Below are 118,064 nucleotides of genomic sequence, written 5' to 3'. Positions count from 1 at the left end.
TTTTGTATTTTGGGGGCAATTTTTGCCATTTTTGGTCAAAACGTGTATTTCCAAAACTACTCATCCGATAGCTTTGAAATTTGGTATACAGGTTTCTACAGATGAACTAAATGACATTTATTAAAAAATAATGATGAAATCTGCAATTTTGATTTTTTGGGGCAATTTTTCCCATTTTTGGTCAAAACATGTGTAAACATGAAATCTGCAATTTCATTTTTTGGGGCAATTGTTGCCATTTTTGGTCAGAAAATTTTATTCTCAAAAAACTACTCATCAGATAGCTTTGGTTGACATGTTCTTAGGTATGATCCGATGTGATATATTCAAAGTATGATGAAATCTTCAATTGTGTATTTTGCAGCTTATTTTAGCCACTTTTTTCTGGCCTCTGCATTGAGCTTTCAAAGATATCCACCTTCCTCATCAACATGTGTAAAAAATAGTTATTCTCTACATAAACACAGCGGAGCTATATCGGCCGCTAGGTCGCTTTTTAAAACAAACCGGCCATGTTAGACAGTTTCAGTGAACCAACAGTTTCATTATAAAAGGCTTCTGTAACAGCAGACTAGGATTTCTCCTTCTTTCCTTGTCAGATCATATTATATGATATTTTGGGGACATTTTGCCTTAAAGATTGTATGCGCCTCAAAAGTGAAAGATTAAACTTTTGCTCAAACTTTCCTCAAGGAATCTTTCAACCATTCTCTTTCAAAATCCAGAATGAAAATGGTGGGTCATCGTGCAAAGCTTGATACTGGAGAAACAAACTACCTGACATTTGCCGATATTTGAAATTCAAAATGGCCGCCATCCCTGTGTCAACTCTATGGAGAAAAACGAAATTTTCAATTTTTGAAAACCTAAGATAGAGAAAATTTTTCTTACGCCAAGAGCTTTAAAATGAACCCCCACAAGAGGTAGATCAGAAGAGAATTGTAGAATTTTGAGTCTGAATATCTGTCCCTGAGGCACATTCTATCTTAAAGATAACAATTTTATAATTCCACCTAGAGAAAGAAAAATAATTCCACAAGTCCATGACTGAAAACCATTTTTCAACATCAAATTTTGCCAGGCATTGGGATGTAATGATACCTCATTTACAGCCAAATCTTGTTACAGTCTAAACGTTACATTAAAATGGTTCAATCCACTTTTTTAGCTACTATAGACTATAGTCTATAGAAGCTATTGGGATGGGTATCCGTCCGGCGTCCGTCGTCAGTCTGTATGTATGTATGTATGTATGTATGTATGTATGTATGTATGTCCGTTTGTGAGGCGTCCGTCCACTCAAATATCTTGAGAACCGCAGTACTTACTGATTTGATATTTGTTGTGTAGATGAAAAATATGATTTTGAGAAACTATTTTTTTTAATTTTTTGATATTGTTGAAAATAGGCAAATTAATGCCAAAAAAGGTGTTTTTGGTAAAAAATCTTCTTCATAACCGCTGGTCAGACAGCTTTGTTATTTGGTATACAGGTCCCTAGGGGTAACCCAACTTAGACTTGTTCAAATTGTGATGAAATATGCAAATCTGTATTTTAAGGAATTTTTTTGTCATTTTTGGTCAAAATTTGACTTACATTGTATGTAATTCTTGTACTGTATAAACCCTATCAATTCACCCAGAAAAAAATAATTAATATGATTTTAAATAATTGAATTAATTAGGAAATCATCAAAGCCAAAATAATTTTAGTGTAGAATTATCAGAAAGTTCAACTTTTTTTGACAATTCATAGTGAAATGCTTACCATCTTGGAGGATTAAAACATGTAAAGGCAACTTTCCTGAATCCCAACTTTGACATATTCTGAACCGTCATTTATTGTGCCCTGTATGTTATCTAAAAGAAATTGCTCAAAATAGTCAATAGAGATAGAGATAGAGATAGAGAAAGTTCTAATTTCCATTTATGGTTGACTTGGTAAGGATAAAATAAAATTACTTTTTGAGGAAAAAAATAGAGTGGTCAATTAAAAGAGTGGTCAAAGTGATAGGGTTTTTATGGTAAAGCTGGGCTGTATAAAGATTCCTCATGTGCTATTTATAGCAATTATGCAATCTGTGTAAACAGTGCAATGAAAGAGTAACATGATTCCTATAATGCTTTTGATGACCTTGAACTTCTTAAGGTAGCTATATACCTTTTAGACACTTACAGATTTTTATTTTTTTCTCAATTGAACACGTCCAAAACCCCAATAAAGTATACATTTTCTGAAAGCCCTGATATAGAGCTATCCGACTAAGCACAGTACACGGTCATTATCTGCATAAGAGTCACGTGACAAGCGTTTTGCTGAACCTTCCAAAAACCGGTTTTTCCCACCTTATGCAAACACGCTGCAAGATTTCCGGTTGGAATTTCTTCATTGACAAGCCTTGACAATATCCTTCAAAACCGTGTCTGCGATTTTTTCCCGGAGGCTCCATTCAAATTATATGGCCCGATAATTAAAATTCCTTGAAAAGCACCTTCATCTAACACCTTTAAGAGCGCATTAAAAAAAAACAAAGGCATATAAAGAAAATCCCAGACACGGTTTTGAAGGATTTTGTCAAGGCTTGTTAATGAAGAAATTCCAACCGGAAATCTTGCAGCGTGTTCGCATAAGGCGGGAAAAACCGGTTTTTGGAAGATTCAGCAAAACGCTTGTCACGTGACTCCTATGCAAATTACGACCTTGTACTGTGCTTGGTCGGATAGCTCTATATCAGGGCTTTCAGAAAATGTATACTTTATTGGGGTTTGGGACTTGTTCAATTGAGAAAAAAATAAAAATCTGAAAGTGTCTAAAAGGTATGTAGCTACCTTAAGTTTCAAACCTTTGTCTCTTCAGTGTGCTTTCTCTGAGTATGTACAGTCTCACTTATTAAACAGAACTTACAATGTTAATCAAAGATATCCACCTTCTTCATCAATACATGTGTCACAAAAGGTTATTCTCTACATAACTCAACAGAGCTCTGTCAACTGTTGAGTTGCTTGTTCTTTCAAAACCGCTGGTCAGACAGCTTTAATATTTAGTTTACTTGTCCGTAGGATGACCTTAGTGAGATAATTTCATACAGTAAGGAAATACTTAATTTTGTATCCATGTCTATAGTAGCTTCAGGGACTTTGGCCCTATGTTTTAGTAACAGGGTGAAAGAATAGAAAAATTTCATGACAGAAAACTCTATGCTGCATTGTACGTCTTTCAAGAGACTTAATAGGTGGTGTGTTCCTAAAAAATTAATGACCTTGACTTTTCATTCTGATTTTGTTTGATGTACCAAAGGTTGAAATTACTTTTGGAAAAATTTACATGAATGTTCCTTATTCAGATTAGACTACTGAATTGCTGAATACTAACATCTGTGGCTTGCATTGAAAAATGCTGAAAAGCCATTGTGTCACTTCATGAGTTCAAAATGACATAGTCAAGTTCATGAAAATAATACGGTTAAAACAAAACATTCAGTCTTGTCTGAACTTCAAAATGGGCTCATTTTTCACAATCTGTCCCCAGTGTGTATTCATGAACATACACAGTATGAGGCAAGAGGAACTATTTTAACATGACAAGGCGGCTTGGCGTAAGGTTTTGTGTGATTATGCCTAGTGATGCAATCATTACGGTACTACTTTTATGATAATACTCTGGGTTCTTTTTTCTGAAACCTGTGCTGATTGTGCAGCTTCTTTTCTGTATACAAGACAGAATAAGCCAATCACAGAATTTCTTAATGACTACTAAAGAAAGGTGTTTTTACATGTCTGCCCCAAACAGTGGGACACATTTAAGCATTAACTCAAGTCCATTCAACTCTTTGTAGACTTTGTCATCGAAATTATATATTGAATAATTCTTTCCCCTCAATGCTGTAATAATTTTTGCATACTTCGTAAGTTCAAAATTTGTTTGTCAACAGTGGTGACTTGTTAAAATTTGTTTTGTGACATATGTTTATAGAAAACATGCAAAGCGTTGTATTTAACTTTTTTGTAACTTAAGATAAGCATTCGGCAAAACTTTTTAGTAGAACCATTTTCATTGTTTTGTCTCTGTTAACTGTTTCCATTACGAAAGGGCGATGAAAATTCTCAGTGGTATCGGTGGAACAGTTGACGAGATAGCAGATTCAATTTACTACACGTTTGGTTGATGTGCATTCTAGCTTTACAACATTACTGAACTCTCTCATACTAGTATCACATACAAATATCCGGAATTTGCATCAGCTAATACCAGTAAGCTTTTAAGCTGTTCACCCCCAATTCCCTGTAAACAGGTCCACAATCACCATTGATAACAATGGGTTTGGGCCAAACCATGGTGGTGAAAGGGTTAAGCCTAATGGTACAATGTAAAATGTTCGATGGTGAGAAAGAACTTTGTATCAGCAGTGCATCAATTTGACTTTGAGGGCACACAGCTTTAGATGGAGTGCCCTCATGGCAGGCAATGTTGCAAATTGCAACCTTTTGTTTTTATTTTCCTATAGTTGAAAGTAAGCAGGACAAAAAACGTGTGTGCTCACTTTTATTGTAAAAGTAATCTTGTAAAAAGAAAAAAATATGTTTGTACATATTCGCTTCTGAACCAGACCGAGTCTGGTGCAGATTTTGTAATCGTTTTAATGTCTATGTGCAATAGCACCAAAAATGTCTTCATCGCTGCTGCCTCTGTAGTGATTTTTTTCATCTCTACGTTTTACAAATTCTTGATTCGTAGTTTCATACACCAAGTATATTTACAATTGTATTTAAACAGGAATAAAATGTAAGCACAAAAATATTACAGGAAAAAGACAGCAACAAATTGTGACACAAGACAATAGACATTTACTATTTTGGGCTTTCAAATTTAGGTAACATTTAAAAATATTTTTAATTTAACTGTGATTTTGCAGTAAGTGTATCCACTTCAAGCACATTGTAAAGTCAAACATTATGTACAATTAAATTTACCAAATTAGTTGTCCATTGCTAGCACTGAAAACATTGCCATAGGGAGAGGCCCATGTACATGCGGTAACAATGTAGGTGGTCAAGTGATAAAATGGGTGGTCTGTCCTAGGTTTATACCACAGGGGCTCGTGAATGGCCGATTAAAAGATGATATAGAATTATGCTATTAAACCAAGTTTCGTGTACAAGCTTTTTTTTTCTTTGTTCTCTTCTCCCGCTGTTTCCGTATATGTAGTATGCAGTGCGCCCTCCCTTGGTGAACTTTGGTATTCTGCCTTATAAGGCATGCTAAAAGTTCACCATAGGAGGGCACACTGCATACTGCATATATAATAACACTTCCGAACCATCATGACTCAAAGAGGGAGGAAACATAGGGAAAGAGAACAGGACAAGGAAAATAAGGCTCATACACAACACTAGGTCAAATAACATTAACCTATTTTCTTTTAATTGGCCATTCACGAGACCCTGTGTTTATACTGTCAGAGTAGCTATTTTTAGTCCAATGGATGGACTGCATGCCTCGCATGCAATACCATATTAAGTATGCTCAAATGCACTGTGATTGGTGTTTCCTGTCAGATATTTGAGTGACTGACAGATTATTGCATTCACTGTTTTGGAATGGCTCAAGGTGACTCATTTGTGACGTAAGCCAATTTATTATTTTAGGCTGGCAAAACATTCACTTGTGTGAAGTTTATTTTTTCTGTATATGTTTCTGTCTACATTTGTTTAGCATTGACGTAATGTAGAAAAGGCCAAAACAAACACAACACTTCAACCTAAGAATTGACTTCTGTTTTCAAAGATCATTTTGCCCTATTTTCTTATCCCTTTCATTGAGCAAATGAAGGGAAAGATGTCATGCTGGTGTTCAAAAAGGTGGCATTATCATTTTCATCATGCCCTTACCCTCGAACAACTCTTTGTTTTTGACATGGTTCCTCCACTTTGGAGGGACAGTTGTTAAGACACACTCCTTGGCACACAAAGTCAGCACAAATGTAAATTTACTATCCATCCAACAATGACAATACTGGTGAAAAGAATAGAGAAAGAGAGAGACACTGTATTGTTTTATTGTATGTAACAGTTTGCCAATGAGCATTCTTGTTTTGATTTCTGTGTCATGGATAGCTATACTGTCAACTTGCAACTTTGGCATTTAGCCACAAACCCTTTACATGTTGGTGGTGTGCACAGATTGAGCCCAATCACAGCACCAACAATCAAAATTGTGTAATGATTAGAAGCAGAACACTTTCTTTGCTGAGTCATGTTTGCTTCAAGATGATTCATCATGTGTGAAAATGTCATTTCATTGGCTGTCAATGTATATGAAAGTTGTCTTTAGACAAAAATGGCTATTTGCAGAAAGCCCCCAAGATAGGAGATAAAAAACAAATCATTATAAAAAGTGTCTTTTTGGGAAGCATCCTTTTTTGGCGAATAGGTCAATTCGCTAATTTAAGATGCCAGTAATTTAATTTTTTTTACCATATGTACTATGGTTAGGATGTTGTTTTAGCTAAATTAAAAACTCGCTGATTGCAGTTTGCATGCAGCTGATCAAAAGTGTTTTACAGTGAATTAATTTGAAAAAAGCAAGTGGATGCAAATACTTATTTGTATAAAGCCCCTTAGATATGAGATAAAAAGTATTACATTTGAATAAAATGCAAATGCTCATTCACATAAGGCCCCCTAGACATGAGATAAAAAAATCAATTTGAATAAAGCAAATGGTACAAATGCTTATTTGCATAAAGCCCCCTAGATATGAGATAAAAAACAAGATATTTTGAATAAATCAAGTGGATCACTAGGATGTACATCAAATCTGATCATCACATTGAAATGTCATATTCCATACTCTAAAACTCTGATTAACAGTAAATCTTTATAAAATGTAAATCTTTACGAAGAGTCTGTTTTTAGAACTAGGAAACTATTCATACTTGGAAGAAATTTTTTCTCAAAATAATTCTGTTCTTACATATCAGATAATTATATACAGACATGTCTGCTTTTAATCAGTCCACTTTTCTAAGATTTTTTGTCAGAAAACAGTTTTGATTTTTTTTGCTTCCCTATCCCTCCCTTCACGTCCAAGTGGAATCTCCTCAGGTCATATCAATGGCTGATCATTCCAATGAACAAGAAAAAGGGGTGCCACTATGTAAGCTGATTATTTTGTATGATTTGCAAATCAGATTTGAATTATTTGAAAGAAAAATATGTAGTTATTTATCCTTTGTTGTGCTGTGTAAAGTTTTATGTTATATGTAACTATTTAAGTCTTGTAAAAGGGGACACATTCTTTAGTTTACAAAACTGAGGAGATACCTTAGGGGGCATTTGTTTGTCTCTGATTTGCTACATCATGTAGAAGTTAGCATACTGGATTTTAGATTGACTGTATGTAGTGAGACAGTTTTAACCAGATACTAAAGAATATAGAAGTCAAAACTGAAATTCAAGCGTGTCTTGCCTTTGTTTCTTAATTCCCGATATTGCCTGTCTTCCTGTAATGGAACAAGTGACTTGAGAATCCGTTCTTCCTTCTTCAAGCTTCAGATCCAGGTATTTCTTGCTCACCAAGAATACATTCATCCATTAAGTAAAGACTACCGCCGTTGAAACGATGAATCACTTGGGCAAAAGAAAATTGTTTCTGGTCACCACACGCATCATTTCAGAACCTGCGTGTCATGTCTTTTTGGATGTTACATACTCATCAATATAGCTATCCTTGATATCCCTGTTTGCATGTCCAAAACGCGAAAAAGAAAACAAAGTATTGTTCAGCCAGTGATAAAAGACAGTAGCTGTTGCATCAATGGTGCCACACCAGCATTGTTAGGAAAAAAAAGAAAGAAAACTGCGTCACTGCATCACTTGTGCTGAATGTCAAGGACCAGAAACTTTTTTTTTTGCCTTAGTGAGCTGTCAGCAAGACAAAAATTCAAGCGAATTTGCTTTGTGTACAGTTTTATTTTTCTGTAGAAAACGGATCTTCAATATTTCACTGTGATCTTATTTTCACTTCATCTAGTCTGACCACATGCAAAGTATAGAAAATTAAAATTTTCACTTGGATTTTATTTTAGCAGAAAAAAGGTCCAGCGAAAATAGCGAAAGTAAATTCCAAGTGAAAATAAAGTATTCCACAGTGCCATAAAAGACCTGAGCATGCCTGTTGCTGGGCGTATGAACCGTCACCTGAGAGCTTGTGTAAATCTGAGTATTTCACATTTGAAATATAAATGGATCATTCAGTGTTTTTGCTTAGATTTGGGAAGATCAGTAAACGGTATACGAACACCTGTACCATTTCTGTTGTCCCCGTACAGGATTGCATTGATGTAACAGAAAGAGCCCCAGTAACTTGACTGGGGAACCCTGAAACATTTGATGGGTACCCTGACTTAATAAAACACTGTCATTATGTAAAAATTGGATGAAGAGAGCTAATCCTGACTTGAATTACATATAATTGAAAAGAAAAAGAACAGAATGTACACATTTGTGGGAAAAACACTAATTTTTAAATATTCAAAAAGCCTAAATTATGTTGGGTAACAGGACAGTTGTCATTACAAAATAAACAGATATTTTTCTGCAAAAACAAAACGGGGCACTAAATTTGCTAATTGCTTCAAAAATACTGAAGAGAGTAATGTAAATTTGGCATTACACCACAAATAGTTTACATGTTGGTGGTGAGCACAGATTAAGCCCTCCACCTCCAGGTATCCTGTGTTTTGTTCGTATTAACGTACAGGAAGACAATATTTTCGTTACTGCGAACAGCATCTGTAGTTTAAGGACCCCCCAAAAAATGTATGCGTTTACAAATGTCATTATTTGCTGGCCATAATGGAAAGAATATCGAATGTTAAAAAATACTTTGAAAATGAAATGTCGGTGACATCTAAAATGCGATTCTAAAATCAAAATCCAATTCATGGATGAAATTGTCTACAGAGAAGCGGACAGTGAACAATTATCACCCGTAATTTACTTCTACCCATTTTAATTCTTTAATAGATCAGAAAGACTTCCAAGTGTGCAATTTTGGCAGCCATTTTGGTCATGGTTATGACTGCAGAGAAATGCGCGAGGCATGCTTGACTTTGAATGGAAACTATGTCGCTAGAGGGCGCTCCTTCCCCATGTGATCATGTGACCCCCTAGGAGCACAGGAAATGTTTACTAGTGATGGATGGATCATCTAGTCTACCATTCACTTAAATTGCCTTAAACTATAGCAGATTTTTTGTCCTATAGTGCTTGATATACAAAAGTCTCTTGTGCTGCAGAAAATGAATAAAGTCAGAAAACAGGAACTGTTTCCTTCAGAGAACTGCAAACAGATTAGAAACATTTGCTCCTAGGGAAATTTAATTTAATAAATAGAAGGAAGGTTTATATTTTAGTGCTAATATGCTTATAAAAATGGTCGTTTTAATCTTTTACACACAGTATGCTATACAAAACTTAACCATCTCAACTGCTTTCATTGCTGGAAATATTCGGTAGCATAATGAATTACATGTAATACATACCCTGAGAGCCAGACTGGATAATTCCAGTGAGATCCTATGAGTGTTCACAGTATTTTCGGTACGTATTATTACATTGACAATGGCAGCAATGGGTATTCAGATCAGTGAACTAAATTAACTCGACTCTTCTCTTGACTCTACTGATTTCAAAGTGGCCACCATTCTCTCATAAAACTCGATGGTACAAAATTAAATTTCCAGCTGTCACGAAAACAAGACACGGAAAAGTTAATTTTCTCTGTAAGTTTCAAAACAAGCTGTGGGACCACGAAAGAACTGTAAGTTTTGTCATAAAAAAACAGATTGTCCCTTTGTGTTCTTCCCTAAAAATGTCATTACAGATGTACATGTATCATATCATAAAATTGGACTTTGCATATTGGTAAAACTGAATGACGGCTTGTTCCTGTTCGGGGACTTCGATGGCGCCGGGTCGCAATTCTCGTATAAGGTCAATGGCCTCTTGGCCAGATATCTTTCTAGTTTTGATTAAGTAGCACGCCAGCATGGTGCCTGTCCTCCCATTGCCATGGGCACAGTGAACTGCTACAGCCTGAAAAGAAAAATTAGATCACTATTGTTTGATGTGGGTCAGGCAATTTTACTGCCGCATCTTTTCAGATAAAATCATAAAACAAACTTTGCACCCAGCTGTTAAGAAATCCCATCTGACACAACCCTCTGCACGGATCTGGAAATACACACAATTAAGAAATCGAAGATGATCCCATCATTAAAATCTACGACAGCTGTAAATTTGATGAGTTCACACAATGTGTCCTTTGGTTTAAAACTTCAAAATCCAAAGATGGAAGTTTTCCATTCAATATAAAAATGACACAATAATGCAAATTTTACGTAACATTCTTCAATCACTGGCAGGGATGACATGCACTGAGCTTTAAAGGAACAGAATGTCAACTAAAAGGCCTGGAAAACCTCGACTTTCTTGTCAGGATGAAAAATATTTCTGAACTCAAGGTATACACAATATAATTCTTCTTCAGTTCAAGTAACATACATGTCTCCATCCTTTTTTAACAAAGTTAGCCAAGTCTAGCCATTCACTTATTTAAGATGGTGCTAATTTACATTTTTTCCCATATTTACCATCGTCAGGATGTTTTTTAGCTAAATTAAAAACATGCCGATTGCAATGAAAATCTGTATACGTTAAAAATGCATGCAGCTTATTCAAAGCGTTACACAGTAGTTTACGGATCAGTTGACCTTGTCAACACCATGCCTAGGGAATAATATATAGTGTTATGTTGTAGACAATGAATTAGTCTGAACTAAAATTCACTTATCAACGATGACATTAGACATAATTCAGACATGTACGGTTGCTGTGTGGCAGGTTGAGCTCTAGGCATTTCAATAACACTTTGGGAGTTGAGAAAGAAACTAAAATTTACAGACAGAAGAAAATTAATAGAAAAGGTAGCTTAAAAAGAGACTCCTAACCTCGCCTTTTGCATTGGACTCTTCAACAATCTTCAAAAACTCATTTATTTGGTCTGGAGAGGGCGCTGTGAAATCAGGCATTTTGATTGGATGCCACTGGATCTCTGGGCAGGTGTCCAACTTGGGGCTTCTCTGCGTCAGCGTCACCAGGTGTTTGATTCCTTGCTCCTTGAGGTACTGGAGATGTCTGGGCTGATTGGGAAAGGCTAGACCAGCCACCTTCTTCTCCTCAACCCAGGAGAAGTTCCATGGTTTCTGTGCGTTGGCCATGCCAGGCCTCTAAAATACACTTTACACACAAAAAAATGAAAGTTGTCGAAGAGGTTAATCTCAATATTCCTACACTTATATTCCGTGATCAGACTGGCATCAGATTTGGGGAAATACCAAATGTTTTCCTTGTCGCTTTTGACAAGCGACAAAGCAAATTGATCTGGTCCGAATTGGCCTTCAAGGTCAAAGGGACACTGATACTAGTGATTCAATGGAATGTTCTCCAGTCCCATTCTTGGGACAATATACAAATCTACCAAAAGAATTATCAATCAATCAATCAATCTTTATTATACTCAACTCACACTAGCAGACAGTGTGGTATGGTACATTCCAAAATTGGACAGAGTACAAAACTGAGCACTTTCAAGAGGACAACAAAGTATCCAAGTTGTACAATAAGCAAACTGTTTAACAGTGGGAAGGCTACTGGAGGGTCAGCACAAATCAGTGTTCTTCAAGAATATAGCAAGATCTATAAAATTAATACTCCATAATCCTTTTAAGGGCCGTTTCTTTTTGTGTGACACTGGAAAAGTGGAGTAATAATCTATTCCACTTTCCTGTAACAATAAAACTCGTTCAGTGATAAACTTTTCACATTTGTATCACACGGAATAGTAACTGTTGATAACATTGTGACATAATTCCAATTTAACAACATATGTCAAATCCTATTACATGTGTATGAACATGGAGCTAAAAACTAAATGAATGATCAGCTGTGTGTGACTGCATGGAGACAGCAGTGTGACCTTCATGCATCTTGGTGGGTGGAAAGCATACGGGGGCTACCGTCTAACTTTGCTCTGAATCGTTGTCATGTGAAATTCTTTGCCTGTCAAGTCAGCCGCGAGCTGCGAACAGCGAGGAATCTGTTCAACGTTGCCAAACCTGTACAACTACCAGTTGTCACCGGCATTTTCACGAATGCAGTCTCGACATCATGACATGACCTTAAAAGGTCTATGATTGGAAAGCGCAGTCTGAAAGGAGGTACCTCATTTGCATGCATAATTAGGGATTTAGTTCAAATTCGAACAGCGCCCTCTAGCCAGTGAGTGACGGTTATGGCATTTTTCGCCAGAATTTTATCCGCAGATATCTCAGCCTTCGTTTAGCATCCGTCCTGTTTCCAGTTAGCGGCTGAATTGTACTCTTAGTTAGTGTTCGCCGATGATTTTTTATGGGGTTTTATCGATTCGTTTTTGCGTTAGCCTTATTTTCATGGTTTTCGAGCGACCGAAAATGCCGTTCACTAAACACTGCCGCAAAAGCATATCCAAAGTCAAATTTCCATGAGAAGTAGGGAGGGGACGTATCTTGAGTAGGTCCATACGATCTGAAAAAATCTCAGTGGCTTAAGCCTCCGTTTTTGAAATAAGTCTCGTTGAAGTTGACTATGCAGCGACGTTCATGTGTTAAATCTAACATGGCGACCAGCGTACAGTGTACACGTAGACTCTTTCAGCTCTTTCTCGGTCCTCACCGGCTAACTTGGCAGATTTTTACGGTTCTGTTTATGTTTTCAATGATTGTGACGAGGAAGCAAGACTGCAAGCTTGTGTTACCTCACTGGCCAACACAATCTGCCTGGCTGGCTTCTCGGTAAAGTCGTGGACAGTGCAAATGGGAAAAAAACACTACGGTGACAGAAGGGCTACGTTTATCACTGTCTGCAGCCGTACACGTAGTATAGCTAAAAGCTGTATTAACCGCCATCTTGAAAATCGCAAAGGATTATGGGGCGACCACAGTGCTATAAACGAATCACGAATCCCGAGCGCGCTGTGTATTATGGGATTGGGGCAAAGGTCAAGTGGGCATCAACCGACTCAGGCTTACGTAACTACGGTAAACAATACACAGACCGGCAACAATAATACGGAAGTTATCGTGCGAAACAGGTGCGTATCGATTATTTCTTCAGATTTACTCTCTATATTTTACTCACAACGACATTTACTTGTATCGCTGTCAGCTATTTAGCAGAATTATTCTTTCAAACCGAAAAAAAATTACTATTTTACACGGTTCCTAAGTCCAATGCGTCGCCGGGGCCCGGACGCCGGGTAGGCGTACGTTATCGTAGATTACGTTCGATGGTATTCGCACGTTGATTTGTACAAATGGAACCGAATCACAAAATAAATTTCTTTTTGATGTTTGTCGTTTCATAAATTGAGAAAACAAGTAAGATTTTGGCGATATTCTCCCCAAATATTTCCTTGAACGATCAACGTATTCGTAATGGATTTCCCGCCGTAACAAGTTACGGGTATCGACAGCTCGTTTTGGCGGTAAAACAAACACATAACTACCGAAGATCGAAATTTGGGTCTCGATCTTTGGCATATCCTCCATAACCTCATAAAAGTCACTTAATTCCAAAGTGCTCCTTCGAGTTGTATATTGTATGACCTGGTCATATTTTTGGCCATAAATAATGTTTAAACAGACGAACGGAAAATTGTGTATTTTCAATCTATTGCTTTGTGACTAAACTTTTAAAATGCTTTCCTTTCAGAATGCCAGGACATCGTAATTGTTGTGTAGTCGGCTGTGGAAACAGTGGCGTCAGGTTAGAAAAATGGATGGCAAAGGTTTGCTCGAGTCACAACTGCTTATTTGGACAGGGGCGGTGCAATTGTCGTCCACCATTCACCCTTTTCCCGTTTCCAACGGGTCTCAAAGATGAATCGGGTAGACTCAGATGGCAACGATTGATCAATCGAAAAGATGGTAACGGTAAAAACTGGAAACCAAACAGGTACTCTAGAGTTTGTTCTCGCCATTTCATCGACGGCACACCAACGAAAGAACACCCAGACCCTACCCTATACCTCGGCTATACTTATACTAGACGACAAATCATCAATTCCAGACGGAAGCCAGTGAACAGGATTGTTGTCGTCAAGTCTGATGACAGTGATGGAAATAGCGAATGCGCATCTTTGCCAACATCCAGTGATGCTCCACTACACTCTGCAAAAATTTCATCAATTACATCGTCATCGCCAATAACAACTCACAATAACGATCATGATTATTGTTCTTCGCCTTGTGAACCCAGCACATGTATAAACGAAAGATGCACCGAGAAACTGAAAGCTAAAGACAGGGAGATAGACTTGCTGAGACAATATACAGGTATATTAAAACGAGAAGTTCAAAACTTGAAAACAAAACTCAACGACAAAATCAAACAGCCCTTCAGTCATTTAAACCTTTCTGATGATAGAAAAACAAAACTTTTTACAGGATTGCCAAACAGAAAAACTTTCGACAGCCTGTTTGATAAAGTCCTTCAAAGTAAGGCTTCGAAACTTAAATACTGGAGGGGTCCAAGTAAACTGTCAACCAAGGTGCATAGGTTTACACGGACACAAAAAAAATCTGGACCAAGTCGCCGACTCAGACAAAAGGATGAATTCCTTCTAACACTGATGAAATTGCGTCTTGGCAGTACTAATTCAGATCTTGCTGATCGTTTCGGTATAAGTTTAAGTACTGTTAGTAATATCATCAACACGTGGTTGCGATTTTTAGCCCGTGAACTAAAATGCCTTATTTACAACCCTCCGAGAGAAGTGGCAAGTCAACACTGTCCCATGAAATTTAGAAAATCAAAGTATAAGAATGTTAGATACATAATAGACTGCACGGAAGTTTTCATTGAAGCACCAAAGGACCCAGTTGTGCGTGCAGCCACATTTTCTGATTACAAACATCACGAGACAATTAAATTTTTAGTTTCTATTATGCCATGTGGGATGTTCAATTTTGTATCTGAGACATGGGGTGGGAGAACGTCTGACGTGTACTTGACTAGACAGAGCGGGTTCTACGACATACTACAATACAATGACGAAATAATGGCAGACAGAAGGTTTCACTATTGCTGATGACCTATTACTGAGACACTGTCATCTTCACATACCCCCTGGCAAACGAGGTGACGAACAAATGTCCAGGCGTGACGTTCTACGAACAAAAGAAATTGCGAATTTGAGGATTTTTGTTGAAAAAGCCATAAGAAGGTTGAAAACATTCAAAATTTTGAAAAATGAATTTCCAATCACACTTTTGGATAAAGCTGATGACATCGTTGTGATATGTTCAGCAATCTGCAACACTTATCCAAAACTGTGTATGTAAGCTTAGTTCTGCTGTATGGACCATGTAAATAGAAAAAGTTATTCTTATCTTGTATATTGTAAGTAACGAAATAAACACTGTATTAATTTCAAATTCAAAAACACTTGTCGCATTTTATTTATTTTCTGGTACGAACGTAAACTTAATAACTCCTGTGAAAGTTTAAATACACTGTCTCTCCCATATTACTCTTCAATTACAAACACAAGAGGATAATAATTCATTAGCTACATATGTATTAAAAAAATAGTCGAGGTTGGTCACAAGGTCTGACCAATATTTCTCATCGAAGTTAACTCGAAGTGTAAGATTCCCGGCGAAAGTAAATATGAATAGATCACACCATTGTGTGCCGGTAATGGCCATCTGACCCTGAATTTGTGCGAAATATAGGTGATTTCTTTTTAATTTAATACTTCCACTATCGTCTAATTGTATGTAATCTAAATTATACACGGATGGAACTGAATGGCGAATTCGGAAGGGGCATTTACATTCCATTAATCCTACTTCACAACATTTACAGCTCACAACAAGATCCGGTGAAGCACCAAGATAAGGCTTATGTTTATCGACAAACAGACCACACTCCCTATGACCGAATCCTTCGTGTTTACTTTTCATCAGCTCGATGTACGCTTTCTTTGCCTCGGGTTCAAGTGTTCGACCATGCTTCACAGATTCAACAGTGTCAATGGAAACATCATGTCCTAATATTGTTTTTAAGAGAAAGTCAATGTTATGTAAATTATTTGGATGATTTTTGATTGTGTTCACCTTTGTATAGATCGAATAAAACTTAGACGCAGTTAGTCTTCCAATACGTTGATTACGCCATAAACTATTACAATGCTGACCCACAGTTTTGCTTTCCAACATATGAATATCATAATCACTATAATTTACATTCTTAAGTTTGGAAAGAAATTCATCTGTAGTATCGGATAACTTTGCAAGCTTTAAAATTTCATTTTCCTCGATAGCTTTTGGATCATCTAACAAAATCGATTTTGTTTCTTCAGAGATCGCATCAATCACAACAGAGTCCGACAGTTCTGCTCCACCTCCTACTTGGAATTTATTTTCCCTCATGGCTCTATAACATCCGTTGGGGACTGATGTCTGCAAGATATCAAGCAGGTTGGAACGTCTGACATCTTCATTTTCTTCCGGTATATATCCGTCAGGCCGAAACTGTTTTCGACTCCTGTCAACAAGGGGTCTTGAAGCAACTGTAAACAAAACACTTTAATGATTAATATCTTCGAGAAAGTTTTATTCTCTTATGGAGGAGATCCATAAACAGACTTCTTGCGTTGTTCCGTTAACTTTTTGTACGTGAGATTTGTTATATCGTAAAATTTGAGAGTAATATGTACAATCGTATAACAATATCGTCACTATCCCCACTTGGTGTTGATGACATCTTTAATACTCCGAATGACTGGAATATGTTTGAAAAATAACGACATAATTTTCAGAAACATGCATCATTAGTGCCGGGAGGAATATGGTCGACACATATTTGGCTGAAAGTACTGAATCCATAGACTGCAAATCCCAGTCGTGTGCGGGAGGTCCCCCCAAAAACAGGGTCCTGGGGACTTGGCACGGAGCGCCAGAACACAACTGGGCCTTACAGTCTACTGAATACATAGATACAAAATAACAATAGAATGTTAGTGAAAATACCTTTGCTGAATTTAGAGACTTTGAAGTCCATGTCTTTCACACGCAATGGTTCAATATGCGTTTTCTTGGCTGGGATATTCCATTGGCACAGTTTAGACGTACATGCTACATTTGTCTGGCCTGTTCTGACTGCCGCTTCAACACGAAAAAACATCGCTGTTATGTGAATGCATGAACATCCTAGTCTGCGAAATGTAACAAGAAAAAAAAAGGGATTGTTGGTAAATTACTAGAATAATAGCAAAATTGTAGTTTAGTATATTACTAAATAGTCTTAGATAGGATGGAAGGTATGAACCAGAACGAAACATTTCAAGACATGTCAGAGACGATATTTAAGTATTTTGCTTAGAGACAATTTTATAATTGTTTGAGGTGGATGACACTAATACAATGAATGCGTGTATAAGGGAATGTGAGTGAGTGAGTGAACGAGTGGATGAATATTTACCCGGCAGTACAAGAGCAATAGGCACTTTTTATATCACCAGTTTTCTTTACTACACATATCCAAACTGTGTGAGGAACATCACCAATCTTCATGGTGTGGCAGCAGTTTGCTTTCAAAAAGCAATATTCTGAATGCTGGGATACTGCGTGATAAAATATTTCTTTCAACCAGCCACCAGTATACAGCCTGTATGCTTTCCCTTCCTTGTACTCATTCAAGAGACGTTGCTGTAGAGGTACGTCGTTGCCAGGGTGGTTCGCCATAATGTACATGGTAATATCGCTTAGGAAGATGGAAGGCCACATTTCCATTCCACGGTCTTCTCACCAACCCAACCATCTCCAAGTGACATAGGGTCTGGTAAAATGTTCCCTTCTGGGGTCGTCAAAAGAGACACCAGAAACAGATGCCTCTCAGCCGACATTTCCGAAGCCGTCGGTGACTCTGGTATGTTTTGTTCCATGGCGGCAAAAACTCGGGCCACTAACTCATCCTTCCTGCCTGACGTTTTCATATTTCGTTTGCGGAGGTAGTCTTTCAGTGCCGGTACTCTCCACATACTGATGGTCCGATAACTAATTATCTCTGCCATGTTTGTAATCTACAACAAATTTGAAAGGGAGTGGATTAAAAACCTAAATATGATTATTCTTAATGTTGAGCTCGCCAACCTAGTCCTGAATATTTCCAATCAATCAACTAAGACTTACCCAAAAATTCACTATAAGATTTGAAAAAATACGGTGCGTAGGCCTATTTTTGGCTAGCTCATAAGCTTATTATTTTTGAAACGAAATAAGTTGATGACAGCACATTGCATTACGAATTTGTGTAGTTTTTAATTTTATAAACCGACAAATCATACGATAAATTATATTCCAATAAACAAATAACTAACGGTACATGTTTATATTAACGAATTTATGCCAAAGATCGAGACCCAAATTTCGATCTTCGGTAGTTATGTGTTTGTTTTACCGCCAAAACGAGCTGTCGATACCCGTAACTTGTTACGGCGGGAAATCCATTACGAATACGTTGATCGTTCAAGGAAATATTTGGGGAGAATATCGCCAAAATCTTACTTGTTTTCTCAATTTATGAAACGACAAACATCAAAAAGAAATTTATTTTGTGATTCGGTTCCATTTGTACAAATCAACGTGCGAATACCATCGAACGTAATCTACGATAACGTACGCCTACCCGGCGTCCGGGCCCCGGCGACGCATCGGACTTAGGAACCGTGTAAAATAGTAATTTTTTTTCGGTTTGAAAGAATAATTCTGCTAAATAGCTGACAGCGATACAAGTAAATGTCGTTGTGAGTAAAATATAGAGAGTAAATCTGAAGAAATAATCGATACGCACCTGTTTCGCACGATAACTTCCGTATTATTGTTGCCGGTCTGTGTATTGTTTACCGTAGTTACGTAAGCCTGAGTCGGTTGATGCCCACTTGACCTTTGCCCCAATCCCATAATACACAGCGCGCTCGGGATTCGTGATTCGTTTATTGGAGGGCAAACCCAAAAATATGTCACTCAAGCCGTAGAGTTCTAGCATACACATCGTACCAGATACTCCGCTATTTCCGATCATTTCTTCTACAGAACTACTAAAACAGCTCTAAATTCCACTAGAAAAAATATTTTCGATTTGAAATCGTTTAATTAATCGGAAATTAACACCGCTGAAACAATTCAATCGTCAAATTAATAAAAAGGACCATAATCATGAAATTTACGCGAAACATGGTTTTTTTATGTGATGACAGATTTATTGCATGAACGGTAACATTTTTGAGATCGACAAATTTGTCATTCAAACTACGAGTAAGTGGAAATATATAATTGTATATAATGATTGACAAGCAGGTAAGAATCCAAAGGCGTTCGGTGCATTAGTCTGTACTTACGAAAATAATAAAATCTGACATCACCGATCATAAGAAACGTGGTGTTGAAGAACATATTTTTTTAACAGTAGACTACGGCGACCATTTTCGGTAGTATAATTCTAACTTTAGCAAACTTCTGAAACAAACGGTAACTTCAACAGTCTTGGATTTGTTCTACTCTCGTTATCACATTAATCAAATATCGGGAAAGCATGTACATTTTCGATATCTGTTTAGCGACTGTGTAACCCCCTCTCTCTCGTGACAAGTCTAGCTATTTTATGTTTTATTTTGCCGACATTTATTTAATGGTTCACGGTTAACGCTCGATAATGATGTCGATTTCAGGTCGATGCCATCACTCTGTTTTAATTACTCCAGTCGTGTTAAATATCTATCCTTTAAACGCGAATGCTGGTAACATCGCATCTTTTAGCGGGAAAACGCCAACTGGAGACATTTCACAGCCTGGAGCAAGTCATCACTATCAAAAGTCTGTAAAATTTTAAGGTTTTTGCTTCCGAATGGACGTATTTAAATGCACATGCAACTTCGTGCGTAAAATATTGAATGGCAATATAAATTTTATCGTTTAGAAAATATCTGACTGTCAAACTAGTCGTACAACCAACAGTAAACATGACGGAGCAATGATACCGACTTCAGAGAGTTGACACTGTGTAATTTTTTTCATCGCGACCGCTGATGAGAGCAAACTCGTAAAATATACAACCTGGCCAAGTATTTGGCTTTGAATTTTCAATTGCCCCGTGTTGAGAGATGTAGGCCTAATCAAGAAGGCTTTTCGAACACAAAAAAGAGAAAGAATAAGTCAGTAAATATCGAATGATAGACGGAAGAATCGAGACTGTCTATGATTTACTCAATTGGAAACGTGATATTTCGATTAATTGACTAACACAAACAAAACGAACATTTTATTCAACTAAAAAAAATAAGTCGGCGCCTTTCCTTGGCATCCCTGGCAATGGAGCAACACACGATGTCGTTTGGGTCTTCAAAAATCTTCTAAAACGGCTGGACGGTAATAATAATACTTTTCACGACAGAAAACAAGTAAAAGAACTTAAATCTGAACTTTAATTAATAGTTCTGCAGACGATATGATCGTAAATAGAGTAGTATCTGATACGATGTGTATGCTAGAACTCTATGGCTTGAGTGACATGTTTCCGGGTTTGCCCCTCCAACAGGACTGCGGTCGCCCCATAATCCTTTGCGATTTCCAAGATGGCCGTTAATACAGCTTTGAGCTATAGTGGTAGACACCCGTCGTACTGACTAGCAGTGCTTTTTCGTTTATGAGTGATTTTTCCGTTTTCGCATTCTAGTAGCTAGCAAGCATACAAAAACTGTAGGAAATAACATCGACTGCAAAAAATCTCCGTGGATAAATACGGCTACTCTGTATCCCGCACATGAGTACGTGAATATAGATGCGGCTAGAATGATAGCCGGTAAACAGCTGCGCGTTGCGGCCATCCCTGCTAGCATTACCGTGCGTGCTCGAACTACACTGGCACATTTTATAACTCATGTAACTAGCAAAAAATTTTTTTAAGTATTGATGGTCATAATGTGACATTAATTAAATACTTTATTTATATATAACATCAGTGACCCGAGATTATAGGAGTAAACTTTGAAAAAAATGAAAGATTAATCGTGTAACACCCGCGCCGTGTGAACTACAAGTGGTTTGGTCGCGGTAAACAGCGTGGAGTGTACGTAGCGTAACGGGTGTTCGTATACTCATAGACCCTCGAGATCTACGTATACAGCGATATGGTAACTGCATGCCAACATTCAACACTGCCGCAAATACATGTCCATGGTCGCACGGTCATGAAAATTTCACCAAATGTTGATAATAGTTAAATGAATATTTTCTGAAATTTTCGGCTTGGCTTAAGACCTCTAAGGTCATTATCGAGCTGTTTTACGAAAAAGGTGAAGTTTACTTCCGCATTTGGCGGGTCGACCTCGCCACCCACTTTGTAGCGATTTAAATAAAATCTTCTCAACTTTTGTGAGTTTACCCAACGAAAACAGATCACTAGTATGTATGCTACAACTGAAAGCAAAAATTATAGTTCTAGCTATTGTACGTTTTGCTGCACGTCGATATTTAAAGACTACCCTTTCGCCGTATTTTATCCCTCACTGCAGTGGCGGTCAGCGTAACGAAAACGAGGCTCTCTAACACGAACTTTTATGCAAATTTCATAGGCTCCTTTCAGACTGGAAAGCGAACGAAGTCGTCGCGACACAGTCACACCGAGCAACCTCGATCATCAACACGTGAAACGAGTGTCTGCGCAACAAACGGCTGAATCTCACCTTACCTGTGTCTATGTTCACAGTGGTTTCGACAAGTGCTGATGATAGAATGCAGTTTTGTTGGGAATATCGCCGTTTCACCGTACGGGATCTCAGTTGACCGAACGCATGGATGTGGAATCAAAATTGACCTTCTGCGAACTGTAACCTGTGACCCAGATGATTATGTACACGGATAACGCATGCGTAGCAACTACACTCTGTGACTCTTTGATGCTACAATGCGCATGTGACAGAATGGATAGTGACTTATGTGTTTCGGGCATTCCGTCGGTACAGAGCATAGACTGAAAAAACTTCCGATTTTTAGCAATTGTAAAGATAGGTGGTCTTTAAAAGTAAATATACTCACGTTTACTGAACAAAATTAAAATTCGGTGTCAAATAAAAAAGAGGGGCAACCATAATAAAGCTGTTAGTGAAAAGGGTCTTCGCAAGCGGTTCCGTTGAGGGAGGGCAGACATTTTTTTCTATCAGTGTGTGGGGAAGAGGGCATCTGTTTTATGTCAGTGGGCAGGGAAAAACTTTGTTTTAATTTCAAAGAGGGCGACTGTAACCAGTCAAAGTTTAATATGGGAAAGTTTTGGGTCAAGAAGTCTCTACGAGGTTGAAAAAGCAAACTTTAGTAGGGCAGTTGAGAACAGACTTCACTTTCTCTGCCAACATCTCGGTTTTTTGCCCAATTTTCAAATACTTTATTTACACTTAAAACACTAAAACACCTTTTGTTGAAATTTCTTGAAACGGTTTGGTTCACTGCCCCCTGACTTTGTAACTGACCTCGATTCACCTGCGATTTGAACTGAAAAAAAATGTCCCGTTCTCCGTTCATAAGTTTACAATCGCCCCATTTCCCGGCAGGAAATCTGCCATTTTCCAACTTGAGAAGTTCTTCCAACTGGCATCCCTTAGTGGCATCCTTTATCGGATTCCCGTCTATCAGTTGAGTATTAAAAGTCCCGAAAGAAACTGAATCATACTCACCGTCCGTCCTTACCCTGGCAACTGCCCACTGTTAGACTTTACATTTAACTTATTTTTTGTCAAATTTCACTCTGAGCAGTAGAAATAAATGCCTCGTCCGCTTATGAGGAAAGACTGCCCCATCCCTCACCCCGCCCATAAGTTCCCGCCCCGCTGGTATGGAAATACATCTAATTTGTCCGCCAAGAAAAGTTTTCTAATCGAGGCAGCTGTTCCGAAAACAGCAGTGGCTATCACTGGTCAAATCAAAGTGTGGGCGATCGATGAACTGTGGCAAAATATTGTCCTTGCAAGCTGCATATCAAAACAGGCAAGTTTTACTAATAACAATAGCTATGATAGTCAGGTGGCTTAGCAACAAAAAACAGCAAGATTGTTACACGGATGACAAAAGTGCCAAATTTGCTACAGAGGTTTACATATGTGTGTAGATCAAAATTAGCTATTGCTCCAAAAATTTGGGCCACCGGAAAGGCTCGATGACGTCATAAATTTAAAATGGCCGCCATTATAACGCTTAAAAATGGTAAAATACAGTTTATTCAGCCAGTTTTCACTATTCTTGTAAATAAATTGACTCAAACATTCTCAAACATAAATAAAACATTGAATTAATGCAAATTAATTCTTATGATGACGTCATCAAGCCAAAATGGCCGACCAAATTCAAAATGTCCGCCATAACATTGTCTAAAAATGTTAAAACACTGTTAATGAAGCCTGTTTTCAGCATTTTATCACCTGAACTGAAATGAACACCCCGAATTACAGACAAAACAGATAATTGATGCAAATTAATTATTAAGATGACGTCATAAAACCAAAATGGCAACCGAAAGTTACAAAATGGACGATTATGAAGTTTACTATGCTTGGTACAATAGCCCATTTACGGGACAAAATGATAGTATAAAAGTAATGTACAATTTGTATTAATATTCCATAAACTTAAAATAAAAGATAAATGTATCAAAACTTAGCTAATAAGTTCAACACATGTAAAAAACTCTTATGAGATTATTGATTACTAAAATGGTTTGTGTTTGAAAAATCGAATCGATATAAAGGAAATGAAGGCAACTTCACACACTGTTCTACCTTTGCTTGTGAAACGGTATAGTGAGTAGATCAATGTGGTTTGGTGATAAGGGAAAATGGTGAGAAACCAGTGAATCGATAGTGCTTTGACCCTCGTAATGTGACCTTGGTCCCGGAAATAAGATTTTATGTTGGTTATTCCTCCTAGCAGCGTTTCGGGCCAAAGTGGGTCCCTTCTTCAGTCACTTGAATGGTTTTGTTTTCCCACATGCTCATTTTAATGGTAGCCATTGTTCATCAAAGAGAGATGCTAAAATCATTATGTTTTGGTCAGAATTTTGCGTGAATTGTTGCTCAGACCGTTCATTTGTACTCTCCTTGTGTTTGAATTTTGCTTGAAGGAGGATATATTGTATCTTTTTCTTCCTTTTATACGTGATTATAGGTTTTCTGGAAAACCATGGCCAACGTTTAATCGCCCTTCATAATTTTCCAGATTCTTATCACATTGTTTGATTAGGCTGGTTTTGATGAGGTTGTGCTGACTAGTATTTTGTTACATCATTACTCTTACTTTTGTTGATGAAGGATGGCCGACGTTTTGTTACATTCTTTTTTATACAAGCTATGTCTTTCTTTTTGTAATCTCTTTGTTGAAGATTTTGCGTTGAGAAATTGACCTTTTTATGAAGTCCATATTGTTGTTGCATGTACATATCTGAGTGATTCACCTTCAATTAAGCATTTGAAAGTCGGTGGCAGATAAATATCGTCCGATGGTTTTTTGTGGGTTTTAAAATCGAGCCATCTCTCTCAATTGCGTCAAGGTATGAGATTTTGTCGATAGAATGTTCAATTATGAATTCCCAAGTTGAACGTAGAGTACAGGGTGTTGCACTCCTCGACAAATGTTCTGAATGTTAAAAATTGATTTTCAATTCCTGTGTAAACCATGAAAATGTCACCTTTTAAATTTCCATACGAATATTTGACCGGATTTGGGATTTAATATAACTTTTTCCGTTTAATGGTATATGATATCAGCTATTTCTGGTGAGCCCATACTGCATCCATAGATTCGTTCGTATTTTTCTAAGTTGAATCAAAATATGTTGCGTTTCAGAATAATCGACAGTTAAGGCTTTCATGTACATTGATGGTTGTGTTTTTGTATCATACTAGTTGGCAGTACTGTTTCAGAGTCCAACGCTACGATCGCTGCATTTATGGCTTCATTTTTGGAATGTTTCATACTAGTTGGCAGTACTGTTTCAGAGTCCAACCCTACGATCGCTGCATTTATGGCTTCATTTTTGGAATGTTTTTCTACATTGATACCACGTCTTATGTTACCAGAATAGAGTTTGCTTGTTTTTTTAATTGGTTCTAACTAGAGAATAAAGTTTTTTGTGTCCCTGGCATATATAAGTCGTTTTGGACGATTGGTTTTATGACAAGGTCTAGAAATTCCGACATTTGTTTTATTGGGCTTGAGCAGCCATTTCTATTGAGACGTTGGGTGATGATTGTTTCTACTGCTTTGGTTTTGTGTATTTTTGGCAGCAGATACCATCGTGGTGTACAAATTATTCTACTTATGGAAATGGGGAAACTGTAAATCACCTCGTCAATGATCTTCTTGTCGCAGATAAATGATTTCGTATACAATATCCACTGTATAGTCAATGTCGCCAAGTGTATTAGTGAACATTTTTCAATTCGCAGCTGTCTATAACTTTTTTTAATGTCATTTGTCGTATTCACAATTGCTATGCCTCATCCTTTATTGATGGGTTTCATTAAGATTTGTTTGTATTTAGACAGATTGTTCAGGGCAGTCTTTTCTGCCAGAGTCACATTCTTTCTGAAGTGGGTTGCGAATGGAATTTCCTCTATCGATCTAAGTTGCTTCGAGACAATTTTACAATTTTTGGGTTTTCCACGGTTACTAGTGTTGAACATGTACTTATCTTAGAACAGATGTCTGATTGATTGATTGATTGTTTCTCATGATATCGCATAATCTTATGATGTGAATAAATTTGTTGATAGCTCATACGACAATTTTTCTAGACACTCCGGAGTGGGAATAAATTTCAAGCCTTTTACTTAATGCTTTGATTAAGGTTTGATTTGCAAGATTGTTGATGAATCTGAGAATCTTTCTGAGTTCTTATCCTTGTTTAACCGTCCATTTCTGCTTATGTTCTTCCCGGTGTTTTTTTTTATGTTTTTATGTTTTGGGTTTCCAAACAGCAAAATTCGTCTGGTCACGTTTTTTGCAGTTTCCTTCATCTTTGAATTCCTAACCAGTCTGGTAAGTGAACAACGAAAGGCAAAGACGCTTTTCATAAAATTCACGAAAGCTGCAAAAAAGTAAGCTAAGCTAGATGCAAAAAGCAAAAAATAGTCTTCTTTTTGTTCATAAAACCCTGACCGAACGATCTTTTTCAGGCCGGCACATCCTCCAAAAAGAGAACTACAGTAACTGTAGCACAAAACTATGTCACCACACATCGAGACATAAAAATCCAAGAAAATTCAAACGAAAAAGGCTTCTGAAATAAAGGAAGCAAAAGTTTAGGCCAAAATCACAAACATAAAACCTTTTATCAGGGACCAAGGTCACATGACCAGGGTCAAGGCATGATTTATTTACCGGTTTCTCGCCATGTTTTTCGTTATCATGAAATCACATCACTATTGATCTACTCACTATAACGTAACACTTTCAAAGGTAGAACCTATGGGTAAAGATAACTTTATTTCCTTTGTATTGGTTCAGTTTTTCAGACAGGTCATTGTTAAAAATAAATAATTTTATAATAGTTTGTAATTTGTGTTGGGCTTATTGGCTAAGTTTTAGTACATTTATCATTTATTTTGAGATTATGGATTATGAAGACAAATTGTAGATTTCCTTTAAAGTATTATTTTGTCACGTAAATTGGCTATTTTACTAAGCACAGTGAACTTCATGATAGGTCATTTTGTAATTTTCGGTGTCCATTTTGCTTTTATGACGTCATCACAATAATGAATTTGTATCAATTATATGTTTTGTCTATAATTTTGGGTGTTAATTTCAGTACAGGGGATAAAATGCTGGAAACAGGCTTAATTAACAGTATTTGAACATTATCAGACGATAATATGAGGGATATTTTGAATTTGGTCAGTCATTTTGGCTTTATGACGTCATCACAATGATTGATTTGCATCAATTTTATGTTGTATTTGTAATTTGGGATGTTTGTGTTGGTTTATTCAAAAAAAATAGAAAACTGCCTGAATTAGACATATTTTACCATTTTAAGCCTTATAATGGCGGCCATTTTGAATTTATGACGTCATCGAGCCTTTCCGGTGGCCAAAATTTTTGGAGCAATAGCTAATATTGATCTACACATATATGCGAACACCTATAGCAAATTTGGCACTTTTGTCATCCGTGTAACGATATTTTTGTTAAGCCACCTGACTATGATCAGTGGTTCTCAGACAGGAAAATCAAGATTCGATACAGTGTTGTCCTGATACTAACATCATACTGTCTCCAAATTTTACCGAAACTCAATGAACTAGCTCTTCATGTAGAAGCAGTAGATGAAATCAACACATTGTGGTGGTAGGAACACGTCTAATATGAGTAGAAATCACTTGTCATCTACAAGATGATATGAGCTCAACTGTGATTGAACTTGATCAACTGTTATTGAACTTGACTGATGAAAATGAAAATTCTAAATTCAGATTGAATTTTTGGGTAAAGTCCTCAGTCAAAAACGACTCGAGCGTGGCAAAGGTGTCGCTTACAATGTTCTCCCTCTCCTTCAGCATGCGGGCGGCATTAAAAGATGTAAAAAGCCAGGCAGGAGCCAGGGAAAATTTAAAAACAATTTAAAGTGCCTCTGAAAAACGTTACTTGATCGTGTGTTTTTTATACAGTTTTAATCAACTTCAAACCATCTTCACTCAGCTCGGATAGGTTGTTTGTTCAAGAGTCATCAGTTACGAGTAGCTTGTATTTTTTAAATGTTATTTTTACATAGGCCTACATATAAATTCGCTACCTGTAAAGTTTTAGAGAACGCGAAAAAAAATAACAAGTCAAGTGAGCTGGATCCAAACCCCCCCCCCCCCTAAAAGCAAACAAAACAAAAAACGAAAACATATCTTTAGCTGTATCGCAGAAAAGTCAAGTTCAATGATTTCTGTTCTCATTTTCTCTTCCTATTTGTTGAACACAGTCGATAAAAATATATTCAGCTTATAGAAAACCCAATTGTTTGGCAACCTATTTTAATGGCTGGTGCAAACATGGACCGCATGAGGGCGCTCAATATGCAGGGGGACTGGCCAATTGATATACTGGAGCAGTCAGCATTTACAATCTTGTAATGACGCTTGATTTATGAGGGTTTGATGATATGGAACAGTTGGTCTCGTCGGTAAATCATTTTTATCACTTTTTTTCTTTTTCTTTTTTTCTTTCTTTTTAGAAAATTGCCACAGTTATGTGGACCAGTTACATAAAAAGTAGATGGCAAGAGTTGTTGGTTCAATAGAAATAGGGCCGACGGACAGCAGAAAATAATTCAACAAAATTGGATGAGGTTACATGTATCAACTTTACTAGTGTAAAAGCTCACTGCGTAACTCACATATAGTCACGAGAGAAGATAACGCTACATTCACGAACACCTCCGGAGGGGCGGACATAGTAGGGGACACTTGTAAAATTGAGGAGGGTTTGTTGGAGGATATCGAATTTCATAATAATGTGGAACTGAATTGTTGTGACACTGCATATGCCGATGATTGGACCAATGTTGAACAAAAAAGGCACACAAAAATAGCAGCTGTATGTTGTGCACATACATTATTAAGAAACGGATACCTTCTCTAACCCACATAGGTTAGCTCATTGTACATGAAACTGCTCCAGCCATTTGTGTGTGTGTCTAGAGAAACTTTGCAGTGACAAATATAGTGATTTAGATTAAAGTAACTCACCTCTTCAAGAGGAGAGCATGTGAGGAAATATTCTTACAGCCTACACACAATAATTTGCGTTTTTCTCCATCAGAGACATGGAACCAAGGCATGTGTTAAGTTGCCAGGCCGATAAGGCACTTGGTTCTGACTGACCGTATAGGAGCCCCTTTCTATTTATCAACACTGGAGGGCAGAGTAACTTCAAGTGGAAGAGAGTGCTCATTTTGGTTTGCTATGAGGAATATTACAGGACAGCATTTAAATACCACGCTAGAGATAGCTTGTGCATATACACATCTTGTAGTTTGTTCTGCAAGTGAGGGGTAAGTCCCCCAATATCCAATTTTTGTTTCTAGTCATCACTGTTTTGCTCTTTAGATCTGAAAAGGTGACACCTATATTGCATCTTGGAAAAAAATAAACATGCAATTCCCCTACCGCCTCCGTGGACTTCAGATATATTGTCCATGAGTGTGGACCTTCAAAATCATTGGGTGTACTTGAAATGTTGGGGTTATTAGGGTGAGAAAACTTGCTAGATTCTTCTAGTCCATCCTGAAGTGTTTGTGAACGCAGCCTAAGTGCAGACAAACTATAAAGTTCTGGGATGAACTGAAATCGCTCTAGAGTTTCTAGGAGAGGGGCTCTAAGATCTGTGCTGTCACCGAACAACTCCGTAGATTCCCAGTGATTAATGTGCAAAGCTGTCCACACTGAATATCCCATCTTGCACAAGAATGATCTAACGATTAGCCTCAGGAACAGATATTTGGACTCTAAAGTTTGTATTGTCTTTTTTTCTGATATACCACTTGTGGGGGTCCTGTCTAAAGCTCTTGGAGTGAGACAAGATTTCTCTGTCCTAGTTTTTCGAAAACCAAAAATTTGTCTTCCTTCACGGTGATGGCGGCCAGTTTGAATTTCCAATATAGGTACATGTAAGGTAATTTGTTGAAACTCTACACAGTGACCTCTGGTTTTCATTCTTGATTTGGTGAGAATTATATAGTTAAAAGTTTCATTAAGGAAAATTTGATTAAAATTTTATAATGTCTGTCACTTCCGTGATCGCTTGTGCGTTCCAAACCTGTTCATGCAATTCCACCGCGTGAAAACCACACATCATCAGGTCACTGACTGTGTAAGCGAAAAGATAGACGGTGATGTGCGGTGTTAGCGTACACGCGTACGCGTAGACTTTGAGCCCCCAAGTGGCTGCGATGCGACGATAATTGAGACTACGTAATTTTCAAAACAAAAATATATTTATTACTTTCACATCCTCAGATTTTATAAACATGACTGAAACATTTTTAAAACATCAAGTCTGCATCCAGAATGTAAATAAAAGCATCGATGCAGTGCGTAAATGGACGGCAAACTCCATTGTATTCTAATTAGGGCAGTGTAAAGCCTTTATCAATCCAGTTACTGAAGCTTGGAATAGCGAGTACTCTTTGTTCATTTAGTAATTTTAGGCAGCGAAAAACTCATCTCAACGCAGTCGAACACAGCTGTAGTGGCAGGTGTTCTACGACGAAACGCTCGAACATCATACGATTACATTTAAGAACGAGATCAGACTTACATTCTCAGTCACACTTTACCAGTGTCTATGCCATTCCGATGGTCGGAAGGTTCTTCCAGCAAGTATATAATCTAGATTTTCCTGTGGGCATCATACGATACTTGAAAGATTCGCTGGTTCTAGCATCAAAGTTACAGAATCTAAATGTTTCTTGATGATGTGAAATTCTGGAACACATTTCTGATTGTCAAATCGTCAAGCATTAATCTCGTATGCCCAGATGAAAAGAACTCAGCAATATTAATGGTCGGTCTTAAAAATTTTAAATATTTCTTCATACTATATAATATATATATATATATATATATATATATATATATATATATATATATATATATATATATATATATATATATATATATATATATATATATATTATCGCTTTTATTTTATGGTGCACCATTGATGACCTCATGAGCAAAATAAAATTTTCCAATTTTGGCATCACAGTTTTCTAGGTCAGGGAAACTAAATTTAACATAACAGGAGGAACAATGCATCAATTTGATGAATCGTTGTATTCAAAATATGATTCCTGATTGGCCCTTTACAACGAAGTAGCCTTAAAAGCTTGCAAATGAAAGTACATTCGCCGCATAAAAATAAAGCAAAACTTTTAAACACACCATATCATCGTGCGCGACTGTACCGATTATTTTGTTATGGCGTTCTTTCCAGCCCAGATATCCGTGAACCTTTACTCTGTGTTGCGTACCCGTCTGTACACGTCTGTCCCTGTCGCCACACTCTTTCGACCTCTATCGCGATCGGCATCTGTCGTTCTCAAAGTTTGTTTTTGAATACACATCTTCTGACGTAACGCCATGCGTTTACCCCCCTCTCTCTCTCTCTCTCTCTCTCTCTCTCTCTCTCTCTCTCTCTCTCTCTCTCTCTCTCTCTCTCTCTCTCTCTCTCTCTCTCTCTCTCTCTCTCTCGTTTGTTTTCTTTCTGCTTCCAGCCTCCTCAGCTGTCGTCGGATGTTCGTTCTCCCCAGAACAAAACATCTTTCTGTAAATCTATCTCCTAAGACGTCTCACATATTTAACATTGAGAACGCTAAAGCTGCTTCCTGCATGTGATCTTAACATTCCAAGTTTCCTATATTAAAAATTTAGCACGTTTGCGGTTGTTATAGCTTTCATGTCCTGTAGAAAGAAACTGCCTTCCTGGTCGATTTTCGTGTCAGGGTCACGAAAGATTGCTCATCTACCGTTTTGCTTGATAGTAAACTCCGATGTTTAATTCGGAATGATACGGTACTTTCTTGAGTTCTAACTGGTATGATATTTGTTTTCCCAGGATGCATTTATGAATTGGTAAAAAGTCTCCACGCAGCCTTCTTGCTGGTTTGTCTGTACGCTACCCGGTAGTATTTGCCTGGCCAGGCGAACTGCCTCCGCCGCCGACACCTTTCTGGCCTTCACCATGTAGCAAGCCGCCATAGTTCCCGTCGTACCGTGTCCTGTGTCGCCGTGCATAGCGACAGCCTAGAGAAACGAAAGGTGGAAAGTAAATCTGTTATTGCTTTCAGTGAATATTTTGGTTTTTTCTTGCAACATTTAAGGAAAGAAAAACGATTCGGAAAGTCGTATAAATGAGCAAGACAGTTGCCGATTGACTGCGCATCCGCCGGCGTTATTTAGTCATTCGAACACAGTCACTATTGTGTTGTTTTCCTTGTTTCATAATTGTAGAAAGAGCTTATAATATGAAATGATTATTTTTCATTATTCTTTTTTTATTCTACCCAAGCTTTGAACAATGATTTGCAAGTTACTTTTGACAGTTGTATTAGTTGAGTGTTTCGAACAAAGTTGTTTGGTTTGGTTTTGGTGTGGGTTGTTGTTATTTTTTGTGGGGGGGAGTTTTGGTTTTTTGGTTTGGTTTGGTTTGGTGTCTGCTATGTAACCTCACTTTGCGGTAGGGATGTAACATTCATCATACAATGAAAACGACGAAAATTCTTTTCGAAAGTGATAATATTGGTGAGTGGATGTAGAACTTAAGGCGTGATGTACATGAGAGAGAGAGAGAGAGAGAGAGAGAGAGAGAGAGAGAGAGAGAGAGAGAGAGAGAGAGAGAGAGAGAGAGTTTTCAGGTATATGACATGTCATAACAATGTGAGCTTTCTACAAGAAACAAAATATTCAACTTGCACACCTCGCCCTTTGAATTAGCGTCGTCAACCATCCTCATACACGTCAACACCTGATCCAGAGTGGGTGCCTCTCCGATAGGTATCCGATGGCACTGCAGATCGTTGCAGGCTTCGCTGACAGGGCTGCTGGCTGCCGTCAGGGTTATCAAATGTTTAATTCCAGCACTCAACAAACATTGGCGTTGATGTACTGTCTCTGGCACCCCGCAGACAGCGAGATTCTGAACGTCTATCCATGTGAACTCAGGCGGCGCTTCGCACGTGAACGGGGTGAAGATTCCTTCTCTGTTCGGTAAACAACTCCAACCAGTTTCTTCAGCAGCTGGAATCTGCGGTTTCGACAAAAGAAAATAGTAAGAATCACAAATCAAGTGTCAGATAATAAAAGATTTACGCCAACGCACCTAAGGTCAGACGTTTAAATACAACCCCTGGTTTGTCGCCGCGATTCATTCAATGGTCGCATGTATAGGGTCATAGCTTGTGAAAGGTATTGAAGCGGTAGCGTGCCTGCAAAGGGCAGGGCTTTGCCAGTCGGGTCACGCTTATGCGTTGTCCTCCCTTTTCAACTTTTCGACGAGAAAAACCACAAACAAACACGAATCAGTCTGCGGGCACGGCGTCAAGCACAGTCCATAGTCATGAAACGTGTTTCACAGCCTAAATATAATTCTGCAACACTGAGTCCTTATTCGCAGGTCGGAGATTTTACCTTCGCCAAGTTGGCTGATGGACGAACTCAGTGATTCAAAATTTTTACCAAAAACAAACGATAGCTCTATTTCTTTAATCGATGACTTGAATCCAGTTGGAAATATATCAAACACCGAAATCATGAACACAAAAATGCCGAAAGGGACTCAATAATTCCGAGAAGTGTTACTGTGGTAACAGTCCTGCTGGAAACACATCTAACATTGAACATTTTCTTTTAACAGACCTCGATTTGCTAAATTAGTCAGCTAATTCCGATTGGAGTTTACAAATATACTTTTTACTTCACCAGATCAGGGAAGCTTAAAACTTGTACTCAGAAGCGTCTCGGAGGGTAATGTACGGGTCAAGCACGGCAAAGCAATCTACAGAAAAACTGGTTCGACCGTCTCATCAGCTATCTTTTTTATAACTTCAACTTCATTGTCATAACACTTGTCACGCCTCTAGGAGGGTGGGCAATGGCTGTTACATACAAAAAGTGATTAAAATGAGACAGAATAGATAACAAAACACAGGCAGAACCATAATATATTACTGTGTCTATATAGCAAAAAGAACAAAACAAACTTGCGGATACAGAGAGCTCTCGAGTAGGAAAAAAAATTGTAAACCCTGGAGAACTCATATTATGAGTGGATAAAGCGAGTGCGGAAAAATCCCGGGGAATCAGTACGAGGAGGTACGCAGGGATTCAACAATATAGAGATCCACAAGAAGCTAGACTGACACGTGGAGAGGTTTACTGGCTTGGTATCAAGTCCGATTACGCGCCCAGCAGTATCGTTCTGTCCATTCTCACAAAATTCTCCCTTTCAAAGGCAAATAACAATCTAATAGTACTGATTTACTAAGATGGTCGTTCATTGGGCATAGATTGAAATATATTTGCATACAATGCTAAAGTCTCAAAATTACATCGAACGATTTGTCCTTATATTATTGAAGCTGATTTTGTAATAGTTCTTCATAAGTTCAATCGTTCCTCAAGACTATACTTTCTATTTAAAGGGAAGACATCTCTCGTAAGATCAAAGTTTGTTAAATCACATGGTTGCAGAGCGCGACCAGTAGCTGCTATGCTATCCCAGACAATCATTACATGAAGAACGGCCCTTGACCTCTGCTGATACTGGAGTCTGTTTTAATAAGTTCAAGGTGGTTAACTTATGAGTATAACTAATAAGAGTCCATGAATATCAATAAAAGTGTCCGTAAATATCAATACAAAAGTACATAATTCTTGCCTTGTAACAAAACACCACTTGAGTGAAAACAGAGTAAGATCAATGGGCTCTTTAAGGACTCACAGAAATGTTCACAAAGGTTTTTTAGTACTGCCGACTACCCGAAAATTCAATTCTCACTCTGGGGAGCTTTGTCGTTTCACTATATGAAAAATATTCATTCCTTTGGTATGGTACAATTTGTATGACTGCATCGATGTAACACGGGCAGCGAAGTGGTAGCTTTTAACTTTTGCTCGTATGTCGTACTTCTGTTCCGGGTACCATCTATGTATTCTCTTTCACGATCATACAAGATAGGGTTTACCATAGACACTATGGGTTTACGAAACAACTGCTTGGGTAGGAGAAACAAACCACTGACATTTTCATGTTAACTCACCGTGCTGACTCTATTTCGTGAATGTTCGGTGACACGACACAGAAAACGTAATTTCATGCACTGCTTTTCGGTCGACACAAATTATGTACCAACAAAAACTATGTACCACCAAAAACGTGCAGGATTTCGAGAACCTGAAAAATGAGTCCCTGGGGAATTACAGAATTGAACTTGAGGTCCTATCTCTCTACGTCTTTAAGCATTTATAAACTTTCAAGTTATCGTCCAATTTTACTCCTATAGGTTCTAAATTACGACAAGTTAGCAACACAAACTGTATTGCCATGTCCACCCAACGCTGACCCAGAGTTACGTGAAAACATGGACAAATTCAAATTCAAATTGTCATTTTGATCGTGCCCTCATTAAAACTCAGGTGCTTTATGACATGAGGGCTGCCTAAACTAAATTGCTTGCAGTGTTGGCCCCAAGTAATACAGAAGGGTCGTTTTGTCACATGGCTTTCACGGAGTACGCATGTATGTATCCAGATTCTATATGAAGCAGCTGTATACTAGCATTAGCAGCAGTATTCTGGAATACATCAGAATTATTATTTATATATTTAGATTTATCCGTACATTTTTACAAGAGTAATACCAAGTGCAAAAAAACGGAATTAGTTTGGAAATGGAATCATCAAATTTGTTTTAATTATAAAGCCGTATGAACCGTACACCTCGGAAACTTTCTCGGTTAACGATGACAAATTGGTCAAAAATATCTTACCGTTCAAACTGAGTCAGTCATCTCTCTTGCACACACTAAATCAAATCAAATAAGCTTTTTATGTGCTGTTTTATTCGCATTCCGATTTGACCTGTTAAAATCGCATTTTGGTACTTTGGCTTTTGATAAACAGGTCGTCACTAGTGTCGGTTGGTTGGAAACGTACTTTCAAACCGCATACGGACAGTGACGCCGATGTGGATTCACATTCACAGAAAGGGCTCGGGGAATCTCTGGTACCTAGCAGACGTTAAAGCCGCCAAGCCAAGGTGGTACTCACGTCACAGGTTGTATCCACAGTCCCTCCATGGTGGATAGAGGGACTGTGTTGTATCCAACACTCGGACAATGCATGAGCAGTGTTAATTCAGCTCATGGTTGCTTTTGAGAACGGTCAGTCTGAGAAACAGCGAATCCGCAGTTTTCAATTTGGTGAGATTTATATCATGCAATAATCAGCATTATTTGAGATTATGGCGGATATTGAGAATGCGTTTCGTGACCTAGAAAAGGCTCACTAAAATAGAGATACGACTTTGTCCCGTTAAACGAAAGAGAATTTTGAACAGCTTCGATGAATGCGACAGTAAACAACTCCAAAATGCGAACCAAAACTAGCAAAATGGTCGGAAATGAAGTCTGGTGATACTAAACTGAGAGTTGTCATTATTGAAAGTATGTTTAAAGAGAATTTGTCTATCGCCATTTTGTGCACTGAGAAGCTTTTCTCTGTACTGTAGGCCTTTCGTGTAAATTGTATACCATTAATTATTTCTTATGACCTGGTTATTTATAGAAAGATAAGCATCACTAGACGTTTTGTATTCGAAACTTTAAAGGGCAAATTTTTCATTTACATCTTGTTAAGACAATTAACACGATTGGAACTAATTTGGGATAATTGGATATCATGTTAATGTTTGTTTAATCAGCAAATGTAAGCTCATTTACTTTTCCTCTTTGCAATTCACTTGTTTTTATGAGTAATTTGTAATATCTCAACTTTCAGCTAAATGACACCTATCACATTTTGATAAATTTGAATAATTAAAAGACCCAATTATCCCAAATTACTTCCAATCGTGTTACATATGAAAATATTCCTGTACACAATGCAATTTCTAAAACCAGAAATGGGGTTCTCCATTAAGCCTAAAGGTGGTGGTGGTACTCTTCTTTTAAAATTCCACTTGCAGTAATTTTAGACTTATTCCAGTATTTTTAAATCTGTCTGCAAAATTCAGTGGCTTTTTCTACTCCAAAAATCATGATGGCCACCATTTAAAAAAAAACTAACACTATGGAAGCTTTCTGTGCGCTAACAGCTTTTAAAGTGGGCCCGCCCAAGGGGTAGACCAAAACAATATTGTAACACTTTGAGAGTCCGCATATCTGTCCCCATGACCTTGTCAAATCACAGTAACACGATTGGAACTAATTGTGGGAGAAGAGGATATTGTAGTAATGTCGGTTTAATCAGCAAATTTAAGCTCATCTACTTTTCTTGCAACTCACTTGTTTATATGGGTAATTTGTAATATTGTAACTTTCAGCTATAGGGCACCTAACGCTTTTGATGAGCATAAATTTATGTACAGGAGCGCGCACGAGATAATTAAGTTAAGCGATTCGAAGGCGAGAAAGCTGGCCTTTAAAATCAAATTTAGATTCGGCTTCTTCGCAAAAGGTTCCATTAAGTATTTTAGCTTACATCTACTATATGTAATGAAAGGAGGTATACCACTTTGAAAAAAAAGGATATTAAAAACTGCTATCAAAATGTCCACAAACTTGCTTAGTCGGATTTTTTCCATGGTTGTTTTACCGAATTCGACGGAATTACATTTAAGATCCAAACGTGGTAACCCGAGTGAAACCTGATGGGTTCTGTACAAGGCTGGCAGCGCTTTCGGAATAGGTGTTTTGGACCATAAAAATCTAACGATTCGTTTCTGATCTTAAGTTGTCGAGTAGATCCTTTGAGACCTTCATACAGACCGCATTCTTGTTTGTTTTAGCATCGAAAAAATAGAATTTTCTTCTCACGTAGCGACGCATGCAGGCAAGAGTAGACAATTTGAATTATTGCACAAAGTACAGCTGCGCCTATTTGTCTCGCTAGCATACTGTCAATTAGAATATCGGCGCGGTCATCTTTTAGTTGATTGTATAAGATAAAATCTTCAAGGTTTTGTTCGAAAAAAAATCATGAGTAAAAATTATAAAACTTTCATTAATGTGGTATTATTTTCTGAGAAAGTTGAACTGACAGTATGGCATGAATTGGCTACACAGGTGTACGCAGACGAGCTGACGCATTATATGACCCTGAGGACACGGACCAAATTTCGAACAGATCGCATTAAAATATCAATACTGCTAAAGAAAAACTTGAGAGGGACATTGAAAGAGAGTTGCGTCTTCGATTTCCACCAAAAGCAGCTGTCCGAATCCGCTGAACCAGCAGACGGGTCTTAAAAATGATTCTTAAAACTTCATCCAATAGAAACCCTGGACCCTTATGTACCTCGCAGTGACAGCGTAATTGGCAGCTCCGAGGGGCTACGCTGCGCAAATCCCCCGAGTGCGCAATTGATAGATGGTGTTGTTTTGCAAGAATGTGTGCGCGAAGTGACAGTCTTCACATGCATAAACAAAATCTGCGCATGTTTCGACAAGTTCAGAGCGCAACAAAGGGAGAAAATCTACCAAAGCAAATGCGTTTATAGTGACTTTTGCAAAGCTGTAAACAGAGACGCGCCGATTGCAAGAACGTAGAATGGCCAGATAATGCGGTTAAAGTTGATAACTTAAAGTATCTTTGACGTGCAGCCATCCTCGGGTCTATTCAGATCCTAACACGATTAGAACTAATTTGGGATAATTGCATTTTCATATTTTTCAAATTTCTCAAAAGTGTTAGGTGTTCTATAGCTGAATGTTGCAATATTACAAATTACTCATAAAAACAAGTGTGTAGCTTAAAAAGAAAAGCAGATGAGCTTACATTTGTAGATTAAATTGACATTACTTTACCATTCAATTATCCCAAATTAGTTCCAATGGTGTTTCCTAATAAGATAGTTCGCTCCCCGACAGTGAAAGATTTAAACTTTCGCTCAAACTTCTCTCATGCAAATTTTCAACTATTCTCTTTCAAAACCAAGAGTTAAACTCGGGGGTCACATCGCAAATTTTGGTACGAGAGAATACCTAATATTTACAGATATTTGAAATTTAAAATGGTCGCAATCCCTGTGTTATCTCCATGGGAAAGATAAAATTCCCGATTTTCTCAAATGCAAGCCGATAACTACCATATTTACTCCATAAGTTTCAAAACGAGCCCCATAGGCTAAAATAATATTGTAAAAGTTTGAGAGTCCGAATATCTGTCCCCGAGCCGCATTCTACCTTATTTGTTCAACACCTAAACTCTCACATCCAGTGAAATTATACCATGGTCATGCAATGCCCTTGTCGTTTGAATATCATTATGTTGCATTTGTCACACGGCAAAATATTTCAGGGAACTCTTCCCTTTTGGGAAATGCAGTACACTCTCCGACATTGAATGCACAACGTGTGCATTGGTGAACACATTTCAAAGGCAAGCGATGTGTCTGTTTCAGTTCCTACACTAGCCAGATACACACTGAAATCAAGCGAATACTTGGATCACGCTGTTCCGTTCACCACAGGTACATTCGGTTTGGTCGAATACAAACAACTGTTCGGTTCCAATATCATAATGCATCTATGCGGTTGTTTCAAACTACGTTAGGTGTCCTCCGTTTGTAGACGATTAATGTTGTCAATGCGAGGGCGTGTTTTAACTTAATTCACCTGACCAACAATTGCCGTCGACAGCGTCCATACTTCTTTAAACAACGGACTGGAAATCAAAAGGTGGGCGACTTGACGGTGGCCTCAGATTTTTCGAGCATTATTAGAAACAAAAACACTCACACTGTTATACAATTAAAGCTACTGTCTCTTGAACCTTGCAGCCTTCAAGTTGCCCAGACTTTCTTGGGCAACTTCTCCAGTCTGAGCATATCCCTGTCACAGCACTTAAAGTATATTCAGAATCTTGCATCTCTTTGTCAACGTATCGTTCAGGTCGAGCAACTGCCTCTGAACTGATTCAGGGGATGATTGAGTCGATAATTGTTCGATAATTACGCCCTTTCAATCTTGGAATGATAATGGCTAAAAGCCTAGCGCAGTTAGAATGCGCGTCAGAATCCTCCAAGCGATCGAACGATGGAGGAAAACACAGAGAGCGATTGGCCCGCGAAAACAACTTGCCGACGAATGAGAAAGGGCGTTACACTACGCTGAAATCGGACGACTTTCTGGACGCCGTGGGATACATATAATCAACGCTGAAACAAACAATAGCATCTTACACACTGGAAAGCCATACTAATAATATCATTGCCTTGGAGTGACCGCGCTACCACGCGCCAAGATGGACACCTCGGTGGATAAGAGTCAAGAAACAACGCCGACGCAGGTAAAACTATTTTCTTCCAACAAAATACTTTCTAACGCAATACAAACAGCCCCTAAAATTACAAGTTTGTATTCCTCTGTTCAAAAAAAGATCATCAAAATTTTAAATTACTAATAATTTAGTGAATGTAGTTCGAAAAGCCTCTAGAATTTGTACGCGAAGGCAGGGGAACCGAAGATGTTACAGAGTGGCAGTAAATACTTTGGGGGTCTGTACATCCATTGATCTGTTGACGATAAACAGGTTTTCGAGCGCCTGAATATTCCACTAAACGAAATGCAAAAACACTCTGTGTGCACACATTGGGTTCACAATGAAGCTATGTCGTAACTGGAAACCTTTTTATAGTAGCTTTCAGAATAAACGAGCGAACACGGCGCGACCTACTTTAAAAACAAACAGCACATCGCAGTTGGGAACTTCCTAACCTTCGCGCATCCCTTGCAATAAAATATCATAGATTTGACTGACTTTGAATATAAACTTGCAGGTTTAAATGAGGTCAGAACTACCGGGGCTTTTTTATGTTGTCAAAAAGTCGCTTGCGGTTCTGCTCAGACAGTCCTGAAGTATTTGCTTTCAGCATACTGTTGACTTACGATTCAAAAACACTGGATATTTACTGCTAAATTTCCTTTTTTCCTCTCCGCGGTCATTGGTTGAAATTTCAAAGCAATAAATACCCAATGTGCGTTCAGTCGTACAATTTCGGCCACTCTTGAAGAAATCGAAAATGTCGTCTCGCCACAGGTACGCGCATACGCGCATACACACGTACGTATTACAACCGTCTGCGCACCGAGTATCGCTCACAAATGGTCAGAACATATACACACGCATTTGTTAATAAGATACATAGATACGTAGATAAACATGAGCACATAATTATCAGTATAGGCGAGAGGAAATATCATCGAATTTGTAATTCTTTATACCACCCACTTTCACAATGATGACGGAAAAGTGTCCTGACAATCAAACACGTTCCTCTCTACCAAATACGAAACACATCAAGTTTTTCTGCAGCTGTTCAAATTAATTTACAAAAGCCATTCGATCTCAAAGGAATTATGGCAGAGCTGGCATTAGTCCCTGGCCTAAATACCTGACCATTCACCTGAGTAACTCAAAAAAAAATCGCAGCCGATTTGCTTGTACTTGTTGAGTGTACGCAGAGTCTCACACAAAAGAAGTGTGTTTTTTACGAGGTCCCCACAGGATACCTTTTATCTGAAGTCTTTCAAACGGATGAAGTAAATTTGATGGGCATAAAGCGTTGTCGAACCGTGCTGCGTGCGTTGGGATAGAACATGCTGACCACTCCAGCAGGTCAAATGCTCTATAGCTCGGATATAAGTGGAAAACATACTTATTCTCTTCAGACAGGACATGTTGCCGAAATTTGATAGCCAGGAAGCACATTGGCACGGCTACCGGGTAAAGTCGTGATTTGGGCACCCGTCGTAATATATGAATTGAGAAAAAGTTCAAATCTTGGTTTGGGTCATTTAAATGTTCAAAAAAGTAGTACGCACGGAGAATATACATATTTTTCCAGGTGCGTGATATTAACAACAGTACGGTGAACTGGTCAAAGCTTGCACGTGTAAATTGTTGAAGGATACAGCGGACGTCGCGTGTCTTGGTTCTAGCTTGGCATTAATTTCTCATTAAAAGTCACTTTTAAAGCGCCAAGTCGCTGTCTGATGTTTATCAATGTTGTATGATATGAAAGCGTGTTTAAATTGTTTCGGAAACTCGAAACATGCTACAAGAGCGGTCCGACGAAATTACCCACCCTGTTTTCAAGAACAAACGATTGCAAAATTTATGATGTGCTCAGAACCAACGGAAGCTTTACCCTTCCATCCCCTCTGCCCTTTGTAGAGGTCCAACTTTGCCTTGAGAAACAATGTGATCGGGCCAAACCATGGCGGTGAAAGGGTTAAAAACCTAAATATTACATGGAATACGGCTGTAAATTGCTGCAAACCATATCATATATATGGACATATCATAACTTCACAGCTGATTGTAAACGTTTCACTCTTTTCTGAAAATCATTCCACAAAAATAACCCTGCTCGCTAGGTTTACAGTACATAAGATATGGATAGGCTGGACACATATTGCCAAGGTGAGTCTGGGTAGTTCGTTCCACGATGTAAATGCGCCCCTCGTTACTATAAGACTGATGCTTTCGCTCAAACTTTGAAACAAAAAAACATATCTTCCCAAGCGTGATGAGAAATAAAAATCGAGAGTCAATGTAAAAAAATTGTAATGGAGAAACAAATTACAGAAAATCGTACCGATAATCTAAATTCAAAATGACCGCTATCCCTGTGATAACTCTGTGGAGACAAAATTAAATTTCTACAAGATGCGACATGAAAATTTTTACTTTTTCTACAAGTTTCAAAACAGTCCGCTCAGGTACCATGCTGGCAAAAGTATTGCACAAAATTCAGTATCTCAATAGCTGTCCCCAAGGCACGTTCTATATCAAATGACAAAATGAATGAGGTTTTGAAAAAAAATCTGTGTCAAAAGAAAATGAAACATTGATATTCTTAAAATTGATCATAAGCTCCTGTTATAGCTGTCTCCGTGTGATGTAATGGCGGCTAGGGAGAGCATTGGTGTGAAATGTACGACGCGTTGGTGTCTGTCGTCTGCTCCAATAACTATTGGCTCGCTAACATGGCGCCTCAGTTTTCGAAAGATGCCGGAAGTTACGTCATCGTTTTATTTTTTTAACGTTTTATCCGAGTCTGTACAAGGAGAGCGAAAAACACTTTTTAGTATTTCACACCACTCTTTCGGCGTGTTTCGAGATCGGAATATATCGCAGTCACAATTTCAAGAGGACGTGAGGGTTTTTTGTAGATGGATGAAAATATGTCATCCGTCTTTTTCCGTTCTCTGTTCGGCCTTTACGCATATGTATCGACCACACTTTCAGCACGTCTGAAGATCCCAAACACATACACAAGACTTCTCAAACATGGTTATTAATTATATTACTGCTAGCTTTGTCAATACCAGTGAATTTTGTCACGTCATACCCCCTGATTATTAGCCTACTGATAATGAATCCGAAGGAAATAGATCGAAATATGGACTCTGAATAAAAAATAAAATAAAATTTCAAAGTCATATCTTGTAGCTTGTTAGAACGAACGAAGACGAGTGCACGGCTATTATCAATGTCTTCACGTCAATCACTGATGATATATTCGTAGATGTGAAATATGAAAGCTACTCGTAGAGCCCAGAACGAGGCTGTGTTGTTCGGGTTAAAGGTTCAGACTTATATCGATTGATAATTAAGAATGTTTGCATCTGAGAAACGGGGACGACCGTTAAAAAGCTCACGGAAGTTTTCGAATTCAAGGTTGTTTCTTTGTGTAAAGATAGTGCTAACCGTTTACAAAGAATTCCAGTAAGCTTATTGTAAGGATGCATAACAAGGACTAGAAGCAGCGATGTTTAGTGAAAGTGATCTCGCCCGTTGACTTCAATAATAAATTAGGGTCGGATCGCATCGAATCGCAGATAATTTTTGGTACGTTTTCTGCGGACCTGCTTCGAACGATTTGAATATCACTGTTAGTGTATCGCGCTTACGAGGTTTATTTTTTGTCGGAAACCAACACTTAAAAATCATTAAACTCTACTCAAAACGCTCTACGCGTCACCTACAGACAACACGTTCCCGAGAGATATCGCCTATTAACGAACGTCTACCGAGCATCAGTCGAAGAATTCCGCAGCTTACCGTCTGGATGCAGCGCCGCTTAACTTGGCTGTACATTTCTTGGCTGTCATTAGGTCGCTTGAAGCCACGGGAGTCGAGGCACATATCCATTGTAGTAATATTCAGCGAGTATAAACGCCACCACATTCACTTGTCTATTTTTAAACGGCCTCGAGTTCTTTCATGACTGTACTGACCTGGAACCGACGACCCGTAGTTTACCCACAATGCACCTATACCTGCCCGTGTTTCTATTGTTGAAAACAAAAACACAAAAGCTCCCCACATCAGCTAAACATTTATGCAGGCGTGGGTTTACATTAACACTGACTTGTCAGCGAGGGAACGGCTCGCCACTAACCACATCTGTTCTCTTTTTCGCCCTATATCTTCCAACAGACGCCGAAAGGATCCCGACAGCTCAAAATGGTGAGTACACATTGCCGCGTCAGTGAGCTACCGATTCGAAAGTGTTTAACGCGCGACGTGCGCGACCCAGAAGGGGAACGCGTACCCATATAGGTCGCATTTAATTCCGAACTAAATCGGACTACGCCATTCAATCGTCATACGGGAAACTTCTACTATCATGTGAGCGCATTGTATACTCTCTACGGCAGAAAATTACACTGGTAAGGTTGCCAACGAGCTGAATAAGGTACATCGCAAATTTCGCAAATTCATCGATTTAAGCGCGTCGTTTTATACAGATGATGATAATTTTGTCGCCAGCCGAATTAGCATACTACAGTATGCCCCCATTTTGATGGTGAAAGATACAGCAGTGGACCCGACACGACTTTCTGCGGGGTTGGTGAAAGGGAGGGTTAAGTTTTGCAAAAAAGATCATCATAGAGTATGAGAATAACACATTATTTTGCATTTACAGGCGGACGTTGACGATATAAAAATGGAAGAAAAAGGGAACCACGAACCGACAACAACGGTGAGATCGGTGAGTAGATTTGAAATGTTCAAATATGTGCCACACCTATATTGTGAAATGCTGCGGTTTAAATATATATTCTCGTATGGGATGAACGGGTTCAACTAAGGTTCGTCGATGTGAACAACAAGCGTTGAATTCACATGCTTGCCCTGACAGTTAACTGCGCTGTGCAAACGAAGATCTTAATTCTTCGACCGTTTATGCAGTTAAATTCAGTGGCATGAATATTGAGACGCACTTTGGTTACGTAAGAATATCTGAAATTAAGAATCGTTTTGGGTCAGCCGTACAATCGATATCGATCGCAGTTTGGTCTGATAAGTTGATGCATTTGGTATGAGTAGCATACCTTCATATAGAAAAATCCGCATTCGGATTGCAAAGACGCAAGAAGACATGATAAAAACGAAGTGTCCCAAATTGGAGTGACCCCTTAATCTGCGCCTATTTGATACAGTCGGCCGTTGAGTTTGTGCACGCGTAACAGTTCAACTGTCTCCACGTCATTTGCATATGAGAGGACGAGTTCCAGGCCGAGATTCATGAGAGGGGGGAAAGTGCAAGTGGTAGAGGAGCCAGCGTAGAGTTGAATGAAGTATCAACGGAACTTTAAAAAGATTTGATTTCACCTTTTTGCGATATCCATTCACTACCACCATTCCATATTGTAAACGATTGTGACAACATTAAACAGTGACGGCCATTATTGAAAATACTTGCATCAGTAAAGCCAGATGCGGATTCATAACCACCTGTTTGATTTAAGTCGGAATGTTCCTCAACAACCGAACCAAAAACATGAGCATGTTCTGCCATCAGAGGCAGAGAAAATGCCGTCCAATCAAACAAGCTGGAAATTTGCGCACGCGATAGTTTGTGGCCCCGCATACGGATGGCGTCTGTGTTTTTAGACTCCCTCTTATCCAACTCATTGGAGGTAGAGGCGAGAGAGTCACTTCTACTGCCTATGCCCAAACTCATTTCTCGAGCAATTTACCAGGTTCAGAACAGCATAACTGTCAGCTCACAGTCGTCAAGCTGCTACTCTAGTCGTTTTTTGAGCGATGCAACACGTTCACCTTGCAGAGAATAACAACAATTCAATTCGCAAAGTAGGTATAGTTTACACAAATACAACGGATGGGTTGAGACAAAGGGGTGCTTACGACGAACTGCGCCATTGTAAACAACATGCAAATTGATTTGTTTGCCCATTCTTTCATCGCTCCAACTGCAAATTATCTTCGGCAATGATGGCATTGCGCAATCGATTTAAAAAATCAAGTAGACTGCAACTTTAATAATAAATGACATTAAACAAGAAGGCAGTTTTCTTGTTTAAGGGCGGTATACCAGTCGATTTAACCCGAGTTCCAGGTCATTTAACGTCTGATCCATTTTTAATAGTCAACACAGCAATAAGATTATTATAAACAATAGCACGTGTTCATGGTAAGCAAATGAAGGGGTTCTGCAAGACATTTACGTTTCCTTCTAATCATAACACGAAGCTGCACAGGGGACTCGTGCTTGTTGTTTATTTGTGTCTGTTTGTTGGTGTGTATGTGTTTGTGTTTGTTTATTTGTTATTTTTAATAAAATAACAGCGAAAAGCTGTTTTGTTAATATTTGTCAATAAAGAGCAGTTTGTTTGTTTATATATTTGTTTGTTTGTTGATACGTATTTCCGATGGTTAGGGTTAGGGTTAGGCTTGGGTTAGGGTTAGGGTTAGGGTTAGGCTTAAGTTAGGGTTAGGGTTAGGCTTAAGTTACGGTTAGGGATAGGGTTAGACTTATTCACTCCTTCTATATATGTCTAATATATAGAGGGAGTGAATAAGTCTAACCCTTACCCTAACCCTAACTTAAGCCTAACCCTAACCCTAACCCTAACTTAAGCCTAACCCTAACCCTAACCCTAACCCTAACCCAAGCCTAACCCTAACCCTAACCATCGGAAATACGTATCAACAAACAAACAAAAAAAAAAAAACAAACAAACAAACAAACAAATACATAAACAAACAAACTGCTCTTTATTGACAAATATTAACAAAACAGCTTTTCGCTGTTATTTTATTAAAAATAACAAATAAACAAACACAAACACATACACACAAACAAACAGACACAAATAAACAACAAGCACGAGTCCCCTGTGGAAGCTGCAGGTGAAAAACTCATATTAGTCATTCGAGCTTCGTGGGGGATGATCAACCCTCCCCGCCACCGGGGGGACGCATTGTTTTCACATTCCCGTTATATGTTAGATGGTGGTTTGCAGTGTGTACACAAACACTGATTTTTCTGACTTATTGAAGGAAAAATATCTGGCGTATGTTTATAAGGATGAATCACTGCACCGTTTTATGGTCGACCATATTGTCTCCATTCCTTTTTTCTGGCCAACAAGTGGTATGCGTCCACAATGTGCAGTCACTTGATAAATACATGAGGAAAGGCAAATGATTAGTACACTTTGAAAAGTTTGACATGTCAACCAAACTTGAAAATAATTTAGGGTGTTCAATTATTTGACACGAATATATGTTAATGAGATGTAAGATCGCATGATAATTTAGTACAGTTGTAATATAACATCATACATCCTACTTAAAACGAAGAAAAAAATTACTCCAAGCTGTCTACACTTTAGTCAAATGTACCGCGACGGCAAAGTATATCCAATTACCGAAATAGTGAGCATGGCTGCCAGTTTCATAAGGTCTTCATTTTGAAATTTAATCATATGTCCCTTTGTTATCTAGTAGAGTTTTGCAACTGTCTTCCGGGCAAGTATACGTTCAAATTCTCAACGAGTTGCCATTGTATCAGTCACTGACGACCGTTAACCTCGCTCCAGGCTAATCTTTGTAAAAGCGAAAACATGATAGCAATCTCACTGAGCAAGGGCTTGCTGGTTTTATCAGTAGGATGACGGTTTAACTATTTCCCGCCAAAATAGCAGCAGACGACAAACCCCACTCGTCGATGTTTAATTAAATGGATAGGATAGTCCATTTCTCCACGCAGCTGACAATGGTGGCCATGCCAACTGCATTAGCAAGTCAGAAGGACGACGCCATATTGTTGTTTGTCGCTTATAGATAATTTGGACATTGATATTATTATTATACTCTAGAACATTAACATGTCAAATATGTGTGACGTTAAACAGGCCAACATGTACTACATAGTGTAAATGTTGAATATGTGACCTTCGTGTTGAATTAGGCCACAGCTTAGTCATTTAATTTCAAAGGAAATTACATGCAGGGGAGAATTTAGTCGAATTCTGCGCAATAGCGTGGCGAGGGGCTTTTTGCGCCTGGGCAAAAGAGTGGTATTGTTTTTAATGAGTAATGCACAGGGTGCTAATTGAGAGCCCTGTGATGTTAGAGTACATTAACATTGAAGTCTTGTAGATAAGTAACACTCGATATATTTTAAGGGTTGGATCAGCAATTTTTCGAGTTTCATCATAACTTTGTGACAGAGCTTTCATCCCATTAAGGGAACAATTTACTCGATATACCTCCCGTTCAATTAAATCACGCAATGGGCTTAAGGGCAGAGCATCCTGGGTATGTTTTTCTCTATATGTTTTTATGATTTATCGAACAATCCGCTGAAAAAAAATATTGAATGGCCACATCAAATGGAAAATATGAGTCAAATCAAAAGGGGAAAAGTACAGGGTATTGCAAACAATATTCGATTAGCAGTTATGATCAATAAATGTCATGTATTAGTACTGAACATTTTTATTACAGGCCTTACCGATGTCGTGCGTGACTATTACTTTCCCCTCGCTATCTCTGTATAGTATTTCAAAAAACCCAGTCCATATCGGGGGGGGGGGGGGTTATCGTCCTTACCAAATAACTCGTAGTCCGTCTTTTACCTCATGAGCTGCTAACGAATTATTTGGTCAGGGCGATTAGCCCCGCGTAGATCATCTGTAGAGATGGGGATTAGGGAGGGTAATTAACAAATACGGACAGGTATAGATATGAAGTGTTTTCTTTGAAAAACTATACAGAGATAGCGAGGTATAATAGGCACACACAACATAGGTAAGGCTTGTATAATGAAAAACAAGTTGATGACATTTTGTCGATTATAACATATAGGCGACAATTGCTTGCAATGTCCTGTAAGGAAACAGAGCGACATACACCCTGAGAAACACGGAGCCTCGGAGGGGAGAAGCGCCTACGATTGAGGTGTTGTCGCTGATACCACCGTAGGCATCGTTCAGTTTCATTAGCCGTGTCGTCGTATTTTTCAACTCCTGTCACAATTTCACATTTTTTAAAGTTGTTTGTTTACTGATGCATGTCTTTCTACATTGATTTCTACTTAGTCGGACGAGGGCGGCACTTTCTACCAACGGCACAAGACAGTGATTTGGGTAAGTCAAGTTTATTATGTTGTATTGCGATTGTGACGCCCCACCTCGTGGCGAGCCAACGGTCAAATTTAGGATTCACCTCATGTCTGTTGGTGCCCTACTCGACCGAAAGGTGTGCAACTTCCCTCCCTCCTTACAGACCTTTATTCCAAGTCATTTGATACGTTCTACTACAAACGGCTTGATAATTTGACCCCTGTTAGGAAAGGGTGGCTGTTTTTCAAATGGACCGCACTGCGTAAAATCACTGGCGCGTTGAACAACATCTCACACGCTTGGGGTGACGCGTTGTTTGTTGGCAATTTTCGACGTGCAAACTTATTTTGAACAGGTTGGGCAGTTGCTTTTTTGGAAGCTTAAAAGAAAATAACAACATTTCATGATGAAGTATCACGGCAGACGTTTCACAGTTGGAAACAACGCAGATCGAATATTTAAAATATGAAAACTTTCATTTGCCTGCATGGGTTTGGACAAATATTCTCCCCTATCCAATCGCAATGGTTGTCGCTTACAAGCTTTATATCTCTGCTCCGAACGCACTTATCCCGTACAAATGTAATTTTGGTATTTTTCGAATAAACTTTAAACATAAAACCAAACAAAATTCTAGTGTTTATGCCCTATTTTACCAAACAAAAAACATGGAGCCGTCACGCTGCTATGTTTCTTCATAGACAGTCTCGCTTCTGATGTCTAGTTTCTTAAATCATTTTCGCCGCGACTTTTACTAAGTTTCGTACCACAAAGGTGCTTAACCGACGAAAGTGTTGTCAAAGTTTGCTGAAGACTTTTCCCGCCAAATGTATTTTGCGCGGGTTCAACCTGAAAATCGCTGAACAGCTTTTAGGCTGACATGTATACGTGTATCAGGTATCCGAATTTGATACACCATTCCCTTTCCCTTCCTCCTCCATGTACAAATCTTAGTATGAATGTCAAATTTGGCTTTGCACAAAATGGCTGCATGAATCATAATGAATCACTCTCGAAGCGCCAGCTTGCTTTAAATTTTTAGCTATTCCTCAGAACATCGTTTTTTAGCTCCATGCTCGGAAGTGTGCGATGAAAGACAGACAAAATTTATTTACACATTGTCCCGGACCATTGTTGGAACCGCCACGGTCCCTTAGACAAAGAGAAGCGCGGGATGGAATATTTTTCGCCCAGGACTGATTCACCTGCAGGCGATGTTGTGGCGATACTCCCAGTTACCAAACCGAAGAACCTGTTGACAAAATCAGATGCAATAATTCGGGTGACGATACAAAGGTCCGGACAATTAACATTCTAAAATTTGCATATTAGGGTCACGGTTGGGCTAATTAATCACTCCATTGAGAACGCCATGATTTGTCACGCTTACAAATACTTTAATTACGAATCGGATTCCGCTCTCAAATACAAATGTTTGAAACGCTAAAGCTGTCCCGGAATGAAATGTGTATGCTATATCACTGCTGCCTTTGCCAAAATTTGTGTCACTTGGCATCGACGGCGAATGATTGAGTTTTTAATGTCCCGTAAGATGTTTTTTCCCAAGGTTACAGTACCAAAATGTTCAGAAATGCGCGATTATGTAAGCAGGAAGGAGCGGAATAATAGACGGTGACAGCATGACAAATATATGCGGTGGTGGAGACTCACTTGTTGTGCAAATGAATGTTAATTTTGCTAATTCATTCGCGAGACAAAGTAAATACTTTCCCCTTATTTGTATGTAAATGTAACGAAATCACGCGATATCTCGAGGCCGTGTTTATGAAATTTGCGTACAATAGCCCCCACTGCTCCACCAAGGACAAGCCCCGCGGCGCTTTCTCTTGTTTCAGGGGCCCCAAAAAGATGATAAACCGCTCCCAACTCCACGAAAAAAATGCAAATTGTCGGCGAGCGGATCATTGTGAGGTACTGCAAGCACGTCAAAATAGTGTCAGTAGTTTTAAGCTGCGTACCACAAACTTGAAGAATGCATAAAAGTCACAATTCCTCTCAGCTGTGAACTGTAGATGTATCGCAATCATGACGGGTTGATAACGCGGCGTATGGGAATCTGCAATTATTCCATCTTTTGAGACTTTTCTGACTATTTTATAAGCTCCGTGTAACTCCTCATGTGTGAGACTGGTCCTGCAGAGTATGTCGACGTCGGAACGTTCCGTCATTGAATCGAGATAAAATTTGTTCCGTCGCCTGGGAGGAGAAGGGAGGAATTGTGAGAGACAGAGATAAGGCGACAGACAGGGAGAATCCATCCACCAATTAAATTAATTACAAATAATTTGGTACAAATTTAGCGAATTTTATGCGTTTAGCTTGCCCGTTGCTTTTATATATGGACGTTCAATTTGTGAATAGAGACGTGCCTATAGCTTAAAACTGTAACTATCGATGTATTTTCCAGTATTTTCGGGTTTTTTTGTAAAATATGGTTTTTTGTTTTACTTCCCTAAATCACACCGAATTACCTGGTGATAAACTTGACGACGCAGTCTGTATGTGTACGATGTAACTAATGAACGTTGCCATTTGGGAAAAACCTGACTTCCAATCCGGACCAGGATTCATATATCAACTAGCAAGGCTAATACTTTACATTTCCACATACTTTGGGGAAAGGAATACGAGTTTTCACGGGTTATACAGAATAGAAAATGAAGATAATATTATCGAAAGTCATGTTGTACTGTACTTTCCCGGGAGCGCCTCGGTTGCCTGGCTGCGCCTGGTACAGAGATGGCGTCAGCCTCATAAAAGGTCTTGCGCATTACTTCCCGTAGAGACAGATCGAAACTGTATTTAACATTGAAATTCTGACCTAATTAGGGGCGAGGGGGGATGTCATGAGTATACAAGTTACCCTGCTGATTAGGCTCAATGTGTGGCTTAGAATGCAAATCCAGATGAAAGGCACCCACCGCATGCACTGCGCGGAAATAACTGAGCAAGTTGGCCCGCGTTCGATCTTATCGTCTGCTCATTTTAGAGAACTGAACGCGCTTTGTATGAACGGCAAACTTCGTTTAATTTCCATTTTCCGTGAATTGTTGGACCATTTTATTTTCAAATTTTATGTCGTAATTGCAATAACAATGAATAGATATAAAACAAAGGAAAACACATCAGACATCAAAATTCGAACCCTGAAACATTTGAGCGGGAGAGACACCTGTTGATCCCCAGAATTCTACCCACGCAACTCCGGAGCTATTCCCTGTTTGAAATTCCACGTTACTAAATTCTTTGGATGTCACCCCGTACATGTACATACCATTCTGCAATTTCGGCGTGAAGTTTGAACTTTTGGCGACCCCAAAATTTCCGCGTTTGGCAGCGGTATGGTTCGAGGTCTTCCTTTGTTCAAAATTTCAGGCAAGTAAACACGTAAACATGGGTATCGATCATCTGCGGTTCAAAGAATTTTGACAGCTATGAAATGATGTCGTTCCGGGTGACCTTAACCCAGATATCAATTTTCGTCCGTTTTTACTAATTAAGCCGATAGTGCACAAGAATAAATAGATTTATCCTTGAACGAAAACGCTGTGAATTTTCACTGGAGTGTTAGTACATTTTAGGAAAAAGCGCGAGATGAAAATTATATCAATCCAATTGGCACGTTGAATTTTGTAACTGATTTGCATAAATACTCTTTTTCCATATAAAGATGACCGTAATTAGTTTCGTTTCATGTTTTTATATACAACTTCTGTCAGGATATCAAATTTATATATCAAAAACCCTTCCAGAAGCCATATCTTGCTAAGGCAATCGACATTTCACTCTTATTTACTACAAATGTCGGTATTTTTATGGAGTACAAGCTGTGTGTTGCTGATTGCATGCAACACCGGAAAACAATAAGTGTAGCAAACTGTAGTTCAAACTCAAATTTAAACTGTTATTCACATACAGCTGTTCTTGCGTAACAGTTTCTCAGAACGAGAGCTACCTCAAAATTTGTTCTGGATATACAATGAGACGACTGAGTAAAGCATGCTGCTTATGAATTGTTTTCTAATCAGGATTGTATGTACCTCATTAGGCCTATAGATGTTTCCGCTGACCCGACCTACCCTCTTTAAACCCCCCCTCTTTTTCTTGCACAAACAAACAAACAAATAACGTATGATTTGGCATTTTTTCCTGTGTTTTATGGGCCGGCCCGAGTTGAAAAAATATAATACCCTACCTCCTAACGAAAAACACATAAATTTTGGAGGGGTGGAGTTCTGAGCAGAATTTAAAAAAACCAACCAACTTACGTATTATGATGATTTCTCCTATCATAATATTTTTATTGCAATCACTTTAGCCCTCAGACGCCTGAAATGTCCGTTGCTGTACTCTATAATTATAAACACACCGTTTTTGTGAAGTAACACTTTATTTGTACAATATTACACGACAGCGCGAGGCTGACAAATATCAACCGCCGTCTTTATGAACGTTCCTAACAATCAAATTCTGTTTGAAAATTTATACATTTTACGACTTTTTCCCCTCGCTTTTAGCGAAGGTGGAGCCATAAGTATTTGAATTCCGTGCATCATGGTCGATTGGTTCTTAACGTACCGTGGTTTTGTTCGGAGATCATAAACCGTAGGCCTTGACCTGACTCGTTCGTGCCAGGGCCACCATGATGTAGTTTGTTTAGGTCGCCATCTTCTCATTTCCCGCTAACTATAGGTTAGCATGTGATGGCATCGACAAAACAAACAACATGGCGCTTACTGCATATTGTCCTACAAACATATGGACAATTTATTGATCCTCTATTTTTAGTAAACATCAAACTGCAAAGAAAACTTGCATTACATATCTAGACATATATGCTTATATATTATGGTAGTATATCTAATAGCCATAAAATATTTTTTAAAAATTATGTGCATACCATTAAACAAATAGACAGATAAAGTCGTATTGTCATCCATTGTAGACTGTGATCAATTTATTGATTGACCCTATAGAATCTGGGGGCGATATGGCTTATATCACCCTATCAACAAATGAAGAGATGCACTGGGATAGTTATCAATTGTAGACCGCAGTCAGTGTATGGATTGACCCCAGAATCTTGGGTCTATATAGTTTATGCTATCCTATCAGCAAATGAAGAGATACACTCGGATAGTCATCAATTGTAGACTGCGACCAGTTTATGGATTGACCCTAAATGGGGTCAATGTGCTTACATGTATGTTACCCTATCAACAAATGAAGAGATACATTCGGATAGTCATCCATTGTAGACTGCGGTCAGTTTACGGATTGGCCCTAGAATCTGGGGTCAATATGGTTTCTGTTACCCTATCAGTGCTAGGGATCCATGGTAGAGAGTCAGTTTTCCCCCTTATTTCGCTTTTTTGTAAAGGTAGATCTATTCGCATTTGAAAGCACAAGTCCAGCTATTTTTAAAGTCTGATCTACCAATTCATAAGCCAATCAACCTAAAGCGCAGAGAAAATTGAAGTACTTTCCCTGCAATGTTAAATATACCAAAGTGTCATGCAACACGGCAGCAAACAGCTGAATTTGACATGGTATCTTTGAGATGTTTTATGCACTAAGGAACAATCAACTCGGTTTTTGGATAGCTACATGTGCATAAGATCAATTCTCAGAGCTAACTGCGAAACAAAGTTCATGGTAAAACATTGCTACAAGATGTCTTTGGACAATCGTGTTTAGCGTTATTCATGAGGTTTTCATAATTGTAGTCTGAAAATATCGCTTGCTTTATCAGACGATACCTAATTCATGGCGAATAATAAAAACATATTTTGAACAGGATACTGCAGGTTCATTACAACAGTGATTAAAGTGTAAACCGTCTCTATACTAGGACGGGATTCAACAAGCCATTTTTTGCGATGTGCACGACTCTAGTTCTATCCCTCATACAATTTTCGGAAAAATGATGTATTTCCAAGCAGTATACGTCTGTCCTGCATGAAGCTTGGTTTAGGATGATGTATGTACATCATGGTATCGTAATGATGTCAGATCTGACGCAAGAAAGTTCTGATTCTTCGACTTTGACCTTACGCGTTCACAGAGAAAAAGTGCAACACAGACTACTCTTTCTAGGGTCTATGATTTCAATAAGCGTCTTAGCTACTTCTTTCTGCACCAATGAAAATGCTGTACACGATTCTCCCATTACCAAAATCTACGTCCGTCATCGTGCGCGGTTTGTGTGTCAACAAAACTTCAGAGAGCAAAGATGGTTAGTCGGTCGACCGCTTCTAAAACCGCGTTGGTCACTCCGTCAGCACCAGAAATGCCAGTTAGCTCAGACTCTGTACAGAAACCTACGGACCATTACGGTTAAAAGTTCTCGAGAGTGTTTCGAAATCTTTTCAGCCACAGTGGCTGACCCCAACGGCATTTTGCACCATCCTCCTCGCTCCGAGCAATCCGTTTGTCGGCAACAGCTTTAGATGCAGGTTATTCCGCTCGAACTAAAAGGTGAACTTTTTTTCATCGCCACTCTTGCGAAGAGCGTTACAACGCATTGTCGTGGTCCGCGTGCTTATGATTGGTGCTGTCAGATTTAAAAGCTGCGTCTGAACTTTGTGTCCCTACATTGTCATATTTTCTAAAACAGGGCCACTTCTGGAATTCACTACGATACACTTTCTTTGAAGAGACCCATGGCTGACCCAAATGCAGTCTTCGTGCCCAAAGTTTCATCATCGTCCGCAACTCGGCCAGTGCTAGAAATTAAAATGTCTTGGACGCTTGGCGACTCTATCAGGCTTTAGAAGGGGCTGTGGATCATGCAGATGGAGAGGTAGAATAATGTTCTTTCTGGGATTACAGTTGGGTTTTAATGTCAGCTTGAGTCCCGAAAAGAAAAATAACCCAGTGAAGTGGCCGTCCAGCGTTCATCGGACACGCACCATTGATCGCTTTATGCAGCGTTTGGCACGTATGAAACGCGTACACAAAGCCCTCAAAAACACTCAAAGTTAGAATAGAATTACGCTTGTTGATTTACATAGCCCTCTCTGTCAGCCTAGGCACGTCCTTTTTATACATCTATATTACCAGCTGCTCATCGAGATACTACACGTCCGTAGCTGTTAGTGGTACAGACGTCACGTTGCTATTACAGTGTGTTGCAGGATGGTTGCAGTGACTCTGATAGAGGCTATATGGATGTCCTTTTAGTTTTAGCGATCTTTGCAATACACAAATCTTGGATGAAGGCAAGGAGTCACGTGACCTTAGATCAATATTGTTTTTATACTTCAGGATAGAATTCAAAAGAAGAAAATGCATACTGATGAGATTTGTACGACTCATTGTTTCTTTTTGAATTAAAAATAAGAATTCAACAACAACGTCAACGGCTACAGCGCCCGTTTTTTGGAAGGTGAAAATGCATTGACCTAAAGGCGGCCAACACGCTCTTTTGCACGTGATCTATAGAGATACGGACGATTTAGGCTATAGGCCACGTGTATGTCCGCCTGGTCAAACACGATTGAAACTAAATTGGGAAAATTGGATGAGAGTAATTATAACGAAATTTGAATGAAATCGAAATATTTACAGCGTAAATTATGCAAAGTGATAGAATACTGTAAAAAATTAAAATAGGTTTTCATCGAACAAAACAACAAAAATATATAGATTATTGTTTATCCCTTAAATCGTATTCACTTCTACAGGAATGATTTATTTTAGTGTAAATGCCATAGAGAAACGAGACAAAATGCATAAAATATATCTAATTTATGACTTTTGAGTCAGGGCACTTTTGAAATGTCCCTTACTTTTTCATCAATAGGGCTTATTAAACACTAAATGTAGTCAGGCCACTTTTGAAGTGACCCTGACTGACTTAACTGTAAATCGATCGAAAAACTTCATTTTGGTTAGGGCAAAGTGACAAATCGAGATTAGAACTAGTATTTCAGTAACAAAAAAGTAAAGACAAGTTCACACATTTTTATTCAAATATAAATATTGTTCATATGTATTGAACAATATTGCATTAGATACAGTCGTGCAATGATTTTTAAGCACAACATTTGCAAATGTCGCAAATTTCAGATACAATTTTTGAGATGGTTACCAAATACGATGTAATATTTAACAAATTTCTCGAATTCTTGAGAAATAGTGCCAATCCAATTATCCCAATTTAGTTCCAATCGTGTTGTCATTAAACAACAGTAAAAACTACTAATGGAGACAACGTTTTTATCTGTGCCACTGTCTCGTGAAACCATTTCTATACAATCCTAAATATTTTTAATCAATTCTCTAAATTGAAGTTTAAAATCTTTCGAGAAAGGGGTGGGGGACCGGGGGGCAGTTAGCATCATTGATAGCACAAGCTGATTCACATAACTTTGTTGTATGAATCAGTTCACATATATAGCTACGCATAGTAATCAGAAATTATTTCACCTAGACGACGGCTCGTATGCCAGTCTGTATAGCTGTGTGCGGTTCGGTTTTCATCGTTGCTTAAGTCTTGCGTTTGGACGGCGATTACAAATCCCTGCACGAGCTCTGATAACTTACGAGGGAGATACTTTTCCAATGGTTACGCGAACAGCCTAGTCACGGTTATGCAAATGAAAGTGCTGCATAACAATAGGTTGAATTTTATCGGCTGATTCTGTCGGCTGTAAAAATTGACGACGCCTCAGAATTAGACCGCAGGATATGCTGAGCGACAGAAAATTATCGTTCCGGTCGGTTCGAGATAGCTCTACAGAAACACAAAATATTTTAAGACATTGTTTTTAAGTCGTAAACTTTCAACGAATGGTCGCTATGTCGTCTGCACGAATACCAAAAAGTTCAACTTGCCCGGATCGGTGTCAAAGGTGAAATTGACGACCAGTTTGAAGGTGAAAGTTTGGGAAACAGTGAGAGACTTCATTCCGCAATTGTAAAAATTAATTGTTTGTCCAATTTTTTTTGTACATCATTACTTCTTTACTACAATATGCATAGGACAGCCTCCGGTAACACGTTCCTTTATGGGTGCACATTGTATGCCAGTCCACCAATCTATATTTTTCCTAACGTTTTATAGTCCCCCACATACTTCAAATTCCGAGCCAGTCTTGCTTTTGTGTGGCCTCTTTTCAAATGCATGTGTTGAGTTGTTAAGTCAGTCAAAGTGTGTTTCAGGTGATATTGTTAAGGCAAACAGCATTCAATTATGCCCAGAGAGTAGCTCTGTGTAGGTCTCTCGCCAGTACCGTCCATCGCAGCCTTTCAGAATCGAGTGCGATCGAGTAGGGACAAGTACTGAGCACACAGTTATGTATACCATGCACATATTTTATCATTATCTTCCGTTCAGCTTGCTTTTGTCATTTTGGACGTGAAGCCTCTCTCTCTCTCTCTCTCTCTCTCTCTCTCTCTCTCTCTCTCTCTCTCTCTCTCTCTCTCTCTCTCTCCCCCCACGTGTACAACAGCTGAGGGTGGACGCTTCTCTTTGTAGTCAGTGGTTTGTAATCGAATCGCGTTCAGCAAAATCCGACTAATATTTTTAGTAACATCGAATGAGACACTGGATGACGAATTTCCGCGCTGGGTTTCGTTGCTTTGTTTATTTTAAGGGTGTAGTAAACCATCGTACCTGCAACGATATCGTCACAATGAGAGGAAGATGTGGCAGGTATCAAGAAGAATTGAGTTAATGATATGGCTATAAAGGTCGGGCGACCCGCCCAAACGTCGGCCACTGTAATAACAGCGACATGACGGGAATCTGACATGCGACAAATTACGGGGAAACCTTATTGACAAATGCATCGTTCAAGAAGCTGAAGAAGAAAGGAAAAAGCAAACAGGCAGGGCAGCAAACTTGACACAGATTAATGAACGGTTACCTTGTCACGTAAAAACCCGATGAATCGGAACGGTCAACTTATTGACAGTACATGATCGTCGTGAAGCCAGGCGGCCACTCGTCGCACTTTCAGACGACCATTGACATCAGCTGTTGACGCAGACACATTCCTCTTTTGGCACACAGAAAAAAAAGCACGTGCTATTCGTCGCTTAAATAAAACTGTTTTAAGGTAGAACGCACATCGAAATTAAAGGACTTAAACTTTTACCCAAAGTTTTCGAAATGCAACATTAAACCATTCCTTTTCGAAATCAAACATAAAATTTTAGGGGTCAAAGTGCAAACGTTAGTAGTAGAAAACAAATTACATGTACATAACTTTTACTGACATTTGAAATTCAGAATGGCTTTTGCTCAAACTTTCCTTAAGGAATCTTTCAGCTATTTCCTTTCAAAATCGAGAATAAAAATCAGGGGTCACCGTGCAAATTTTGGTACTAGAGAAACAAAATAACCCAAGATTTACCGATATTTAAAATTCAAAATGGCCGCCATCCTCGAAGAAAAATAAATATTTTCTTACACCAAGGGCTTTAAAATGAACCCCCCACAAGAGGTATGGAAAAGAATAGTAAAATTTATACAGTCCGAATATCTGTCTCCGAGGCGCGTTCTGCCCTAACGGGGAAAAATAAAATTTTCCCCAAAATGATCGGGCTGTGAAACTTTATTTAGTCCCTGAGCTTCAAAATGACTCCGACATGTGGTAGACCAAAAGGGCATTGTAAAAATTTGAGAGTCCGAATATCTGTCCCCAAGATGCATTCTATCTCGAAAACAATCCGTCCTAGAACGATGTTATTTGCGCTTTGATGGTTTTGGACACGATTTAGCATATTTATAAGCTTACATTCATATATACGTGTGGTTCTAAAAATGGCCGTCTCGCCGAGTTTCAATACGGTGTTTAAAATACAAGTACTTAATGCAATAATAACAATATGGCGTTTGACAATCGGCATCATTTACATCGACAGATGTTTGTGAGTGAGGCTGGAGTATAGAATTACAGGAGCTGGAAACTTGCAAAGGCGTGCTAATGCGTTGTTAGCCACGGTACGGACAAAGACTGTCCGTGATAACTATAGCAAAATACTGTACATTATACAGCTTACGCACCATTTACGGTGAGTAGCCTTTCTCGTGTATGGGATTGCAATTGGGCAGATGAAATTCTGCGCGCCATTGATGTCGACTTATCAGGTGACGATTTTGCCAATGCAGTTGTGAGGACACTGTTCATCTACCTTTTTTTTCTCGAATCGGCTTACATTCTCACTTTTCCAGTAGTATATATCGAGTGTGTGTCGACACGATACATCGCGCAACTCGAAAAATAAACTACGCGCCTCATAGCCGATGGCGCCCGATGCGTTTTGAACTGGCGCGTATTTGCATAGGCGCCATAAAAATGAAAAATCGCCTGTCGCGACCCAGTCAAAGATGGAGTTGTTTACAACTAAGTTCTACATGAAGGCAAAAATACAATACGTCCCGTATATACCATTCATTTCTGAGGACACTCGATCATTAACATCTGTTGTACTTTCGTCATTCACAAAATATCATCCGATTTTACGTAAACGTCCCCGACAGGATGAACTACCAACTATGTCAGCGTTGTCAACCCTCCTTCATGAAGCCCAGCTGTGTCTTACAATTCTTTTGGCAAATTAAAATTTTATCGGCAATTTAAGAAAACTCGTCGCAGTGACGATGGTTTTGTTACAGCATTACAGTTCCTCCGATGTATAACCTTTACTGTAATAGTCGAGTTGTTAGTAAACTTAGTTAAGGGTAGGTTTACAATTTGCTTTCGTGCCGTGAAATTATAATAAAAAAGATTGGTGGTGGTTTTGGGGGGCCTGAACCTACATATAATTTAGCAAGTGTACGTATCTTTCTCCTGAGTGAGCTTGACAAGGTGATATCCCAAAAAAACATAATGGTTTTCCAGTAATTTAATTCGTAACCAAAACGGTCATGAAATTATTGTGAAAAGACGCTTTTCTAAGTACCCTTTAATCAATGCAAAGAACATAAATTCCTGTAGTTATTTTTTTTTAATTTTTCACGTTAATTTATTTCGTAAGATCGAACTTGAAATATTTTGGAAGCATAACTTTTTATCTCTCAAAGTGTTGTTTAAACGTGTTCGCCCATTGATGGTCGCGCGCGTTTATTTTTCTCTGTTTCAAATATAGCTCAGAAAAAAAACGTTTACACTATGTTGTCAGGTGGACCACGACTCTCCAAGCTATTTGTATCCATTTTTTATACAGAGACATTGCCATGAATTTATATGTAAATATGCCCCTCTACGGGTAAATGCTGCCGAGCGTCAATTAATCTCATATCCGTCCCAAAAGCGTTCCATTCCATGGTTGCGCAAAAACCAACAGCAGATAAGCTTTCTAAGTTCACAACTAGTAACAACAGCAACAACAACAACAACGGCAACGTTAACAGCAGCGACTGTTCTAAAGTATTATATGTGCAAACTCTAATAATATCATTAAAGTTTCACGCTGGAAAAATTGGACGAGATTAATGTTCGCTTTATTTCTGCAATGTCCGCAATTACGGCCCAATGTGGTCACTACAGAGCTTTCACAGTGTAGCACTTCTTGGACAGGTACTCCAGGACACAAGACTGTGATTTGAGGGACTGTGTCTAGGACAGTGTATCTGCCGGACACTTGTCCCAACCCTTTACATCACTTACCCTAGTCCCTACTAGTGGTGGTGCATGGTCGTCTGGTTCTTGATAATGAATGTCCAGGGGAAGGGGTACCCGTCCTGATACATTAGCGCCAACCACTACACCATCCAGTAATTACAAGTGAATGGATTGCTGGGGGAAAAGTACATTTATTTAATATAATCATCTTGATCATATTTATACATGTATTCAAACTGTAAACATAGACAGTCAAGAAACACAAAAGACAGTCGAGAAACTTTCTCGACTGTCTGTGCTGTTAATCAAGAAACTTCATAAACAACATCGACTAACCACAATTTCTTTTCCGTTCGTAGATTGTGATTGCTCTCTTGGTGTTCGCCGTTGCGGCGGGTATTGGAGTCGGTATTGCAAAAGCGTTGGGTAAGTCTTGCTTTATTTCTACTCTCTCTCTCTCTCTCTCTCTCTCTCTCTCTCTCTCTCTCTCTCTCTCTCTCTCTCTCTCTCTGCTGGATCACGCGGCATGACCTATAAAAAAAGAGGTCGTCATTGTTCGACAGCTGAGCGTCACCTGCGTTCTGCTGTGTCATGTCTGTGCTCGAAAATAAACGCAGTGTTTTTTTACAGCATACATAATACGCACAAAGCTATTCCCATTTTCTGCCTCGTTAAAATTCTGAAAAACTTCACTGCTAAGCGCTGTCCAAACATGCAGATCTCGGACTTTCAAAGTATAGGCGGATAATAGCTTTACAGTGTGTGTGATTTCAAGGTACATTTATTTTGCGAGAACATACAAGAATACAGTTTCGATAATAAAACATACTGACGACTCAACATGCAAATTTTCTACTCAAAGGGATTTCCCCTTTCTTCGTTTAAACCCTGATATAAACCCCTACCAACACAGGAATACAATTGTCGGGAAATAAATGCCAATAAAATATTTTATGTTGTTTGCACATGAAAGCATTCTGCATTTGTTCGGATTCAGCGGCTGATTTTTTTTTCTAGTTGCTATTCATAGTTCTGGCTCCGTACTCCATATGCCAAGCCTTAAAACCAAACACTTTTCCAGACTATTCGTTTCCTGTGCTGCATTCCATTGAAGTTGGGTACCTGCATTTTGATAAGAGTGATTGGCAACAACAATTAAGCTCCTGACTACAATTACGGAATTTTAGTAGACTAGCATACACAAAGACTGTAGGCACATTTATGTATGACGTTTGTCTGAAGCCCAGTTTAGCAATTATTAATGCATTCATTGCTTAAATTGAGTTTGTGTGCGGTGTGTGATGGCGCGTGTGCATGTGCGAATGCTTCAGTGAACTCTACAGCGTACGGAGGGATAGCGGTCGAAAAATTGGAACAATTCGGTTATGGAACCACTCTTTTTAAGAGTTGGGATTTGGCGGAGCTGCTTTGGCAGTGGTGTCTTCGCTAGGTCACTAGGTGCCTTGTTAGGGGCCCAAGCCCTATGTTTGGCCGCCATATTGGATTTTGCGTAAAACTTACAATTACCAGTGAAACCTACAGTAACTATGAGATCATGTTCATATTCCTTCTTTACAAGAACCAAAAGACTTTTCCAGGCTCAATTTTTTCACATCTCCATGATTATACACAATGCATACATAATGTAAGCTTATGCAGACGAATGCCAATCTGTTTTATGGACACACATTGATAATTGATAAACAGTGGAGTGCAGTTTCACGTACACGTCTTTTTCTGTCAAAGACAAATTTAACTCCCTAGAAAATACATGCCTTTCAACTTTTACACTACATAAACCTTGAAATCGAACTGAAAACACTGAGAAATACATTTGAGCGTGTGGATAGAACACACAAAGGAAGTGCTGAATTGCTTATTAACCTGAAGGTAGAGACTGCAGTTCAGACACAGGGGAAAGAAATAAGTTCCCTGGGGTGGGGAGGGGGGTTTTTGTAACAAATCGTTTGATTATGTGCATATCTTTCTAATTTGAGGTTAGACATTAAAGCTAGAGATCTGATTTTTAGTTGACAGGCATGAATATGGAAGCAAAGTTTTATGCCAAAATGTCCCATGATTAGGATAACCTTTGACCCCTATGACAACGTTTGACTTCTATGACACACTTTGATTGCTTGGGCCCCGTCATTGCTGCTTGCCGCTATATTCGTATGAGTTGAAATCCCATCCCAAGAATAATTTACGGAATTTGTGAAGAAATATCGATTCACCAATACGCTGTCCGTATCAGCGGATTAAGTGATTGAGTCAACACCACAGCCTTCCCACACGCATTAAAATAATTTTAATGTTAGTAAGTTGGCAATGTTTTCGGAGCAATTACAGTGGTGTGTACACAAATTGGAGAGGAGATAAGGACTTGTCGGTAATATATAAAGCAGTCAGACGGTGTGGAGTTGAACTCTTTATTTGAAATATCACAGTCAAAATTAATAAAATCAAATAAGGTAAACCGTTGCACAAAAAACCTCCTCCCAACCCCAGGGTCCTTTCATCTGTTCCCTGTGTTCTTACATGCCTCGATATGAGTGCAAATCATTGCATTGATTTGAATAGGAACATCCGGGAAGTGAACGATGTACTGACCGGTTTCCATGGTTACCCAGTCCAGTGAATCCCTTCGACGTTTTCGATGTCAATGTAGACGTTGAACGCTAGATGTAAAATATCCATGCTAGCACTGCTATTTTGATTTTCGTTAATATCTGTTTGATGCAGGTCGATAATTGTAAAATTGTTTGAAAGTGCCCTGCATGTAATTAAATGTTATATAGCATTAACTGTGAAGAGGCATGTAATAAAATATTATTGCCTGAATACATGGTTTTATCTGCCCTCGCAGCAGGAGACAATGTGCCCTCCTGGCGTCGGGCAAATTGTCACCTGCTCTCGGGCACATAAACCCATGTATTCAGGCAATAATATATAGTACAGCGTTCACCCCACTCATGGCATCCACTCCACTCATCGCGTCCACTTCAATCACGCGTTCCACATTAACACAAAATACAAATCATCGCGTTCACTCCACTCAAACATTCACAAACCACAGACTTGATCCAAGTCTAATGTTAAACAAGAATGTCATTGATCTCAGAAAAGTTACAGTGTCAAGCCAGTTATTGATGTATACTCTCTGTCAACAGTTATCAACTTTGTCAATTACCATGCACCTTTTTGTCATGTTCTTTCAGAGGATAATCTCGATTACCACAAATCTGTCTGGTATAGAGGTACCTGCCCTAGGGATTACAAGACCTGTCCCAAAGAGTGAGTAGAACCTCCCAAGTCATTGTCCTCCCCAAAGGCTAATCTTACAACCCAAAACTACAAATCAGTTGCACGTGTGCTATATCCACCACGTGTGATAAAAAATTACCATATGCAAATCATCAGGTGCAGATGAACCACAAGCCAGCAAACTGATGTAAACACGATTTCTCGTTCGCAGAAGGCGCAACTCGTTTATTACATGCCTCGATGTGAGTGCAAATCAGTGCATTGATTTGAATAGGAACATCCGGGGAGTTAGCGGGCCGATGAACGACGTACTGGCCGGTTTCCATGGTTACCCGGTCCAGTTAAGCCCTTCTGCGTTTTCGACGTACAAGTAGACGCTTAACGCTAAACGTAAAATATCCATGCGCGCACTGCCAATTTGACTTTCGTTCAAATCTGTTTGATGCTGGTCGATAATGGTAAAATTGTTTTAAAATGCCCTGCATGTAACTAAATATCATATAGCATGAACTTTGAAGAGGCATGTAATAAAGATATTATTGCCTGAATACATGGGTTTATGTGCCCTCGCAGCAGGAGAAAATTAGCCCTCCTGGCGTCGGGCAAATTGTCACCTGCTCTCGGGCACATAAATCCATGCATGTATTCAGGCAATAATATATAATATAATTGGCATTCCAGTCATCATCATCATGTACGTATAAAAGATCTGACACAGGAAAATGAGAGGAAAATATTAATTTGGAGATTTCTTAGGCCATTTGTCACCGTAGAATCATCTCAAAACTTTTCAAATTTATAGTGTTATTATTTGATGATTGAGAAGATCGTTCATTCGACTGAACTGGTTCGCCATTTTGCCCTTCTCTGCAGTTTTGATGATAAAGCACCCCTCATTATTGTCGGTCTCAATGGATTCACTGGTGATATGTTCAGTAGGAAAGTTGTGCCCAACATCTACAAACTCCGTAAGTATCGCTAAGTTCCAACCCGCTCTTATTTATGTATGGATTAAGGTAGTATGCGCCTCGAAAGATTTAAACTTTTGCTCAAGCTTTTCTCAAGGAATCTTTCAACCATTCTCTTTCAAAATCAAGAATTAAAAGCAGCGGTCACCGTGCAAATGTTGGTACTAGAGACACAAATTACCCAAAATTTACCGATATTTGAAATTCAAAATGGCCGCCATCACTGTGTTAACTTTATGGAGAAAAATAAAATTTTCGAATTAAAAAAATAAACTAAGCCGGCGAAAAGTTTTCTTACACCAAGAGGCTTAAAGTAACCCAACAAGTGGTATATCAGAAAAGAATTGTAAAAGTTTGAGAGTCCGAATATCTGTCCCCGAGGCGCGTTCTACCTTAAGGAGCGTGATCGTAGCTAAGTGCATGTGAGCGTGCACTACGACAGGCAAACATGAAAGGACTTTCTCCAGGCCAAACGGAAACTAGTGAGGGTGTTGCTAATCGCTTTAGTTATCAAATCATCACCCTCAAACAGTACAGAATTCCTTTGTTCAGTGGCTGTCCGGAGGGAGCGTCATCCTTCTGTGCGTCAGCCTGTTCATTAAGCAGGACCAATTGGTGAGATGGAGAACAGGTGTTTCAATAACAGCACAAAGGTCACATATCCGTTCGAATGCGTAAGTTTCTGATCAACGACGCTTATTCGTAATTGATAGGACAAATAGGCAAAGGCCATGCAGTTAAAGGACAAACACGCACAAAAACCGTCGCCACCTGTTTGTCGCCTGGTCGAGACAGACATCTATGACTAGGGGGGCTTGAGACGAGGAAACAGTATATGGTACATAAGGGGCACAAATTTTTGTTCCAAGTTTAGGGTTACATGGCATTCCAGTAGTCATGTAAGTTATTTTCTTACGAGAACTTTGTAGGTAGATGCATAAATATATTATTCCAAATGAAGATATGTCAAGGTGTCAATACTTTTTTTAAAATATTCAGTAAACGATCTGTCCAACTTTGACATCACTAGAAAGTATATGCGCAGGAATTGCATCACTGAGTATGCGGTGTAGTACATAAGTTCTCCGTTTGATATGTGAAGTAAAATGTGAAATAAGTGGCTCATCGTTTTGATGGCGCTGTTTTTGTTTTGTTTTCGTTTAATTTGTTTTTTTTTTCCTGTCAGGTGATTGTGGAGCACACACGCCTAATATGTCCAGCATGTTCCCTCTGTCAGCGTTCCCGAACTACTACACAGTGGCAACTGTAAGTAACAACAGTACACGCCCTCCCCCCCCCCCCCCCCCGAGGTGTTATGATTTCCCAAATTATCTCTAACATTACATATTTATGAAAGACGGTGTATCAAAATATTGTGCAAACAACTGAGGCGTTCAGATCCTCAGTAAATTAGCCAGAAAGAAGTAATTTATATGAAACAAAATTTCGACGTATATTTTTTGCAAGACGCCGCTTGAACTATCACAATTTTTGTGGATAGACTGTCTGCGCACATAACACATTCCAGAGTCCAACTTGGTACGCAAATTGATAAATCCCTGAAAGGAATGTCTCTATTCGACGAGTAAAGCACGCCCCTGCACCTAATTGTTGCTATTGTGTAACTATAAGAATGGAGGAGCAAATCGAGCTTCATTTGCATGACAATAGGATTGCACATTTTGTAATTCTCCATTGGTCATTACAAGCCAGAATTTTTACCATTAATGTCCACCATTTTTTACACAAAAAAGGCGTGTAATTTTATCTTTTTTGCAATGCGAAAATTGGAAAGACTTAGAGGTGCCAAATTAAGCTGATTTTTGTTCACTTCTTCGATGGAAAAATTAAACTAGAAAAGTATTTACTGCTCACACACGACAAAATGTTGATATTCCTATACGCAAAGTGTATTAATTAGCATTTTTTAAAATATGCAAATCTTGAGACGTTGACTGGTTACTAATGGAGACCATTTATGTGCGTCGGATCTTGCGCTTTTTATTCAAACCTAAAGCCTCATGCCACCTAAAGTGACCCATTAGTGTTGTGTCCATTGAATTTATGCTGGCGCCCTCGTATAAGAGTCCTTTCATACAATTCCTTCTATTGTTGTTTCTCTAATAATATAGGAAATAGTGTGCCGGCAACATCTAAACCAACCTGTTTATTTTTATTACTGTGTATTGTTATTATGGCAAAATAACAACAAACACCTACGATACCATTCATACGTTCATAATAATACAATTTATGAATATTGTCATAACTTGGCGGTTTAGTAAACAGTGCATACGACAATGTAGCGCTAATATTTGCTTTATCCAGCTTCGCTCATACCAGCCGTTGTTTCTGCTCCTCGTAAACTTAACCATCCTATACGGCGTCGTGTTTTATTATATAGGGCCTCTACCCCGACGAGCATGGCGTGGTCGACGACTACGTCCTTGACGAAGATTTCGACGCACAGTTCGTGAACGGGACCGACTACAGCCAAAAAGAAGACCCAGCGTTCGCCGCCCGTTGGTACAAAGGCCAACCAGTAAGCAAGCCTAGACTTGAAATTTTCGTGCACGGGTTAGTGGTGCGCCCTCATTGCGCCAGTTGAACAATGGACAATTGTTATAATAGTTTCTAAACCACGGTCTCAGTTGACACACTTACTTAAGTGTACCCGATCATAATTCGTTCTTTAATTGTACAGAGGGGTTTCTTGTTGTGTTTCTGCGCACTATTCAAGAATGTTATTGTAGACTTAATATTTCATTTCAAAATTTGCATAGATATGGACCACGGTCAGAAAACATCACATGAAGTCGGCGTCATTCCGATGGCCTGGAGCTGACGTGCCAATAAACGGTAGGCTTTTCCGTTCAACGCTGTGACCATTTTGATGACCCTTTGTGAAATTATATCCTTACATTTTTCAGGTTGTGTTACTGAAGCCATATCCTTGATTTCATGTATTTTTTTCTGTTTTGTATCGATTTTCAACAACAAATAATATTTTTATGGACGGGAAGAATTGCCACGGGTCTCTTGTAACCTTATATGTCAGAATAATTTGATGGAGTACCATCCACGTTTTCGGAGTGTAAAAGAGTTGGGATAAGGAAAGCAAAGAAATATTGTGAAAAAGATAATCCAAAAGTCAAGTTTAAGTGTATACATACATGTATGCGGTGTAGTTGGCTGGTCGCTGATGAGGAATACAGTCTTGGATTCCATTTTGAGAATTAGAATTGTCTTAAACAACACATTTGTCTTTTCCTCAGGCTGGCTCCCGAATTACTATGTATCTGGACGAAGGTAAGTAGATTCCATCTTGACTCTCTCAAGACTCGACCTAGTATTAGTAACCAGTTACACAGATTAGCCCTTCTCTTAAGTTTCGTTTAAGATTTGCACTTTGACGTTTCGCCCCAACATGATCCGTTATTGGCTTATTTTAATGTGTAGAATGTCGGTGAATATTAATGATAAGTCTTCTTATATTAGACTTCTTTCCAAGGTCAAAATAATATTATCCCACTCAGGGTTGATGTGTACGAGAAATTAAGTGGCGGGTTGGGAGGGGGGGGGGGGCGTTGTTTGACTAAGCATGCTATGATTCTCGTCCATGCTACCGATTTAATGAGAAACAACCAATTTTAATTGCTATAACGTGATTGGCTGTGATCTCATTAGATGTGATAATATTTTGATATAATTACTCCTCTCGTCTCATGTGTGAAAAATGTATCACATTGAGTCTTGTTACTTGTAGAAAAGCTTCATTACCCGGTTCGCTGTCGGTTTTTTACAATTTTGCCAAAATGTACCATCGGCAATGCTTAATTAATAACCTGTTTTCTAGTGATCTTTAGTCATAGAAATTCAAACATCTAAGGTAATGTGAGCCAGGCCAATGCAACAAAAAATTGCAAGCTTTTCTTCTTAAGGAACTTTCGCATCATTCTCTGTCATAAAGGAGAATGCAGTAAATCAGGTATCCCGATGCCAAATTTGGGATTTACAGAAAATAATCAATAAAAGTTTACTAATACTGGAAATTCAAAAAGTTGGAAATTACATTTTCGATTGTTACAAAGACAAGACAGTAAAAATCTTATGTAATCAACAGGTTTACACTTCAATCCAAACGAGCAGCTGGCCAGAGAAAATGTTGAGTAAATTTAAGTACACGAGAGCTTGTCCTTAGTCGCACTTTATCTTAAGATTGACAATATACAATCATGTCACGTTCTCTTCGATTCCTCGTTAGAGGGCTAGCAACTTTCATTCTTGATGATTTGATCATTATTTTTGTTTTGTATGTGAACTGCAAGTTCTTATTCCACTCCCAAAAGCATGTGAAACACACCAACTGTTTAGTTTGCCAACACAGCGTTGATTTGACTTTTGTGTAGACTGCACTTTTGTTTACGTTTTGAATGCTGGTCCGGACCACTTCTCAAAAACAACAATGCAGTCTACACATGTACAGTCTGTGTTGACAAGCTGAATACTGTGTATCTCGACATGCTTCGGGAAGTAAACAAGAAAATGTAAATGATATAAAACAAAAATAGTGCAAAAAATATCATAACAAGTTACCGCTAATAGCTGTTATGAATGTTAACTGAATGTACATTTCGCATTTCCAATGGCAAGTGAAATCTTTCTTTCAGTCCAAGGAATTTCAATGATCAAGTGGACAAGGTCGTAGACTGGCTTAAAATGAAGAAAAAGGACAGGTAAGTTTTCCATAATTTATGAAATTCCACTTCTGTGAAATCCTATAATTACATTTGGCAACTTATGTTGGTTATGCACGATTCTCTTAATCCTTAGTGCAACAAACTATTTCCTTGATCCCGTAAAGGGACCGAGAGGATTTCACCCGGTATGCAAATTTTCCGAGACTGCAGCTACTTGTACTGGCGGCAAAAATCCACTCTGCTGTCGTCTAGTGTCAATCCATATTATCTGCAGCGTGACTAAACGTCGACTGAACTGTCAACGGTGCACCATGCTTCTGTATTGCATGAATGTGTGTCGAAACTGACTGTAATAAAAACTTACATCTTCATCGCTTTGATAACTTTCAATTTCATCTTACACATCCAGGCCAAATCTCATCATGCTGTTCTTCAACGCCTCCGCCTATGGTGACTTCAGATCTCGTCAAAATGAGCTGAGAGCGGTGGACAAGGCAGTTGGTCGTCTGATGGGCGGTCTGGTCATGTTAAAACTCAAAAACTGCGCCAATGTCATGCTGTATGCTGACTACCTGCTGACGAACAGGAGCTGTGGGCGTATGTTTGCGCTCGAAAATGTGAGCTTTTGGTTTTTTTCACATTCCCAATTTATGTTGTAAAGTATAGCTTTGTCATTCAAGTAACCGGAGTTCATTTTCAAAATTCCCATTACGACGCGTAGAACATTGAGTTTTGTTTCATTTTATCCGCCATATTAAATGATGTATTTCGAAGGACAGCGTACGTGACTATGCAGCTGTCTCGCCATTTTGATTATAAATACGAACTCACCACGAGTTTACCCGATTATATTTCCTATGCAGTACATCCGTGATGTCGACAACTATCAGATTACTCCTGATTGGCTGAACGGCCTGAAGAGAGTGAACTTCACCTTGAATCCTTACGGTCAAGGAGGAGGAGGTAAGATCAACTGTGTCGCAACTTCTCTTGAAGATTGTTGCCTGCTTTGGAACTCTCCCCTAAATACTTTGGGCTTATCAATGAAAAGTCGCACACAGCGTCTCGCAGAGCGCCGCCCAAGTTTTGATGTAATACCCTGATTGCAGTTTGTATACCAGTTGTGACAAATGACCAAACAAATGATGAAAAGAACGATATTGGCGAGGCAAAATTTTCTTTCAAAAGATGTTGACTGCGTTGTTTTATTGTTGGACAAAGTGTCGAATTAACGTTGTCCAGAGAGAAAGTTTATCAAAAAAATTGGTGGTGTGTTAAAGTGGCATTGTTTTTATGTAACATTTTCATACATCTTATTACGATGTAAACAGCTCACATTTGACCCCATAAATTTGTGCACGGGTCTCGCGATGTATAAAAAATATTTTCAGGCAATGCCTTCGGAATACGACGTCTCCCGACCGTTCCCGACATTGAGCGGTGGCGTTCCGAAAAGGTGTTGATGTTATCGCACTGAGTGATGTTATCCTTGTGAGTCCAAAAGTATCTAGGCGCGCGTATTAAACAGTATAGCACGCCGTACTGCGACTGCGTTAAGAATGTATAAGTAAGCACCAGCCCTGATCACAAGAGTTTCACTGATGAATGTTCGGTCGTCGGAACTTACAATTCAGTGAGCCATCAGAATGCGAACATCTCCGAAAACGTTTTATTACGTGCCTCGAATCGAACGTCGCGCTCTCCATAGTTCGATGGTAACTTATTGATGACGTCATGGGCAGCATGATGAACCGCATAACAGTGATTTGAATATATCAATACGCATTTCGATGATGAAAATCATTCCATTTTCATACGGGACGGACATACGTCTAAAATGGAAACAAGGCATATGATTGTCATTTACCAATGAACCAAAACTTTTGGAATGAAAACTATGTAACAGAGGCATGTAATAAAAACATTATAGCCCAAACAAGGGACTATGTACCCTCGAGGCAGGAGACTATTTGCCCTCCTAACGATGGATCACCCCCAAGGGCACATAGTCCCTTGTCTGGGCTATATAATTTTTTTTTAACAATTTTGCGAGATCCTCGCGCAAGTACATGATCGCATATGGATCGTTGGTACTGAAATGGCATGTTTAAACTCTGTTTCTGAAAGAGAATGCCATTTAAATTGTAAATTTATTGATATTATATCCAGGTATATGTAACTTATCTTTGCCACGTTTTAAAGTTAAACAAGTTTGATTTATTTGCATATTATTCTTATTCTTGTCTGTTTGCCTGTTTTTCTCGTAGTTGCATTCGAAACCCCGGAGACAACAGTTGACCGTCTGAAGGTTGGTATACCTAATAACAAATATGCACATTTATATGCAATTATGCAAATCGTAAATCATAACCTTTCCACCCAGAAAAAAGTATGGGAGTCGTGCAGTTATCTACTCGGGAAGTTGACACTGTGTGATGATAACAAACTGCGCTACAGTTTGACCTTTGTTCTTTAAGAAATTACTTCAAGAAATTATTATTTTACTTTCACTTCTGTAAAACACCAAGCACGCTAGGCAACCTTAGACTGAAATATCCGTCGCTTGAGGACGCTCGCTACGCTCCCCTCCTAGAGGGAGCGTAGAGAGCACCCTAGAGCGACGGATCTTCCGTTCTAAGACAACGTAAGCTAGCTGTATCGTTTTTTGATGTGCCTCTTCCAGTCATCTGTCAGCATAAACGTCAGGCGAGTTCAAGTTTTACCGGCCAATAAGTTCAAGGCATGCTTTCATAGCACCCGTTGAAAAAAAAACTCGCCTTAATATTAAATTGTCATTTATCCGTGTACAAGCAGCTTTAGCATTATTCACACTAGGCAAAGCATGGTAAGATAGCAATATTAAGATTTTTTTATTTCATCAACAGTGCAAGAACGAGTTTGTGCAAGCCTACACCAAGGAAAATCTCCCAGCCCGCTTACACTACGCTCACTCGTACCGCATCGAAGATGTCATCATCGTTGGTGCGCGGGGCTACAGTTTAAGAACGTACGTATGCAATACAAGCATTCGTATCCTCACTTGGTGTAGATGCAGTTTTCTGTATTCAAAAAAAAATTATAAGTTAAAAATAATGTTTGCGCGACTACCGCCATAATTTACTTGCCCCCATTTCGTTACAATGTGTCGTTTTATCGATATGATTGTCGCACTTAAATGATCACCATGGACAATAGAGCGGGTCTTCCCACCTCTGCTATCTATGTCCTGACCATGAAGCTGGACTTACACTCCATTTACTCTTCACTAATTCCCATGCAGTTTACAGTTAATTGTAGTTTGTATCCCATTTTGTTCTTTTCCCACTTGGATAATAATTTCGGATATGCTGTATAAGGCGAAAGTATTCACATGCAAACGTCGGATTACTCATATTTTTTTCATATTTTCCACACAGAAAGGACAACTTCAACAGAAATACCGAAGAAGGTTACTGCTCTGGTGTGGCCCCTCAGTACTACTTCAAAAATCTGACGAGCCGGGTAAGTTACAGTGTAATTTGTGCTTTTTTTGAACGCAGAATGGTGGCGCTATCATGTTGTTCTCAGCTTGTCATATTCAGTTACAAAAGACAACGGATGCATTTTCAGACAATTTACCGACGGTGATATGAAAGTCTTTTGATTTTTGCTATAGCTTGTGAAAAATTAATTCTCAATTGAACTTAAGCATTTGCTGAAAAAATTTTCTAAGTGAAACGTTCACCCATTCTCTCACAAAATCAAGTACCAGAAGAAACCCCTAACATTTACATTTTCAAAATTGCCGCCATACCTGTGTTATCTCTATTGAGAAAATAAATTTTCATTTTTCGAAAAACTAAGACCGTGAAAAGTTTTCTTACACCAAGAGCTTTAAAACGAGCCCCTACAGGCCCTCCTTAGCTGGGTAGTCTGCTAAGTAGATCGATTTTCGGCTCGATTTATCGATCCCGTAGTCGATATGCCCGCCACTGCAACCTAAATCCTAACAATCCTAGAATCCTAGAATTTAGTTTGCAGTGGCGGGCATATCGACTACGCGATCGATAAATTGAGCCGAAAATCGATCTACTGAGCAGACTACCCAGCTAAGGAGCGCCTGTGAAAATGAGCCCCACAATGAAGCATTCGGCCAGAAAAAAGTTTAAAGATTTGAGAGTCCGAATATCTGTCCCCTAGGAGCGTTCTAACTTAATCGATAAAAACCTACGTTGTTGATAAGGCTAGAGCTAGCGCTCGTGTACGTATATAGCTAGAGGTCTTCGGAAGACCTCTCGTTTCGCTTCCAAACGTTAGCGTCAGCGTCATTCTATCATTGCCATTTGAGAAACGATACGAGGTGAGTGTACTATTCAACGATGTTGCATTGGCGCGTTTCCTACTGTCAGATGGAGTTTTCACCATCAAATTATTTTTGCACAGGTATTGTTCGTTGGTAATGGCTACTCCTTCAACCGCGACTATGCCATGAGCCCTTTCCGCAGCGTGGAGTTGTACAACGTGATGGCGGAACTGCTGAACATCAAACCGGAAAAGAACAACGGAACGGAAGGGTCGCTGAGAGACGCCCTCACACGACCAAAAGGTCTGAATACCACCCTGGAGAGGATCGCCCGCCCACTGGATGGTTCCTTCCCATCTGGTACGGAAGAATACAACTTCCAGCTCGCTAGCGACAGTACAGAGTGCAGATGTGAAGACGAACATGTAAGTTGAAATAGGTATTATTCCTTTCAAGTTGCACCTGACTTTTGACCCACTTCGGTCCTTCTGCAATCCGTCATCAAAATGACCAATTTTTGACTAAACCAATTGATTAAAAAGAGTACTCATGGTACACATTTTAAATTCATGACTACAGCAGATAAATATGTCGCTTCCTTTAAAATTTCTTGTAATATCTAGCAAGTTTTCTCGTCCTAGAATATGTATGAAATATGAATAACATACTGTACGCCTGACTTTAATTTCTCCATAAATAAAGATGCCAAAAAAGCCATCTTGTGAAAAAATTCTAAGTTACGCCACATACAAATCACCAGCGGTTTTGCCCTACAGTAAACTCATGCAAAGTCAGTTCATGTTAAAAACAGTCGTTTCAGATAACACCAAATATCAGAGTAATTCCGAGTGATCCATTAGCTCAGTTGTGGGTTCGAGTCCTGTATGGGTCACTTTTCATTACATACATTTCAAAAAATATAAATTCGTATAGTGAGGTGAGTCACAATTTTAAACCCATCAAATGTCGTTTAGGGAATATTTTGCCACAATAAACACTGTATGTTTTCATATTACATTACCGAGACCTTCAAAGCAGTGTAGAGGTATAAAAACGTTTTTGCAGCGTGCTATTTTAACCCTTTGAGTGCTGTAATTTTTCCCACCAAAATTTCAGCGCAACATTTTACCAATTTTTGTGAATTTTTCTGTAATTTTTTTCGATAATTTTGGATCAAATGGACATCACGTTTCATTGGCTACAATTTTTTTTCAAAATTTTGGCAAAAATCTGAAAAAAACTGACTGGGGTACATTTTGTAAAGGTGACAAAAATTGACTTTGGCGCTCAAAGGGTTAACAGAAAATATGTATGTAAACATCGTCAAAATCATAACTTCCCATGAGAGTACAGTGGGGTAAAACCTGGTCCTTATGTTACTATGAACTTTCGCGCTTGCCGATACGGGTATATCTGGAATTATATATATTCACACATCCTTTTTCCTCTCTCAGCTTGACAACTATTTTGATATCCAGACTAAAGACATTCAATATTTTGACACTCAACGGTTGAACTTGGACGGAAATGGGGGTAAGTATCAATACTTTGACACATAGCTGGGAAACAAACATGGCTCATAAAAGCATCGTTCCTCATCGAAAAGAAAGTGAAAATTTTCTAATTTCTACCGCGAAATGCCTGATTACACCTCGATTGGTTAAGTCTGTATCTGTCAGCTATAAAGGAGAGGGGAAACAGTTTAGCATTCTGTATTGTTATTTTCAAGCATATATGTACACACGTCTATGGGGCGCGTATATAGACGCAGAGCGGCATAGACCACAGGTGACTGTGGTCCATTTGACATAATCTTTTAACACATAATGTTTTTAATCTCGATGCCAAATTGAAGATTAGCCAGTTCCTGTTCAGATATGTGAAGACGAATATGTCTGATTGATATATTGATTGATTTATTGATGTCTAAGTCATCGAATGCTTTTCAAACCAACAGAGATCGCCTCTCAGAGAGAGCACGCCCCATGGGGAGTTCCAACCATCTTTAACCTGACTCATGAACAGCCAGGCAACTACACTCTGATCTACAACCGAGAGTACATCGTCGGATGGGACAACTATCTCAAGGCGCCGAAGTTTGTCTCCTTCACACTTGAGAAACGGGTATGTGGCTGTGTAATAATAAGCTTATTATAGCATACATGATTTGTATACAGATGAATTACCATCATGTAATTAACTCACCCACTTTTTGATAGATGTTATAACCGTCAGATATATTAAAGCTAACTGTGCTCTTGATTAGCTTATTGCCATTCCTGACATTCAGTAGCAATTAATCGGTTCTCCCTCTAGACTGAACGATCCGTCACCCGAGGGCGCTCTCTACGCCCCCACTTGGGGAGCGTAGAGAGAGCCGTCGAGCGACGGATTTTTCGTTCTAACTGGCTGCCTATTGCTACTCTTACAACATGAGCAAGACATCAAACATAAAAGGAACTTTTCAAATGTTGCAAACTTGAAAAATCCGGGACCTTATCCCTTCCAAATGACTAGACTGTCCTCTGCCTTCTATTGATTAATGTACTCATCTTTTTCTTGTCTTTCAAAGTATTCGACCAGGTCCCCCAACTTCAAAGAAATCAAGCACTGTATCCGTCAGGACGTACGTTTGATGGATGCCTACGAACCAAAGTGCTCAGACTACAGGCTCTTGAATCTCCACAACATCACCATGGGCTTCTTGATGCATCCTAGTAAGAAGTTTTCACACTTAATTATTCCAGTTATAGTAAATAATAATAATAATAATAATAATATAATAATAATAATAACAAGGCAGTATTGCTGAAGGCAATGAGTACTTGGGCCGTGATAGAGTAATTTTGAGGACAATATATACTACTATTCAAATATGGTCTTGAATTTCCTCCTGTCAATGAGGTCATTTGATTAACTGGTTATTAAACGAAGCAATGGCATGACAACGGCAAAATATGTCTAGCAACTTTTGTGGAGTTTGAGGCAGGGGTTCTTTATTTATAGCGGGAATTGCTTAAACTCCTTAAATATTCAAATTACAGCAAATTTCTTTTGTTCTCGATGGTAGATGTCTAATATTTAGATGGGCATATTTAGATTTCTACCCTATAGTTATCCCTATATACCAAAAATCGGACATCCAGCTCTATTGGCTTGCTCAGAATTAGATATGCGTATAATTAATGAGGTACAATATGTGGTGTCATAAGGTGTCCCATCATACCATTTATGAAGGGTGTAGCACTTGTGTTTACTGAGTTGTGGACAAATATATATATTTGAGGTCAAAGGTCATCGAGGTCACGTGACATTTTGTCAAAATAATTGTATTGCTAAGTTATTCCTATATACCAAAAATCAGACCTCTAGCTCTATTGGCGCGCTCAAAATTATATATGCGCATAATTAATGAGGTACAATATGTGGTGTCATAAGGTGTCTTATCATACCAAATATGAAGGATGTAGCACTTGTGGTTACTAAGTTGTGGACAAATATATATATTTGAGGTCAAAGGTCATTGAGGTCACGTCACATTTTGTCATAATAATTGTATTGCTAAGTTATTCCTATATACCAAAAATCAGACCTCTAGCTCTATTGGCTCGCTCAAAATAAGATATGCACATAATTAATGAGGTACAATATTGGGTCATAAGGTGTCCTTTCATACCAAATTGAAGGGTGTAGCACTTGTGGTTACTGAGTTGTGGACAAATATGTATATTTGAGGTCAAAGGTCATTGAGGTCACGTGAAGTTTTGTCAAACAAATTATATTGTTAACTTATCCCTATATACCAGAAATCAGACCTCTTGCTCTATTGGCTCGCTCATAATTAGATATGCACATAATTAATGGGGTACAATATGTGGCGTCATAAGATGTCCCATCATACCAAATATGAAAGGTTTAGCACTTGTGGTTACTGAGTTATGGACAATAATGTATATTTGAGGTCAAAGGTCACCAAGGTCACATGATATTTTGTCAAAATGTCTGAGATATAGGGCCGTTCACAGTTTACGTCACTGTTCTCTCATTAATATGCAAAAATAAATATTTGTCCGCATTTTTAGATTACGCTTTTGAAAATTACGCATGCAAAAACGACGTAAATACATCTCAGTGGGCGACTGCTAGTGTAACAGTTAATACTAAAAAACATATTCACGACTCAGAGTACAAGCTGCAAAAACAGCCACGCATGCAACATTGATAAAATTTGTCCGCATTTCAAGCTGCGTGTCCGATGTCGCGCGCGTACAGCTATATTTAGTAACAGACCTGTAACCGTGAACAGCGCTTTTGCGTGAACCGATGGACTCAATGATGGACTCACGGACGGATATGAGCCAATCTATAAGCCCCTGGACTTTATCCGTGGGGACAAAAAAACTGTGTCACTGCATCCTTTAGGCAATATGAATACGATGAGAAACTAAATTTTTATTTTTCTTGGCATCATACATGCGAATCTATGGAGAACTGCCTTATACATGGGAGTCTATGGAGGTGCACAGTCGCTCGAGAGTTATTCAGCTCTGGGACTAGTCGCCCCATAGACGAGTATACAGAAGCGAGCGAGGTATTTCTCGCTTCTGTATACTCGTCTATGGGCGACTAGTCCCAGAGCTGAAAACTCGCGAGCGACTGGGGGAGGGGTAAACTAAAAAGTCCTCTAACACGGCCAAATTTGAAAGCATTGTGAAACAAATCGACGTGCATCTGTATGGGGTTGGGTACTAGGCGTGAACGGACGCACGGACATGACCAAACCTATAAGTCCCCTCGGACTTCGTCCGTGGTGATTAAAAACAACGCAACAGTTATTACAGCTACACCGGCGGTAGTTTCATATCCAGAGCCCCGTACGGTCTGCCGCCGTCGCTTGAAAACAATCTCATGCACCCGGCCATATGGCAGCTGGCCGGATGCATGACTTCCCGGAGAAGGCGAGCTGTCATGTTCAAGCTCAGGATTATTTGTCGATCAAATTTCAGTAAATTTACCTTACCTAGATGAAATTTTGTCTATAGGCTGAAATTTCGCCGAAGTTTGACAAAATTACATCGATTTTTCAGGTTCATATGCGACATTTTTGAGTTTTGAGTGCAGACAGAAATAAGTTTTGAGGCAACATGGCTGCGACCCCATGTTGACCCCTAGCCCTGCGTACGATGCTATGTGCTACAGCTAACACACAGCATCGTACGCAGGGCCAGCGAGAGAGTTGCCGACATCGACGGTTATTTACGAGAAGTGAATAAAAGACTGTCATTTTTGGAAGCGATCGAGTAGCTGAGGTAGGCTGGGATACGACTTTGGCCCAAGAACGCTGAATTTCGGCAGTAATTTGGCTTTTTACGTCAAGTCCCAAAATGGATTTGAAGTCACCGACCCTACGTACGGGTCTTTGCAGGGCTGTGGTGAGCGGAACACACAGCATCGTACGCAGGGCTAGTTGACCCCAAGTGAAAATGTGTTCGCGATCAAATCTTCCTATATTTTTTTCAGAATTTTCAACAAAATCATTGCTTCTTACATCTGTTGTAAAATATAAAATACTAAAATAAAACTGCGATGTGCCATGTCTCCAGATTACTAAAATATCGTTCGTTGACCGTTCGACGCAAACTTGTGACGCAGTCGAAATTCAATACTGACCGCCAAAAAATAATCTTAATGAGACGAGATCAGTCTAGACATCCGCCAAATTATCCAACCATTCGCATTGGAGTTCAGCTCGCTTAGAGTATCATAACATTTTTCGGCCTTCTTTTAGATCGACCCTAATATCTCCCATTTAGGAAATAAATACACAAGCTACCTCGACAAAACTTCGTGCACCATCCAAGACCAAACGCACTACAAATCTGTCTTGACGTCATCATCTCCTTACATGGTAATCGGCATACCGTATTTTTTAGCAAAGGGGACACAGAATACGTCGGAGTATTCAGTTTCAAAACGTATTACATTGTGTGATGTTGTCAAAAAAAGTCATGTTACTGCAGTGGTATAAATTACAAAACACAAAAGTTCAAATCAGTTTATTTTGGACTGGCTTTACCCAACATTTCATATTGTTTCTTATGCCAGATTTGACCACGTGCTTACTGGCGACCCCTTTTCATGCAAATTTTGTGTCAAATGATGTGTTCCCCTGGAAAAACAAACGTACGATTTCTAAATGAAGGAGGCGAAATTTGCCCTCAAGACGCAAAACCACCCCTTACGGGTGTACCTAGCTATTTTTAACGAGCTTCTCGAATCTGCAGCTCTATTTCGAAATGATGGTCTGGTTTTCTCAGCTCAAGGATAAGTGTTCTCCATCGCTGTGGGCATTACTATTCTCAACCGGGGGTACAGTTTCCAGTCGTAATGTTTTTCATTGTGTCCGGGATATAAAACCTTTCCTTTTCAAACTTTCTCTTTGATTAACACTAATCCACATCTTGTCAGTGATTAAACATGTTTCAAGTTTAAATGTTAAATTCTGGTCTCGAGCCCTCCTGTTCGACCAAACCGAAATTACCCCTCCCACTTTGGCTCGTCCAGTGGGTGTAGCAAGGGTCGTGCCATCGCCTAGGAAACGGAGGGTGCATTAATTGTTGCATTTCGATGCACATTTTGATTATATTCAGAAGATTTTGTGGCCAAAACTCAGATAGAGAAGCATTTATATTCACATCTCACTTATTCAAGACTGGCTGAGAGCAGCACTTCCATTCAGTTAACATCATTACGCCATTTATTATGCCAAGAAAGATGAAGCCAATACATTTTGCCCTCCCTGGTCTCAGCCAGAAATGGTTATACCTTACAGTTTTTTCCCACGGAATGAAAACAAATGTACTTGGGCTGAGGCCCAAGTACAATAATATTTGGTTCTTATATAGCGCACATATCCACAAGTAGATGTGATCAAGGCGTAATTATTCCAGTTATGGTAAACTTTCTCACTTGACGGTTTCAAACGGGTTTGAAGGCGTCACTGCCGTATGCGCTTCGAATGACGACGTAAATATGCTGTCAGTGAGATCAAATGATCCGCCCCTAATGCAAAATAAGCGTGTCGGCCATGTTTAGCCGGCCACCGAACTTCCGCAGCGACTACATAGTTTTTGCGGAGCACATTTAGTTGCGCAGCCAACAGGTCAAAATTGTGTTGGAATAAAATCTTGAATACACTAAACAGTGCCAATGTTTTCTACAGTCAACATTTCTGTAGGGAAAACCCGATTGAATACATTAAAGAGTACACACGTTTTCTACAGTAAAAATTTCTGTTGGAAAAAAAGATCTTAGACACTTAGCAGTACCCATGTTTTTCACATTTCAGCCAAGGTCTTCACCATGGAGGAACAAATGGACACTCTCTTGACCTCTAACACCGTACCCATGTACGTGAACTTCTACGAAGGTAAGTTAATGCGTAATATATAGAAGAGACAAGGATATCAAGTTCATCGACAACAGGAAGAATGTCCCACTCATCCAGCAAAACCGAATATTTCGTATCAATTCCGTAAAAATTATCATGCCATCAAAATATGGATTATTAGTTCTCTGACCTTGAATTTAAGCATGACTACCTTTTCCTTTTGTCGTTTTTATTAGTTTGCTTAATATTTCAGGGATAATTTGTACGAAAATGATAACCTATATGTTTCCATACAAAAATGGCGGATAGGGGTAACTTTAGTGGCAAGACATTGTATGGAGGAGATATCGATAAATGTTAATGACCGTTGTTCTTACTGACCAGGCATCTACGAGTTCCTCACTGACAAGCTATACTACTGGGCGGATGAATTCAATGGTATCAATGTGATTGTCGGACCCATATTTGACTCCAATCACGACGGCTTGCTGGACAAACACTCCGACCTGGCTACTTTCAGGTGAGCCTTTCGCATCAGCTCAAATTTTATCTTTCAAGTAAGAAAAGGAATAGAGGAAGGTTTTCTGGCACTGTCCAAAACATTGAAGATTTTGACATGCTGCATTTTGACAATCTGTGAATAACTATCAATTTATTCGTGTGATTGGTTCTGGGTTTTTTTTGTGTCATATGCCTCTCTGAAATTTCAAATTCGAAGTATTTTATTTTAAAATATGGCAAATGAATTATTTTGACTGCTTACCCGCCAGAGTTTCAGTCCGACAGTACTCTCACTGTCGCATCATGTGTCCTGAAACCTTTGTTACCGACATATCATTAATGCCACACTTGGACAACCCTGATCATGCAGATTTCACTTTCTCTGCAAATGTTACAGTGCCTGGGTTGGCAACACGCCGATGCCCACTCACTTCTTCGTCATCCTGACACGGTGCAGCAGGGGCACGCAAGTCAGCCAGTATTGCCGACTCGAAGACCGGGAATACATGTCTTCATACTTCCACACTCGGACGGCATCAAGACGTGCACGGTAAAGACACTTCATTATTCACCACTGTGGAATTCTGTACAAATTGTTTAAATCATAGAAAAGACTATACACCATCCGAACAACATCTATCGTCGTTGAGTATGTGACAGTATCAAAAATGGTGGACTCCGTGGCAAATTAAATATTGACCCTTGTACGGCGAGCAGTCTCATCGTTAGGCAAATGTTTCAAGTATAAAAATATCCAATTAAAGCTGCAAAGTCTCCACGTGTTGGAATGATCCCTGTCAAAACTGTAGGGCCTGGAGCTGAATTCTTCATCCCTTTTAACAAAAGTAAGGTTTACATGAGTTCAAGTGTTAGGAAGTTAGTATCTTCAGTAATTTTATACCGCCAAGCTTTCGGTGTAACTGCCTTTATTGGCCTTTGGATTATTATTGTTTGCAAGACTCCTTCGATTTCCCCACATGGATCATCCGAAGGCCTGAAGACACTATGCCTTTTATTCTTTGCTTTTGCTTAGGTTGACATTTTAGATTCTTGATGCATTTAATTATATGCGCAGATGAGTTGTATCGAATAATAGACTTGCAATAACTCTGATATCAAAATGAGAAAGGAAAACGTAAAGTTTGTCAAACGACACAATTTTCCTATCTCTGGTTTGTTTCCGATTGTCTGATACAACTCCGCTTTATTTTTCTTTTCAGGCGAAGAACACTTATAATTATGATTATTTGATCAGTCACTTTGCAAGTATTCACGACATCGAGGAGGCGACCGGAATGAGGTTCTTCCCCGACCTGCAGTTCGAAGACCATCTTCGCTTGTCCATGCTCACACCGGAAGTCCTGTGGGAAGACAGGTACTTCAGAAATGATTTGTGGGATTAAAACATGACAGCAGCGTCGTGATTCGGTGAAGTTTACCAGACGCCTTCAATAATCAACTACTGATTGGTTGGGCGATGATTGAAAGCTTCATACTGATTGGTCACTTCAAAGAAGGTCCCATTCAGTCTAGAGGGGAGGTCAAGCCCGCTCGCACATGATTACACACCCCAGTCAATCAGTAGTTGCTCGTTTATGAGATGGTGAAATTAGAATAAATTTCGAGGTGTACATTATCATTTGTCTGTGAATAAATCGCGATTTGAACTTTTGAATAAAAATCAGGGATAACTTTAACCAAGCAAAAATAGGATTTCATGTATACAGAAATAAATTGAAAAGCCAAGGTAAATAATAAACAGTAATGTGTATTTATGACCGAAAACATTTCGATGAAAAAAACCCAACTTTTTAGAACTATTTTAATCAATGAGAAAAACAATCAGTATTCAATCACGTGTCTTTATGACCAATTTATTTTATACCCAGGTGGAAAAAAAAACTGTAGCATTGAATGTAAACAATATTTGCGTTGCTTCATCTAGAGTACTGTTACAGATTTTATGAGGTAAGGCCAATAAAATCGTATGAATCAAAGTTAGATCAGGATATTAGATAGCATTCAACTTCACAAAAAATCCCACCAATATAACCACGAAAAGAGTTGTTGATATCAAGTATAGACAGAGCAGGCATTAAACCAACCCTCCGACGGCATAGTTTGCTGTACAAATTCAAAAACCTGCTAATTTTACGTAAATCTCTGTTTTGTTTGTGGACACCATTTTGTTTTTGTTTTTTGTTTTATTTCACTCATTATCAAATTCGTTGGGTTTGATATTTTAGTGGCGATGAAAACAAGCCTTTTAATAGCATAGTATTAAATGCCTACTCTTCCATTTTGGTTTTCATCCGAACAGTGTTCCCTTATGTATAATCATGTCATGTATTTGTTAGTTTTTATTTTTCTTCATGGAATATGTCGCCCCCTGTAGTTGTAGGTTACGTTAACTTTCACTTTTTTTTGTAACTCGCATGTATCTTTACAAACAATTTTAAATGAACTCATTGAACTCAATCGTAGAGTGTAAACCAAATTAATGAAACCTTTGTTGAACAATCAACAATCGATGCGTATGTGTTTGAGAACTTTGTGACTATTTGCTGACTTTCTCATATTCAAAGTTTGTAAGTTTTGACGTTTTTAAATTTCTTTTCAGAGGAAACAATCCTTTAATACAAATATTTATTGGATGTATTACTAACTTTAGATGGGTTTAAATATTTTGTAATACGACGTTTGCAACAATCCGTAGTAATATTTTTGAGCAGCGCCTCCGTACAACCTGCAGTGCATCTGCTTTTGTCCTTCGTTTTACTCGCTCGTCACAGATATATGCTGCAGTCGCGCACTGTAGGTTGTCCTGTGTAACAAGCGGAGCGTCGCTCAATGATGAATGCTTCTCAATCTTGTTGCTGATAATAATTGTATCAAAATGAGATTTATAAACACGAGGGAGAGTTTTGTTAACACTTTATAATAAGAATATTGCTGAGTCATAATTGCCGAAATACAGACTTCTCACCACTTCATTTTAGATGTACTTTTTGTAAGTTATATCCTTCATATTTTACTACATGATTATTACAAGCTCCAGTTAAAACAATTATCCTGGAAGATTATAGTTATGAAACCTTGATTACTTTTGAAATATCTTTCGTTCCTGATGTTTCTCGGGGATGTTGTATATATCATTCAATGTATGTGTGTGTGTTGGTAGTTTGATTTCTCCAGGACATGACAGTCAAACTTCGCACAACCATCTCCAAATTCACCCATGTCGGTGTAATAATCGTATTTTTACAGGGGCTGTTGAAAGTGTATGAAGGAATGGGGTAGATAATTAAACTATTAAGTATTGGCTGTAATATTTTATACCAGTAGCTACTAGGGCCCTTCATCCACTTAGGTACAAATGACAATTCTATTTCGAACACTTTTCAGACATATTTGATGGACACAGTTCAAGCAAGGACGTAATAACGCCTATGTTATTGGCTTTCTGCAGAAATCTTTCAAGTGAAAAAGTATAGACTGACAGTGTGACCGATTTTTTCAATTTATTGCCTGGTGCCAGGTAATATCAATGCAGTAGCTATTTGTTTTTAATGATACGTTCAAACATTGTCATACCGAGCTCCATCATAACGGGCTATTTGTACGCCCTTTGCCAGCTTGCTGAGCTAGACTAGGGATGGACGTGTACCGAACACACACAAACTAGACTTGGCTCCTCAGCCTAGCTCCCCTAAATGTCGCCACTGAGGGCGCGTCTTAGATTTACCACTGCAGACAATCTCACCTAAGGGGGAAAATTTACTCAAAGGGAAAGAGGCATTCATTTATAGCTCTGAAGATTTTTCGTATGTTGTTCCCATTGTTCATTTTCAGGGTTCATGTAGTGTGACCTTTGGCGTCATAATGACAAGCATGTATAATATTTATTCCAGTCTTTCCATACACAAATGCTCTGAACTTTTTATCTGGCACAGCCGCGAATAACTCAGTGACATTGTAAAAACATGCTAACACAGTATTTCACCAAGTGACAAACAATGTTAATGTGATGTAAAAATAATTGTCTTACAACAGTGATTTCGCGGCTGACTTGCAGCGTGTTTGCAAAGTTATATCTGTTTGGTCGATTGTCACTATTCACCGCCGGTTAGGGAGTATATTTGTATTATTCAATTAAAACGGTAAGATTCTGCCAACCAATTGGATAACAGCTTCCAAATCGCAGCAAGTCGGCCCTGATTTCATGAAGAATTATCAAGTCTTAGATAGAAGTCTCATTTTAAGTATTGCAAAATTTCTATTGCAGTTTTCAAAAAAACAACCCGTGTTTCCAACTACAATAAAAAACTGACACTATCTCAATATTTCAGATTTTAACATCTCTTATTTTGTAATCATTTCAGGATTTTAAGATCAAAGTATGACATGAATTTTTGAAGGATATGAGACAAATAAACTTTAACATTTTCAAAAAAATGTCATCCTGTCTTTAATTTGTTGGTTTGTCCTGCAAAATTGCTTGATTTGTTTTTAAAGCCCTGTTCACGGGAACTCACAGTAACAAGTTTCCAGCAATATTGTTTTATGACCATGAGGCCAGAGAGAAACATAACTCTTCCTTTGATTTTTTTGGCAAAGTCACAGAGGTAGCGAGCGAAATATTTTCAGCAAAACCTCCCCCTATAGTTACACTGTTCCTGATGACTTCGTTAGATTTGACAAACTGTCCACAATGATAATGACCTATACAGGCATAGGGAACCGAGAAATCTAGTTGTTGTTGTTGGTGGTGGTGGTGATGGTGGTAGTATTGTTGTTGGTATTGTTGTTTATGTTTATATTAGCCATGTTGTTGTTCTTGTTGTTGAGCAATAATTTCAACGAACATAACTATTGTGTTGTTGTTTCAAACGTAATGTGGATGCCCTAAGAAACACTACAAAGACGGTACCATTATTTGACCAAATGCAACCCTCTCAAAACGTATGAAGAGAGTGTTAGTGTACGTTTGTGTACAATATCAACAACAACTAGATTTCTGGGTTCCCTTTGATACAGGCAGTGTTGACAGAACATATTCTGAGCATTTCAACATGCTCCAAGAAGAAAGCAAAAAATAGTAAACATATGCACAACAAAAATGCAATGTGAAAGTATGTATTTGTCGTAATTCCCCCCCCCCCCCTTTACAATTAAACTAATCAGAATTCGCTCAAGTGGAAGCACCTATTCCGAGAAGCAATTTGAACTAATGTTCCTGGCTTAAACCGTATTTTCTCGGTCTATTCCCGGAATTCGAAGCATGTTTTAGAACCCAGCATTCATCCTGCCAACACTGGGCCTCACATAGCCACCTTAGATGTAATGTTGACCATTGAATCTTTCTCCGAAGTTGAATCGATATCCAATTTCGACAAGCATATCCTACATGTATATGGTCAGGTCAATTTTACAAGCCAAACATGGCTTTTTCAACACAATTAGTCGAGTACCATTTGAAAATGTACTCCATAAACTGTACTTTTCTATAGCCGATTGACAAATGTCTGGGTAATTTTACCACCAAGGTTTGGCCCAAACCTAATGTCATAAATATTGAGCGTGGCCCAGTTTACAGGGAATCCGCAATGAACAGGGGGTCAAAATTTACACACCTTTTATACAGACTGAGTACAGAAAGCAAGTGCGAGAATGAAATGCTACACTAAATCGTTACGTATACTGGATGCATAATTACCAGTTTCGGATCAATGTATGTAACCCCTGAACTGTTGATGTGATAATGACCACGGGTATTGGAAATTTTATGCGCTAATTTTGTTTTCGAGTTTCTTTCATTTGGCCTAAGTAGGCCTACCTGCGGCAGAACGACCCCGCGAGTGGCGAAGTGAGCGTGATGTAAGCATGGTAATAGGTGATGTTTGGCATTTATTTTGCCACCATGTCCAAAGTGTTACAAAATGATGAACTCTCCGTTGTTGCAAATACGATTTCACTTATGGGTATCATACATATAGATGTGTGACAGCGTTATTTCAATCGTTGACTATTTGAATAAACAGATTAAAGAACCCCCCCACCCCTCTCCAATTTTGTTCTGAACATTTGTAAGTTTCACCGGAAGCCTTTTCGTGTACTGGTTCACAATTCTCGCAAATCAACGAAGAGTATTAAAAAATTTACAAGTCGGAATCGGAAACATTTTCGTATGGGAGTGTTTTACCGTATAACACGAGTGGCACTAATTTTGAGATAATGGCATTTTCATATTTTTCAAATTTCTCAAAAATCTTAGGTGTCCAATAGCTGAATGTTGCGATATTACAAATTACTCATAAAAACAAGTGTGTAACTTAAAAAGAAAAGCAGATGACCTTGCATTGCAGATCAAATAGACATTACTTCGTCATCCAATTATCCCAAATTAGTTCCAATCGTGTTGTATATATGGAAAAACAATTGTCATACAAATTACACAAATGTGGTTTTGTGTTGATTCTAAAAGCGCAAACGCCATACAGAGTAATTTACTTTTCTTTAAACTCTCGAAGTGGGGGGAGGGGGGATTTCCATTGCAATGGCTCATACGTTTTCCTTTCCTCGTAAATACACTTAAAGGGATATAGTCATTGGAACTGCGCTCATAGTTCAAAAGTCGTATGGGACCCATACGACCCATGGCAACAATGTATCCAAGGCACAATGGTGATTGATGACAGTTAAAACATGTCTGTCATAATCTATCATCGTATAATTTAAATGTTACAGCTATGATGATGAGGTGCATCTTGATATTGTGCACGAAATACATTGTTTGTAAACATGAAACTCGCACAGGCGCAGTTCCGACGACTATATCCCTTTAACCTGGGCGGCAAAACTACGGTCACAGCAGCCAATAGTATAAGTGATAGTTGATTTAAGAAGTTGGATCAGGCTGGCAGAGTTTTCCCTAAAACAGGCCATTTTTAAAATAGAAAAAATTAATGCATTTAACGGTAATTTTGGTGTTAAGGAAAATAAAAAAATTCTACATTTTCTTTCGTAAGTGCAAAACTACATTTATAAGTATGATTAGTCGAGATACTGGTGACCGACGCAAGTAATTGAAAATAGGAGCTATACACAGGGTTACTATGGAACGAGTGTGATAAGTAAGTCAGCAACATTTGACATTCCGTGTAACACGTGTATATATACACACGTCTAAGGGACGAGTAGGAGGCGCGGCGCAGAGCGGCTAACAAGTGACTATGCATGCACCAATTGTTCCGTGCACAAGATTCTGATTACAATGTAGAGCACATGCCATACAAGATATAGCAAAACGGACACATTTGTCCAATGTGAAACTCGTCGAGAAACAAAATTTCAAGCCGGGGGTAAACTTCAAGCCTGTTAGCATGTCAATGACTGGAATCGACGATCGCGAAATTCCATGGTCTCTGCGCTTGATCTTGATCAACCGAGGTGTCAAAAGTTAACAAAAGTAAACACTAGTGGGTAGTGATACTGAAGTCGCATCTTGGATATGTTGCGTTTATTGTTCAGTCAATTATTTCAATTCTTATTCAATTTATTGTTTTCACTTATGTTTATTTGTTTGTTTGTTGTTTGTTTTTGTTTAATTGTTTGTTGCAATTTTGGGGTTGGTGTTTTATTTGTTTATTTGTTTATCCTTGCTTCGCTGTGATTGCATGAGCAGCTGAGACAATATTGTCTCACCAGTGAAACTGAATTAGCTGCTGATAAGATAATAGTTATTAAAAGCATTTCCTTCAAGACAGCTCGTTGGGTGCAATGTTGTTTAAGGCAGCATTCACAAACACCTCTGGAGGGATGGGGAATTGACGGGGGACTTGAAAATATCAGTGGTATGTTGGGGCACTTAAAAAGATTAGGGGCTTAAAACAAAACTGTCCCTGATTGATATGAAATATGTGCTGGGTTGTCAAGTTAAGCTATAATGTTTGGCTAAATTTTGGGTGCTTTGTTTTGTGTATCCATTGCAGTTTCTTGTTTAGCATGCTATTATATTTGTTGTCCGCATTTGAACTTTCAAACATCTTATTTGAACCAAGTACATTTGTAGCAATTGTCAAACACTTGAATAAGCACAGAATTATAATTAGTTAGTTCTGAATCAGTACTGTAAAAAGCTTATTCATAGTTTTCTCATAGACTCCAATGTAAGCTTATAAGCTTATGGATGAATATTTTTGGTGAAATTCCAAAATCAAATTTCTTGTACACATATGCACTCGTAACCACTCTATTCTAATCAAGCACATTACATTTTTGCCAATTATCCAACGTCGATATACGAACAAGTATAGCAAGTTTTATACATACATATTTACATATATACTTACATATTAGAGATGTAGCAAGTTTTGTCAGGGAAAATATTTAATAGTTTACCTGCGGACTACAATGAGAAGTGAAATAATACTTTTCGGTGAAATTCCAATATCATATTTGTTGTCCACATCTTAACTTTCGAACACCCTATTTGAATCAAGTACATTTGTATCAATTGTCAAACACTTATAAAAGCACAGATTTAACGCATTTTTAGTTTGTTAGGAGGCACTTGAAAAAAATCTTATACTATTTTGGACTCCCCCCCCCCCTCCCAGAGGTGTTTGTGAATGCAGCCTAAATGTTTCAAATGTTGCCACAAAGTAACTGAGGAGGGTAAATTTGGAAACAATAGAAACCTTATACAACCGTGCCTCTCAATTTGGTTTTAGTCTAGTTTAACCTTGATCGGACTATAAGCTACATGTTTGGTATAAATTGCATATTTAAAAAATTGTATTAAATGCATATTTTCATGCTACTTGTTAAATATTGGTGATACGACAAGGGAGTTCAACCCCTGTTTCAACCAAGATCGTTTACAATCCATGCACTTTATATGTTATTACTGTTAAGCACTTTATTTGTTAGGCCTAAGAGAGTCTGTCGGGGCATTACTGTGACCGCGCATCAACTGAGTCAATTTTGGCATAAATACTGATCATCCTTTAGGATTCGAGTGTTGTAGGGTACTTTTGAAGTATACAATAACGACAGAAATATTAATTTTTATCAAGAATATTGAGAATCATTAATTTATTAATAACAGCTGCGCGACTATGGCACGGAAACTGATCATCATTCAAGATTCGAGTGCAGTAGGGTACTTGTGTAAGTATACAGTAATGACGGAAATATTTAATTTTTATAAAAAAGTATCCACAATCATAAATTTATTAATTTTTTTACACTCTTGCTATAACTGACAATGCCTTATAGCCCTGTGGCAACTGCAGTGAAATCATTACAATATTGTTTAAGGACTCATAGCATTCTTAGTTTAACCCAAGAGCCAAGGTGTGTACAGCTTAGGGAGCGTTCAGTTATTATGGCCGGGGGTGGGCCACCTCAAATTTGAAAACTGCAAAGGGAGGTCATGTATTTTTCAAACAGCTCAGAGGGGGGGGGTCACTTAATTTTCATAAGTATCCGTCCCGTCAAAAAGCAGTTTCAGTGTTCAGAAATATTCTGGGAGATAAAAATGATTCGTTGCATGATATCATTCTCTGAAGTTATACACCGGTAAATCTGAACAAAAGTATAATTATCTGTCACATGAACATCTTGACTTGACAACTCTGAGACTTGTCTTATTGTAAATCAAGCTCACTGCACTGAGGGCAATGAACAATTCCTATTACTTACATATTAGAGATATAGCAAGTTTTGTCAGGGAAATTATTTAACAGTTACCTGTACTGAGACTACTGGTACCTTGAAAAGTTAGGTGAAATTCCAGTATCATAATTGTTGTCCACATCTGAACTTTTAAATACCCTATTTGAATCAAGTACATTTGTATCAATTATCAAACACCTATAAAAGCACAAATTAATTTAGTTTAGCATTGTAAAAAAATTATTCTTAGTTTTCTCATAGACTCCAGTGTATCGTGAATCAGCATTTCAGTGAAATTCCAAAATCTAATTTCTTGCACACATATCAACCTGTAACCATCCTAGGCTGACTAAGTACTTAAAATGAATTATCAAATGACTATAAATACACAGATTTTGATACTTTTGTATTGGAAAAAAATTATTCATATTTTCCTCATAGACTCCCATGTACAGTGAATCTACATTTTGGTATAATTCCAAAATCCAATTTCTGGCGAACACATCCATTTGTTACCACCCTAATCTAATCAAGTACATTGATATCAATAATCGACAGTACATAAATACATGGGTTTACCTATTTTTGTTTTGGAAAAAAAATTATTCATACTTTCCTCATAGACTCCCATGTATAGTGGATGAACATTTTCAGTGAAATTCCATAATCAGATTTCTTGTACACATAATATGCACCTTTAAGCATCATATTCTAATCAAGTGCAATTATGTTAATTATTGAACGTCTGTATATGCACAAGTATACCAAGTTTTTCATTGGAAAAAAAAATTATTCACAATTTTATCATTGACTCCCATGTATAGTGGATGAACATTTTTGGTGAAATTCTAAGGTCAAACTTTTTGTCCACATGCCAGTTGTAACAACCCTATTTCATTTAAGTACATTTATGTAAATTATCAAATATCTATAAATGCATAGATATAGTTTTGCATTGAGAAAGTATTACATAGATTTCTCATACATGTATGAGAAAATATATGTATACCATGTATAGTGAATCAACATTATCAACAGCTGATTTTTAATTAAATCCAAATATCAAAATATGTACACACACGCTTGCGCAAAAATATTGCGATCCACCAGTAATTTCTGTCCAACCCCTTTGAGGGGGTAATTTCAAAATTATAGCAAGTCAGAATGGGAAATCTGAGCATTAACACCTTTTGAGTTTGTAAGGAAGGTCATTTGAAAAAATCTAAGCTCTTTTTGGGGGGGATTCTATCGCTCCATACCCCTGAGGTGTTTGTGTGTGCAGCTAATTTACTCAAGCAATGGGGGGGGGGGGGGTCATGAAATTTTTGTCATCTTGAAAGGGGGGTCATCAATTTTTTGGTACAATGGGTAGGGGGGTTCACTTATTTTGACTGATGCGCAGGAAGAATTTGCCGGCCCACCCCCGGTCATAATAACTGAACGCTAGTCCCTTAGTCAAAATGCTGAACGTTCGTTTTCGTCTCATCTAGCCTACAGCTTCATCTTATAAAAATGAAACCACACACCTGGCTATTATCGTTCAGCTTTAAATTTTATGAGTCACTCCATTTAAGTCTACCTTATTTTGATTTCTTCGTCATCGTATCTCGAGAAAATACCCTGCTGATGGGTGTTACTACTGCGCCCAGACTAAAGTTTTGTAACTATAAATAGAACTGATCACCTGATCAAAATACGTCACAACCTTTGTACTTAATATTATATCATTACGCACATAGTATAAAGTACGCCTCCCCGAAAACCTCCAGAAAGAATAATCTTTCGGCTTTCTTTTGCTGCAACATGGTTAGTTTTAACTACTTACCTTATTCAAAACGAATCTGGCTGGAAATAAGACAGATTCAGAGTGTTTCGGACGCAAGATTAAGAAATAGTCACTGAAAGTAGTCCGCAACTAGGCGCACTCTTATTTTGTTTCGAAACTGCGCACATACGCCAGACGGCAGCAGAGAGCCTTCATTACACTGCGAAACTTGTGAGGCGAATTTACCGAGCCTGGTGTGGTTTCTGGTATTCAAACAACCCGTACAATATGGGTGCCTTACCACAAAGAAGACGAAATGACCCGACGTGTTGTCTATGTTGCCATGTTCGAACAGGAACAATATTTATTGGGATGATTTATTTGGTAAGTAACTAATTTCAGAAGTGCGTACGCTGTGTATGCATATACATATCGGTATATTATTATTGGTAAATTTGGCCGATATTCGAAAAAGAAGTACATCTTCAGCATCATTTATCATAATTCCAGAATTATTGATGAGATAACGGTTAGGTAGATACCTTTACAGCGTCATTGCAAACAAAACTTTGGTGCCTCTTTCGGGGCGAAATTATATAGGAAAGCCAAAATGGCGGACCTCGAATGTTGACATCGAAGCGGAAGTGCTCCCTCTGAATGTACGTGCAGCTCTTTTCTTTGTATCAAAACAATATGTACAGAAAGCAGTAGTCTGTCACCGCTGAACCTGTATAAATATTGAATTGATTTGTATGCCAATGGCGTGTTTCAGCAGCCATAAACACGTTCTCAAGATTATATAGTGTGCTGTAAGACAAGGATTCAATCTTTCGCAAGGTGTTGCAACAAGTGTGGTATTTTGATATGATACAATCTGATACAATGAGGACATGTGTGATACACAATCTGGACTGATGGCCCGGGCCGTGCCCCGTCGCTTGGCTTTTCTCGGCAGTAGTCACTGGCCGGTCGAGTTCACCCCACATACAAATATGTAACGATTGATCGTTCTATGTTGCAATACGGGATGGGTTCATTTTCGCCATCCGGCAAGTCACGGTTGTAATACATCCACCATTTATTCATAACGTGAATTGTAACAAATAACTGTATTGGGTGGCGAACTCTTTCTACAATGCAGAAGCTGCTGACTGTAACTGTGCACAGATACCAGCATTATTGATTTTTCACATGTCAGGATTTTGCATATATATTGATAACTGTAACTCAGTTTTGAAGTATTTGATATCTTGACTCAAAGCTTTTGTTTTGAATGTGCATTTCTTTCTGAATATTAAGCTTCTAGCATTTTTTGCCCAATATTGTATCATATCTTGCTTCCACTGTCTGAAAATTGCAGTGTCAAAGTTCAGTGTACATCGTAACCGTGGAAAACAATCACGAAGTAATGCAGAAACTGGTATATACAATGCTGCGATATGAAAAAATAACATGTGATTACAAAGCTTTCGTGACCACAGCTTGCTCAGTGGCTGTTGAAAATCACAGCTGTTACCATAAATAAATAGGCGTCATGTAATGCATTTTGCACATAGGGAATAAAGGATAGAACCCAGGGCTTGACAATTTTTTTTCCAGTTCACTTGTCCGTCGGACAAGTGGATTTTCAATTTCACTTGTCCTCTCAAAAATTTTACTTGTCCTCCATTTGTAATCAAGACCAAAATACTTGCGATGAATTTCGTAGTGGCTTTCAGGGCATTCTTATTTTGGTAATTTTCGCCGATGTTGACGCCGATTTTTCTCAAAAGTTTACATTGAAGTAGGCCTGCGTACGGTCTGTGTGTTCCCAGCGTTATACGGCCTCCACCACAAGAGGCCGTATAACGCCGGGAACACACAGACCTGTACGCAGGGCTAACATTGAATTTGAAGGTACATATCATACATCGGCTTCCCGTGTTTGGCAAGCATAAATGCCGTCGTAAAAAGATTGGTCAGTTTCTGTCGCTGGTCGTCGTCATTCGGTTCACGCATTGCGAGTGCATGCGATCGGGGTGTTGGCAAGTGAAACCGTATCGGGCTCAGCGGGACCCACAAAATTTCCACAATCATTGTCCCCGTCACGATCTCATCTGTGATGCGCCAAACAGTCCAAATGCGGTTGACCTAACTCGTGAGACCTTATCAATTCAACGCGAAACATGTCGCATCCGTCAAGAAAAGCATTTCGCTTGGTTTGGCCATGGTAGTACCTCCATGGTTTGGCAATGGTGGGGTATTTGAGACACGACGTACAGAACATTTTGGAACCGTCATATTTCAACCAGGGCCACTGTGCTTTCCATTTCGGGAGATAAGATCTATGGCGTTTTTCCTCATCATAACGCTTATGTTTAGATCTTTTGTCAGAGACATTGTTCTAATCATCACATGGAGTCGTCGATTCTCAGACGATCCCACTCACGCTGGCCCTCCTGGCGCCGTCGTAAATCATCACGTCTTTTCTCAGAGTTACACAATGCCAATCGTCGTAAACTACGCGCCCCTTTACGACAACAGCTTTTCTTGATTTTTGCGTAGGTCTGCGGAGCGGAAATTACGCTCTGGCTCGCGAAAATGCTCAATGACTTGTTTGCGTTAGTGGAAATATTACCGTAAAATACTCATATTTACAGCGATCACTCCACAAACTATCTACCAACAATGTTCGTCTACCTTGCGAGGCCGCATAAATGATTTTGAAGTACTGCATGGTCGATCACCGATAAGCAATATGATTGGGTTTTGCAATTTTTTACCTAATTTGTTGGGGAGGAGCAGTCAGCATACAACAAAGAAATGCTGTTTACGCCAAATTTTAAGCGACTTTTTTCGATACGGTGAAACAATTTCATGTCGATCATCGAAAAATTGCCACAACGTGTGAGTCGGCAAGTAAATCGCAGAAGAACGTCACAATTGTATCTAAAAAAGTCAGTGATTGACATTTATTTTGTGTGAACGACAAGGCAAATCGGGCGACACGTGCACAAACCGCAACTTAGGTTCGCGTTGATTGCGCCAGAAGTTGTATAAACAACTTGTCCGGCGGGCAACCAGATTTTATTTTTGACTTGCCCGAACGTAAATTTCACTTGTCCCGGGCGTCGGGCGACAGGAATTGTCAAGCCCTGTGATAAAGGATAGAACCCATCAAATTTATGCTTTTTGAGACCCTCATTTTTGAGAGACCAACCATTCCTCAAATTTATTGTAATTCTTCCACTTTAATTAGGTATTGTTGTGAAACATCACTCAACAAGGCTTCTTTTGTGTATACTGTTTTATAGTCAAGCAATCCATCCATCCATCTGTGAGCATTCTGAATGAACAACAAATACAGATGCCACAACAAATACATGTGATACACTGGATTAAATTGTCTTTATGCTGCCCATCACAGTGTTGTATTGGTACCGCTATGGCCACTTGGCCAATGTTACATAGCACTGTCACACATCTTGAACATAGATTTTTTCCATATCACACGAACAGTTCAATGATTCATACAAAGTCACAGACATATTAAATTAAGATTCCAAGAAATGTACCTTGACAGGGCTACATTGAATGTGAAAGTAATGTAGTAAGTAAGACTGACAATCAAATTCTTTTTTCCCTGTTTCAGCAGACTCTGCAATCTCAGGACTCAATTCTGTTGTGTGAATCCAGTCTCATTGGTCACGGTGGTGAAAATAAGGCTAGACCCATCGACACGATTCATGTAACATCAAATAAAAATTGTCATCAGTCATTACAACTAGCATATCCTTCAGCTTTTGTCAGTACAGGCTGGTTCATGGAATGTTGATGTTACTAGTTACAGCACGATTTATTTTTTCTGGTTTCCTCCTATGCAGGTCCTTCAAATGATGGCCATGTTGTACATAGGGTACACCATCATCTATGGTGTTCCTAATAACCAGGTTTACCCTAAACCAGAAATGGACTTACTGGATGAGGATGAGCAACGCAGAATTTGTAAGCTTACTTTCATTACATATTGAAATATTCTTTTCCTTTCAAAAAATGTCATTTCTGTGTGCTTGAATGTGATTTGTTTGTGTTTTTGCACGTAAGAATGTCTTCCAGATGACTTAACATCATCTTTATCTTGGTCAGGCTGTCACAATTTTTTACACTGATATGCAGATAGGAATGGACAGTATAATACGATTGTAGTTTTGTTTGTACATTGAATATGACACAGCAACAGCTGGGCAAGTAATCACACACTCTATAGTCAAATGCTGAGTAGAAACTGAAAGTTGGAAATATTATGAAGTCATTGAAAAGAGAAGACATGCATGGACGATTCTTGCTTAAATGTGAAAAGCTGTATCTTTTCATGTGTGTTCACAATGCATTGTCTACAAAGCTCCTTCCAAGAATGGCACAAGAAATACCATACAAGTTCACTTGTGGTTCTTAGCATGGTGAGCATTGTGTTCCCATGTTGTCAAGTCGTGCCTGCCTCAAAACACTTATACATCATGTATTTTGAGCAAATTATAATTGAAAAAAAAAAGGTGCAAGTCATCAAGGCAAACACCTCTGACATTGTTTATGCTCAAAAAGTGAATTCTGTCATCCATACCTCCATCTGGTTTACTTGACAATAATTACCATCCCCCATTGTTTGGTTCTGATGACTTGGCCACCTGGTCAGCCATGCCCATGGCAAACCATATGCCACGTGTTACTAGGACAAGATTTATGCACATACTTGCCAATAGAATAATGAAATGAGTAATGAAAACAGGAATAATGAGAAATAGTGAAAGTAATATACCATGTGGTTGGTGTGATGATTTTGCTCCAAAATACATGATGTACATAGGAGGACTAAAGTAAACATAGAGTTTTGTTGTGTAAGGGGTTCAAGTTGTAAATCAGATTTTTGGGTTTTTTTCTCCCTGATAGCTGACTTATCGGTGGCTTTGGTCATCACATTCTGCATGTTTCTTGTGACTTGTATGATGCTGTGTGGTGCCATGAAGGTAGGTACATCAAGTTTATGAAGGTTCTCTTTAAGGTAGATCGCACCTCTGGGACAGATATTCGGATTCTCAAACTTACAATTCTTTTCTGAGCTCACCTCTTGTTGGGGCTCATTTTGAAGCTCTTGGAGAAAGAAACACTTTCACCAGTTCAGTTTTTCGAAAATCAAAAATTTTCGTTTTTCTCCATAGAGTTAACACAGGGATGGTGGTCAGTTGGAATTTCAAATATTGGTAAATCTTGGGTAATTTGTTTCTCTGGTACTAAAATTTGCATGGTGACCCCTAATTTTTATTCTTGATTTTTAATTTCTATTCGTGATTTTGAAAGTGAATGGTTGAAGGATTCTTAACCTTTTGCACTCTGACCCCCTGGTACTCTATGACGTCATCGGACATTATGTCCGAGCCGGTTTCAAAGGGTTAAGGAAAAGAAAGCAAAAGAGCAAAAGTTTAAGTCTTTCACTTTCAAGTTGCATACTACATGTACCTTTGTCAGCTTACAAAAATTCTACAGTATTTGGTACATCTTTAATCAGTTGTGTTACAAAGCACATTGTCCGCCAATGTATTACTGCGACCACACATGTTGTCAGCCATATGACAGATGGAAAAGTGTAGAGTAATTAAAATAGGGTTTTTGTCATTAAAATTTAGAAACCTGCTAATGGATACTGTGTATTTGCTTTCAAAATTAATGACATGGTTATTCAATTCCCCCACTTTGTTTTCAGTCACATATGCAAAATATTTTACACTGTGTATGTATTGGAAATTTTTGTCAATGAATTGTGGCCAAGCGAGTTTTCATGGGGGTATTATTTTGGGAGTATCTCTTATGTTCAGAGTTACACCTTTCAGTGTCCCAAGATAGAATTAAAGCAGTGATACTCCCTCCAGCATTATTGGGTAGGTAATTATGAAAATAGAATTCAATAAAAAAAACCAAAGAAACCAAGGTTGTTTGCTATCAATCACTGGCAGGTTTGATGAAAACTTTTGTCTTGATTTGGCAAAGACCGTTAATCTTTCTTTTTTTCAATCTCCACAGCATCGTGGTGGCTATTTGCTTCCATTCTTCTGTCTACAACTCTTTGACTTTGTACTGTCATGTCTGACTGCAGTTGGCTGGTTTACTTATTATCCTGACGGTGATCAAACAGTAAGTATCTCTTTAGTACACTCAAGTCATGGTATAACCCTTCACCAGGGTGTTAAAATTGTCCTAAAATAGAAGAAAAGTTGTTGTAGATAGATAGCCAGGCAGTGCCCTTCTGAAGGGTATTAAAAAATTGTCCTAAATAGAGGAAAATTTGCCATTGATTAGAAGCCAGGCAGTGTTCTTCATGGCTTAGGAAAACACATGAGTGGTAATTTACATAATAATGCATAATTTGTTTGTTGTTGAAATGTATTCTTTTATGTGGCCATTAACCCTTTGAGCACCAAAGTCAATTTTTCTTGCCTTTATAAAATATATACCACGGTCAATTTTTTGCAGATTTTTGCCAAAATTTTGACAAAAAACTGCAGCCAATGAAATGTGATGTCAACTTGGTCCAAAATTATCAAAAATATGACTGAAAAATTACTAAAAATTGGGAAAATGTTACACTGACATTTTGGTGGGAAAAATTACAGCACTCAAAGGGTTTATATGCAAATGGATGGCTCAACAAACTGGAATGGCCCAACCCTCGAAATTCCCCGGTTTGGAGAACCTTGAAGTTGCCAGGGATAAGAAAGACTGAACAGATTATGTATCCCCCTTCAGGAGTAAGAAAAGATTTGATTGTGAAAACGCCAACCAGACTCTTGTGGATGACCTGTCAACTTGTCCAGTATTGAGACAGAAACACCCGATACACGGTCTATGATAACATTCACGGAAAATATGTCTAATCCGATTCTGTTCTGCTGCCAAGATATCTTTAGATCCGCTATGGTGAAACAGCAATGCTAATGTTACAGTAATACCAAAAATTCTGTACATCAATGCTTGCAGTTCGCCCAAGAGCTGTATTTGGATATTTTGGAATAGCATCTCCTAGCAAGCTCTGATAATTTGCTCAAATAGATTGTATACTTACATGATAGTGTAAAATGTATTAGGTACTGTCAGTGTGAAAAGGGGGTGATGTAATCAGTCTTAATGAATTTGTGAAATTTTCAGTTTAATTGTCTGTCTATTTATTGATTTGTAGTCTTGAAATAGCTGTTAAATTTTGACACTTTACCACTGCAAATCAAAGCCATGAAATATGACTTTTTGAACTCCCTTGAATAGGTATGTAGACACAACATTTCATTGACCTCAACACACAGTAAGTTGTTGAATTGTCGGTACAGAACTGTCAGTAATCCACACACAAACTTACATCATTTGATCTAGCGACTTTCACCTGCTGGCATTGCATAGAATCCTAGCAACACAGCAATTGTGATCAAATTGAATTATTTTTCATGGACTCAACACACACTGCAACTCTCTTCACAGCAATCATTCCCGTACAACAAAGAATGGCTCAAGTACAACTTGGAGCAGTGGGGTGTTGAAGATTATGAAATAAGCAGCCAGTGGCTAATCCTGATTTGTATCATCTCATTCCTGACTGCCATGACCATCAAGGTAAGGGTGCATAACCTGATCACCCCCACCCCCCAATTCCTTGTGAAGCAGTCCACAATCACCCATTGATAATAAATGACTTGGGCCAAACCATGGTGGTTAGAGGGTTACAACAATTCGAAAGTGTGATGTAGCTGCTTGGCTGACCGTGTCATCTGTAAATAGGCTAATGTGAACGGATTTAGATCTGTGGAATAAGCTGTGTGCCTTGTCTTCAGACCTGGTCAAATGTCAGAGTATTTTCTTGCCTTCCGTATCAGCGTAATAAAATGTAGCCAGCAACCAAGAGGTTTTGTATCAATTAGGGCAGTGACATTACAAAGCAGATTTTGTAAAGTTTTCACTTGAAAAGAAGGCTTTTCAGGGAATTGAGCCATGTCATGTGGAAGTTTCATGTCTATTACAGTATCAAGGAATGTGTCAGACTTAGCCGTACTGTTTATGCCGTACAAAGATATCATTAACTGCATTTCCTGAGTGGAATAGCACTGTGTGTATAGATAACAGTAATGCTGACAGGAGCTGCTGTATACGAACAAGTATTCCTGGAGGATGTTAGAGATAGCATTTATGTCACAGAAATATCAATTTCAAAGGATATATATTTTCTACTTCCTCTGTTTTCGTAGGCATACTGCATTGCGTGTGTGTGGGCCTGCTACAAGTACATCCTGAGCCGTGAGAATGAACAAATTACCCACTCAGAAGATACAGAGGTAGGTTTCATCATCTGATTCGCTTTGTAGACTACAGTTTGGGCTGATAAATTGTGTCAACAATAACACGCTATCTTTGTAAATTTGATTATACTTAGCAGACTTCCAATCACCATTTTCTCACAGTGAATATAGGAAAGATATATCCCTTCAACAATTCTGAATAAGTCAGTTATTTTACTTAAATTGTATATTTCGTATAAATGGTAGTCGGTGCATTTATTGTGATGGTAGTCTGTTTGAGTTTGCTAATTAACTTCTGTTAATGCCATACTGACTTCAGACTTGCAATTGTTCCGTATCAGTTCGACCATAGAGGCTAGGTTTTATACAGGGAAACATTAGGGTTGCAAGATGTGTTAGTCGTGATTTGTTCAAGCCCATCTGCTTTAACCCTTAAAAGTGTCGTTTGATTAAATCCCTTTACAATGTCATAGGTCATCAGGGGGTCAGGGTTCAAAAGGAGGAAATTGTAGTTACTCCATGAGTTTCAAAATGAGTGCCTAAAGGTGATGGACCAAAATTGCATTGTAAACATTAGAGGGTCGGTGTATCTTGGGGCATTCTACCTTAAATGATTGCCACAAAGGCTTAGTGAAGGATTTAGGAGGGCTTTCCAAGTTTTGAAACGTTAGTCAGTCAACTTATTATGGCTGGTTTATTTATCATCTCTCTCAGGCTCTGCTTGGACCTCCGGCTTACAGCACCGTCATCAAGACACCACCAAACATCCCAACACCACCTCCATACCAACCATGAGCTGACTGAGCATCATGAAAAACCTTGTCATGGAATGCTAACACTGTGACATGAAGAAGACGAGGAAAGATTATTTACATTGAAAATAACCCAGCCAGGTGAAGTGGCGGTAAAATTAGTCAAATAACAGTTATCAGCAGTGCTTTAAACATCATCTTGCTCAATCTGTGTGGTAATCACAAGAAAATTGAAATAAATGAAAGAAAACAACATTCTTTTTCACGGTGTCCTGTGTTAGATAATGGTATTTTAGTTGCTGAGAACACCATAATATCTTTACCGCTGCTATTGAAGTCAACTGCTGTGTATCGTTAAGCTTACTAATACATGTACAATAAATATATATTGCCATTTCAGGGGGTTTAGCAGATTTTACAATAGAATGAATGCTTTGTGAAATATGATTTAAAATATATATTCTGAAGCTTTCTTTTTTGTGCCTTGAACAATGTTATGAACAGCCAGTGAATTATGTGGGTACTTAATGGCCAGCACAAGCAATTGGTTTCAAAAATAATTTGCCAGCATGAAATTTTTGTCCCAACTTGAGACATGGAAACATTCAAGGATTTTGTTGACAATGTGTGTATGATCTGTGATATTATTATTACTTTAGAGATGAGCCATAGCTGTACTTTCAGTTTGTTGCCTGTGCTTCAACAAGTCGTGTTCATTTGACCTGTTCAACCCCTATTCCCAGTGAACAGGTCCACTCTTGGCTTGGATAACAATGGGATTTGGTGAAACCATGCTAGTGAAAGGGTGGAGTGGCGTAGTTGAAAAGAGTAAAGCCAGCATTTTAATCAATTTTAGTGCAATTGAGATGTGAGAAATATTTGCAAGGTGTCGAAAAACTGCCCTACACTGTGAATTGCATGATCTTTTCAACCACCTGTTATTTTGCTCAAGATGTCTGTGCATGTGAGAATAGTTTGTCACCCACATAAATTTTAATATTTTCTCTTCGACAAGAATACCGTTGACCTTTCTATTAGGGTTAATCATCATCATTATGATTGGTATAGGATGCATGCGGACACCAATGACAGGGTTTTTCACAACACAGGCATTTTTACTTGTCAGAATATCTTTATGAACGTAAGCCTTCAATTGTAGAGCATGTCATATACTCAATCCTTCATTGAAAGTCATTTTACATCGTATTAAGTAATAGTGTATACAAAGCTTGTATAATACCCTGTCCGGGTGTTCAGCCTTTGGAATTTTATATGGTTAGGTTACCAACTTGATAATTTTTAAGGTCAGACTCGTGTCTTCATCAGATCTCCTTGTATCACTGTAGTTAGCTTGTACATAAAATATATAGTAATAGCGATCATCATTAATGAAGACATTTGAGTAAATTGCTGTAAAATTGAGGAGTTACTGGTATCTTATCTCACGGTTCTTTGAATCGAACATTTTTGCTGACTCTCAACATTTGTAAAACGGTTTGTCTTGTTTTGAAATTATTCAGTGCTCTACAGTTTACACATGTCATTGCAGTTGGTGCGTATTGTATATCTTTCTTTTCACTTTTCAGAGCATGATGGTATATTCTCTCTGTTCACCATACAGTTTCAGAGTACGATGCAAATTTCCCAGGGTCTTGACTTATCACTTGTATTCAGCTTCACAGTAAAATTTTCATGTTTTTTTTAGCATGGTTTTGTTTTCTCAAGGTTGTCTGAATGAGAAGTGGAATTAGACACAGGTCAGTATATCTATAGCAATGATGTCGCACTTCCTATCACTTTTGGATATTTCCAACTTGTCCAGAAGAGTTTTTCATACAGTACAGACTAGAATGTGGTCATGGCTGCCCTATCATTGAATAAATGTGACATTTCGCTATTCAAAATTCTGACTTTCTGAAATCCCCGCAGATGTTACAAAACATAGGTCCCATCATATGAATGCAAAATTTCCATTTAAATTCTGAGTTTCCTAAAACCCCAGAGATTTCTCCAAGCAGTGGTACAAAAGTTCACATTGTACCTTTTTCTAGTACAATGCTCTCATAACGTGTTCACCCCAATTCCCTGTAAAGCAAGTCCACACTCGCCATTTATACAAGTGAGTTTGGGGCCAAACTATACCAGTGAAAAAAGGCTAGTACTCGTATCTCAGTGTGTTGCTTTGTAGCTCACAGGGAATAATGTGTACAGTCCCACATAAAACAGTGGTATCTTTGAATGATGCGTTGATTTTACCCCTGGACGGCTCTCTGATAAATGGTCAACAGGACATTCACAGCAAACTGCGCTGAGTAACATTTCACAGGGCTTTTTGTTGCGTTTCTCCCGTCACAATTTTCAGGCCCGTTCTTTTCAATTGTTTGGTGTTTTATATGTGAGAGCTGTATACAGTTTCTTTCAGGGATGTGGTAGCACCCCATATGTAAAGCATAGAAAATCAATGGGTCTTTGATTCCACGGTGTGAATACATATGTGTTCATAACACTTGCCTTGTTATACGAAAACCTCTTTTACATGCTGGTTTCTTGGACGATGTGACTTTCAATGATGACATTTCATTCAGACTTCCTTGTCGTATTGTAGTTTACATATCATTTCCGTAAGATGTCTTTAATGCATGTCGATGCTCGATGTCCTGTTTTTCCAATAAATTCTATAATATCCCTTTACAAGATTCCTGTGTGCTGTTTTCTTTCAAAGCAATGTTAACTCTTTTCCTGCCAGACAGTATCACTTCCCCGTCAGCCAAGTCAGTAAAACTTGTATTGAGCCAAAACATGACGTTTTTTCACCCACTTGGTTTGGTCTGTTAAGCATCTTTAGTCCAAAAAAATCAAGTTTACAGCATTTTTGTTTTCAACCATCTTCAAATGTACAGTATTATGTTAAAATACACCATATGGAATATGTTGTGTTTCATTAATTTTAACCATCTTGACCTGGTGGTGAAATATGAACTTGGCAGGAAACATTGGTAACGAGGCATCTGTAGGACTGCAATCTTCAAATGCTTTATGATCAATATCTTGATTATTTGATACCTGCAAGTGACAATTCAGATGACATTAGAATGATATTTTTTGACCAGGTGTTTTCTTCAGAACAAGGATATACCACTGTACCTTGTGGTCACGGTCGGCTGGCGCAATGTGCTGTAAATCCTCAGTGTAATCGGGTACGTAGCTATTGGAATGCACAGCGCCACCAGTGGTGGTAAGGGAGAAGATGGGCAGCAATCAGGCGTATGTGCATTCAATTTAACGCTTACTGTTCAGGTGTTGATGTCTACGGTCAAAAGTATTGCTCTTTGTCTATTTTGCTTCATGCATATGATTCTCACTTCCCATTTCTGCCACTGGTGGCGCTGTGCATTCCAACTGCTACAGACACCACAGTACCAACTTACACTCAATATGCTCAAGATTACATACACCACATTGCACCAGCCGATCGTGCTTGTGGTAGCAGTGAGCTCTGCATTGCAATAGCAATCTCCAAAATATGCACAACAGACTTGTAAGAAGAGATGCATAATCCTTTGCAGGCAGTCAAAATATCCAATTCTGCCTTTAAGGTAGTATGCGCCTCGAAAGTGAAAGACTTAAACTTTTCCTCAAAATTTCCTAAATGAAACTTAAGCCTTTCACCACCATGGTTTGTCCCAAATCCATTGTTTTCTATGGTAAAGTTGGACCTGTACACAGGGAACTGGGGGTGAAAGGGTTTAAGCCACTCTCTTTCAAAATCAGGAACAAAAATTCGGGAGTCACCTACAAATTTTGGTACTAGAGAAACAAATAACCCAAGATTTACCGGTACCGATATTTGAAATTCAAAATGGCCGCAATCACTGTGTTAACTCTATCGAGGAATAAAAAAATTCGAATTTTTGAAAATCTAAGCCGGTGAAAATTTTCTTACACCTAGAGCTTTAAAATGAACCCCCACAAGTGGTCGATCAGAAAAGAATTGTAAAAGTTTGCAAGTCCAAATATCTGTCGCGTTCTACCTTAATACCAGTGCACTGCCATATCCTGATAACCAAACACATCAGGTCATTCCTGAATTTTACAGCGCACGAAGTATATAGCAATTTTTTGCAGTGCCTGAAATTTCTTGCCTTCAAGGAAATCAAGGGGGGTTGAAATCGGCTGCTACCAACCATGCATTCTGAATACTACTTCATGTAGTCAAGTGTGTGCATGGTAAATAGTGAGTCCTGCAAATTTCAAAGCTCCATCTAGATTCTGTGCTTTTGGTTGTGAAAATACGTCAAGAATTGTAAATTTGCATAACTGAGAAGCCATGGTGAGTTTTGATACTGTTTTCTACAAGAAGATAATCAAGGATTTAACCTGGTGAGCGATTGTAAATTTATTCTTCACATTCACTTGCTACACAGACCACATCACAATGTCTCCATCAGGAAAGTCATGTTTGCCAACCATAAATCCCACAATTCTTCTGTGCCACATTAATCAAAATTCTCATATTTAGGGACTCGTAAAAAGCACTAACAATGACACTTAAATATGTGAAAAGTAAAAACCTTTATAGAATCACGTATACGTAAAATTTAGTTCGATCAAGCCCTTGTCAAGAGTGAATTGTCTTTTCTGCTTCTCCTCAATTGATATTTTTTATAACCATATACTGTGCGCAGTATTTGAAACATTATAACCAGTAGTAAATCCAAGATTGAGCCAGCACCCGGCTGAGGTTGTTTCCAGGGATGACAAGCTGTGGATGTATTGCATCTATGAAGTGTTCCATAAGTGAGAGCTCATTTGGATCATACGGTCAGTTGTGATAAGACCAGCGTAGACTGGAAGATCAGTCACCGGAGGGCGCTCGAAAGCAAATATCTGTCCCTGAGGTACATATTCTACCTTTAAAAAATATCTATCAGATATGAAAATAGGCAATACGGTAATGAACTAGACACTGCTCAAGTTCAATGCCTCTCAGACCAAAACAATTGCAAAAGTAATCTGTTGTAAATGTCATCAAAATTCAGCACGAGGCATTTCATCATGAATTTGAAAGTTAGGTAAAAATATATTATACTGAGAGGAAAGAAATGGAGAAAAATGCCTGAGTGCTTTAATAATGCTAAAAGGCTAATAGCAGCTACTTGTACGTATATATTTGTAATATCAGGGATACAAAAATACCACGGTACACAAGAAGAACTTTTATAGAAGAAATATATTTTTATTTCAAAATTTTGAAATGTTGCATGATTTTGTAACTCGAGAGTTCAATGTTAATAAAGTAGATTATTTGGGGTTACAATATGGATAAGTGATCTTATACATATTCTGAAAGTCTCCCAATACTAACAGTGTTCCCAAAAATATGTATATGCCCTTTCATATTTTGGTGCTTTTTATACAACATCATTCCATAATTTGCACAAAGTCAGAAAACCTATGAAGTACAGCCTGACATCAAATTCACTATTTTTAACAAAATCAAATCCTATAGGTTTTGAAAACTGAACACCTGAACCAGCAGATCACTGTCAAACATGTCTTTTTAGCTGGCATCCTTAACTTTTATCAAATTGAGTTAAGTTTGTCGATTCCCTAAATTTAAGATGCTGAGCGTTTAAACTTTCCCCTACGTGTACCATGGTTCGGATGTCATTTTAGCTAATTATAAATTGAAAACTTGCTGATTGCAATGAAAATCTGAAAACGTTAAAAATAAAAGTGTTTTACAGTAATCACTGTTACAAAATCTTCAACTCTACTTGGCTTTTTAATACATGTCACAATCATATAGACAAATCAACTTTTATTCAACCAATGAAACAAACCAAATCCTTCTTACTTGTCTTGATAAATCAAAGAGGTTTATGACATTTGAACTAGAATACACTGTTTTTGGATTGAAAGGCTTAATATAGGCATGCCATAATTATGTTATCTACTGCACGTACTGCAATATATCAGTATTTATTTAATATACAAACTGTATTGATGTGCGCCCTCAAGGGTCTGCCAGAGACACAAAACTAGTCCTCAGCACTTACTGAGCTGGGCCATAGACACTAGTGTGGATAGTTATCACTGGCTTTAATTGTTGTGGCTAAAAAAAACATGACCATCTTTGCGTAGCCAATAAATGGGTCTGTAATAAAGCCTGCACCACTGAGACTACCAGCTATCAATTCTCAAAAAGGATACATAATACCTAAAACCTATAAATAGCTGCATGTGAATTCTCAGGTTTTCACATTTTTTAAATTTCACTTCCAAAGATTTTACATACGCAGAGCTGAACGATGTAAATGGCAAAAGTCATGGTCTAGTGGCATATGGAGTACAATGGGCCCTCTAGCTTTGTGAAGGGACATAGACTTATCAGTTAGGGAGTACAATGGACCCTCTAGTTTTGTGAATTGGATATAGACATCAGTTAGGGAGTACAATGGGCCCTCTAGTTTCGTGAATTGGACATAGACTTATCAGTTAGGGAGTAAAATGGGCCCTCTAGCTTAGTGAAGGGATATAGACTTATCAGTTAGGGAGTACAATGGGCCCTCTAGGTCGATTAACAGGATACAGACTCCTCAAAGTGTATAGACAGAAATACTAATATCACAGTGTTTGAATGTGTCTCGAATCATCAAAGACACTTTCTTCCATTCAAGTCCATCCAGTCCACAAGCAATTCTAGGCATGGCTAACTCCCTGACGTCATGTTTCACACAGTGATTTCTCAATGCATCCAGGCTGGACTGTACATCTTGATATGTTGGATGCTGCCAGTACTTTTCCTTTGTAACCTGCGTCGATTAAAATTATCAACATAAAATGTAATCACAATTAAGTCTTTGAGAAATCTATTCATCAAACCAATGTGGTGTCCATTGACCAATACAATGGGCTGTTTCATCAACCAATCAAATTCAGCCTTGTATTGAACATTCATTTGTACCGGCTGTCCCATTTTGTTGTAACTCTTGAACGCTGGGCCATGAAACTCCGGCCCTGCCGGGAAATGGATGTACCCAAAGATATGAGATCAAGTAAATGGATCTAAGGCCGTTTAAGGAAAATTGCTGTCCTTGGATTTTTGAAAACCCTACCAGCCAGCCAGGAGACACTTTTGTGATCTACCACTTGTGGGGGCTCACTTTAAAGCACTTGCTGAGAGAAAACCTTTCAAAGTCATAATTTTTCAAAAATAAAAAAAATGTAATTTTAGCCTGTAGAGTCAACACAGGGATGGCGGCCATTTTGAATTTCAAATATTGGTAAGTGTACCGTATTTTGTTTGTCTAGTGCCAAACGTTGCGAGATGAACCCTGATTTTTTATTCTGGATATGGTGAGAGTAAAGTTGAAAGTTTCATTGAGGAAAGTTTGAGCAAAAGTTTCAGTATTTCACTTTCGATGCGCATACTACCTTGGATTCTGAGAAGGTAATTACTGACACTTACCATGTAGTAAATATAACGATTTTCCCTTTGTAGTACAGCAACACCTCCAGGTTTGACTCCTGAAATTTTCAGAAATTACATAAACCAGCGTGAAAAAAAATCTAATTCAATGTGTGTGAAATCAGAGTGGCCCTTCTATTTCAATATGATGTATCTCATTGTACTTTGATGTGAAATGTTGTGATGGTAGATGTGTTCGCATAGATTGGGTAAATATAGATTTTTCCAGAAATTCTCTAATTGACTCAAAGAGGGTGTAATGCTCATATTCATTAACCCTTTGAGTGCTCTAATTTTTCCCACCAAATTTTAGTGCTATATTTTACCAATTTTAATTAATTTTTCTGTAAATTTTTTTGATAATTTTGGCCCAAACAGACGTCATATTTCATAGACCACAGTTTTTCATCAAAATTTTGGCAAAAATCTGAAAAAAATTGACTGGAGCACATTTTATAAAGGTGACAACAATTGACTTTGGCCCTTAAAGGGTTATCTTGTATGATCATTTTGTATTTTGCTGACCAAATAAAATACAATCAAATCTTACGAGGGATGTTTTTATTCCCATTATTGAAGCCATATTGTCTTTGAAAAGTCTCTATAATAAATCCTTGCCATTGGGTTATGTTGATTGCCCACAGTTTGGTGCACTTGCTCACGGCGGCCATACTAATGGCTTGCAAGTCAAAACTCATTTAGTCGTTAAAATCTAAGTTGTGGAACAATGTTTGAAAAACGTGCTGTAATCACGCTTCGTTAAAGCATTCTTACGTAACAGTAAGTTGTTTTTGGTTTCAACCATCTCTTCAAAAAAGAAAAGCGACCTAGCGGCCGATATAGCTCCGCTGTGTTTATGTAGAGAGTAACTATTTTTGACACATGTTGATGAAGAAGGTGGAAATCTTTGATAGCTCAATGCAATGGCCAGAAAAAAGTGGCTTAAATAAGCTGCAAAAATACACAATTTCATCATACTTTGAATACATCACATCGGATCATCCCTAAGAACATGTCAACCAAAGCTATCCGATGAGTAGTTTTTTGAGAATGAAATTTTCTGACCAAAAATTGCAACATTGCCCCAAAAATACAAAATTACAGATTTCATCAGAAATTCATATTTAAATAATAACACACGCCAGCAAGGGCAAGATCACGATTTGTTGCCCGCCCAAGGGATGGTGCTCATGACGGTAATTGATGATGCCCGAGCCGAAGGCGAGGGTATCATCAATATTATCGTCATGAGCACCAGCCGAAGGGCAGGCAACAAATCGTGATCTTGCCCGTGCTGGCGTGTGTTATTAATTTTATTACACAGAACAAGCAAACATGCAAAGACTTCGTCGAGTACAGTTCGCCTTTCTTGAGTCCCGACCTCAGCGTAAAACGTTGTCAGTGCTAGGGTTTGCCGCTGAAAGTTTTGCCGATCTCCTCGTGGCGTATCCACATTTGTTGCTTGCATAGTCGCTGAACACAGAAATTTCATTCCTTGTTGCCATTTTCGTTCGTTTGCTGTTTACTCGCATCAAAATATCGTCTAACTGTGCTGGTGACAGCTGTGCATGACGTTTCGCAGCCACATAGTTGCTGACTGCTTACAAGCGAACGACAATTTGTTATGCGCAGAAAGGACGCGCAGTAGGTAAAATGACGTCATCCATGAAATATCAAATGCAGAGGGCATCATCAAGTTCGCAGAGGGCATTATCACGTTTGCAGAGGGCATCATCACGTCTTTTACATGTCACGTGAGTCATGTTTAACCATGGCAGTGCACGCTGATAAGAGTGAGGTGTAATAAATATTACTTAGTTCATCTATAGAAACCTGTATACCAAATTTCAAAGCTATCAGAACAGTACTTTTTGAGAAACACACTTTTTGACCAAAAATGGCAAAAATTGCCCCAAAATTACAAATTACTGATTTCATCATAATTTCAATAAATATCATTAAGGTGATCTGTAGGAACCTGTATACCAAATTGCAAAGCTATCAGATGAGTAGTTTTGGAAATACACATTTTTTGACCAAAAATGGAAAAAATTAACCCAAAATTACAAAATTGCAGATTTCATCATAATTTCAATAATATCATTAAGTTTATCTGTAGGAACCTGTATACCAAATTTCAAAGCTATCAGATGAGCAGTTTGGAAATACACATTTTTTGACCAAAATGGCATAAATTGCCCCAAAAATACAAATTACAGATTTCATCAGAAATTCAATATATATTACTAAGTTCATCTATAGAAACCTGTATACCAAATTTCAAAACTATCAGACCAGTACTTTTTGAAAAAACATTTTTTGACCAAAAATGGCAAAAATTGTCTTAAAAATGCAAATTTGCATATTTCTGCACAATTTGAACAAATCTGAAATAGATCATCCCTAGGGACATATGTACCAAATATCAAAGCTATCTGACCAGCAGTTTTGAAGAAGAAGATTTTTAAAGATTTTTTTACCAAAAATGACAAAAATTGCCTTTAAAATACAAATATGCAAATTTCACCACGATTTGAACAAATCTGACTGTAGTCACCCTAAGTAAACTGCATATTAAATTTAAAAGCAATCGGACGAGCGGTTTCAGAGAAGTAGATTTTTTTACCAAAAACAGCAGAAAATGCCCCAAAAATACAAATATGCAAATATCACCACAATTTGAACAAACTGAAGTGAGGTCACCCCAAGTGAACTGCATATAAAATTTCAAAGCAATTGGACTTGCGGTTTCAGAGGAGAAGGCAATTGTTGACGGACGACGGACGACGACGGACGACGGACGACGACGGACGACGACGGAAAATCAACCTATTTGATAAGCTCCGCGTCGCTGACAGCGGAGCTAAAAAAAGATTCAGATAATGGCAATACAAATTTGAAATGCCAATTTGACATCTTCAAAATACGTTGGGCAGTGGGAGAGGAGAAAGAATGGAGAAAGTGAGGGGAGAAAAGAGAAACGTCAGGAGTATGGGGGAGGGGATGAGCATTGCACTGAGAAACTTGGATGGATTGATGGAATTGAAAGAGATGAGATACAAACCGTGGATGGAAAAAATGTGTTGCTAAATTGATTTGAGGACACATCTAACTGCCATTATTGGTGGAATAGAGATCTTTCAGATGGCATGCAGTAATAGTATCATCAATGATGATCGAGCGACACAAAATTGTTGGCTAGTGTGCAGGAGTCAGCCTATCAATATTGTAAATGTATTTGATTATCCCAAGCCACGGCTGGCACAGTGGTTCAATAACTGTTCTTTGGTGTGACTGTAGTAATCCTGCACATAACGATATCATTTCTCAATGTTCATATAAAACCAAAACCAGTGATTGCAAACCAACTAATCTGATGACAAAAGAATGCCCCCCACCCCCCCAGCAGCTACACCACCAGATTTGCTCAGCACTACCTGTATAAAATTTGGATGACTGTAGATGTAGAATATTATATTATCTCAGTTGCTGCCAAGGTCAAGTTAGATAAACTATAAACAAATACAAATTCTAATGAATAATCTATACAGAGTTGATCAGTTGCTGAAGAGCCCGAACACACACATCATCTATGTGACAATACGTTTCTGCTGATGGAATTATCAATACAGGTTTTTAGTTTTTACCTTGAGCAAGCAATTCCTGAACACCACCAAATCTCTTGTGGAATATCTTGGCGATGCCTTTCCCCATTCTACAGTCTTCACTGATGCAGTGTGCCAGACAGGTGGTGTCTGGGATTGTGAACAAGTCACCTTTGACCTCCTTGAAAACCATACCCTGTCACCATGACAAGTACATAAGACATTTTATTGGTACGAACGTGATAATGTAGCTGTGGGTCCACAGCTGTGGTGACTTTTCAAATCAGCCCATAAAAAGGCAGGAATCCTGTCTGAAAACACCACAGCTATGGATCCACAGCTAGTGAGAATGTAGACTTGGTTCAAATCGGTGAATTTTAAAACAAAATCATAAAGTCATTTGCAAGTTTCTCTTGTGTCTCTCCTATTTAACACAAACCTATTCGAAATTTGGCAGCCCAGGTCAGGTCTTCCTAGTTATCGAACGTTTTGAGTCAAAATGGTGAATAGAATCTTCCTACATGAAAAGAGTGTACGTTGGGAGAGAGTTGTATTGGGTCAAATAATAATAGTGTCCTTGTAGTGTTTCTCATGACATCTACATTACGTGTGAAACAACAACATAATAGCTACATTCGTTGAATTTTATTGGTCAACAACAACAACAACAAAATTACACAACAAATATAAATATGAACAACAATACAAACAACAACGACAACAACAACCCGATCACTAATTTACTGGACCGCTGTGATCACATATAATGGGAAGGCTTTTAAAGTAACATGATTTAAATAGTTGGTCACGATCATGGAGATCTGTACATTTTCATCGAGTATTTGTTGTTAATACTTTCATAGGCATGCAGATAAACAAACAAACTGAACGGAAAAGAAGTTAAGTTTAGGGGGAGGCACAGGTTATCGTAACGTTGCTTGGATAGTCGTTCGAGGCGGGCGGCCGCAGGTCGCCGTTTACTTGGCTGCGGCCGCCCGCCTCGAACGACTATCCAAGCAACGTTACGATAACCTGTGGGTGGAGGGACTATGGTCAGGATATTCGATTCTAGTAAAAGTCCCTCGACTTTGGTACGTCCATGCACGGTCTCTCCAAAGGACCTCGGTCCAGAATCTACCTTCAAATTGCAGAATATGTTCAAACATAGACAGTAGGGAAACCCTGTTTCTCTACTGTCTAAGGTTCAAACACGGTCCCCCCACAAAACGGTCGGGAAACCACGCCACGGTCCACCGTGGTTCAAATCGAAAATTTGACCTCTAACCTTTCTTCCCTTTGCACAAGCTGCAGCCTGTGGTACTCCTAACTCGCTTGCACTTCTCTCAATGCTCCAGTTTCCAGAGCTGTCTGATCTGTCTCCTCCTTCGCCAACAGCCTTTCCTTTTCCTGAGCCCTTCATCTTCGTCACGTTTGCAAAATGTTGCGATGATGCTGCTTCATTGCCAGCGACGCTGCCTGAAGGTTGAGGAGCAGTTCCCAGTGCAGGAAAATCGTCTTCGTCGTATTCATACGCCATTGCTTTGAACCTTTTGTTGGAACTCTTCGTTTTTTTAGTTACGGTGACGTATTTCAGCATAGCCATTGTTAGATCAATTGCTTACTATTTAGTCTTTGGAGGGGGGATTCCATGACATACTGTTTCACTTTCGTCGGCAAGGCATTCTACCATATCTCAACGTTTCCAACAAGACGTCCTCACTTGACCTTTAGCCTTGCCTAGCACCAAGCACTCGACCATACATACAGCACACCCAACGTCAAAGTATGGAAAACCGTTTGTTTTCTTTCTGCAACCGCATGATGGCGCTACGTGCTAACGTTTTGAGTTACACACAGTTTTGTAGCAAGACCTGGTTTCAACTTATACAGCATCAAATTACACAGGCGCAGAGCTCATTGCAAAGTCCATACTGGCAAAGGGCCTGAAGCTGTAAGGGTTGCGTTCACAAAAATAAACGGGTGGGGGGCTTTAGAAATTCAGGTGGCAATCGAAAATTTTTGGGGTAGTAGAGGGGGTTACTTGACAGTTTTGCTCTGCCTATGAGGAGGGGGACCTTAACATTTTTTGGTTCCCTTTTACTTTTTATATTTTCCGATTTCAAGGTTGTATTTTCAATTTGTCTTTTACTAGTAAAACTGTCCGGGTGGATCCACGGGGTCACCCTGTTTTTTTTATTTTGGTGACGAGGTTATACGTTCACCGTGTCTTTGAAGCGCTCAGTTGACCCCGTTGATCAATTGATCCCATGGGGAGCAACCGGCTCCGATACTTTCATGTCGGCAAGTGGTCACAGAAGAAGGAAAGCGATGAACACATCATAATGTATATACTAGTAATAATTGTACAACAAAAAAACAAGATGGTTCCACAGAGCCTTTAGTTCGTTTATAATACAATATGTTATTGTTGCCTCTGAGTGTGAACGTGTGTGTGTGCGGCGAACTGAAAATGAAAACAATGGCATTTCCCCCTTCGAAGAATACCGGCTACAAATTCTTATCCATCATCCCCCCTTCCAAGAATGCCGACCATAATTCTTACCCATCATACCCTTGCTGGATTACCGGGTACAAATTCTTAAAAGTCATTTACTCCAGGGGTGAGGGAAATAAGAAGGAAACTAAGCAAGTACGCAGAAGAAGCTCGTACAGAAGGGAAATCAGTAAAATTTGTACATGACAAACTGAAAGTAAATGGTATAATATATGTATACGATGAGTTTACCAAAAAGGTCCGTCCTCTACACCCTGTTGATGAAACACAAAGCAGAGCCGACTAGAGTTTTGGCCACGGCCAGAGTAATGTTACCAGGGTTTTCAGTACTACAACCCCAGAAGATAGTGTTAAAGCTGACTTTGCTTATTTGAAATTTCTAGTTTGGAATGTAAATGGCTTGCTGGAAAAACTTGGAAATGCTGATTTTCGTGAATATATCCAACAATTTGATTTTCTATGTCTGACAGAAACATAGCTATCAAAGCAAGATAAGATTTCTTTTGATGGTTATAAGAATATTCATGCTCCTGGAGTAAAGAAAAGTATTTATGGGAGAGCCTCTGGTGGAATGTCAATTTTCTTTCGTGAAAATAACAGCTGTGGTTTTGAACTTAAACTTAAACCCCTCTCTTGTACATCTACAAATATAGTTTGGTCTGTACTTATGAAAAACAACAAACCTAGTCATGAAGTGGAAATTTTTGACAGAGTGTTATTTCTTGGTCTGACAAACCTACCCAGCTTTAGGGAAAACATGCAAATGATTTGAACATATTTGCAATGAATTTTCTTCTTTATTGATTGAAAATCAAGTACATTTGGCTGATTTTTCAAAATTTAGTTAAAAAGTACTCAATTTTCGTGAAAGCCCATTTTTAAGTTGAATAAAGACAACCGTTATGGACTGTTACGGAGGTCGTTCAGCTATTATGGCCGGGGGTGGGCCGGCAAATTCTACCT

General features: G+C 38.7%; 6 protein-coding genes across 11 annotated transcripts; 3 read left to right on the top strand and 3 right to left on the bottom strand.

The window, feature by feature from the left end:
- Window positions 1-8,058: 8,058 nt before the first annotated feature.
- LOC139133147 (dual specificity protein phosphatase 23-like) lies at window positions 8,059-21,990 on the bottom strand. Of its 6 annotated transcripts, XM_070699567.1 has the most exons (5): window positions 21,853-21,990; window positions 18,958-19,225; window positions 17,587-18,187; window positions 17,136-17,320; window positions 15,636-16,675 (listed from the first exon to the last, which is right to left on the bottom strand). In XM_070699567.1, exons 3-5 carry the CDS (start codon window positions 17,895-17,897, stop codon window positions 15,636-15,638), a joined length of 1,536 nt encoding a protein of 511 aa, XP_070555668.1. In that variant the 5' UTR covers window positions 17,898-18,187; window positions 18,958-19,225; window positions 21,853-21,990. The 6 variants fall into 6 exon arrangements, with proteins under 6 accessions (XP_070555675.1, XP_070555671.1, XP_070555674.1 ...); XM_070699568.1 differs by lacking the exon at window positions 18,958-19,225; XM_070699574.1 differs by lacking the exons at window positions 15,636-16,675; window positions 17,136-17,320; window positions 17,587-18,187; window positions 18,958-19,225 and adding exons at window positions 8,059-10,098; window positions 11,013-11,301 and having other exon boundaries at window positions 21,848-21,990.
- Window positions 12,294-16,750, top strand: LOC139133145 (uncharacterized). The gene is made up of 2 exons (XM_070699566.1): window positions 12,294-13,192; window positions 13,813-16,750. Exons 1-2 carry the CDS (start codon window positions 12,915-12,917, stop codon window positions 15,188-15,190), a joined length of 1,656 nt encoding a protein of 551 aa, XP_070555667.1. The 5' UTR covers window positions 12,294-12,914; the 3' UTR covers window positions 15,191-16,750.
- A 9,602-nt stretch (window positions 21,991-31,592) lies between the features above and the next one.
- LOC139133144 (dual specificity protein phosphatase 23-like) lies at window positions 31,593-44,186 on the bottom strand. Its single transcript, XM_070699565.1, has 3 exons — window positions 43,985-44,186; window positions 32,616-32,942; window positions 31,593-31,942 (listed from the first exon to the last, which is right to left on the bottom strand). Exons 1-3 carry the CDS (start codon window positions 44,108-44,110, stop codon window positions 31,727-31,729), a joined length of 669 nt encoding a protein of 222 aa, XP_070555666.1. The 5' UTR covers window positions 44,111-44,186; the 3' UTR covers window positions 31,593-31,726.
- Window positions 39,917-87,458, top strand: LOC139133143 (ectonucleotide pyrophosphatase/phosphodiesterase family member 3-like). The gene is made up of 25 exons (XM_070699564.1): window positions 39,917-40,204; window positions 44,363-44,392; window positions 44,853-44,918; window positions 49,279-49,326; window positions 62,258-62,324; window positions 65,117-65,192; window positions 66,036-66,130; window positions 67,317-67,396; window positions 68,535-68,672; window positions 68,914-68,989; window positions 69,406-69,439; window positions 70,801-70,866; window positions 71,240-71,447; window positions 71,694-71,793; window positions 73,098-73,138; window positions 73,716-73,837; window positions 74,247-74,331; window positions 75,253-75,537; window positions 76,567-76,645; window positions 77,070-77,236; window positions 77,685-77,829; window positions 82,461-82,541; window positions 82,887-83,022; window positions 83,401-83,553; window positions 84,224-87,458. The coding sequence occupies exons 1-25, from the start codon at window positions 40,160-40,162 to the stop codon at window positions 84,252-84,254; spliced, it is 2,454 nt and encodes an 817-aa protein (XP_070555665.1). The 5' UTR covers window positions 39,917-40,159; the 3' UTR covers window positions 84,255-87,458.
- A 7,149-nt stretch (window positions 87,459-94,607) lies between these two features.
- LOC139133142 (lysosomal-associated transmembrane protein 4A-like) lies at window positions 94,608-106,206 on the top strand. Its single transcript, XM_070699563.1, has 7 exons — window positions 94,608-94,830; window positions 98,310-98,430; window positions 99,373-99,449; window positions 100,501-100,611; window positions 101,947-102,078; window positions 102,708-102,794; window positions 103,473-106,206. The coding sequence occupies exons 1-7, from the start codon at window positions 94,735-94,737 to the stop codon at window positions 103,551-103,553; spliced, it is 705 nt and encodes a 234-aa protein (XP_070555664.1). The 5' UTR covers window positions 94,608-94,734; the 3' UTR covers window positions 103,554-106,206.
- Window positions 106,207-109,487: 3,281 nt separating this feature from the next.
- On the bottom strand, window positions 109,488-116,336 carry LOC139133141 (ADP-ribose glycohydrolase OARD1-like). The gene is made up of 4 exons (XM_070699562.1): window positions 115,872-116,336; window positions 114,629-114,782; window positions 110,982-111,040; window positions 109,488-110,325 (listed from the first exon to the last, which is right to left on the bottom strand). The coding sequence occupies exons 1-4, from the start codon at window positions 116,187-116,189 to the stop codon at window positions 110,110-110,112; spliced, it is 747 nt and encodes a 248-aa protein (XP_070555663.1). The 5' UTR covers window positions 116,190-116,336; the 3' UTR covers window positions 109,488-110,109.
- Window positions 116,337-118,064: the final 1,728 nt, after the last annotated feature.

The sequence above is a fragment of the Ptychodera flava genome, chromosome 5 (assembly GCF_041260155.1).
Source record: "Ptychodera flava strain L36383 chromosome 5, AS_Pfla_20210202, whole genome shotgun sequence".
Taxonomy (NCBI): Eukaryota; Metazoa; Hemichordata; class Enteropneusta; family Ptychoderidae; genus Ptychodera; species Ptychodera flava.
Note: the sequence above shows the minus strand (reverse complement) of the source record. Positions and strands in the feature narration are given on the sequence as shown.

What these genes read in the sequence shown, in the direction of transcription:
- LOC139133145 (XM_070699566.1), top strand. Translation starts at nt 12,915, where the DNA reads ATGGGAAAAAAACACTACGGTGACAGAAGGGCTACGTTTATCACTGTC. An exon ending in GAAGTTATCGTGCGAAACAG is followed by an intron (nt 13,193 to 13,812) that starts GTGCGTATCGAT and finishes CTTTCCTTTCAG; the next exon opens with AATGCCAGGACATCGTAATT.
- LOC139133147 (XM_070699567.1), bottom strand. Translation starts at nt 17,897, where the DNA reads ATGGAAATGTGGCCTTCCATCTTCCTAAGCGATATTACCATGTACATT. An exon ending in TATTGCTCTTGTACTGCCGG is followed by an intron (nt 17,321 to 17,586) that starts GTAAATATTCAT and finishes TACATTTCGCAG; the next exon opens with ACTAGGATGTTCATGCATTC. An exon ending in AGTCTCTAAATTCAGCAAAG is followed by an intron (nt 16,676 to 17,135) that starts GTATTTTCACTA and finishes TTTTGTTTACAG; the next exon opens with TTGCTTCAAGACCCCTTGTT.
- LOC139133143 (XM_070699564.1), top strand. Translation starts at nt 40,160, where the DNA reads ATGGACACCTCGGTGGATAAGAGTCAAGAAACAACGCCGACGCAG. An exon ending in CAACAGTTGACCGTCTGAAG is followed by an intron (nt 73,139 to 73,715) that starts GTTGGTATACCT and finishes TTTCATCAACAG; the next exon opens with TGCAAGAACGAGTTTGTGCA. An exon ending in GGGCTTCTTGATGCATCCTA is followed by an intron (nt 77,830 to 82,460) that starts GTAAGAAGTTTT and finishes TTCACATTTCAG; the next exon opens with CCAAGGTCTTCACCATGGAG.
- LOC139133144 (XM_070699565.1), bottom strand. Translation starts at nt 44,110, where the DNA reads ATGTGGTGGCGTTTATACTCGCTGAATATTACTACAATGGATATGTGC. An exon ending in AGCGGCGCTGCATCCAGACG is followed by an intron (nt 32,943 to 43,984) that starts GTAAGCTGCGGA and finishes TCGAAACCGCAG; the next exon opens with ATTCCAGCTGCTGAAGAAAC. An exon ending in ACGCTAATTCAAAGGGCGAG is followed by an intron (nt 31,943 to 32,615) that starts GTGTGCAAGTTG and finishes TCGTTTCTCTAG; the next exon opens with GCTGTCGCTATGCACGGCGA.
- LOC139133142 (XM_070699563.1), top strand. Translation starts at nt 94,735, where the DNA reads ATGGGTGCCTTACCACAAAGAAGACGAAATGACCCGACGTGTTGTCTA. An exon ending in ATCCTGACGGTGATCAAACA is followed by an intron (nt 100,612 to 101,946) that starts GTAAGTATCTCT and finishes CTCTCTTCACAG; the next exon opens with CAATCATTCCCGTACAACAA. An exon ending in CCCACTCAGAAGATACAGAG is followed by an intron (nt 102,795 to 103,472) that starts GTAGGTTTCATC and finishes CATCTCTCTCAG; the next exon opens with GCTCTGCTTGGACCTCCGGC.
- LOC139133141 (XM_070699562.1), bottom strand. Translation starts at nt 116,189, where the DNA reads ATGGCTATGCTGAAATACGTCACCGTAACTAAAAAAACGAAGAGTTCC. An exon ending in TCAGGAATTGCTTGCTCAAG is followed by an intron (nt 111,041 to 114,628) that starts GTAAAAACTAAA and finishes TGAAAATTTCAG; the next exon opens with GAGTCAAACCTGGAGGTGTT. An exon ending in ATCGTTATATTTACTACATG is followed by an intron (nt 110,326 to 110,981) that starts GTAAGTGTCAGT and finishes TAATCGACGCAG; the next exon opens with GTTACAAAGGAAAAGTACTG.